General features: G+C 38.5%; 1 long non-coding RNA gene and 1 pseudogene across 1 annotated transcript; one reads left to right on the forward strand and one right to left on the reverse strand.

The window, feature by feature from the left end:
* Positions 1-49,251: 49,251 nt before the first annotated feature.
* On the reverse strand, positions 49,252-111,537 carry LOC105720618 (protein SET-like; annotated as a pseudogene).
* On the forward strand, positions 78,485-121,668 carry LOC105720644 (uncharacterized). Its single transcript, XR_010342591.1, has 3 exons — positions 78,485-78,757; positions 118,856-118,974; positions 121,596-121,668. It is a non-coding gene; the product is annotated as an uncharacterized LOC105720644 (long non-coding RNA).
* Positions 121,669-121,896: the final 228 nt, after the last annotated feature.

Consider the following 121,896-nt stretch of genomic DNA (forward strand, 5'->3'; position numbering starts at 1 on the left):
ATGACTTCAAATGCTCTCTCTCAGGGTAGATGGGGCCACTGGTGGCGATTGTTTCTTTGTTCCAGAAATGCCTGAAATAGCAAAAATGTGAGAACAATAATTCCACCCTCAATGCCCATGAGCAGAGAACATTGAACTATAACAGCAAGTGATATCTGCAGAACATCTTGGAGGATGCATGACATACTTGGGAAAAGATGTGAATTTTGGCATCCAAAAATCTTATTCTCAAATCTCACCTCTACTTCTGTCCTCTCTGTGTCTCAGCATCCTCGTTTGTGTTGTGAAGGCAGTAGTGTCTACTGCAAGGGACAGCTGTGAGGTTTACATGAGACAACGTGTGTGAAATGCCCACTATGGCGCCTGGCATGTGGGAGGTGTTCAGTAACTGGCTCTCTCTTGTTCCCTGGCACACCTACAGCCACAAAGAGCTGCTTCACTCTTGCTTTCTATGGGCTAGGCCAGTTGCTTCAGGCCAGTAGCTTCTCTCAGTCCATGGTTGCACCACCAAGTGGACAGTCACGCCTTGGAATGTCCTGGAGCAGTTTTCCACAATACACCCAAGCCTGGCTGCATGAGGGCACCCAGTGTTGAAGATCACATTTGGAGCAGTCAGCTGGCTTCATTCCAGGTGATCTTGTGTTGACATTTAATGTCCAGGAAGACTCCTAGGTGATGTTTATAAACCAGGTTGGTTTCTAACAAAGCTGTGAAACAGTCCTAAAACTGTCATTGCTCGTCCTCTGTTCACCTTCACATGTCCCTTAGGCTGTCATTATCAGGTATCCTATAACCACTCTGGACAGAAGCTCCCTATTCTTCCAGGGCTATAATCCCCACATTGCTCCTTCCAAAGCCCTCCAACCCAGGCATCACTCCATGCCTCAACATGAAAACTCACTTGCCTGGTAACCCGCTTATGGAACCACAAACCGAACCATTTATAGAAGATCTAGTCTAATACTCCATTTAATTAATAGGGAATCTGAGGTTGAGACCCAGGAAAGGCCAGATGCTAGCAGAGCCAGGTCTGGAGGCTGGAATGTCCAGCTCCCAGACCAGAGCTGTTCCTGCTCCACAGTGCTGTGGAGTCTTAGGCGGCTCGGCAGCTGGACCGGAACCATGGCACACAATAGCTTACTGCGTTCCTTCTCTAAAGCAATATTTGCTTTTAACAGGGACATTTGGCTGAATAAACAGGAGAATGCTTAAATTTCAAAACAGCAGCCAGGGCCAGTGGGATGATTGTTTGGGGTTGAATAAGAGACTTTTGGCCTCCCCAAATCATTGTACTTAGGCAACTGCCTACACTCCCAGGAAATGTTCTGCAGAAGAAGAATGTTTTGTAGATGTGACATCCATCCTTCTATCCACCTATCTATTCAACAAATACTTGCTGAGTGTCCAATAAGTACAAGGTACAATGTAATAGGGACCCAGAAGTTGACTCATTTCCCTGTCTTCACGTTCTGTGTGCCAGGTCTTATACCAAGTACTTCAGTTACCTTGTCTGACTCAATCCTCACAACAATCACATGAAGCAGATATCATGTCCCCCATTTTACAGATAGGGAAACTAGAGCTAATAGTAGTTAAGTAAATGTCCAAAGTCTTGAAGTTTAATAAGTAATGCAGCTGAAATTTAAGCCCAGTCTGCTGTACTCCAAACCCTCTGCTTTCCCCCTTCCTGATGCTGTCTCTCCAGTAGGTGCACAGCTGACCTTTGTCAAGAAAGTATTGTGAAACCCACATGAGAAAACGCATGTGAAGCAGGTGGCATAATGCTTGGCATATAGTAAATGCCTTCTCTTTTTAAGGTTAGACAGGACAAACTGTTTTATAAAACTTTAGTTTGGAACTCAATGACTCTTTGGTTTGCAATATTGCAACAAATGCCAATATTTTATATAAATGGCAAGCATTTTAGTGGAAACTGGCCACTTTGTGAAAGCTGTGTGATTCTTCATGGGCAGAAAAAAGATCTAGAGAGATTTTCTGATCCTACAGTCTAACCAAGTTATTTTGTGAACCAACATCCCCACTCATCCAATTTTTTTTTTTTTTTTGTCTCTCTCTCTCTCTCTATTCATTTATCTGGAGACAGAGCCACATTCATTCCTCATTTAACTAGTACACAGTGAGTGGGTGGTGTTTAATAAAACTATGTCGACTGCTTGGCTAAAAAAAATCATCAGAATGGAATGTTGAGCAACCATTATTTGGAATGGAACAATGGGCTTGTTAACCTGAGTGTAATTAAAACTGGAAGTCTTCTCCAGGGATTGCATTACCTCTGCTCAAGTGACTATAAAAACACCCTGATGTTAAGCCACTGAATACAGAGCAGTACTCTCTACAAGAGTAGAATTTCTGTGACTATGAAAATGTTCTTTCTGTGCCTCCTCTGCCAAGTAGCTACTAGCCACATGTGGCTATTGAGATCTGGAAATGAGATTGTATGGCCCAGGAACAGGATTTTTAAATTTTATTTAATTTTCATTAATGTGGAAAATCACATGTAGCCTGTGGTCAGCATAGTAGATAACATAGTTCCAGAAGAATTGACAACAGGAAAATTGTTTTAGAGAGGAGGGAATAAGGGTGCTGTAACATGACATCATAATTTCTGGACAGACCCTTCACTTCCCTGAAGCAGATACCACCAAGAAGGCATGGGTCAAATTGGAAAGAGACCAGGTTGCCTGTGACATTCCTCCGCTCTCTAATCCTGGGCTCCCTTCAGATAGGATCGAGACCACCATCAAGAACCAGAGAATGAAAGAAAGTAAAGAGACTGTGGAACCTCTAAGCCATCTTCTCACTGAGGAGGAAGCCAGAGTTCAAAGATACAGCAACCTGCCCCACCCCATATAATGAAAGAACAATAGAGCCTTCGGACCTACAGACTACCCTCTTTCAACTAAACATGACTAACATCTGTCAGTTCTCTTCCCTAATAAACTGTGGGTAAATAAGTTTTCAGGTGTTGCAGGGGGCAGGAAAACAGTGAAAATGTCTAAAGAATGCCAAGAGTAACATCATAGGGATTAGTATCCTATCAGGAGTGGGCATCCCATAGAAATTGGGCAGCTGCCCCTTGCAGCCAATTGCAGCTAGGCAAGAATGTGTCATCTGACTGTCTAGTTTTCCCAAAAGGTGCAAGAAATGAGTTTGCAACCTGTAGCTTAACCTATTTCGCCTCATTCTCATAACTCTCTTCCATTCTCAACTACCGAGAATACTCACATTATAATAGAAGAACTGAAATTTTGGAAGTTTGTTCAAAACTCAGAGGAATGAATCTGTAACTGGAGCCATTTTTGGCTCTATGAAGGACAATGGGGCCACCGGCCCTCTGGCCCTGCCAAGGATTCTTCAAACCATTCCACATAGGTGGGCACCCCTATGCTATATCCACCCCAAAGCTAGCCAGGAGTTTCACTCCCCCAACTCAGAAAATTTAACAAAAGACAGCAAATAGGTCATTGTGCAGAAACATTCAAATGCTTATAGTATTGCTTATTAATTATAATATAGTGGCCTACATCTATTTGAAAAGGAATATTTGCTGGGTATGAAGCAGACACTTCTACTGAGTATGAGGCAGATGTTTTGCTAAGATTATTATAATATTTTAATTTCTAAAACACCATTGCTAGATAGCGATTATTATTCCCAATGTGCAGATTATAGATTATTGAAGTTAAGTATCTTGCTAAAGAACACCAAGGAAAAGGTAGAACCTGGACTCAAAAACAAGTTGGCTTCAAAACCCAAGCACTTTCCACCATATCCTGCCCCTTCTTACTGACCCAGTTATACCCACAAGAGTTCCTTACTCTGTCCACCAGATGGGCTCTGGGTGGCTCTCTGTGCAGTAGACCATCTTGTACTTTTTTTTTTTTTTTTTTTTTTGAGACAGAGTCTCACTCCGTCACCAGGCGTCAGGCTGGAGTGCAGTGGTGCAACCTCGGCTCACTGCAACCTCCGCCTCCCGGGTTCAAGCAACTCTCCTGCCTCAGCCTCCCGAGTAGCTGGGACTACAGGCGCGCGCCACCACGCCCAGCTAATTTTTTTGTATTTTTAGTAGAAACAGGATTTCACCATGTTAGCCAGGATGGTCTCGATCTCTTGACCTCGTGATTCGCCCGCCTTGGCCTCCCAAAGTGCTGGGATTATAGGTGTGCGCCACCGCGCCTGGCCTTTTTTTTCTTTCCTAAATTATAGTTTCAGCCTTAACTAATGACAACAATACATCTGCTATCCTGAACTCCTTCAATTGTTTTCCCTATCTCAAGTAAAAAACAACTCTCAGTGCACGATTTATAACAGTCATAACTCTCTTCTGTTTGAGATGCCACATCTACAATGATTAATGGGAAGAGTCCAGGGTTTCTAATACTGTCTACTCTGATGGCAAATTGATATATAGTCCTCAGCCAATTCCATTTGAGCCTATGATTTTCCTGCAAATGTGCCCCAGAGTGGCTGCCACATTCCCAAATTTCAGCTAAAATTTATGATCACACTTCCATCTTTGATTACTGTATAGGAGCTTAATGTAAAACTCCCAAAATAGCAATATTACAATTGTGTTTCTTTACTTTATTCCAGGCTGCCTGGTACTCTCAGTTTTACATTAGCAAACACTTTGATAAAGATTTGTTTCATTTTCTATCAGCTGCATTAATGAAAGTAAGTATTGCTGAGAAAATAGGACCATGTGGCACAATTAGCTAATATGCATTCCTATTTCTTGTAAATTATGCTGAAAAAAATGGCAGTAAAAATGAGTGTGGGGAGTTCAATGTGCTTCCCAATGGCTGGTTGAAAACGTACTATAAATTCAGAACAACTAGCCTTCCTTGCTCTAAGCACCAAGAGCAGTGGGTTCACCAAAACATGACTGAAATTGGAAATAAGGTGGGCATGAGGAATGAAAAAGGCCAGGAGATGAGATGTGATGGAAAGCAAGATGAGCTGGAGGTGGAAAAGGGGAGAATGTATATTTGGAGAAGGTCTGATGAGGAGCTGCTTGGTGACAAGGAAGTCATTTAGTACCTGAGAATACCTTTACCTATTTTATTATGACTACCAAAGATTTCAAATGATTGCTCTGCAGCTCTTAGCTCCTGAGCACATTAGAGCTGAGGAAGGAGATGTTTCTCTCAGAAGATCATCAAAACACTCTATCTTCAAAAAATAAAAGCCATTGAAGGTCAGGGCACATGTGCAATAAATGTAACCTGGATCCACAGCAGATTCACAATCCTATCTCCCTTTCCAGAGTGCAAGGTCCCTCTCTTCCCCTCCATTTGCTTCTTTCATCCTTATATTACTTTTTCTTTTTTTTTTCTTTTCTTTCTTTTTTTTTTTTTTTTTTTTTTTTTGAGCTGGACTCTGTCACCCAGGCTGGAGTGCAGTATTGTAATCTTGGCTCACTGCAACCTCTGTCTCCTGGGTTCAAATGATTCCCCTGCCTTGGCCTCCTGAGTAGCGGGGACTACAGGCATGCACCACTATGCCTGGTTAATTATTGTATTTTTAGTAGAGATGGGGTTTCACCACTTTGGCCAGGCTTGTCACAAACTCCTGATCTCAGGTGATCCGCCTGCCTCAGCCTCCCAAAATGCTGGGATTATAGGCATGAGCCACCATGCCCAGCCCCTTATATTACTTTTAGTGAAAAAAACTGCAGTTACTTTTGCACCAACCTAATATTAGTTTAAAACATGGCTTCAAATTCTTAGACCCTCTTCCCATTTAGAAGTGGGATCTATGTCACCTCCCTTGAATCTGGGTGGGTTTTATGACTGTTGCAACCAAGAGAAGACAGTGGAAGTGAGGCCGTGTGATTTCCAAGGTTGAAGATAAAAAGCTACATAGGCCCTGTCTTCTTTGCTGGAAGCGGTCTGCTTGGAGTCCTGAGCTCCACACGCAGTGGCAGACAACCTTGCAACCACCAAGCTGTAAGGACACCAAGCCACACGGAGCCATCCTGATCACCAGACATGTGAGGGAAGGAGTCTTTAGATGACCCCATCCTGGCATCCTGTCTCCCCTTTCCTTTAAGTCTGCACAGCAGGAGCAGAGACAACCCATTGCCGCTGTGCCCTCACTGACCTCTTGACCTGTAGCTTCCTGCGTGAGCGTAAAAAATGGTTGTTCTCAGCTGCTAAGTTCTAAGGTAATTTGTTACACAGCAGCAGTCTCTGGAACTATTTCCTGTTTCATTCCCACCTCTGATCTTTCTCTGTGGAGGCTCCAATCCTGAAATAAGTAGTTTCCACTTGGATGTAGCCCCAAAACTCTTTGTTCAAATAAAAATTTCCACATGAGCCTTGGCCAGCTGAGGCTCTGAGGCTCCTCAGCTCACAACTTGACAATTACTCTTCTTCTAGAAAACAAATATGTGACCTTCCTTCTGTCAATCACATAATTTCTGAAGCACTGCTTTCCCTGGAAAGTCTTGCCAGTTTAATCAAACACAAATGGAAGGCCTGTAATTCTCTCTCACCCACCCCCCACTCCCTCCACCAATGATCACCAACATGTATGTATTGAGCAACTAAATATCAAAAAAGGTGTGAAAGAAACACGAGCATGATGTCTGCCTTCATGGGACTTCTTACCATTTTTAGGAGGCAGTGCTGGCCCTCTCTACCGCCACCATCACTACAGAACAAAATAACAGAGGGAGAGAGAGACTCTCACCATTACTATGGTACATAATAAACGTAGTATAGAAAATCGTTATTTCTGTGCTTATACAAGGTACTTTTGCTCCATGCAAATCCATATCACCAGTGTTAATATCATAATGATTCTTTTTATCTGAAATAAGAAAGCATTCAGTCACTTATCATGTCTTCCATAACTATGTATTCTGCCAGCCCAGTGGGGAGTAAAGCAGACACAGTTCCTGTCCTCTTGAAGCTTACATTCTAGTGGAGTAGACAGACAATAAATGTGTCAACATAAAATAGTGACTTAGACAGAAAATAAAATAAAAAGGACGGTGCGATGTGGACAGTAACTGGAAGTGGGCATGGCTACTTTGGTTAGAGTGGCCAGAAAAGATCCAGGAAAATTGAGGTGGCAGCTTTTAAGGTAGATACTGAAAATGAGAAGTCAGTTAAGAAAAGATACAGGAAACAGGGTTTCAGGTGTTAGAGCAGTAATTATTACACAACCCAAGGCAGGAAAAAAATCACCTCATGTTCCAGGAACAGAAAGGCCTGTGTGGCCAGAGAGATGGGGAGAGGGGCAGAGAAGGTGAGAATTGTGAGAGGTAGAGCAATTACGTGTCATGATACCAAGTGTACAAGTGTTCTGAAGTTACAGAATGCTTTTGGTCTCTTCCCTGAAACCAGAAGCTATCCAAGGGTATATCGAAACAATCTATACAGCTAATAGTGACTTCATCATCATCATCATCATCATCATCATCATCATAGTAAAGCTTGTATTGATTATGCACTTACTTTGGATTAATATTTTGGAAAATATCACTGTGCTTCTCCCATGCTTTTCAAACATAAAACATTCTTAAGACAGAAAAAGGAAGAAGAAGTTAATATTCAGCCCTGGCATTCAAAATAGGCGGTTTGCCAAGTCTTACTGATATATTGTCTTAAGGAAGAATGTTTAAATGCCTCTATTGCTTTTTAACATATCCAAATGAGTTAGCTCAAAGAGTTCTTTCACAGTGAAGTGAAGATTTGGCCTAGAAGAGTGTAGGGGAAACTGACATCTCTTTCCCATCCAAGGAGTGTGAGGAGGAAAAGCAAGGAAGGAACAAAGCAGTCAGATGTATGTGCCTTAAAGAGCCTTGTGTGGACAGAGGAGAACCCAAGGAATGAAGAATTTCTGCCCCATTCCTGTTCAGCGCTCTAGAAAGATATGACCTCTCTGGCTGCCCCATACCAAGGAAATTGTGGTGGGAATTAGGCAGAGAGAGGCCTCAAAGTTTAGCTTTTCTGAGCAGCTCTTGGCTCCCTATGGCAACCTTTGTGGTAGGGCTGGGAGTCCTGGTGTTTAAGGGGGAAATTAGAATGTTGCTAGCTGAGAGCTAGAACACAAGCCTGGCAAAGAATGTGATGGCACCCTAGGAAAGGCTGGGTGAGGAGAGTCCATCCAGGGTCATCAGCCTCTATTCCTGAAGTGGACACTATGCCTATGCCTATGGGTCCAGATTTTTCTCTCCACCAAGAGGCTGCCTAAGCCCCTACCCTCCCCTACATACCAGACACTATCTTGGAGAGAAACCTGGAAAAGCCTGGAACACAGGGTGATCTGTAAGTCTGAGCACATTTTCCTTGAGACAGAGCATTATCTGAAATCAATACATCAGCCTAAGATTTAAAGCAGTTTAGACATTTAATTAATTTTTCCTTCTAATCAGCAGTGGTTTGCTCAGATTAAGATCACGTTAGTTAAAATCAAAACTAAGAAGCTCCCTCTTCTCTGCCCATCCGGATGAGATGTGGGTGAAAGCTGTGACTCACCTTAAGTCTTCACAAGTGTCTCATTTAATCCTCACCAACCACACAAAGCAGACACTATGACTGTCTTCCATTTTACAATGAGGAGAGCTAGTCTCATGTTAAGCAATTTGCCAAAGCTCATACAGCTGTCAACTAACACAACTGTCAAAGGTTTGCATGCTTGGCCACTCCAGGCATTGCCTCTATGTCTTTGACACATGCTCTCTTATAATATGACGGCAATAAGTCTCAGACTTTTATATTTATTTATTTTAAAAACACTCACATCCGGGAGTGGTGGCTCATCCCTGTAATCCCAGCACTTTGGGAGGCCAAGGCAGGCAGATCACAAGGTCAGGAGTTCAAGACCAGCCTGGCCCATCTCTACTAAAAGAAAAAAAATACAAAAAAATAGCTGAATGTGGTGGTAGACACCTGTAGTCCCAGCTACTTGGAAGGCTGAGGCAGGAGAATCACTTGAACATGGGAGGCGGAGGATGCAGTGAGCCGAGATGGCCACTGCCCTTCAGCCTGGGTGACAGAGCAAGACTCCACCTCAAAAAAAAAAAAAAGAAAAAACACTCACAAGGCGCTTGCCATGGGAAAGACACTGTTCTTACTGCTTTGCTAACAGGAATTCATTTAAACTTCTCTATAATCATATGAAGTAGGTACCGTTACCCCATTTTACATACGAGAACACACTCAAAAAGCTGCATACTTTTCCTCAGATCAATTTTGAAGCTAATACATGGAAGAACTGACATTTGAACATAAGTTGACTGGCCATAGAGAATGGGAGATGAGCTAATAATTACTGCACTGGACAAAGAGGGAGTCAAGCAACTTGGGAAATTCTATTTCAAGTCACATTCATTCTAGGTTGCAATAAAACATGCACTGGTATAATCTTCATTGCTAATAAAAAGGAATATAACTTCCAAAAGGATTCATTTTCCATTAACTGTAAAAATCTATGTGAAAATAGTTACAACTGGTAGCTATAACCAAAATAGCTTATGATGTTTAAAGGAAAAATGGACTAAAAGACTAGCTTAAGTATAAAGCAAACTTATTTAAAGGCTAGAACTATCCTGGCCTTTCATGTGTATTATTACCAGTACTGTATGACGTAAATAGAAAGAAGTCAGACATGTCACAAGGGAAAGTACCACATAAGTGTCAGCTAATTTCATTATCATCATCATCATTATTGCAATTATTATATAAAACCAAGGAATCACAATATATGAAAGTGATCACTATGTAAAAGGAATTATTTTTAAGGCATACATTTATTTTACACTAAAAGCAAGGAATTTCACATTTTAATATTATTTCTGAATATTTAAGTCCAATCCAAACAATTACACTCTAATAAAGTGAAATGACAATGTAAAAGATTGGCTGTAAAACAGGGATTAAAAACCAGATCTAAATGAAGGAAAATGTGAGTGAAATTAACCCTAAAGTTAGAAATATATTTTTCTTATTGCTACAATAACTAAGCTATGATCCAGTGGTGTTCCCTGGACATTTTCCACCTTTCCTAGATAGAAAATCTCAATTTAGACCCAAGTTTGTTCCACTGCCACTGACCCAACCTCCCAATTAGAAGGTGGCTGGATAGTTATTATATTGACCACAATCATTATCTTCCCAAGGATTCCCCATGGCAAATTATATTCAAAAAGATTAATATTTTAAGTCACTCACTTAATAAAACAGCACAATTCTTAGAGTAACTATCTCTTTTTAGCTGAGTGTTGTTATCCCTGCGAAGGAGCTGTTGGCTTATTTTTGTTTTTTCACTTTTCTTGAGGTTTTCTCCATTCATGGCTAGGTTCATCTGTACATTCAGTCTCAGGCAAATACAACTAGAGTTATGCATGTCTTCAAAAGAACACCAGGAAAATGTTATCTCCACTATTCCATCTTGCAAGTAGATCAACTAAAACACAAAGAAGTTAGGGGAAAAAACAGCCAAGAGAGACTGACACCAATTATTTTGTTACCATTATCCCATACTGGATCTCTTTTATAGACATATTTACACATTCACTTGAAAGAGCAATTCAGAAGCGATAGAAAACACAGTCACTATCTTTCTAGAGAGCTTTATTCCATCTGGAGATACTTGGGCAGTTTCAAATAGTTTACTGTAGTATTCTACCACATTCCACCTTCTTTTCATCTTTTTTCTGCATGTCTGGATCACTGATTTGAATCATTCCCAAGGAGACAGAATTTGGTTTCAAACCATCCTGGTTCCTTGATGCCTCATTCAAACTCTGCATGTTTTGTGTATTGACATAGATACTTATAGCAAAAGAATTCCATCACCCAGAATTATATTACTGGTTCCAGCAAAGTCCAATAATCATTATGTTTCCAATGATGGCTACGAGGCACTCCACGATCTTAAGGTATGTGCTGAATCTTTTTTTTTTTTTTTTAAGTTTTTCTGCTAATTTTATGTTGATTATTTTGGTTATTTAAAAATAGGCTCCAATAACCAGCTGATTGTTTTTATTTGCCAAAGCCTATAGCATTATTTCATATAACCCTTACAACAAATCCTTAAGGCAGGTTTTAATCAAATACTTTGTATAGGTAAGGAAACTGAGGCTAGGCTAGGGGTAGAGTCATTTGCTAATGACTAGGTGAATATTAAGTCATAATACCAGGATTTAGATCGACCTCAGTCTGATTCTAAAACCATGACTTTAACCACAACGTTATACAATTTCAGGCACAGAATACGTGTGTAATTCATTTAACTAAACTATTTAATAAATGCAAGCTCCTCCATCCCCTCACTAGCTGAGCTCACAAGCTCATAATTTTCATGCTGTCAACAGTTTCATTTATCCCAGGACATACTTCCTAGACTGTATTCCTGCTGACTACTGTAGCTTATTTTCATTACATCATTCACTCAAAAACCCTCAGGAATTTTAGAGAGCAATATACTTTATAACAGTACCTCATCAAACCTATAGAAAAAGTCATATTGTCAAGTCTGTTTTCATTTAAATCCACCTTTTTTCCAATCTGAAGAAGAGGCATCCCTTGCATCCATATTGCTCTGTGTTTTACATTGGTCCCAAAGGTACTAACACAAAATGGGCTTCCAGAGCCTTTTATTTTCCAAAGATGAGAGGAGGAAGGAGGAAAGAGAAGGAGGAAGAAACAAAAGGAGAAACAGATGGGAAGACTACACAGAATGAGGAACGCAGTGGTGCACGCTTGGTAAAAGGGCACGATGTATTTTGTGTATTTTGCACCAAGTCTTGTCATTCCTTCCACCTTCATAAAACCAGATTCTAAAAGGGCCAAAGCCTATTCTTATAAATCCAGAATGCCATGGATGTAAGAGAATTTAGGAGTGTCTTCTTTTAATTTTTAATTTTTTTCCTTTTCTTTTTTTTTTTTTTTTTTGAGAAAACTCCTTAGAAACTTCAATTTGGTGCAAGTATCATTGACTTACATTAGATTATTTCAGCCCTGTATTAGATCCCAAAGTAACAAATAATCTTCATATAACTACTATTTCCATCCAACCAGTTATAACTATCTCATAACCTAAAGAACACTTCTAGATTTTTCTTGCTGCTTTATCAGAGTTAAAGTTCACTTTGTCAAACTTTTTTTTTTTTTACAGTTCTAAAACAGAAAATAGAACCGATGCCCTATGTGTTTTAATTAACTAATTTCACGTATTTCTGTTTGTCCTACCAAGTTTCTCAACAGATAAAATTTCTCCCCTTTGGAAGATGAGCGGAAGAGGTCATGTATTCCTTAGCACATGCTGTGCTAACAATTCTTGTCTGTCATACACAGTAGGACCCATGCTAAGACTAATCTCCTCAAATAAACAAGCCAAAGTTTCTGTGCACTAGCAGTCCCTGGTTTTGTACTCTATATCAGTTACATACCATTTCTGCTATATTATACATACATTGTTTTTACATTCTTTAGGTAGTTTTTATATGTTAATCTGCCTCCCTAGAGAATGCAAATAATAGTCATAAAAACAAAAATTGATAATATTGAGTATTTTTATGGGTCAGAAAATTCTATTAAGATTTTTTATCTTAACTGTTTTTGATCACACTATTAAGATATGTGTTGCCCATCTAGAGATAAAGGTACTTAAAAATTAAATTAAAAATAACTTAAATATACATACACACACAAGACAGTCAACTATAATTTGGACCTATTATAAAAATTCTCCCTCGCATCGTTCCAAGGGACACATATGAGTTAAAGATCAGCAAAGTGTTGCTTTCAAGGAGAAAGACAGAATATGCAACCTACTTCCGTTGGTACACGCAAGGCTGCAAAGCAGTTTGCTGGGTGTTCAACACTCCAGGCGGCTGAAGTAAACCAATCCTAACCATTTTCTGAACCCTTTTAAGTATTATAAATGTGATGATAAGGAATAACCAAGAAACAAAGTTGTGCCTTTTATTTGAATCTCGTTGTAATGGAATTACATTAAATCCAGGAGCCATTCTACATGACAGATTTCACTTACCTATCTAAGGTCATAACATCCCCAAACCAAGATGCACCTACCAGACAAATCCAAGGTGCCTCTTTGTCTCTGGCATACATGTTTCAAAATCTCTCCTGGGTTAAGATACAGGAAAAGGGGAAATGAAACTTGGGTCTGAGGGTAATCATTTGCCATTGGGCACACTCACATCAAGCTGGATGTCAGTACCTTGTCACATGGTAGGAATACCTAAGTGGTTGCATTCAACCTGGATGAGACAACTGGAAGTCCAAACCTCTAAGGTGCCACTGAATGGCAGCAGTCAGTGGTACTCATCAATGTGCATGTGTTCCCTTCTTTCAGCACCCATTTCCCAGACCCCCTTCATTTGATGGGGCTATGAAACCCATTCTAGCCAATAGAATGTTAGTGTAAGTCATATGTACCCCATCAAGCCCCAGTTCCTAAAACCTCCATACCACTTCTCATATACTCTTCCTTCAGAGAAATTAATGTGCAAGACTCTGGGGCTTTTGAGAATGATGAACTAGGTAGAAACAGCTTGGGAATCTGAGTGACTTTGTAGAACATACTGTGTCCCACTCCACTCCCAATCCACATTGTAATGTGATATGAACAAGAAATAAATATGCAATATATAAAGCCATTCTGATGTAGGGATTGACCTATTAAAATAGTCATGCTACCCTGACTAATTACACTGTGCGATTTCATCTACAAATGGCCTACATGGTTATTAATTAATCAAACACCCAACTTCCTGAAGTAGATGTCCAGACTCATTTGTACTGCCAGAAGAGCCAGAACAGCCAGAACATGAAGTACTCATGGTAACTGGTGTTTGGGCAACCAGATTTTTAAAACTGATTGACAGCAACTGAAAAGACCATATAAAGCAAGTGTGCCCAGAGAACAGCCTCTCTGAATTACGGGGAGGATTCTCTCCACAGATTTATCTTGTTTAATGTGTGAGATGAGTACAACTGTATCATGATGAGAGAACTGAGGCTTAGTGTACCTCACCAAAAATCGTCCAGCCCACATCTGTCTGCTTGACTTCAGATCCTGCACTCACAGCCATGGCACTCCTGGAGGGCAGAAACCAGATTTCTGCATATCTTTGTTTTGTTTTTAGTTTCCCTCACACAGTTCTAAGCCTAGAGCTTAGTAGTGCCAGTAGTATGAGTTAATGCATCCCCCAAAGAGGATAACACACTTGTTTCTCAGAGGAAAAATCAACTATATTTGCAAGATCTCTTCAAGTCATTCAGTTACAGCGTTTTATAAGTTTGAACAATAGATTAGGAAGGGTATTTGACACGAGGACACAGACGAGTCAAGGGCAGTTGGCAATGGAATCTCAACACGCGGGGCGGGAGGGCTGAGGAACTTAGAGCTTTAGAATATAAAGAAGAATTATTTTTTTTTAGAAAGCAGTTACCAAGAAGAAAAACTCTATTGAATGAGCTCTTTTGAATGTCGATTCCACAGGTATAGTACAACATCATGTTGGGACCACGCAGTTTAAAGTACTAGCAGATTTAGTGAAAGATAAACAAATGAGAAATTTCCTCGTCTACAATGTTTAAATGGACAGGGTTTAAAGTGAATGCTAGAAAAAAAAAACATCCTAAGCTAATATTAGAGATAGACACTTCTAAATTTCATAACAATGAATTCACAATTCACTTTTCAGTATACCGCAGAAGACAAGAACCTGAAAAATCAAAAAGACTCCTGAATTACCTTGCGACAATTTAATGTTCCAGGAAGTTGAGAAGATTCTATCAGAGTCACTGTTTCACAGAAAAGCATTGATTCAGAATGTTCATTGAGTAGCTAAGCCTTGTCCCAAATATCCTTAGCTCTCAAATTCAGACGAGCAAGTGAGGTAATGGAAAAAACAAGAAAGAAAACAAGCTAGAAAGCTCACAGGACATGATTCCACAGAGAACTAATAAAGTTATACTGTGCATTTGAAAGACACGAGGTCAAATTGGGAACAGGCTAGCATATTTTTAAAGGACAAAAAGGGGAGAATTATTTGAAAATCACTGACTAAAATGGAAATAAAATTATACTTTAAAAATGGATATTTTCTCACTCATAGGCGGGTGTTGAACAATGAGAACACATGGACACAGGGAGGGGAGCATCACACACTGGGGTCTGTTGGGGGGAAATAGGGGAGGGGACAGTGGGGGGTGGGGAGTTGGGGAGAGATATCATGGGGAGAAATGCCACATATAGGTGAAGGGGAGGAAGGCAGCAAATCACACTGCCACGAGTGTACCTATGCAACAATCCTGCATATTCTTCACATGTACCCCAAAACCTAAAATGCAATTAAAAAATGGATATTATCAGCTGGTTCATGCCCTGGAATATTAGGAAAATCAACCACAGCCACCACAGTAACAATAATACCTCTAATTTGTATAAATCACTGCTGCTTTTCTTATTTGTTTCATTTTTTGTTTTTTACCCTTCTATAGACTATTTTTCTTTATTTTTCTGTGTGACTCTTTTTGTCTTTTTTTGTACTTTAAATTTTATTTTTAATTGTTCTGAGTACATAATAGATGTAATATATTTATGGGGTACGTGAGATGTTTACACAGAGACATGCACTGTGATATAATTATATCATGGAGAATGGAGTATCCATCCTCTCAAGCATTTGTCCTTTAGGTAACAAACAATCCACTTACACTCTTAGTTATTTTTAATTGTACAAATAAGTTATTATTAACTATTGTCACCTTGTTGTGCTATCAAATAGTAGCTCTTATTCATTCTGTTTCTTTCTTTCCTCATTAACCATCCTCCCTCCCCCTCAGCCCCCTTATCTTATTTTTTATAACAAAAAACTTGTAAGTTAATCAGGTAAATATTATTAACCGATTAAGATGAACATAAAAATAAAAAATAGAAGTCAATTTTATAGATGTACCATGGAGAAAATGGATACTGGAGGCAAAACAAAAATGTCAGCATTCCTCCCATGCATTTTTAATGATGCCATAGCCACTAACATAGCTGCTGCAGAGAATTTGGCAATATTTATCTAAATAACAAATGTGCATACATTTTCAGATAGCAATTGCACTTTTATAAATGTATGCTACAGATATACTGGTGTACCCAAAGTAGTTCATTAAGTATTGTTTATAATAACCAAGAAGTGTAAGTATAAATAGAAATCTGGTGAGATAATTCATGGTATTTTATACAACTGAGTATCATAGAGCCCCAAAAAAAATGCAGAAATTTTTTATATATTAATATGTATAGCCTCCAAGATATGTCATTAAGTAGAAAAAAGATAAAACACAGAAAAGTATATAAAGCATGTACATCATACTGTGAGGAAAATAAGAGGAGGGAGAGGATTTCATATATATATATATAATATCTCTGAAAGAACAAAAAGAACTGGCAACATCTATCACCTCTTAGAAGAATTAAGCTACTAGATTAGAAGAGAGATTTTTTACTACATAATCTTCTATAGCTTTTGAATTTTATTCATGTGAATGAATAAATAAATTCCCTGATCAAAAATATAATGATTAGAATTACAAACTTTTTAAGATAGGCAGCATGCATTCTAAACTAGAAACAATTGCAAATCAAATTGACACCTATATATTTCTGCTTCTAGCTATGATGGAGTAACTTGTAATAGATTATCTGTCTCACAAAAAATACTTCCAAAACTAAGTAAAATACACGAAGCAACTGTTTTCAAACAGTGGATAACAAGCCAGTCCAGAACTGAAATCTCTCTGCCCCACGACTGCCAACCTCTATGAATAAGGATATTTTCCTAAACATAACATAAAGATCTGGAATCCAAGGCAGCTGGTGTGACTGGAATCTATAAGGCAGGTCTTAAAGAGTAAAGAGTTTAACAGAGAGAAGTCTCAGAAGTTTTGCAGAGATTTGTCCCAGACATGGGATCTACCTGAGACACAGAAAGTTGGTACCTTTCTACAAGTAAAGACTATGTCCTAAACTAAGTCTTATGACTCTAGTAAAATCTAAAACAAAGCCTATCATCAAGGAAGTCATCCTCTATCAACAATGAATACTGCCAGGTTGAATAGGTTGGGAAAGCACCTTGAGTTTCTCAAACATTTGGACGAACAAAGCATAAGACTATGCTTAAACATGTTCAAGGTGATCAGCTAATAATTGAACAGCATGCTAAGATAACAAGCAACGTTCTTCAGAAGAAAATAACAGAATCCAGAGGCATTACAACACATTATCCAAAATGTCCAGTATGCAATAAAAAATCACTAAATAAGAAAACATGATACATAAGCAAGCAAAAAAGAAGTAAACACAAACAAAACTAAAAATAACCCAGATATATTCTAACAGAGAACCTAAAGCAGCCTTTGTAAATATGTTGAAAAATTTTTAAATATATTTGTCCAAATAATGAAAGGAAATATGATCTCAAGGAGTGAATAGAGAGGGAATCTAAGCAGAGAAAATCACCAAATAAAAAATTCTAGAACTAAAAAATATAATGAAAATGAATAATTTAGTGGAATTTAGGTCTGAACAGCTGATTAGAGATGGCAGAAGAAAAGAGAATCTAAAACAGATCAGTAGAGATTATTTAATCTTAGAAAGGAAGAAGGGATAAAAATCAGGAAGATGAGCTGAGATTTAGGAATAGGTAGGACAATATCAAATAGTCTTAACATAAATGTAAATGTAATTGGAATCCTAGAAGGAAAAGTGAGTTTTTTTTTCTGGCGAGAACAATGCACAAAAAAATATTTGAAGGAATAATAGCTGAAAACTTTTCAAAATGATCAAACATATCCAAGAAGTTTAGAAAACCCCAAAAAGAATAAATATAAAGAAAACCACACACCCAGACACATTGTAATAAAACTGCAGAACATCCAAGATAAAGAGGAAATATTAAAGGCATCCAGAGGAAAGACACACATTACATACCGGTGAACAAGGGTAAGAATGATCATGGGCTTATGAGAAACAATGGGGACTGAAAACCCCAATGGCATGGCATCTTTAAACAAACTGCTGAAAGAAAAAACAAAAACAAAGCCGTTAACTCAGAATTCTACATCCAACAAAAATATTCTTCAAAAATGAGAAGGAAATAAAGGCACTTTCAGATAAACAAAAGCTGAGAAAATTAATCACCAGCAGACCTACACATAAGAAATACAAAAGATTGAAGACAATTGACACTAGATGGAAATTCAGAGCTACAGTAAGAAAGAAAAAGAGCACTGGAAATGTTAAGTAAATCAGTAAATATAAAGTAGTGTGTTTTCTTTCTTAGAATTTCCTTAAAGATCACTATTTAAAGCAAAAGTGAAAACACTCTGGGGGGGTTATAACACGTTAAAATAAAAAATATGACAATAACCACACAAAGAAAGGGAGATGAGGCCAGGTGTTGTGGCTCATGCTTATGGTCCCAGCACTTTGAGAGGCAGAGCAAGGAGAATCATTTGAGCCCAGGAGTTTGAGACCAGCCTGGCCAATATAGTGAGACTTCATGTCTACTAAAAATAAAAATAAAAAATTAACCAGGTGTGGTGGCACATGACTGAGCCCCAGCTACTCAGGAGACTGAGGCAGGAGGACTGCTTGAGCTCCAGAGTTCAAGGCTGCAGTGAGTCATGATTTGTCACTGCACTCCAGCCTGGGTGAGAGCAAGATCTAAGAAAGTAAAGTAAAGTAAGAAAGAAAGAGAGGAAGAAAGGAAGAGGGGAGGAAAGAAAGAGAGAGAGAGAGGGATGGAGGGAGGGAGGAAGGGGGAGAAAGGGAGAAAGAGAGAGAGAAAAGGAGAAAGAAAGGAAGGAAGGAGGGAAGGAAAGAAAGAAAAAGGAAAGAAGGAGGGAAGAAAAGAAAGAGGAAGGAAGAAGGAAGGAAGGAAGGGATGAGGGAGGGAGAGAAAGAAAGGGAGAGAAAGGAAGGAAGGAGAGAAAGAAAGAAAAGGACTAAATTGAAATACAATGTTGTAAGTTTACTACATTTGTGAAATGTTAAGTGTGAAATGTAGAGAGTTACAATATTGAGTATGAATAGATTCTAATGAGTAGGGGGCTGCATATTTTTAGCCCTTGAGCAATTAATAAAATTAAATAAAGAAGATAAATGAGAAAGAGAAAGATAAGGGGGATATAACTAAGAGCCAATAGAACAAATAAAATGGCACACTAAAAAATATGCAAGTGCTCCCAAAAGAGCAGGAAAGAAGCAACAGAGCAACAAAAAACAGAAGAGATAATGAGAAAAAAAATGTTTGATACCTGGTGTTTAGCAGAATTGACTCAATAAATTCATTCATGCAATGAGAGGCTACTATACTGATGCTTGAAAATATATAAATCTTCAGAAGACTTGCCTCCTACTCCCAAAAACCTTACAAGTATATATGGGACTATAAAATGACTGGCATATGAAAAAAACACAGAAAATTATAGTCACTGAGAACTTCCTATACTAAAAATCCTACTAAATGCTTCATAAATATTATTTCATTTATTTCTCACAATGATATAGAGAATTTTCATAATGTAGGTGTCCTTGGCCCCACTTTGTAGATAAAGTTGGATGAAAGCTTCATGACAGCCCAAACCACAAATATTATTTACCATTGTGTTACCAATGCTTCCCACTTTGCACACATCTAATACAAGCTTAGTAAACAGCTGTAAAAAGAATGAATGAATGACAAAGGACACAATAATTTACCCAAAATCATGCTGAGAACCAGAATTTGGAACTAGACAGACTTCAATCCAAAGTCCTTGATACAAACAGTTAGGATCCCAAAGGCAGTAACTTGGGTAGCAGTACATCCAGTTTTCACAGCATAGTTCCAGTTTATGACTGTTGTTCCAATGTAACTACTAATAGTTCTCCCATTCATTCATTCTCAAAAAAAGCCAAATTTGTATGATAAATGTTATAGTTTCTCTATAAGATTTCAGAGGAGATTCTTCCTATCCATGAGCATGGAATGTTTTTCCATTTGTTTATGTCATCTCTGATTTCTTTTAGCAGTGTTTTGTAATTCTCATTGGAGAGATCTTTCACGTCACTGGTTAGCTGTATTTCTAGATATTTTCTTTTTCACAGCTATTGTGAATAGTATTATGTTCTTGATTTGGCACTCAGCTTGGATATTATCAACGTGTAGAAATGCTACTGATTTTTATACTTGATTTTGTATCCACAAACTTTGCTGAAGTTATCAGATCTAGGAGCTTTTGGGTCAAAACTATGGGGTTTTGTAGGTAGTTTGACAGAGGTAGTTTGACTTTCTTTCTTCCTATTTGGATAGTAGTTTGACTTTCTTTCTTCCTATTTGGATCCTATTCTTATTTCTTTCTCTTCCCTTATTGCTCTGGCTAGGACTTCCAGTACTATGTTGAATAGGACTGGTGAGAGTGGGCATCCTTGTCTTGTTCCATTTCTCAAGAGGAATACTCCCAGCTTTTGCCCATTCAGTGTGATGTTGGCTGTGAGTTTGTTGTAGATGGCTTACCATTTTTAGGTATATCCTTCAAAGCCTAATTTGTTGGAAGTTTTTGACATGAAGGGATGCTGAATTTTATCGAAAGCCTTTTCTGCATCTATTGAAATTATCATGTGTTTTTTGTTTTTGTTTGTTGATGTGATGAATCACATTTACTGATTTGCATAGGTTGAAGTCAATCTTGCATCCTAGGGATAATGCCTCCTTGATGGTGGTGGATTAGTTTTTCGACATGCTGCTGGATTCAGTTTGCTAGTATTTTGTTAAGGATTTTTGCATCTATGTTCATCAAAGCTATTGGTCTGAAACTTTTTGTTGTTCTTGTTATGTCTTTGCTACATCTTTGCCAGCATGATGTTGGCCTCATAGAATAAGTTAGAGAAGAGTTCCTCTCCTTGACTTTTTTGGAATAGTTTCAGTAGGAATGGTACCAGCTCTTCTTAATATGTCTGGTAGAATTTTGCTGTGAATCTGTGTGGTCCAGGGTTTTTTCTGGTTGGTAGGCTTTTTATTACTGATTCAGTTTTAGAACTTGCTATTGGTCTGATCAGGATTTGAATTTCTCCCTGGTTCAGTCTTGGGAGGTTGTATGTTTTCAGGAATTTATCTATTTACATATTCAATGCTATTTCTGTCAAACTAACAATGATATTCTTTGTTAGTTTGAAAGCTAACTAGAAACTAGTTTTCAGAACTAGTTTCTGAACTAACTTCAGAAACTAGTTCTGAAAACTAGTTTCTAGTTAGTTTTCAGAACTAGAAAAAACTATTCTAAAATTCATATTACATTTAAGTCTGTAATCCAAAAATAAAAAAGAGCCCAAATGGTGAAAGCAATACTAAGCAAAAAAAAAAGAATAAAGCTGGAGGAATCACATTACTTAACTTCAAACTATACTTCAAGGCATGTAACCAAAACAGCATGGTACAGGTACAAAACAAATACATATACCGATGGAACAGAATAGAGAGCCCAGAAATAAACCCAAACGCCTACAACCATCTGATCTCTAACAAAGTTGACAAAAGCAAGCAATGGGGAAAGGACTCCCTATTCAACAAATGGTGCTGGAACAACTGGCTAATCACATGCAGAAGATTGAAACTGGACACATTCCTTTGATCACATACAAAAATCAACTCAAGATGGATTAGAGACTTAAATGTAAAATGTAAAATTATAAAAACCCTTGAAGAAAACCTAGGAAATACCATTCTAAACATAGGCCCTGGCAAAGATTTTATGATGAATATGCCAAAAGCAATTACAACAAAAATAAAAATTGACAAGTGGGACCTAATTAAACTAAAGAGTTTCTGCACAGCAAAAGAAACTGTCAACAAAGTAAATAGACAACCCACAGGAAGAGAGAAAATGTTTTCAAATTGTGCATCTGATAAAGGTCTAATATCCAGAATCTATAAGGAACTTAGACAAGTTAACAAGCAGATAACAAACCCATTAAAAAGTGGGGGAAGAACATGAACAGACACTTTTCAAAATAAGACATAATGTGGCCAACAAGCATATGAAAAAATCACTAATCATTAGGGAAATGCAAATCAAAACAACAATGAGATATCTCGCACCAGTCAGAATGGCTATTACTAAAAAGTCAAAAAATAACAGGTGTTGGAGAGGCTGCAGAGAACAGGGAATGCTTATACACTGCTAGCGGGAATGTAAATTAGTCCAGCCACTGTGAGGAGCAGTTTGGCAATTTCTCAAAGAACTTAAAATAAAACCACCATTTGACCCAGCATCCCTATTATAAGGTATATACCCAAAAGAATATAAATTATTCTACCATAATACACACATGCATATGTTCATTGCAGCTCTATTCACAAAAACAAAGACATGGTACCAACCAGAATGCTCATCAGCATTAAACTGGATAAAGAAAATGTGGTACATAAATATTATGCAGCCATAAAAAAGAATGAGATGTCTGTTGCCGCAATATGTATGCAGCTGGAGGCCATTATCCTAAGTGAACTAGCACAGGAATAGAAAACCAAACACAGCATGTTCTCACTTAAAGTAGAGCTAAACATTGAGTACACATGGACACAATGAAGAGAACAACAGACAGCGGGGTCTATTTGAGGGTGGCGGGTAGGAGGAAGTTGACGATCAGAAAACTACGTATCGGATACTATGCTTATTAGCTGGGTGATGAAATAATACGTACAGCAAACCCCCACAACACACTATTTATGTACTAGAACAATCCTGAACATGTGCCCCTGAAACTAAAATTAATTTAAAAAAAAAAAAGATTTCAGAGGAGAAAGGTCCCTTTGATTGATATGATCAGGAATCTTCATTCAAAAGATGACATTTGAAAGCAACTTTTTAAAAAATAAATAGGATTTGCTATGCAGAAAAGAGGTTAAGACTTAAAAAGTGAAAAGAGTTCTGTAACTTTAAGAAAACATGACATGATTTTGTAAATGGTTGTAAGATTTGGCAGTATAAGAAACCTTTAAATAAAAATTATTATTCACAGACTTTCATAAGCGATGGGGATTGAAAGCTTTCTAAATGATCAGAAACCAAGGGCTGATAACAAAGACTATTGTTTAATATATCTCACTGGGCTGAGGGGGAGAAACCAGAACATTTCTCTTTTTTTTTTTTTCAGTATTTGTGTGTCTTAAAAGGCAGAGTCAGTAGTATGAATTGTGTAGATTACTCTAATTTTGAAGGTGAAAGTAAGAAAGACTTAACGGATTTAAGTGGACACAAAAAGAGGTAACATAAACGAAAGCGGTTTTTAATTAGCGGGACACAATTTAGTTTTACTTGTTAAAAACAATTTGTAAATCAGATATTTTGCAAAAAACAAAGCTCATAGGCATCCTAATGGCTTTCAGTTGTAGAATCTGAATCTATCCTAAATCTCTCTGATTCCATCTCTCACTAGAACCTCCAGATTTCGACGCACCAACAATAATGAGCGTGAATGGAAAAAATCAAGGTACAAAAGGAAGGGCAAAGGTTTTCCTCTCTCTCATTTGCTCTCAGGGATAGGTCTGTATGTCAAATGAAGGCTATCGAACACTGCAAAGAAAATGCTGATGGAGATACAGATATGAAAAAAGGAGTTAAGAGATTAACTGCCTGAAAAAAAAAATGGTTTACAAATATGTTCAGAGTATACTTTGTTAAGAGCACTGAAACTGGTCAAGAAACTAGAAGGATATGTATTTGCCAATAGCCTATAAACTTTTATAACAGAATTGTTGTCTAAGAGATACAAAAGTAGTTTCTTTATCTCTGCAATGTAAAACTGAACTTGAAAAACTATCTAAGAATATTCAGTAGAGATGGTTCCTTTTGAATAATGGGAATTACTAGAACAATGTGTTATGGATTTTTCAACTCTGATTACTAAATCTCTCTATCCTGAATTTCTTTGGCATAAAAAGTATTTTAAGTCAAACAACTAGAGCATATACTTAAATTGTTTAAATATTTCCTTTTTCTGCAGTACCTGCTTGATAAACACTTAACATATAACTTAAATGTTTAAATTTCAAGAGAACCTTTCAGATGTTTTAGAAAGTTCACAGCTTTTCATTACTTTGGCTTTTTTTTTCTTCTAACAAAAAGATTATGTTTACATTTGGAAGTTTTATGACAATTGACATTAGTTAAGCCTTTAACCAAGAAGATGAATGTCTCTTGACTCTCTTTGCTTAGAAGTTTATGAGGCATGTCGCTTTCAAGATTGTTTTTAGAAACTGAAGTCCAATATTTTATTTCAAATTGGGGAATACCTCTCTGTATTTGCAATTTGAATAAATGAGAGAATTATTTAGGACAAGTTGAGTGTTCTTCCATTGCAGACTGTCTTAAGCTAACATTTATTAAACAGAACAAAAAAGACAGATCTTTAATTTTTCAGGGCCTCCAGGGTTGGTTTGTAGGTTTCAGGACAATTCAGCTAAGAAGTCTACCAAGGCTAGTAGAGAAAAGGAACACAGCAGAAATGACTGCTATGTAAACAAAAGTTCAGACTAGATAATGAAACTCTAGAGAAGCCTGCCAGGGTAGCTTTTCAGGTAGCATTTCCTTCGGTAGGCAAATTCATCTGAATTTATAAGCATGCTGAATATTGATAATTTGTGAATTGGTTTTCTGGTTCTAATGTTAAAAAATTTTCTTGGGAATAACAACAATCATCCATTCACCCCAAGTAGTACCCATTTGTTAGGAACAAGAAATGTGGCAATATTATTTGTTCTGAAATTATTAATAGTATCTTATCGTATGAAATTATTGATAGCCCAAAAGCAAGGTCAAAAATCAGACTGTATTGTAAGTTTCTAGTATTAATCCTCAATAAAGATTTTTAGAAATCCACCAGCTTTCATTTATTTCCCTGAGCTCTCCTTTGAATGTATTCAGGACATTCAAATGTTCTCCTATACAAACTCCTATGCTTTCAATACTAGAGCACTGGACTTCTATTTAAAAATTAATAATGATAAGCCAAAACAACTCATGCTGTATTCCAAGTAGAGTTCAAAGTAGAGTAAGATCAAGAATTCATTTAATCTACCTTGAGCTTCAAACAGAAAATACTGATCCCTTCCAAACGCTTTAGAATTGAAGTATGATTGCCCACTGCCTAAGCTACTTGCAGGTGGCAACCATTATTCATACATGTTTAGAAGCAGTAGGAGTCTTCTCAGGCCACCAGGATGCACTCAGTTCAGTGAAGCATACTGAACACTACCCCCAGAACTTATGCTGTTTTTAGAAGTACCAAATTAGGTTCAATGAAGTAATGGGCTAAATAATGAGAAAATTCAGCATAGTTTTCAGAAGTGCTGATATTTGACACTTTTCTGCAGGGAATCTCTGCTAATTATCCCTTTACATCAAGGGAGCAGGCAACTGGAAGAAAAATATTATGAACATTGTACACAGAATGGAGTGCAGTCAAGTTTAAAAAAAATTCCAATTATGTGGTCAATTTTAGAGTAGATGTGATGTGGTGCTGAGAAGAATGTATATTCTGTGGATTTGAGGTGGAGAGTTCTGTAAATGTCCTCAGCAAATGCAAAAGAACAGAAATCATAACAGTCTCTCAGATCACAGGGCAATCAAATTAGAACTCAGAATTCAGAAACTAACTCAAAACAGCACAACTTCATGGAAACTGAACAATTGGCTCTTGAATGTTGACTGGATAAACAATGAAATGAAGGCAGAAATAAAGATGTTCTTCGAAACCACTGAGAATGAAGACACAATGTACCAGAATCTCTGGGACACATTTAAAGCAGTGTCTAGAGGACAATTTATAGCAATAAATGCCCACATGAGAAGCAAGGAGAGATCTAAAATCGACACCCTATCATCAAAATTGAAAGAGCTATAGGAGCAAGATCAAAAAAACTCAAAACCTAGCAGAAGATAAGAAATAACTAAGATCAGAGCAGAACTGAAGGAGATAGAGACACAAAAAACCCTTCAAAAAATTAATAAATCCAGGAGCTGGTTTTTTGAAAAGATCAACAAAAGAGACAGACCACTAGCCAGATTAATAGAAAAGAAAAGAGGGAATCATCAAATAGATGCAAATAAATAAATAAATAAATAAAGGGGTTATCACTAAAGATTCCGCAGAAATACAAACCACCATCAGAGATTACTACGAACAACTCTATGCATACAAACTAGTAAACCTGGAAGAAATGGATAAATTCCTGGACACTTGCCTCCTCCCAAGCCTAAACCAGGAAGAAGTTGAAACCCTGAATAGACCAATAACAAGGACTGAAGTTGAGGCAGCAATTAATAGCCTAACAACCAAAAAAAGCCCAGGTACAGATGGGTTCACAGCTGAATCCTACCAGACATACAAAGAGGAGCTGGTACCACTCCTTCTGAAACTATTCCAAACAATCCAAAAAGAAGGAATCCTCGCCAAATCATTTTATGAAATCAACATCATCCTGATACCAAAACCCAGCAGAGACTCAAGAAAAAAAGAAAACTTCAGGCCAATATCCATGATGAACATAGATGCAAAAATCTTCAATAAAATACTGGCAAACCAATTGCAACAGCACATCAAAAAGCTTATCCATCAAAGTCAAGTAGGCTTCATCCTGGAGGTGCAAGGCTAGTTCAACATACGCAAGTCTATAAACGTAATCCACCACATAAACAGAGCCAAAGACAAAAACCACATGATTATCTCAATAAATGCAGAGGCCTTTGACAAAATTCAACAGCCCTTTATGCTAAAAACTTTCAATAAACTAGGTATTGATGGAACATATCTCAAAATAATAAAAGCTATCTATGACAAACCAACAGCCAATATCATACTGAATGGGCAAAAACTGGAAGCATTCCCTTTGAAACCTGGCACTAGACAAGGATGCCCACTCTCACCACGCCTACTCAATATAGTATTGGAAGTTCTAGCCATAGTAATCAGGAAAGAAAAAAAAATAAAGGGTATTCAATTAGTAAAGAAAGAAGTCAAATTGTCTCTATTTGCAGACAACATGATTGTATATTTAAAAGACCCTATCGTCTGAACCCAAAATCTCCTTCAACTGATAAGCAACTTCAGCAAAGTCTCAGGATACAAAATCAATATGCAAAAATCACAAGCATTCCTGTACAACAATAACAGACTAACAGAGAGTCAAATCAAGAATGAACTGCCATTCACAATTGCTACAAAGAGAATAAAATACCTAGGAATACAAATAACAAAGGATGTAAAGGACCTCTTCAAGGAGAACTACAAATCACTGCTCAACAAAATAGGAGAGTACACAGCAGGTGGAAAAACATTCCATGCTCATGGTTAGGAAGAATCAATATCATGAAAATGGCCATACTGCCCAAAGTAATTTATAGATTCAATGCTATCCCTATCAAGCTACCAATGACCTTCTTCACAGAACTGGAAAAAAACACCTTAAACTTCATATGGAACCAAAAGAGAGCCCACATGCCAAGTCAATTCTAAGCAAAAAGAACAAAGCTGCAGGCATCATGCTACCTGACTTCAAACTATACTAACAGACTACAGTAATCAAAACAGCATGGTACTGGTACCAAAACAGAAATACAGATCAATGGAACAGAACAGAGGCCTCGGAGGCAATGCCACACATCTACAACCATCTGATCTTTGACAAACCTGACAAAAACAAGCAATGGGGAAAGGATTCCCTGTTTCACAAATGATGTTGGGAAAACTGGCTAGCCATGTGCAGAAAGCAGAAACTGGACCCCTTTCTGACACTTTACACTAAAATTAACTTCAGATGGATTAAAGACTTAAACATAAGACCTAACACGATAAAAACCTTAGAAGAAAACCTAGGCAAAACCATTCAGGACATAGGCATAGGCAAGGACTTCATGACTAAAACACCAAAAGCATTAGCAACAAAAGCCAAAATAGACAAATGGGATCTAATTAAACTCCAGAGCTTCTGCACAGCAAAAGAAACAATCATTAGCGTGAACCAGCAACCAACAGAAAGGGAAAAAATTTTTGCAGTCTACCCATCTGACAAAGGATTTATATCCAAAATCTACAAAGAACCAAAACAGATTTACAAGAGAAAAACAAACAAACCCATTCAAAAGTGGGCAAAGGATACGAACAGACACTTTTCAAAAGAAGACATATATGAGGCCAACAAACATATGAAAAAATGCTCATCATCACTGGTCATTAGAGAAATGCAAATCAAAACTACATTAAGATACCATCTCACGCCAGTTAGAATGGCAATCACTAAAAAATCTGGAGAAACAGATGCTGGAGAGGATGTGGAGAAATAGGAACACATACACTGCTGGTGGGAGTGTAAATTAGTTCAACCATTGTGGAAGACAGTGTGGCAATTCCTCAAGGATCTAGAAATAGAAATTCCATTTGACCCAGCAATCCCATTACTGGCTATATATTCAAAGGATTATAAATTGTTCTATTATGAGGACACATGCACACAAATGTTCACTGCAGCACTGTTTACAATAGCAAAAACTTGGAACCAACTCAAATACCCATTGATGATAGACTGGACAGGGAAAATGTGGCACATATACACCATGGAATACTATGCAGCCGTAAAAAAACGATGAGTTCGTGTCCTTTGTAGGAACATGGATGAACCTGGAAACCATCATTCTCAGCAAACTGACCCATGAACAGAATATCTAACACCACATGTTATCACTCATAGGCGGGTGTTGAACAATGAGAATACATGGACACAGGAAGGGGAGCATCACACACTGAGGTCTGTTGGCGGGGACTAGGGGAGGGACAGTGTGGGGTAGGGAGTTGGGAAGGGATAACATGGGGAGAAATGCCAGATATAGGTGATGGGGATGGAGGCAGCAAACCACATTGCCATGTATGTACCTATGCAACAATCATGCATGTTCTTCACATGTATCAGAATCTAAAATGCAACTAATATATATATATATATATATATAAAAATTCATGAGTTTGGAGCTAGAGGTCTTGAGTTCATACATATTCTGACTTGACCACTCTAGATGTATGACCTCAATGCAATCACTTTTCCTCCTCCACCTCATTTCCTCATCTTTTTTTCTTTTTTTTGAGATGGAATCTCACTCTGTTGCCAGACAGGAGTGCAGTGGTGCGATCTCGGCTTACTGTAACCTCCACCTCCCAGGTTCAAGTGATTCTCCTGCCTCAGCCTCCCAAGTAGCTGGGATTACAGGCGCATGCCACCACGCCCAGTTAATTTTTGTATTTTTAGTAGATACAGGGTTTCACCATGTTGGCCAGGATGGTCTCGATCTCTTGACCTCGTGATCCACCTGTCTCAGCCTCCCAAAGTGCTGGGATTACAGACATGAGCCACCGTGCCCGGCCCCTCATCTTTAACAGAATATCTACTCTATCTGGTTGTTGTGATAGTTAAACATATGTGAACCTATCTTAAACTTGCTTGGCTCCTTGGAAGGTACTCAGTAAACATTGGTTGGGCACAAGCTTTGGAATCGGACAAATGTAAGTTTAAATCCCAATTCCATTTATTAACTGGTTGATTTGGGCAGGTTTTTTGACCTGTCTCTAAGTCTAAGTTTATTCATCTATAAGGTGTAATGAAATTACTACCCTCCAGGCTCACTATAAGGATAAGTGAGATAATATATAATGTACTGAGCACAGTGCCTTATGTAAAGTATTTAATAAATAAAGGCTATTATTGTTTCACATTTGACTCTAGACCACAAGAAAAGCAAAGTGGCCAGCTTGCGGTTTCACTGAAAGCTGATGGCAGATATCCTCTCCTAGCTTTGGATCCCAAGTTTCTCTCTGTTTCCCATAACCTACTGGTAGACTTTTTCACTGCAATTTGCATTATAGGCCTTGAATAGTCTTAATACACTTGGGCTTTTTCTTATTTTACTTTACATTTATATGAATACCCTTTCTTTGAACATAAATTCAGAAAGAATATGTAAATTGAGGATATTCCTTAGATCTTTGATATCCATTATGGAAATTCAGTTGCCACTGCTTCAGTGGTGAAAGTCTTTCTTTCTAACTTCAGAAGCATCCAGATAAACAAATTAATAAAAGCTTATGTTTTCAGATCAATCCTGCTGTAGACATTTTATGTCTGGCCATAGAAGCTATGATGAATTTTTATGTCCATTTTCCCTTATTAGAACAACTTTTCCAAATGAAGAGTGACTTTGTCTTAAGGAAAAAAGTCATAAACCAGTCCCATTAAGAAGGGCATATGCAGGACAGTGGGCACTATCTGAGAATGGAGTGAAGTGGCCCTCCGTGAGGGCTGGAATATGCCCAGATTTTAAAAAGCCTTTAGACAGACGTCATTCATTCTGACATGTCAAAGAATTCATAGTGGAGAGAAATCACTTTAATGCAATTATTATGGGAAAGCCATTAACCAAATGCTAACCATGTTCTGTGTTAGAGAATTTATACCTGCAAGATATAGTAAGAATGAAACAAGGGAGGGAGAGTAAAATTAGAGCACATGGATGAGAAAGAAGCAGGGAGAAATACTTGGAAATGCCTTTTCTGTTAACCTCATCTGAAAGAGCAGCTCTCCTATCCTCACCATCTAAACCATTTCTCTGCTTTATTCTTCTGTGTGGTATTGTTACTACTTGATATTTATATTTTTTAGCTAATTTAGTTTTTGCATGCTTCACCTTTAAAATGTAAGCTCTATGAGGGTAGAATATTGTGTGTATTTTGTTCATTGATTGTACCCCTTGTGTCTAGGACTGAGCCTGGCATATATGTGCTTCAATACATGTATTCATTGACAAAAGAGAGACCATTACCTAAGTAACCCAAGTCAGTCTACACAGACCTGGAAATTAGGATCTCTAATCAGCGCCTTGAGAGATGTCAAAAAAATGAACAGATTTTCTTTTTGACAGTCATTACTTTCTCGTAATTGTAGACATTCAAGAATGGTTAATAATGAGAAGAGGAAATAGACATGTTAACAGGGGGAAGGTGCTTGATTGTACTCCTGACAAAAGAAACATGAATTAAAATTAAAATGAAGTAGCAATTTGTCCCCATAAAATGAGTACCTGTGTTGGTAGGATGGTAAGAAAAGCAGTCATTCCCAGACACTCTTCTGGAAAGGTAGATTGGTAAATTTGGTAACTGCCTTTATCTGACAGTTTCATCCTTAAGATTTTGTCCTACAGATATACTTGCACAAGCATACACTATTGGAAACAGGAAAATGTTAAGACAACCTAAATGTCCACCAGAAAGGTACTGACTATGTACCTGATATGACATATAAGTACCAGAACACAACATGGCCTTTAAAAAGAACAAGGCATCCCCCAATAAATATTTTACCTCTCCAGAAGTTCACAGTTGATATCCACCAAACATTTGTTTAAATTCCAAAAATACCCTATGGCTTAATTAGGAACCATTGTTTTTACACCAATATCAAAGCTCTTATAACTGGGAAAATACATGTTTTTTATAGAATAATAGATATCCCACAATATTGATAAAAATGGATGGCAAGTAATGAACATAAACTTCATTCTATCCTGAATAATTTTAAATTTAGCTTGATATTCATTCTAGATCCATCTTAAGATATATCTTCTCCATGAAGTCATCCGCCTACACCTCAGTGAGTACTGCATGATAAGCACACACAATGACCCGGTCTGCGGAGGTCGTACTGGAACAATTCATCCTATCTCAAATGGCATCAGACTTTTGTATTAAGTCAGGTAAAGTGATGCCTGAGAACAGTTGGAAATTATCTACTATATGAAACCTTCTTGCATCCATAAGTTAAATAAGAAAGATGATGGCCACAACGTCCATGTAGATGTTTGAGTGAGAAACTGAGACATCATATCAAATTGCTTTCTTTCTTTTCCCTTACATTTCATCAGCAAATCCTGTCTATTCTACTTTCAAAGCAAATCTCAATTCCACCCACCTCTCTCCATCTCCTTTTTTGCCAATTGAGCCCCGGCCATGCAGTCTTTCACCTGCAAGAGCTTCCAACTGTTTTCTCTGCTTTCACTCATCTTCCCGCTCTCTGTCTTCCATCCATCCTGGGTACAATTTTAAAAGTAAAGTATTATCTTTTTATTCCCTAGCTTAAAACCCTTCAAAGACTTTGCATTGTTCTAAAAAAACAAACAACAACAACAACAACAACAAAACTAAACTCCATAACTTGGCCTGCAAGTTCTAGTGACCTATCCCATCTCTTTCCAACTTCAACCATGGCACTCTTCCCTCTTTCACTTCACTACAGCAGTGCTGATCTGTGAGTTTCTAAATGTGCTAAGCTTTTTCCTACTTCAGAGTCTTTGCAAGGTAACCACTAGAACCCAATTAGCAACAAGCTAACAATAAAAATGTGAGTATTAGCAGGGTATGAGTGAGAGGTACTAATTCTATACTTATGTATACAAAACAATACTCTTAATCATTTTTGACCAGTTTGATAATGATGATTTTTTTATCCAAAATCTATACCCTTTTTCAAGTACTCATTCAACAAATACTTATTAAATTTATGTTTGGGGAACCTTCCTTGTTATCTTGGGATATGAAAAAATAAACACAAACCCTGTTTTCAAGGAGTTTACAGTCTATCAGGCAACATAAGGTTTGTTTGTATGTAACTAAACGATAAGCCAACATGAATTAAATAAGCAGGAAAAGTATAAGATAGGCTGTGAAATTTCAGAAGCTTAAACAATCATTTATGGCTGATATGATAGGTGAGGGCTCTTGGAGGAAGTCTATTTGAGGTTCATTTGAAGAACTGATAGAATTTGTAAAGACACAGGAGAGACAGAGGGTAGAAAAGGGTATTACAGGCAGAGGAAGCAGAAGATAGATATTGAAATGCACATATATGTTGAAAAATGCACAGTGTGTTTAGAAATGGTTAGAAGTAAGAAAGTTGGATTTGAGACAAAATATGAAAGCCCACAAATAGCAGATTAATAATAATAGCATACATTCATTGAATGTTTACGATGTGCAGAGCAATCATTTAATTATTACAATCTTATGATGTAGGCACTATAATTATCCTCATTTTTCACCAAGGAAACTAAAGCACAAAGGGGTTGAATAATTTTACCGAGGTCACAAAACTAGGAAGTATTGGGACCAGGATCGAAATCCCGGAAGTCTATCTTCAGAGTACATGTTAACACGTAGGAAACTTACCATTATCACATAGAAATCAGGATTCACTGAAGATCTTTGAGCAAGAATGTGGCATAATTAGACCTTTGAGGACTTGCTCTAGTTGCAATGTAAAAAATCGCCTAGAGAAGAAACAACTAAAGCCCAGAAATGCATCTTTAAAAGCCAAATACAATATTAAAAGCCAAAGGTACAGGGTTTAGATAAGTACCACACAAGCGGAAATAGAAAGCAAAGCCTGGGTAGTAGCAGAAATCAGAGAACATTGAAATTGGTTGCCTATGAGAGAAGAATCAGCAAACAACTCATTCTAAAGTCTCAAGTTTAGGTGGAGAGAAAAATGGTTGCATCATTAATGTAAATATTTCAAATTACAGATTTACTTAAAAGAAAATATAGGTGAAATTTTGTTTAAAATTATATGGAATTTCTATTACTGTTGAAGCTTTTGTAGGGCTGATGGTAGAGCTTTCCAGAAACAGTAGATCTGAACACAGGAAGGAGTTCTGAGTTGAAGGTTAGGGTTGGGGAGTCATCCCTGCAGATATGGTGCAACTTAATATCCACTCTCAGGACATCAGAAAGAGGACCACAGAAGAAATAAAACAAAACAGAAAGATATGAGCAAATTCAGAGTTGAGTGTGATAAACATTAAGAAAGAGGCCATTCAAAATAAAGGGGAATTTTAATGGTTTCAAGTGTTATCAAGAGGTGAAGAAAAATGAAAACTGAGAAATAGATTTTTTAATCATTTGGAGACTGGGAGAAGAACCCAAGTAATAAAGAGTTCCATACCTCAATGTATAAAGAAAAGGTGTAGACAGTGGGCATAGATTATTCAAGAAGTTTGGAAGTAAAAAGAAAAGTGAAAGTTAAGGTACTTGATTAGTAAATTCAAGCAAAAGTTTTTGTTTGTTGAGTTGTTTCAAGGATGGAGAACTCTAATGATGTTTGCAAACAAAGAGGTAAATGGACAAAGAAATTAAAAGTTAAAAAGTTGCTTAGGCAATACTTAAGAAAAAGAGGAAGCACACTTAAATGAAAAGGTTCTTTTTCCCTGGGGTAGAGAAAAGAATGCTGATGTAGAAGACTTTGAGGGGTGGAATAGAGGGGTTTATGTCATGTCAGATGAACTTAACCCTTCTCAAAAAACAAGGTTCATTTGCCAAGAGTAAGATGGTAATACAATAAAGAATCCAAGAAGTAAACAAAGTAATAATAAGAACTAGCTAAAAGTAGGTAGTATGAATAAAGGGAACAAAGTAAAACAGTGATGCTATTTTCTCCAGAAAAATTAGCATTGCCACCTCAGAGAGCTGAGAAAGTAGACATGACAGTTAGCTGGCTGTCACACCCCCAGCTATACACTCAGCATTCATTTACTCATGAAATATTTACTCAACATCCACTGAGAGTGCTAAAATCATGAAAACAATGGCTACACATCAATTTGGATAGCTTTGGTTGAAAACATGGCATATGCCACCTCACCCACCTTACCCACCCACTTACCCAAAGCCATGCTTTCATTACTTGTGATTACCAATAACTCTTGGTGACCAACTTATAAGCACCTCAGGAAATTCAGAAAAGTATTTGGAGAAAAGTGTCTTCATTTAAGGATCCTTAGAACTTTAAATGTGGTTTCTTAATATACGGTGATATTTCAAAGTTGACATTATGGCTTCATCCATTCTGTCTTTATTTCTGTCAAACTCAAGCTGGTCCCTTCACCTCTAATGGCATGCTGTTTTTTTCTTATGCAGTTATTTCAAACAAGCCCCTGCCAGTGATTTCGCCAGGGCTATGTCCTGCCTCCATTCATTTTTGGCGTCCATTCATCTGTTCATCAAGCATTCACTGCGTGCCTATGCTATGCCAGGCAGTGGGCTCCATGGTTACAAAAACACAGTACTTGTTCCCAAAGATACTACAGTACCAGCAGAGGAAGAAGAGTAAAAGAGTAACAGTAAAATACAGATTAAGTACAGTGGTTAAAAAGAAAGGAGAGAGAGAGATCAGCATTGCTTAAGGAGATCAGACAAGGTTTCATAGAGGAGGAGTCTCGTTGTTGTTTGAAGGACAAGGAACAATTTTCCAGATGGGCAGGGTATGTGTGGGAGAACACTGGTGGAAGGAATAACATGTCCAAAGGCACTGGGACGTGAAACAGCAGACTGGCTAGAGAACTGCAAGTAGTCCAGGAGGGGAAGGGTATAAGATGTGGAAGAGTGGTCAGGGAGAGGGCAGGCAGGTAAGAAAGCAACGTCGACCGGGGAGGACCTGCTCCTCACAAGCCATTCAGGGGACTCTGATTTTCATCTTTTGGCACAGAGGTTATTAATTCTTTGGAGTCACGGCTCTTTCAAAATCTATACTATCAATAGTCTACTCAGAAAAAAAAAATCACCAAAATGGTGTCGACAAGCACTCTGAAGTCCAGAAATTGCTTGGACATCAGGTTAAAATCTTGGTATAGGCAAAGGACCCATTTTTAGTTTATAAAAATAGCTGGAAGTATACACAACAAGTAGGGTGTAATGTGATCCAATTTGTGTTTTAGAACAATAATTCAGCCAACTTTGTTGTGAATGGATTAGAAGCAAGTGAGACCAATGGCAGAATGAGCAATTAAGACATTATGACAACCATCTGGTCAGGAGATGATGAAAGAAACTGCCAAGAAGTGTTTGAAAAAGATAAGAATGATTCGAGCAATCAGATGTTCAACTGCATTATAGTAATTAAAACAATGTGATGCTGTCCAAAAAAAAAAAAGAGAAATCAACAAATTATACTTAAAAAATCTAGATCCAAAATTTTATATTATGTTTTTTTCAAGGTAAAATTTAAAAAGCAAAGGCTAGGTTATTCAACAAATTATTATTCCACTGGCAAGTGGAAAACTAAGAAAAATATAAAGCTAAATTTTTGCACTCCTATACAACAAAATAAATTCCAGATGGATTAAGATTTACATGTAAAATAAAGAAACTGGAAGAAAATGTAGGAAAAGTGTGTGTAATCTTGAGATGATGAAGTCATTTCTAAACTAACTCCAAAGGCAGAAACTTTAAAAGGAAAACATCAAAGACTCAATCACTGCCCAGGGGCTAGGGAAGCGGGAAGTGGGGATATGCTATTCAATGGGTATAAAACTCCAGTTACGTAAAATGATTAAGTCCTAGAGATTTTCTGCCCATAGTTAATAGTACTGTATTATAGACTTAAAAAATTTTTAAAGGGCAAGTCCCATGTTAAATGTTCTTACCACAATTAAAAAAGATTCAACCATATGCACGAAAACTTCTCATGTAAAAATATACCCAAGGGAAAAAGTCAAAAAGTGACTAAGAAACTGGGGAAAAAGTTTACATTATAAACAACCTAAAGATACATGGATTACTATCTATACTGTGGTAAAACTGTTAATAAAATTAATTGTAAAATAAGCATCTCAAAAGAAAAATAAGTACGGAACATTGATAGGCAATTTGCCAAAAAAAAAAAACGATCCAACCTCACTAGTGACTTAACAAACACAGAAAAACCACAGTGAAATGCCAGTTTTCCCATATCAGATTGGCAAAGGTTTTAAAAAACAACACTACTTAAGATATGGGAAAATGTGCCCTCTCATGCACTGCTGGTAGGAGAATAAATCAAAGGGGGAAAAAACTTTCTGGAGAGCAATTTGACCAAAAAAATCAAACCTTTATAAATAACTATACTTCTTAACCTACAAGCTCTGCATCCTAAGGAAATAATCCCGATTTAACTACCAGAAGACACACAATAATTTTTACAGTAGCAAAAACTTTTAAATTTGATTGGATAAATTAATGTTATTTAACCATTAAAGAAACTAACTATAAAAAATTACCTTGGAGAAAAGCGTTTAAAGGCATGCATAGATGTTCACACTAGTTTGTTAAATGGGGGAAAAAAACAGACTTCAAAATTATACTATCATATCCTAGCCTGAAACAACACCACTACCTCCCCATACTACCTAGCATGACCAGACAAGAAAGTCTAGATTGGTTGAGATATTAATTTAAAGTAATATTCAGTTGCATTGATACAACAAATTATACCAATATCATTAGCAGTAAAGTAGAAATAACGATGGAAAAAATACACGACCCTGAAAGCAGCAGGCTGACTCATAGTGATGTGCTGATAATATAATTCAGATGGAGAGCTAAGTTTCTATAATCCCTTCATTAGTCTAATGTAACACCTCTGGTACAGCACAATGGACTTTGGTATGCCTCCTCATACTGGTCTCTTCAACCTAATCCTGCACCTGCCCCCTGCCAAGCTTTGGCCCAGAAATTATAGAAGAGAACACAGGAAAACTACACACAGTCAGACATGAAAAATGATGAAGGAACAGAAAAAGAGATCTGGGGGGACTAGAGGCCTCAGCACTGCCCTGGGGCCCTTGGCAAATTCTCCAGGAATGATACAGATTGAAACAAGAAGGAAAACACTGCCTCAGATGGATGGCCTGACAGTAATGTGGTGATAGCTCTGGTGTCACTTCAGCACGAGAGCACTTGCACACCATACGGTGACCTCCAGCTCTCTAACATGTGCTGATTCCTAGGAATCAAAGTTGTATGGAGCAGGGCATGTGGCATGTTCTCATCCATTGCCAATAACATTTTCATTTCAAACAGTCCATACAGGGCCTCTGAAAATGTACAACTATCATCATATGGCTCAATTTATCAATCTATGAAACCAAATCACATGCTTCAGAATAGCATCTCAACAAACTTACATTTTATTCTGAGATATATCAGCATAGGGATTACAACCTGTAGTAGTGCAGCATAATTTGCAATGGAAAAAGCATGTTTCTACTTAGTTTGCATTTGTAGGTTTGTCTTTGTGATTGCCAATTTCTTTGCTTCTCATTCCCTCCTTTCAAAACTACAGACAAGAGATTCATCAGAAGACTTTACTCTGTGCTAAAAGCAATTGAATATAAGGTGGAAAAAAAGGAATAGCTCTTGAAAAAAGAAAGAAAACAAACACCCACACAAATGAGTGTGTGTTTAACAAGGGAAGTTATCTCAAAGGTCACAAATCAGCAGAGGAAATGTGCTATTTACCAATGGTGGGGAAGGAAAAATCCCAAAGACACATAACACTCATTCTAAATATTTGCCACTCTGTTTTATTTAAGACCAGAGTGCATTAGCTGGGGCAAGCTGAGTACACACTGAGGACTCGACAAGGACACCAAGCTACAGGATCCAGGCCCTTCATCGGCAGCAAGAAGTTGCTCTCAACGGTGCCTAATTGGCTTCAGCAGAATTATTGTTATTACCCTAGCAGGGTAGCCTCAGAGAATATCTATGGTACTAGCCACAGTTCTTTGGGGATATATGTTTTTAAATTTATTTTGTTTATAGTATATTCTAACTCACTTATTTGGGTTGGGTTTTCTCATGATTTTGCTTATTATCATTTATTTGTAATCTCACTCATAAAACTTGCTTGAACCCATTCTGTTGACATTTCCATCTGTTCCAAATAGAAGAGAATAATGAATGATACTTTGTTAAAAGAAAATGCAATTTGTCAATTCTGAAAGTTTTCATTGATGAAAAAAGCATCCTTCCCATGCATTAAACCATATGTGACTTTATATTTAGAAATTCCAAAAATAATTACTTGAAAGCAAAATCATCCATTTACCAGAATAACTCAGAACAAAATGATATTGTTAAAGACCTGACAGGATTTCTTGGAACACAATGTTATTAGTTCATAAATTAAAGGCAGGCACACAGATGCCTGCCCTACACGTAACATAAAGCATTTTGCAACAGAAAAATCTTCAGTCATATTTTGACCATCAACACTATTCAGTAATCACACCAGCAGGAGGTTTACACTGTGTTGAGTGTTTTTCTTTCTCACACATTCAGACAAAGACATACACTTTCATTCTGAAGACGCCCATTTGGTTTTCCCCCGTGTTCCATCAACAAACTCATGCCTCACCAAAATTCCTTTTCTGACTTACCTTGAGGTTAAAAATCTGGAACAGGAGAGTTGCTTCAGGGAAGCCAGCATCAGAATGGGATGAAGGAAAATGAAATCTCAGTTTCTACCAACAATACAAATTCTCTGACATTCGATAGCAGGAAAAAGGGGAGCTAACATCCCATCTAATCTCAGTGCTTTCACAGCAGATATTTTAATGAAAACAATTCAAGCTTCTGAAGCAACAGAGGGTAGCCTTTGCATAATGTTTAGTTTCTAATGCCTCCAAAAGGTATCTGATATTTATTTATGATCCAAATATATTAAGCCTGAAATGGAAACACTTCTAGAATTTCCAAAGAACTTTCATAAAGCTGCCTGAATAATTATTAGCAAACGGGTTAGTAGAAACATTTTTAAGTTCCACTATTGTTTCTTTGGTTTCTGTTTGTTCTCCCCACACCCGCCTCGCCCCCACCCCGCCCACACACACAGACGGGATCATGAAAATATGTTTTAAAAGAGTTAAACACAGAAATCATTAATTTGATTGTTAAAATCTCCCTGGAGCCCATTTTTAATGATCACCTGGAAAAATCTTAGGAGATATTATAAAATGTCCCAAATACAGAAACCAGAGATTCAAGTGCAAGACCCTATAGGATGGCCGGCAAGAAGGCTTCATTTGGTGTTCTGAAAGGAACAAGTTCCTCATAAGTGGAACTGAAAAGTAAGAAACCATTATTCTCTCTCTTCATAATAAAAGAAACTAAAATCCTGTTTAACTGGAATAATCAGATGTTCACATACCATAATTTTATTGTCATTTTTATAGAAAGAGACAAAACACACCAGCTGATTCAGACTTATCTTTTTTAAAAAAATCTGTTAAGATATAATCAGTGGGTATTCAACCCTATATTTCGCTCATATATATCAAAAGACTTCTAAACCTGTGACTGATATTCATGATAATGTTCGTATTAAGTACATTTCACTATCTTCTGGATATTCAAAAAGTAGTTTTGCCCCAATATGACATAAATTCTGACCCCATGTTAATCACTATATATGATTATTTAATTAACCTATCCCCAGCCTAGGTTGGACAAACTGAATTCACAACAAACTGAAAAATGAGGGTTAGTTGTTTTGCTTGGAGAAGAGAGGGACAAAAGGTCTGAGTGAGCCATTTAAAAAGATAATTTTAACATGAGCATTTCTTTGCGGAACAATTAAACGAGAACACAAGGTTAGGGACCGTAAAACATGTATCTACAACTTAGTTTATATCAAAATAAGTTTGGGAAAATCACTTAACCTCAATTTACCAAAAGTAAATTAGGGGTACTATTACACTTGTTTTATCTCCCACAATACAAGAGTATGACATAAATACAAGTTTCATTGACCAGGCCAAATTGAACTGGATAAAGATAATTGGCCGTATACATGGTGATATCTATCTTGACCTGCAGAAAATAAGATAGACCATTGATTTGACTATAAATATATAAATGCTGTCTTTATGTCTTTAAATGGGTATATTAGAATAAGATGCTTCCCCACCATCAACCTGAGGTTCCCTGTGAGATTACCTGCCCATTACTATTACTATCTCCTACATATAAATGACGAAGCAGAAGCAAAAATCATAAAAATAAGTTGCCCAACATAGAAGATGGGTCAAAAATGGAATTTAGAATCTTCACAGCATTGAAGACAGTGCCCTGCATTAAGTAAGCACTTAACATGTGTTCTTGGAGCAGACTAACGAACTGATACCCGACAGCACAGGAGATCACTAGGCCTCCTAACTATGGTAGACATAAGGCTAATGTCTTATCAAAAACCCTAGATGCTTATCAATGATAGACTGGATAAAGAAAATGTGGCACATATACACCAAAGAATACTATGCAGCCATAAAAAAGGATGAGTTCTTGTCCTTTGCAGGGACATGGACGAAGCTAGAAACAATCATTCTCAACAAACTGACACAAGAACAGAAAACCAAACACCATGTTCTCACTCATAAGTGGGAGTTGAACAAGGAGAACACATGGACACAGGAAGGGGAACAACACACACAGGGGGCTGTCGGGAGGTGGGGGGCTAGGGGAGGGATAGCATTAGGAGAAATACCTAATGTCGATGACGGGGTGAAGGATGCAGCCAATGACCGTGGCACGTGTATACTTATGTAACAAACCTGCATGTTCTGCACATGTACCCCAGAACTTAAAGTACAATAAAAAAAAAAAAAACATAATGCTCAAATGTGATGAAAATTACATGAGGAATATATTTCTGCTACTGGTTTTGATCACTTTTTAAACTGTTTTTATTGCATGTAATAGTTGTACATATTTGGGGAGCACATGTGATATTTTGATACCTGTACACAATGTGTAATGATCAAATCAGGAAAATTGGGATATCCATTACCTCAAACATTTATTTATCTTTCCTTTGTGATGACCATGTCTTTTTTGCCCCTGTCTCTTTTATTGGCCTCTTTGCTGCTTCTACAATAACACAAGTTTGCTCCAAGTGAGTTCATAGCAAGCAATATATTCATAGTAGCAGAGGCCCAAGTTGTAATTCTAGTCTTGCCTGCTCTATTATATAACTACAGGCCTTTGGGAAGTCATAATAGATGTCTTTATTTTCCCATTCTCAGAAGGGATTAAAGGTTGAATTTGACCAAAAGGAAACTGATATTAAGGATGTTGGAACCACCCCATATATCCCAAGGGGGAAAGCTTGCAGAGGTTTAAATGGAGTTGAGAGATTTTTAAAAGCCAAAGAAGAATTCCTTTTTATCTCTATTCCATGGGACCCTCAGCTATACTGCTGTATTCTCTCCAGAGCCAAAAGGGGGAAACTGGACCAGTTTTACACTATCGGCTCAACAGTGTCTTGTAGCACAACTGATAACAGCATCTTTACTGACCAGAATGTCTGGATAATGTTTCACTAGGTTTGTTGAAAAGTTATGCTACACAAAAGCGAAACAGAAATATGATTAATATTATTAACTATGTAATGACAATAATAAAGAACTCTTCTAACTGGACTCTCAAAAGCCCAGGAAAAGTGGCCAAATAGCTTTTCTCAATAGCCCAAAAGACAGTCCAAACAGTTTTAAGGGAAGTTTCAAATAAGAGCAAAAATTCATATTTCTTATTCCTTCTCTTGGAAAGAATTAATAAGCAGTTAAATGAGAAATGATAAGAAGAAAAGCCTCAGGACTTGGATATCCTATAGGCAAGAATACACAGCCCCTGGAATTTCATAAATGTCTGAGAAAACACTAAAAGTTTACTTATCCAAAGAACCAAGGACAAAATCCACAATTCTCTTCAACTAATTTACATGTCATCTCATTTCTCAATGATTTTCAATGTAATTTATCACATTGAATTACATTTTGAATAACATCGGAAAAAGGTTGGACCGTAGATGCATGTTTTCACTTCATTTTCCATCAAAGAACCAACTTAATCTGCAGGACATTATGAACACATTACCCACCAACAGCCCACCACATGCCTGCCCACCTTCAGAAAGGAATGTATATCTTATCTTCATTTGACAATTCCACAAACATTTCACCAACCCAGTGAAAGGCCCGGGGTAAAGAAGACAATGATATGAAACCTGTCTTCAAAGAGTTTAAAATTTTATACAAAAGATATGTTTGCATGCCAAATTAATATAACATGAAGCAAAGTGTAACAACTGCCACAAATGAGATTTTTAAAAATTCAAACATCTATGGCATTTCAGAGGCAACAGCTACATTATGGAAGAGGGAACATTTCTTGCCATTTTAAAAGTCACTCCAAAAAGTATTTCAGATGATTAAACAAATCTGAGAAGATAAAGTATCATAGCTGAAGGAAGAAAAAACAAAAATTAAAAAATTATTTAAAAGTAGAATCTTCATGTTTTCATCCAACTATACACATCCCAGAAAACATAAAATGAGGCCAAATTTCTCCAGTCAAACGTTGTCCATTCTCTGTGAGAAAGCTAGGTTCAAATGCTCCCACAATCTTGAGACTAAAATGAAAAACGAGAGACCCTTACATCATTGTACATTTTTAATCCTAAAGGTAATCTGACCATTGTACAATGATGGTCAAATTACCTTTAGGATTAAAAATCATATTTTATTTTTTCAATTAACACTGTAAACATGCACAGTCAGAAGCCTCTTACCTTTGCTGTTTAATTATCCATCTGATTGCACCTCAGATCAGCTCTTTATAATCCAATTTTGAGAAAATGATACATCTATTTAAATGCACATGTAGCTTGTTTGTTCAAGTAGAAAGTGACCAAATTCTCCTAGACTGAGAAAAGATTGGCACGTTTGCTTACGCATATCAGATTATTTAGTTGCAAAACTGGGAATTATTCCACAGATGTGAATGGATTTCTAATTTATGTCACAAAGGAGAGATTATGCTCTTAGGAGAAGTTATTTACTTACTCATTTTCCTAATTCGATTCCAACACACACGAGAATTTCAAGTCAGGAAAGTATTGCCAACAATGCTTCACCAGAGACAACCGAAAAGAGATCATCAATGTCTTCTTAGCTGTAAATAATGATAAAAATCAAATCTTTGGGAATATAATTACAGCTGGTCTAGCCTGAAGGGTTTTTACATTTATATTAGCCCAAGTAAATTACAGTACACTAATTTTAATTTATACATTAAAATAGGTTTGTTGTACATGTTGCCATAAATTTCAAAACAAGAAAAATCAAGAAGGATCACTTTCTTTATTTTTTTTGAAATGATTTTTCCAGTTGTAACGTCTGCAGCTCCTCCTTTTCTGCCTGTTGACAAGCATATTCTCCTGCTTTCTAACTTTAAATACACTACTCTCCGCATCAACTTGTCTAAGTTTGTTTGTCTATAGTTCTTACTGGCAATTTCTAAGCTATCTTTTCATGATCTTTTGAGGAAACAACATATAAGGGCACCTGTATTCTTTTATGTTCATGCCTCCCCCTTGTTTTCTTTCCTTGGCACAATAGAAGCAGAGATGCATAAGTCTGTAACTTATGGTGGCTTATTTATTATTTTTACCTGCATATATTCAGAAACTATTTTTAAGAAAAGGACTAGACTGAAAAATCAGAGCTAGAAAGCCTGGTCATTGTGTGGGCTTGGACAAGTAATATAATTCACTGGACCTGTCTTCTCAGGTACAAAATGAGGATTACTCTGCAAGAGGATCAATCTTCAAGACTGCGACAATCCTGAAACTGTATGACTCTCTAGCTCTTTGACTTGGGACTTCACACTTGGACATCATTTGTTACCTTAAAAGATGATTGGTCCAATTGGGGAAGACAATGTGGCGATTCCTTAAGGATCTAGAACCAGAAATACCATTTGACCCAGCAATCCCATTAGTGGGTATATACTCAAAGGATTATAAATAATTCTATTATAAAGATACATGGACATGTATGTCTATTGCAGCACTATTCACAACAGCAAAGACATGGAATCAACCCAAATGCCCATCAATGATAGACTGGATAAATAAAATGTGGTACATATACACCATGGAATACTATGCAGCCATAAAAAAGGATGAGTTCAGCCAGGCGTGGTGGCTCACGCCTGTAATCCCAGCATTTTGGGAGGCCGAGGCGGGTGGATCATGAGGTCAAGAGATCGAGACCATCCTGGTCAACATGGTGAAACCCCATCTCTACTAAAAATACAAAAAATTAGCTGGGCATGGTGGCGCATGCCTGTAATCCCAGCTACTCAGGAGGCTGAGGCAGGAGAATTGCCTGAACCCAGGGGGCGGAGGTTGCGGTGAGCCGAGATCATGCCATTGCACTCCAGCCTGGGTAACAAGAGCGAAACTCCGTCTCAAAAAAAAAAAGGATGAGTTCATGTCCTTTGCAGGGACATGGATGAAGCCAGAAGCCATCATCCTCAGCAAACTAACACAGGAACAGAAAACTAAACACCACATGTTCTCACTCATAAGTGGGGTTGAACAATGAGAACACATGGACACAGGGAGGGGAACAACACACACCAGGGCCTGCTGAGGAGCAGCAAAAGGAGGGAGAGCATCAGGACAAATAGTTAATGCATATGGGGCTTAATACCTATGTGATGGGTTGACGGGTGCAGCAAACCACCATGGCACACATTTACCTACGTAACAAACCTGCACGTTCTGCACATGTATCCTGGAATTGAAAATAAAATAAAATTTTAAAAAAAGATGGTTGTTCCTTCCCTTGGTAAATATAAAAACAAAGACAAAGTGGCATAAACATGAGCAGGGAGTGTAAACGAGAGAGAAGAGGTGGGGAAGAAAGTGAGACAGAGAAGAAGAAGGAAAAATGAGGCAAGAGAGGCAAAACCAGAGACAAGGCAGGGAAAGGGTGGGGAACAGGGTGAAGAACTGAGAGAAAGAGAAGAGAATTTGGGAAAACAGAAGAGTGCGTACAGTAAGAGAGTTAAAGAAGAGGTCTAATTAACAGCATACAACTAATTATAGGGTATAGAATTTTAAAATTCTTGTATGCATTTTTTGCATGTCAACAAATATCTACAGTTGTTAGTTTCTCTGCAGAAAAGAAAAGCGAAATACTTGGATATTGAAGTGCTGATTTTAAATGTGTGTAAAAATTTGTGAGGAAACAAAGTTATTTTCGATTGTGAATTTATTAAACAGAAGATGACATTTTAAGCCATCATATGTTATCATCAAAAATTAGCACAAGAGAAATTCTAGCACAGGACCCAGGATATAATAGGCAACAATATACCTTAGAGAGAGAGAACAAGGGAAATGAGAGACAGAGGAAGGCTCTGTTTTAAAATAACTCTTCCTGATCTGGAAGACTAATGGAGATAGGGAGAAAGGAAAAAATATGCCCATGTAAAACTGCCTAGACTCTGAACAAGTAGCCAATATGAACTACAATAAAAAGTTAAATAAATGGAAGTCAACTAACTAGAATTCTCAATTTGCTAGAACATACACATGCACCTTTAGAATCCAGTATTCAAGGAGACAACTATACAAAAAAATAAAAGATTCAATGTTCATGAAATCGTAATAGCAATTACTACCACCACCATTAGCAACTCCTTAGGAATGTCTCTGGAGAACAGTCATATTTAGTACCACAGCATTCACATCCAGAGAATAATAACCACTGTCGCTAGACATGCCGACCAGGAGGCCGCGCAAGGATTTCTGCGGTCAAAGCGAGTTACTCAAAGTAGTGCGTGCACTTTATAGTCAGCATCAGTTGACTGCTCTAAATGGTTTCCCACTGGAGAGTTTGAAATTTCAGTCCATGCCTAAAATTTTTGGAGCCAAGAGTCTCCAGCCAGTAGCCTACTCCCTTCTCTTCTCTTTCCCAATTTCAGTTCTTTTCTGCAGTGAGAGGCCTTGCACACACTCCCAAGAACAGCTCAGTCCACACATCTAAGATTCATACACGGCCCCACATTCTTTGGTCCTGGGAGTGCACAACATGAGTGCTACAGTTCACCTTTGGGAGATGTGACCCCAAGAGAGACCCACGTAAACCCTGGAAGTCATCTTGAGATCACTTAGGCAGGAATTGTGGCATACCAAGTGGTTTAGAAGAGGGAATGGGGTGCTTTGGAGTGACAATATCCACATGGCTCTGCAGAATCCTCTCCCCATACGGCGTGGCACAGTGGAGGAAGACCAGCAGGGCCCTCTAAAGCAAGTGACATAAGGCAAGAGCCTCTTTCCCCAGGTTTAAGGGTGCTACTGTAGATACGGCATTTCTGCCTTAATCTGGGTTAGCCAGGAAATCTAATTAGCCATATCTCATTCCATGCAGCCAGACTGAATAGTATTTGGTTGTGCTATACAGTGAAAATAAACAACCTAAGCACTAAAATTACTGTAACTCAGATGGTCAAACAATTTTGGTTTTAATACCATGGAATCCCTGCCCCATTTAGCACAAGAGAATGAATTTTCTTCAGCATTAAACCTCTAAATGGGGAAACCCTTTTTCCCCTCCTGTTTTCTAATGTACTTCAAAAAGTCTCATCTGCCATAAGCTTTCCCCGAAACTTTGATTCAGAGTTAGAAGACGTGACCTGAATAGTAAAAGAAACAGCTTGGAAAGATTTAGGCACATTTCCTTCCTTCTCTGCTTCCTCATTTTTCCTGTCCTTAGAACTTAGGTCTTTTGAAGGATGTTTGGAAGTGTTCACTGCACGTCCATGTGCTTCTGCTACCTCAGTCTTATTTTTATTACTACAATATATCTGAGTCGTCAAGAGTTATCTTTATTCTTCCTATGTAAGAGCGAATAGCAATTCCATTTCAGTTTTTCCAGCTGCTTCTTTATATTGTTCTGCGGCATGACTTCAAAAAGATAGGAAATCCTTGAAATCCTAGAAACCTAGACTTGGAGTCAGAAAGCACAATTCGAATTGTAGTTGTAGTGCTTAGTAGCTGTGAGGAAAGTGTTTAACTCTTTGAGTCTCAGTGTCGTCTGTAAGATGGGGACATGTTTCAGCAAATACCAAATCAAATCCCTTTCTGGGAGAGCAAACGACACAGTGCTACCTAACCGGCATTGACGTAAGCATTCGTGGCAGATATTCTCTGCTTTGGAATGTCTCTGAACAAGATCCTATTCATTTGTTTATTCAGTTAACACATAATTTGTTGAGCACCTAATACGTGTCAGACTCTCAACTCTTCAGAAGGCCAAGGCAGGTGGATCACTTGAGGCTAGGATTTCAAGACCAGCCTGGCCAATGTGGTGAAACCCTGCATCTACTAAAAACACACAAAAAATTGGCCGGGCATAGGGTCACACACTTGTAGTCCCAGCTACTCAGGAGGCTGAGGCAGGAGAATCACTTGAACCTGGGAGGCAGAGGTTGCAATGAGCCGAGATGGCACCACTGCACTCCAGCTTGGGCAAGAGAGCAAGATTTCACCGCACCCACACACAAAAAAAAAAAGGAAAAGAAGAATGTGTGTCATGTTGCTTGCTTAGATTCTATTTGCAGCATTTTGAAATGAAGCCTGGCCCTCTCCTGGCTTCATTATACATCAAAATTCCCACAGTTAAAGTTTTTTCAAGACACATAAGTCAGCACAGTCGCTAAAAAATTCTCCCTTGGGCTTGACAGAAGAGAATTAAAATATGTCTGGACTTCATCAAGTCTGGTTTTTCAGTTTGTCATGGGAGGCTGGAGTTGGTAGGGATAAAATTAAATTATTAAGAATGAAAGTTTCCAATAGTGTAAGGAGAGACATGGTAGTGAGCAGCACATCAAGATAATGAGTGAGCACACGCACCACACGCCAGGACCCATTGATACTTATGCTGCAATCCATACGTGCACCTCCTCAATATGCCACCTCTGAAAACCAAAAATGTAACAAGCCACTAACAGAATAGTCATTCCTGCTCAGTTGAGTCCCTAATTATAGCCAAATAAAAGACTAGCTTCTTTGAAGCTCGAATACAAAGAGCACCTTTCCAATGGACAACTAACTACCCAAAGCAGTGTGATTTGGGTGTGTGTGTGTACACATTTATTGTAACAAAGCAACTTGTACACTTTTAACATTTAAAACTCAGCATCATCTTTCCTTTCCAGTGAAACAAAAAGAAAATTTAAAAATAAATAGGAACAAAATTACAATAGAGAATGTCAATTCCAAATAAGATACTACAGGTTCTGCTGAATCTCCTATTGACTGGCAGGGCTCAAGTCATCATTAGGAGAGAATTTATTTTAAAAGTATCATCTTCAACTGCAAGGATGTCTGTCAAATATCACAATAAACAAGCCAAAGGAGAAGCCATGTAGTCAAAATGCCCACTTAACCCACCCAAATATCTCAAACCCACCCTTTGCTGACCTTCTATAATCCCAATTTTTGAAGTGTTTTTTTTTTTCATTTTTTAAACAAGAGAAAGTAGACATGTTGGTAAATGCTAACTGTCCATATTCACATAGAGACACAGTGTATTCTCTAAGCCCAATATACAGAGAAAGGAGGAAAAATGCTAGAATTCTATGCACTACTACACAGGGGCATAGCACCCTCCAGTTTCCAGCAGAGTGAAGGGAGCAGCTTTTTCTTTTTCCCACAGAGCTTGGTGGTATTCATTCCATACAGTTTTTGTTCAGACAGGAAGGGATAAAAATGAATTTCAAATAGGAAGGGGTAGAGACACTTTTCTCATTGCATTCTGCTCAAGGTATATCCCCCAAAATAAGTTGAGACCATGGTGTAGATAAAACAGACCTCAAGAGTAGGGCAGCTGAGCACAAGAGGGGGAAAAAAAGACTGCAACTTGCTCCCAGGGACTGGAGAAAATTATTAGAAAGGAAGGTTGGAACCCATCAGTGTTCTATTAGTCATCTTCTCCTTCATCCTCCTCTCCTTCCTCCCCTTCATTATCATCTTCATCTTCTTTGCCTTCATCCTCACCCCCTTCTTCATCAATATCTCCTAATTATTCCTCCCTCCTCTTCATTATCATTATCACCTTCTTCTCCTTCTCCTTCTTCATTATCTGTATCGGGAACCAAGTAGTACTGTCATGAGTTTGGCCAAATATAATCTCTGATAACCTCTCCTAACTCATCAGCACCTGCATCAGAATAGTCAGTAAGCCTGGTAAAAAAGCTCTCTGGTTCCTCATTTTAATTCTGCATTTAATTCTGCGTTTGACTTGAATGTTTCATCAAATCCTTTTCAGATTTCCATTTGATTTCAGTAGACTTTGAAGATGTATCACCGCTCTCATTCAGAAGAAATTCTTTGGAGAGAACTTTATTTTCAAAGTAAGGATTTTCATCAAAATGAAAATCTATTCTGTAGCCTAATTTAATATCTTCAAATTCTGTCACTTCAACCCTGGTCAAATAATGCAGTGCCTCTTTGTCCTCCTCCCCAAGCAGCGCAGGCGCTTGTAGATGGCTGACAAATGTTGTTACCCAAAACTTTGGGATTTTGGTGATCAATTCTGACCTCTTCTGAAAAAAAAAAAAAATGGTTAGCAGAGTTTGTTATATTTCTCTTCTACTTTCAAAATCTCCTCACTGACTTGTTCATTAAGTCTGTCTATTTCATTTTGTACTTCATCAATGCGTTCAGTTGCTTCTTGCTGTTCTTTCTCTCCCTTCTTTGGCAAGCTTGCAAAGGCTGATGTCTCCTCTGGCCCCAGAGCAGGAGGTGTTCTTGGTTTCTTCTTTTGAGGTGGGAGTGGAGACTGACATTTGGGGGCCAGTCTCCTTGCTCATCCGGAAGTCAGCAGAACATTCTGGTATAAGTTTTATTGGTTACAAGTGGGGAATAACACATGGGTATTTGAAAGATCTCTTTACACTATTAATTCCAATCTTAATTAATGGAGTAAATGTCCATTTTTAATTTTATAAATGCAGAACCATTTTTTTTCAGATGGAGTCTCACTCTGTCACCCAAGCTGGAGTGCAATGGTACAGTCTTGGCTCACTGCAACCTCCACCTCCTGGTTTCAAGTGATTCTCCTTCCTCAGCCTCCTGAGTAGCTGGGATTACAGGCATCTGCCATTATGCCCAGCTAATTTTTGTATTTTTGTAGAGATGGGGTTTCACCATGTTGGCCAGGCTGGTCTTGAACTCCTGACCTCAGGTGATTCACCCACCTTGGTGTCCCAAAGTGCTGGGATTACAGTAATGAGCCACCAAGCCTGGCTGGAACCATTTATAAAAATGGAAAAGACATAGCTATTTGGACCCCTAAGGAAGTTAATCAACCCACCAAGATAGAACAGGAGTTTGTAAACATACCATTGGTGTTATTGTTTGACAATTTATTGTATAATAGTTAGTTCTTTAACAAATGGCTTTGATTTTCCCTGATCTGCATTAATATTAGAAAAAGAATGAGTGCTCTCAAAAAAATGGGAGAAAAATGCAGAAAATAACATTATTTTTAACTTTTTCTCTTCAAACACCCATCTTCTCCATAAGCTTATGATTAGTGAGAGAAAGAGGAGGAAAATCAGGCCTCCCAGAGAGTACATAGTTAGGGGAAATCCCTGCCCCAAACATGCATGGGCAGAGCTACCATGTTGTACAATCTCACTCATACCTCTTTGTGAAATGTACCTCCAGGACTGTGCAGTGCACAATCTGCCTGCTGTGCACAAGGACCCTATCTACAGGGCACCCAATAATCCATAAAAAGGAAAGCACACCTAGCCCAGAGAAATACTGTGCTGCCCTATGAGTTAGTTCTACCCTAAGGGAGTCAAGGAAAAGAAAGAGAAAGTATTCACTGACTTTAATAATTAGTCAAGATTCAGAAGTATCAGGGAATCATAAAATATTTGATTCTGTAATCACATCAGAGGAAAGTCTTTCCATTTGACTGATTCTCCAACAAACCAAATCACAGTGGGAATGGCTGAGCAAACAGTTTTCCTATCTTCATGCTCACACATGGTGGAACATACCATCAAACAAAAAACCATTCACCAGATTTTAATTGATGAAACACACTGGGAAGAGGTGTCTTCCCTTTGGTTGACTTTTAAAACATTAACCCATGTATTTTAAGTTTTTGTTTCAACGTGAAAAACTGAGTTATTACCTTAATATATGACATTTAAAGACAGGGATTTCTATCAGACCAGATGAAGAATACCCCTGGACCCCAGTCTGGTGACCAAGCATTATTCACATGAATGGTATAGGAAGCTTGCTTTACTGAGATGCTCAAGGATGTGTTGGAAGGAAGATCTCTGAAAAGCAGGAGTGAAAAGGACAGGACCACTCTAGGGCCAGGTAGCCCTCATCAGCAGGCTGATGCTTTAGAATGCCCCTCTCCTGTCCTCCTCCACCCATGCCTCCCCATGGAAACAGCAATCTGCAGGGCTATGATACACACCCAAGTGCAGGAACAACTTCCCTTCTAAACTGTTCCTCAGGCACAAGGTCCTGGAATTTCCTGCTTCAAGGGGTCCAAAGCCATCTTCCAGGGCCTGTGTGGGTCTTTACCCTCCCAAAGCAGATCAACTCACAACAGTGTGTACACCCCTAGGCCTGAGGGGTGGTCATGGGCAGCTAGTGGATGTGGGTGTGAATAAAGTTGAGTGAGCAGTCTGGCTCATCCGTACACATTCTTACAGGGATCCTCCATTTGCACAGTGGAGCCAGGGCAAGAAGAGAAGGAATAGGTTGTGGAATAGGGGGCGTCTCTTGTCCTGGGCCCTCAAATGTTAGGGGTGAACCTGGAATGGGATAAACCACATAATGAAATGAGTACTATTTGGTGATGTAAAGAAAAATCTCCTCTCTGTTTCCTGTCCTCACGGTGACCACATAAATGCATTATCTGAACCAGGACAATGGGGAGCATGAAAGGGATCTTAACTAGATGGGACACCAGCTCAACAGGTGAGACCAGGACTGTCTTGCAAACTAGGATATAAAGTCATCCCAGCTACACCAAACTGTAGAAGAGTGTCTTCCCTTATGATGGTCCTTCACTACCCTGAGCCCAGAGTTCCATAAATCATTGCCATCCATTAGTATCCAGCATTTTCCCCACATTGGGTTCTTTTCCTCATTAGAGAGTGTTTATGTTTGGTGTACCCAAGAAGTAAACAAAACCTCATTTTTATCATATACAACAGACTTTGGGCGTATAATAGAAAGCATCGTATGTGGTTCCAGTTTTTGTAGTTTTCCTTCAAAGTTTGTTCAGTCTGTTAAGTTTGTAGGTTGACATTCCAAATAAAAGGAGTAGAAAATAAGAGGGAAACCCATGAAACCAGAGAACCATCAGAAATCCCTGCAAACTCACCAAAGAAAGTTGGATCTAGGATTCCTGCAGGAGGTAGAAAATCAAAGATAAATAGTAAATGAAATTTTAAAAGAAAACATTGTAGATGGGCTTTTCTAGAGCCCAGTCTGTGCTGAGCCTGTGAATACAGGATTTAATCAGGACTAGCCAGTGCAATCCAGAAGTGCACACCCTAGAGGAGGGAGTTTCTAGGAAAGTCTATGGCCACATCCTTAGCTTCTAGTTAATGTGTTTCCCATGCTGCTTCTTGGCAAATTCCAGTAGCCTGATTTTATCTCATAGCTCTTGCACAACACACACACACATGCAAGTCCTACAGTGCTTCCAGCCAGTGCTACTGTTCACCATTATTTACACTAGCAGTTCTTAAAGATGACCACACATCACAATTATCCTGGGAGCTTCTCTAACATACAGATTCCCAAGCAGCTCCCCACAGAGACTGAATCGGGAGGTCTTGGATGAGGCTGAGACCTTTCTACCCTTAGTAAACAAATTTTTTGAAAGCAAAACATTCTAACCCCTGGAGAAGCTCTGCTAGAGCAGTACAGGCCGAATTCCATCTGACCAGCATTCAGTCATGCCCTCATGCTCTGTTTCTCTCTGTCTATTCCTACTTTGGGGTCTTCCCAGAAAGAGCTGAAGATGTGCTGCCCAACACCATGGAGACGAGGACCCACAACAAACAGCTGTCCTTTTCTGCTATGGCCAAGCTCCAACCAACTGCTAATTCAAACACATCCTGAAATGTTTCTCTTTTCATTGACATTCATGAGAAACTACTTGAGCTTTATTAAGAAATAAAAGTACACACATGCAACAAGTTAAGAAAATTTTAGAATGGTTCCTCTTTTTTATTGACAGTCTTTAGTTTCTAAGCCAACAATAAAACTGTTCTTTCAAATGAAATTTTAACCTATTTCTTCCTTCTTTCTCTCTCTCCTCTTCCCCACACACAATCATATAGTGATCTGTGGGTTTTTTGTTAAATTAGTGATTCTCAGTGACTAGAGCCCCAAAGCTTCCAGAAGAATACATCAATGTCTCCAGGAAACCATGTAATTTTTCCATTTGTGAAAATGATCCAAATGTTTTCAAAGGATAAGAAACACTGCCAGCCTCATCTTTGATTCATCCAGAATATGGATGAAAGAAAATTATAGTAATCAATCAACTTGAATTTAATGTTTTACAAATGGTAAAGCACAATCAAAAATAAGCCAAAATTTGTAAGTAATTGACATAGAAGAATAAATAAAATAAGTAAGATGAGAGAAATGCTATCAGGTAAAAATCATTCCTTAACAGTAGAAAAGCAGATCATGGGAATTCAGTCATCACTCTGGATGTCATCACAGTCAAAATCAGCTGCTAAGTCAGCTGTTGACAGAGCAGAGGAAGTTAAAAAACCTCCACTCCTCTGGCACAGTTTTGAAGTTCAGAGATACTTGGCTTGGTAAGGCAATCAGTGTACTGATTGCTGCTTCCCCCGGGAGCAGTCATTGCATGTCTCCTGGGTTATTCCCACAGATTTCAGGGATAGGGCCATTACAAGAGAGTCCTCTGATCTTGGCTGCCAAAAATCTCAACATAGCATGATAGCTGTGCCTCCTCGCCAAGAGAGCAAATCAGCGCCAACCATGGTATCCAAATTTCCACTCATCATACTGATGTAGCATTAAAGCATATAGGGCTGTAAAAGCTAAAAAATAAAAAAGCAAGCCCAGGCCAAGCATGATGGCTCATGTCTATAATCCCAGTACTTTTGGAGATCAAGATGGGAGGATCATGTGAAGCCAGGATTTCAATACCAGCCCAGATAGCAAAGTAAGACCCCTTCTCTATAAACTTTTTTTTTTTTTAGCCAGTCATGGTGGCACATGCCTGTAGTCTCAGCTATTTGGGAGCCTGAGGTGAGAGGACTGCTTGAACTCAGGAGTTCAAGGCTACAGTGAGTTATAATCACGCCACTGTACTCCAGCCTGAGTGACAGCACAACTTCATCTTTGAAAAACAAAAAATAAAAATAAATAAATAAACATAAGTTCCAGACCTGAATGTGGAAAATGCACCCACTTACTTCCTGAGATCATGCCAAGCTGAAGAAATATCTCTTCAATATATTAGTCCTTGGCATATTACTATTCCATTAACTTAACATCTCATTTCTCTTGCTCTATTGTTCTTTTCACTATGCTTTAGATCATTTTCCTAAAATAGTTTAAAAGTGAAAATGTTCACCTTCCATAAATCATAACTCCTATAAATCATAAGACATAATATATATATTATTCCACTTGTATAAGCATAAATTTGTCATGAACTAGCTTGAAACAAAGTTTGGAAAGATGTGCATGGTGACATTCACATTGGTTTGTTTAAGATGATCCAAGATTTCTGTTCCTGTTACTTATCTCTTTTCTACTAGAAACATTTATTATTTGCATGGTCTTCAAGCTTTAAAAGAAAGGGTGGGAAATACTGAAGTTACTTACCAATGGAAGCTATCAACATCTGACGTTATAATTACAGATGCTCCTTATTAGGACATAACCCCATTGTAAGTTGAAAATATCATTAATTCAAAACTTAGCCAAGCATCATAACTTAGCCTAGCCTACCTAAACATGCTCCAAACACGTACATTAGCCTACAGTTGGGCAAAATCATCTAACACAAAACCTACTTTATAATAAAATATTGAATATCTCTTGTAATTTTAAATACTGCACTGAAAGTGAAGAAAAAAGAAAAGAAAGGACAGAATCAACTACAGAGAACAACGAAGAGGCAGAATAAATTCAATAGGAAGGGAACAGTTTCTGCTGAATGCATGTAACTTCACACCATCACAAAAATGGTTGAAAAATTCTAAGCTGAACCATCATAAGTTGGGGACTGACTATTTCAAAACTCTAGGAGCAAATGGCTAACGTTAGACTTCTGACTATATCACTTCTTTGGCTATTGTTATCCATTATTTGTGTTATCCGCCATTGCCAAAAGCCATCCACTAGGTTGAATGGAAGTATTTGTCAACAGCCTTATTCCAAAACATAGGAACAAGATGGTCATAAATAAGAGGTTACTTACCCTCCTGAAACAGCCACTAATTCCACAAATTATCTGCTTGTTGTTCAAGACAGAGACCCTCAAAGATTAAGGAAATAAGGATTTCTCCTATCAATGAATTATAACATTCATTCAATTAAAAAAATACTTGAAGTCACAACTGACATTTCAATTTTATAGTTTTTCTTGCTCTCGCTTTTCATGGAGATTGTACAACAGTAGGCAGTTACCAAATATGTTCCCTAAGAAAATTTAGATTGGCTCTATTAATCTCTCTCTGACTTCAAGACAATATTTAAAAATAAATGTCTGGCTTAACATTTTACAAATCCATCTTTTTAAACAATAATATTTTTTCTGTGCACCACAAGAGAGAATCTCTGTATTGAGAATCTAAGTCAGGATTGATTCAATGAGATTAAAATCACCCAAGACAGCCTCTCTTCATCTCTACCACTCGGGAGCATTCTTGAACACACTTTGGAGTTCATTATTACCTAGGATTGTCTCATTTTCAAGATCTGGCATTTTGGAATCCACCCTACACCCGCCAGTCTCAAATTTTTCAACATGTCCTACTCTTTCCCTCCTGTTGAATTTATCCTGCCCCTTCATTGTTCTCAGTAGTTGATTTTGCCCTTCCTTGTCTTTGTTCTTCCAGTTTTGTTAAACAGGGATACAAATTCCCAGCCCAACCCCAGCTAGTATAGGGCCTCATCACGGAAAAATAGGGAGTATATATTGTAGGTGTCTATTTACTGAGAAATGAATCACCTACTACTTTATTTTAATAGATCAACACTGGAATTTTAAATACTTTATTAGTTTATTATTAATTAATTTATTTATTTTCGAGATGGAGTCTTGCTCTGTTGCCCAGGCTGGAGTGCAGTGGCACAATCTTGGCTCACTGCAACCTCCGCCTCCCCCAGGTTCAAGCAATTCTCCTGCCTCAGCCTCCTGAGTAACTGGGATTATAGGCACTTGCCACTTCACCTGGCTAATTTTTGTATTCTTAGGAGAGATAGCATTTCACCATGTTGGCCAGGCTGGTCTCAAACTTGTGACCTCATGATCCACCCACCTCGGCCTCCCCAAGTGCTGGGATTACAGGCATGAGCCACTGCACCTGGCCCTGGAATTTTAAACATTTTAAAGTTAAAACTTAAGACTTCAGAATTTTCAAACTTCTAAGTGGCCACTTTGAGGGTCAGAGGTATACTTTCCTTCTTCTCTGTCATGATGGATATTTCACAGGAAAAGTTTGGAGCATTAACCTAACTTGTTCAGCCTCCTCTTGCCTTCACACCCTATGGTCAACCATCTCCAGCCAAATTCTCTCTGACCTCTGAGATTTCCTAGTACTCTTAACCTTCCACTAAAAGCCGTACTTACACTGACCCAATCCATTTCTTCTGCCTTAATTCTGGGGTGTCACATTTTCTGTATTAGTCTGTTTTCACACTGCTATAAAGAACTACCTAAGACTGGGTAATTTATGAAGAAAAGAGATCTAATTGACTCATAGCTCCCCAGGCTTAACAGGAAGCATGATTTTCAGGGGGTCTAAGGAAACTTACAATTGTGAAGGAAGATGAAGAGGAAGCAAGCACATCTTACCATGGCAGGGCGGGAAAGAGAATGGAGATATGCCACACACTTTTAAATGAACAGATCCTGTGAGAACTCACTCACTATCTCAAGAACAGCAAGGGAGAAATCTGCTCCCAAGATCCAATCAACTCCTACCAGGCTCCTTCTCCAACACATGGGGATTACAGTTTGACATGAGATTTGGGTGAGAACCCAGAGCCAAATAATATCAGTCACTAAGGAAAGTTCCATGATAATACCTTGTAGAACCAAACTACTCAACCAGTCCAAACGCTGGTCCTCACTAGACTGTCCCCTTTTTCATCTCTAATACACATCCTAATTGTTTTTTTTTTTGAGACAAAGTCCCACTCTGTCATCCAGGCTGGAGTACAGTGGTGTGATTTCTGCTTACTGAAGGCTCTGCCTCCTGGGCTCAAGCAATCCTCCCACCCTCCTAAGTAGCTGAAAACACTCAGCTACTAATCTCTAATACACATCCTAACTTTTTTTTGTTTTTTTGAGACAAAATCCTGCTCTGTCATCAGGCTGGAGTTACAGTGGTGTGATTTCTGCTTACTGAAGCCCACCTCCTGGGCTCAAGCAATCCTCCCTCCCTCCTGAGTAGCTGGAACCACAGGTTTGAGTGCCACCACACCTGTCTAATTTTTGTATTTTTAGTAAAGAGGGGATTTCACTATGCAGCCCAGCCTGGTCTCAAACTCCTGGGTTACAAAATATAGTTTGTAAGGCTGCAGTTTTCATCAATAGTGATTCCACTGATAGATCTGAGCAATGTCAATGGAAAGCCTTCTGGAAAGAATTCACCATTCTAGATGCCATTACAAACATTCATGACTTATGGAAAGAGGCCAAAACACCAATATTAACAGAAGTTTGGAAGAAGTGATTCCAGTGTTCATGGGTGGTTTTGAGTGGTTCAAGATTTTAGGGGAGGAAGTCACTGAAGATGTGGTAGAAATAGCAAGAGAACTAGAATTAGAAGTGGAGCCTGAAGATGTGATTTAATTGCTGCAATCTCATGATAAAATCTGAACAGCTGAGGAGCTGCTTCTGATGGATGAGCCACCTGCCTCAGCCTCCCAAAGTGCAGGGGTTACAAGTGTGAGCCACCATGCCAGTCTACATCCTAACTTTTCCAGTCCTTTCAGATCTCAAATATACTTCTGACTTTCTAAACAAATAGCTTCATGGCCCACTCAGCAAATATTGAGGCAATTCTAAATGCATTATCTCAATTTTTCCTTCCTTCATATGAAATGTCATAGGTCATCACACATAGTCTCTTTCTTACCTACAATTTTTTTGAGAGTCAGGGTTACTTTTTAAGTAGCTGGAATTATGAAATGTGCCACCATGTCTGGCTAACTTTTTTCTTCTCCCTGAAACACAACAATATTGAAATTAGGCCAATTAATAACCCTACAATTTCCTTGAAGTGTTCAAGTAAAAAGAAGAGTTGCACATCTCTCTCTTTAAATCAAAAGCTAGGAATGAATAAGCTTGGTGAAGAGGGCAGTTTAAAAGCCAAAAGCTCTCGTGCAAGAGCTTACATTCATAGCCAAACTGTGAATGTAAGAGAAAAGTTCTGAAAGAAATTAAAAGTGCTACTCCAGTGAATACATGAATGATAAGAAAGCAAAGCAGCCTTACTGCTGATACAGAGAAAGTTTGAGTGGTCTGAATAGAAGATCAAACCAGTGACATTTACTTAAGCCACAGCTGAATCCAGAGCAAGGCCCTAACTCTTCAATTTTATACAGGCTGAGAGAGGTAAGGAAGATGCAGAAGAAAAGTTTGAAGCTAACAGAGATTGATTCATGAGGTTTAATGAAAGAAGCTGTTTCCATAACAGAAAAGTACAAAGTGAAGCGGCAAAGGCTGATGAAGAAGTTACAGCAGGAGAACTGGATAATATAGCTAAGATAACAAATGAAGGTAGCTATGCTAAACAACAGATATTCAATCTCGACAAAATAGTCTTATATTGGAAGATTCCACCTAGGACTTACATTGTTAAAGAGAAGTCAATTCTTAGTTTCAAAGCCTCAAAAGACAGGCTAACTCTCTTGTTAAGGGCCAATACAGGTGGTAGCTTTAAATTGAAGCCAATTCTCATTTATCATTCCAAAAATTCTTGAGCCCTTAAGAATTATGCTATCTTGACTCTGCCTGTGCTCCATAAATAGAACCACAAAGACTAGATGAAAGCACATCTGTTTACGTTATGGTTTACTGAATTTTTTAAGCCCTCTATTGAGATCTACTACTTCAAAAAAAAAAAAAAATTCCTTTCAAAATACTACTGCTCATTGACAATGCACCTAGTCACCCAAGAGATCTGATGAAGAGGTACAAGGAGATTAATGTTGTTTTCATGCCTTTGACATGATATTCATTCTGCAGTTCATAGATCAAGGAGTAATTTCGACTTTCAAGTCTTATTATTTAAGAAATACATTTTGTAAGGCTGTAGCTGCCATAAATAGTGATTCCTCTGGTGGATCTGAGCTATGTCAATTGAAAGCCTTCTGGAAAGAATTCACCATTCTAGATGCCATTACAAACATTCGTGACTCATGAGAAGAGGCCAAAACACCAATATTAACAGAAGTTTGGAAGAAGTGATTCCAGTGTTCATGGATGGCTTTGAGTGGTTCAAGATTTTAGGCGAGGAAGTCACTGCAGATGTGGTGGAAATAGCAAGGACTAGAATTAGAAGTGGAGCCTGAAGATGGGATTGAATTCCTGCAATCTAGTGAACAATTTGAACAGCTGAGGGGCTGCTTCTTATGGATGCACTAAGAAAGTGATTTCTTGAGATGAAATCTACTCTTGGTGAAGATGCTGTGAACACTGTGGAAGTAACAACTAAGAATTTAGAATATTACATTAACTTAGTGGATAAAAAGTAGCAGCTGGGTTTAAGAGGACTGACAGCAATTTTGAAAAGTTCTGTGAATAAAATGCAATCAAACAGCATTGCATGTCACATAAAAATATTTCATGAAAGGAAGAGTCAATTGATGTAGGAAATTTCATTGTCTTATTTTGTGCAATTGTCACAGGTACCCCAACCCCATTCAGCAACCACCACTTGATCATTCAGCAGCCATCAGTGTCAAGGCAGGACTAACCACTAGCAAAAAAATTATAACTTTCTGCAGTCTCAATGATTGTTAGCATTTTTTTTAACAACCAGTATTTTTAAATTAAGATTTGTACATTTTTTTTTACATATAATGCTGTTGCATACTTAAATCAACTACAGTATAGTATAAATGTAACTTACCTACATCAGGAAACCAAAATGTTTGTGTGACTTGCCTTATTGCAATATTCACTTTATTGCAGTGGTCTGAAAGTATGCCTGCGCTGAGACACTAGCTCATTTCTATGGCCTATTAGGCATCCTCATGTAGAGAGCCTGGGGGTAGTCTGGTATTTGGAACAGAATGAGTATTTTTACCAATAGTTATATGGTTTTGGGCAAACTATGTAACATCTGAGTCCCAGTTAGCAATAGTTATAATAGTACTTTCCTCATAGATTTGATGGTGGGGATTCAGTAAAATGGGAAAACTAGTTTATTTATATTGATTCAGCAAACACATACAGCACTTATTATGTGTCATAATGTCTTATAATACTTTATAAATAATAGCACTTTACAAATAATAACTAATCTAATCTTCACAATGATCCTGTGAGAGAAACTATGTTAAAATTCCCATTCACAGATAAGAAAACTGTAGCACAGCCACCTTAGGTCATTTTCCCAGGTCACACAGCTAATAAGCTGCAAAGCCTAATTCCAACCCAGGCAGTCTAGCACTGGAGTTTCTACTCTTGACCACTACTCTAAGCTGGCTCCAATTACACTACCTTTCTATCTTTGAGAGCACTATAGAAATCTAATTATTATTATTAAATGAAAAATTTGAAACATAAGCACACCCTTGCACTTCGATTCTCTTTCCTGAGATTCTTGTTAGGTAAGGACACCAATCCTGAAAAATACAACCTCATTAACTGTTTTACTCCCTCTCTCACCCTAAAGCCCATTGTTGCCAAATCTTATTGTGTTCACCTCTGAAATGGCTGTCTTATTCTCACTGTCAGTGTTTCCACTCAAGCCTATTTCATTGTCATCTAAACTACAAATGGTCTCGGACTTAGGATGGTTCAATCCAGAATTTTTCAACCTTGTGATAGTGCAAAAACAATATGCATTTGGTAGAAACCACATTTTGGATACTCATACAACCACTCTGTTTTTCACTTTCAGTACAGTATTCAATAAATTACATAAAATATTTATGTAATTTACTTTATTACACAATTTATATTAGGTGATTTTCCCCAACTGCACACTAACGTAAGTGCTCTGAGCACATTCAACGTAGGCTAGGCTAAGCTATGACATGTGATAGGTTAGATGTATTAAATGCATTTTCAACTTATTATTAGTTTATTGAGACATAACCCTATCATAAGTTGAGGAGTATCTGAAGAAAGACAGAAAGACAGAAAAGAAAGAAAGAAAGACAGGAAGGGAGGGAGGGAGGGAGAGCTCATACTAGAGAGCTCTGGCTGGCATCTGGCAGGTACCCTTCTGGAACGAAGCTACTACAGGAAGGAATAGGCAGCAACCTTTGCTGTTCTGCAGTCCCCATTGCTGATTCCCAGGCAAGCAGTGTCTGGAGTGAACCTCCAGCAAACCTCCAGCAGATCTGCAGCAGAGGGGGCTGATTGTTAGAAGGAAAACTAACAAACATAAAGAAATAGTTTCAACATCAACAGAAACAAGGTCCACTCAGAGACCCCATCCAAAGGTCACCAACTTCAAAGACCAAAAATAGATAAATCCACAATGACGGGAAGAAACCAGTGCAAAAAAGCTGAGTTCTCCAAAAACTAGAATACCTCTTCTCCTCCGAGGGATCACAATACCTCACTAGTAAGAGAACAAAACTGGATGGAGAATCAGTTTGATGAACTGCCAGAAGCAGGCTTCAGAAGGTAGATAATAACAAACTTTTCTGAGCTACAGGAGCATGTTCTAACCCAATACAAGGAAGCTAAACACCTTGAAAAAAGGTTAGACAAAATTCTAAGTAGATTAACCAGTGGAGAGAAAAACATAAACAACTTGATGGAGCTGAAAAACACAGCACGAGAACTTCGTGAAGCATACACAGGTTTCAATAGCCAAATCAATCAAGTGGAGGAAAGGATATCAGAAATTGAAGATCAACTCAATAAAATAAAACGAGAAGGCAAGATTAGAGAAAAAAGCATGAAAAAAAATGAACAAAGCCTCCAAGAAATACAGGATTATGTGAAAAGATCAAATTTACATTTGATCAGTGTACCTGAAAGTGACAGGGAGAATGAAACCAAGTTGGAAAACACTCTTCAGGATATTATCCAGGAAAACTTCCTCAACCTAGCAAGGCAGGCTAACATTCAGATGCAGGAAATACAGAGAGCACCACAAAGATATTCCTCAAGAAGAGCAACCCCAAGGCACATAATCGTCAGATTCACCAGGGTTGAAATGAAGGAAAAATGCTAAGGGAAGCCAGAGGGAAAGGTTGGATCACCCACAAAGGGAAGCCCATCAGACTCACAGCAGATCTCTCAGCAGACACCCTACAAGCCAGAAGAGAGTGGAGGCCAATATCAACATCCTTAAAGAAAAGAATTTTCAACCCAGAATTTCATATCCAGCAAAACTAAGCTTCATAAGTGAATGAAAAATAAAATCCTTTATGGACAAGCAACTGCTGAGAGATTTTGTCACCACCAGGCCTGCCTTACAAGAGCTCCTGTAGGAAGCACTAAACATGGAAAGGAGTGACCAGCACCAGCCACTGCAAAAACATACCAAACTGTAAAGACCATCAACACTATGAAGAAATTGCATCAACTAATGGGCAAAACAACCAGCTAGCATCAAAATGGCAGAATCAAATTTACACATAACAATATTAACCTTAAATTTAAATGGGCTAAATGCCCCAATCAAAAGACACAGACTGGCAAATTGGATAAAAAGTCAAGACTCATCAGTGTGCTGTATTCAGGAGACCCAACTCATGTGCAAAGACACACATAGTCTCAAAATAAAGTGATGGAAGAAGATTTACCAAGCAAATAGAGAGCAAAAATAGCAGGGGTTGCAATCCTGGTCTCTGATAAAACAGGGACTAGGATTTAAACCAACAAAGATCAAAAAGACAAAGAAGGGCATTAAATAATGGTAAAGGGATCAATGCAACAAGAAAAGCTAACTATCCTAAATATATATGCAACCAATACAGGAACACCCAGATACATAAAGCAAGTTCTTAATGACCTACAGAAAGACTTTGTACAGTACTGTACCAAAACAGAGATATAGACCAATGGAACATAACAGAGGCCTCAGAAATAACACCACATTTGATCTTTGACAAACCTGACAAAAATAAGCAATGGGGAAAGGATTCCCTATTCAATAAATGGTGTAGGGAAAACTGGCTAGCCACATTCAGAAAGCTGAAACTGGATCCCTTCCTTATACCCTACATAAAAATTAACTCCAGATGGATTAAAGATTTAAACATAAGACCTAGCACCACAAAAATCCTAGAAGAAAACCTAGGCAAAACCATTCAGGACATAGGCATGGGCAAATTCTTCATGACTAAAACACCAAAAGCAATGGCAACAAAAGCCAAAATAGACAAATGGGATCTAATTAAACTAAAGAGCTTCTGCACAGCAAAAGAAACTATCATTAGAGTAAACCAGCAACCAACAGAATGGGAAAAAAATTTTGCAATCTACCCATCTGACAAAGGGCTAATATCTAGAATCTACAAAGAACTAAAACAAATTTACAAGAAAAAAACAAACAACCCCATCAAAAAGTGGGTGATGGATATGAACAGACACTTCTCAAAAGAAGACATTTATACAGCTAACAAACATATGAAGAAATGCTCTTCATTGCTACTCATTAGAGAAATGTAAATCAAAACCACAATTGGATACCATCTCACACCAGTTAGAGTGGCGATCATCAAAAAATCAGGAGACAACAGATGCTGGAGAGGATGTGGAAAAATAGGAATGCTTTTACACTGTTGGTGGAAGTGTAAATTAGTTCAACCATTGTGAAAGACAGTGTGGCAATTCCTCAAGGATCTAGAAATAGAAATACCATTTGACCCAGCAATCCCATTACTGGATATATACTCAAAGGATTATAAATCATTCTATTATAAAGACATATGCACACATATGTTTATTGCGACACTGCTCACAATAGCAAACACTTCAAACCAACCCAAATGCCCATCCATGATAGGCTGGATTAAAAAAAAAATGTGGCATATGTATACCATGGAATACTATGCAGACATTAAAAAGGATGAGTTCATGTCCTTTGCAGGGACATGGATGAAGCTGGAAACCATCATTCCCAGCAAACTGACACAAGAACAGACAATCAAACACCACATGTTCTCACTCATGAGAACACATGAACACAGGGAGGGGAACATCATACACCAGGGCATGCTGGGAGGTGGGGGGCTAGGGGAAGGAGAGCAGGGGGGTGGGTGGCTAAGAAAGGGATAGCATTAGGAGAAATACCTAATGTAGATGACAGGGTGATGGATGCAGGAAACCACCATGGCACATGTATACCTATGTAACGAACCTGTACGTTCTGCACATGTACCCCAGAACTTAAAGTATAATTTAAAAAAAGAAAGAAAATGGCTTTTCCATTAAACTCCAAGAGATTACTTCCTAAAACTCTTCTTAAAGTGAGGAAAACAAAAATGTACCACTCTTGAGTAAGATCTAAATAAAAGAACATTCTTTTTCCTTTCATTCATTTAGCAAGTATTGATTAATATCTACCATATACTAGAAAGGTTTCTAGGTTCCAAGGAGACAGTAGTGTACAAAACAGACTAAGTTCCTGTCTGCAGAGAATTTACCAGAGCTTCATATTACTTTTGTAATCTTATAATATCTGAAAAATCAGAGACTTCCTAAAACAAGTTACTTATTCTCTATTAACTTCATTTATCTCAGCTGTTAATTGAAAAAAAAAAAAAATTGCCACCCACATCACAAAAAGTTGCAGTGAAAGCTGAGTGAAATGTCATATACAAAGTGCCTAACATAGAGTGACATTCAGTACATAATCAATAAGTGGTAATATCTAATTCTGATTATGCACTACCAGAGTTATCCTTCACTATCCCTCAGGACTAAACCTAATGAATAATCCTGTCAGCATGTTCTAAATCCAATCATTCAGATATAACCCTAGAGACTTTTGCGATTTCTGCATTTAAGTCTGCACTACACTCAATACTTTTCCTCCCCAAGTAATAACTGTAAATTCATAGGTCTTAAATGCAAGTTTTATATATTTCTAATCCACATTAAAATCATCAGTAACTATTAAAATTTAAAAGTCCATTCATGTGACATAGCACCTAAAAGTAACTCAGATGTCACCGGAAGTATGTTGGGTCTACTTTGGGAGATACTGCTCCACATGCTCAACTTGGCAGAACTGATCACAGTATCTAAATTTGGCTTATTTAAATGAAACACATTTTGGAGAGCTCCACAGGCTGCCATCCTCCCATCCTCTCACAGTCTCCACTGCTCCTCTCCTAACACAGCCCCTCAGTGTCTCTGATGTGACTGACATGGCCTCCCAACTTCCACCCTTGCCTCCTTACAGCCTGTGCTCTATGCAGCAGCCAGAAATCAGACCATGTCTCTCCCCTGCCCCAAATCCACCAATGGATTGCCATGGCACTTAGAAAGAATGTGACAAGCTTACTGTTGTCTACAAAGGCCTTGCGTGATCTGGTCCCTGGTTGTCTCCCCGACCACATTTCCTACCCTTCTTTCCATTGGAAGTACAGCTGCTACAGCACCAAATGTCATTCAGACAGCCTTTGCATCCCCTCCTTGCAGCATATTTTGCCCAGATTGTCATGGCTCATTCCCTCACTTCAGAGGCCTTCTCTGAACACTAATCAAAAAGCATCTCCACTCTCATTCTCTTTCTGCTCACCTTGTTTTATTTTCTCAATAATACTTATCACTGCCAAGCATTAAATTATGTATTCATGCATTTGTTTAATGTCTATCAATCCTCATTAGATTATAAACTCTAGGATGTCCTCCGTTTTGTCTACTTTTACACTAACGTATTACTAATGCCTGAAATAGTATGGAAGCCACTCAACAAATATGTATTTGTTGGTTGAAGATATGTGTGAATGGGCAGAGTGGATAACCAATATTCTTTGAAACATGCCCAGTTTGAAGTTCCTCTATGGCATGTAGAATAGGCAGGAAGAAATGCAAACCTGGAGTTAAGGAGAGAAGAAATCAAACAGCAAGAACATTTCAAAGCAAGACCAAAACTCACAGACTTACCCACCAAATGCTACAGTAATAGTGGCCCCAAATTACAGAAACTCATTAGAGACAGAATAGAGCTCAGGGATAGATATTAATAAAATTGAAAAAGAACCAACCTCATTTTTCAGGAATTTGTGGCTCAAACTCAATTTGCTTTAAAAAGGAGTTAAAAAAAAAAAAGGAGTTAGGGGAGAACTGTGTAAGTAAATAAACAAAATTTTTATTTTAGCCTTTAACAACAACTTACTCTGACCAAGCTTTAAAAACAGTGCTCAAAAGTAACCAGGTAAGTTGAGCAAAACTTTTCTGTTTGTTGGTTTGGTTTTATGCAGTATGTAAAAGTTAAATTTCCAAAAGGGAGACTGTTAAGATGGAGGTAAAAAAGTGAAATGACTTCTGGTAGATTGAGTGTATTAATGGCCCAACTCAAGGCCTTCCTATATATGCACACTTTGACTCATAATTTTACAATCCTCCACTTAGACTCTGAGTTCTACCACAAACTGCTTTGGCCGGTGGGGTGTTAGCAAATGTGACACACACAGAGACTTGAAAGGTGCATGTGTGTTGCCAACCACCCTTTTACACAATTGGACTTGCCCATGCTTAGACCCCAGACACCACCATGAAAACATGCCTGAACTAGCCTGCTGGAGGGCTATGAGAGACGTGGGAAGGAGCATTGACTTTACCAAGGAAGGTCATCTTGGTCTGCCAGCTAACTCCTAATGCATGAGTAAGGCTTGCTAAAATAATCAGAATCTGCTTAGACAAGCAGAACTCCCCAGCGAACTGGTAGACCCATGAAAATCTTCAATGTTTATCCTTTTAAGACACTATGTTTTGGAACTGTTTGTTATACAACCATAGCTAACTGATTCAACTTGGATAATTCCCTTCAAATAACAAAGGGCATTAAGAGAGGAAGTTGAGGGGTCTCCTTAAATTCAAATTCAAGATCATAATTTTAAAATATTTTCTCTAAAAGTCTAAAGCATTTAAAAAACAAATTAAACAAAAGAGTTCTGAATTTTCTGGTTAAATCTTTTAAATAATTTGAAAACAATATTATGAGAAAATACATTTAATGTAATTGTAATCCCAAGCTGAAACATTAGCATCCCCTTGAATTCTAAAAATGGGGTGAATTTTTTTACAAGTATTAAAAACTTACACTGAGTAGGCTGTTGGGTTTTCTTTGTGGCCTTCAGGAAAAATAAAATGGAGTCACATACAGTCACTTGATCCTTCGGTAATTCTACTCTAGCCTCATCACAGGGGACTTCTCATTTCCATAGCACTACAGTCTATTTTCATTAAAGGGAACTATTCCTTCCTTCATCTTTAAAAAGTTACCTACCTTCTTGTATACATACCAGATTCACTTACAGAACTATAGCTAAATGAAACCAGCAACTATTTGCTTCTATTCATGCTTTCGTATTGTCATAAGCACTACCTCTTTCCCCTCCGAGCTTGTCTTTTCTTTTTTCTTTGCATATTTCCCAGGAGCTCTGCACTAAAGCATAAACTTTCACATTAGAGAAGTGAGTAATAAGGCCGACACCAGAGGAATACACATGCTGTTTGAAGAGGCTTTCTCACCCAGCCTCCCTCACACTTGCAGACTCATATCCAGCACAGTTGACAATTTTAGTTCATGCAGAATCCATTGTACATTCTGTTCCATAAACATACACATCTTTGTATGAGAAGAAAGTGACCCAAATTGAGAACATTATTAAAGACACAAGTAATAATACGCACTTGTAGAGCCTTCTCATATGCAGAGTCTCATTTGTTCCTCCTTGTGTGGCAAGCATAGCCTGGATTCCTACCTCTGTTTAACAGGCAAGGAAACTGAGGCTGGCAGTGGCAATGTAACTTCCCTGATGTTTCTCCTTTGTAAAGTGACTAAGTCAGGATTCAAACCCAAGTTCAAGATCTTTTTCTGTATACTATGTTCCTAAATCTTACAGTGGTGGGGAGGGGGATAGTTTTCATGTAAGAAAAAAGGACAACAGACATATTTACATTTACTTGAATAACTGCATGAAGAAAAGGAGCTACCAACTGGTGGTATCTCTAGAACATTCTACAGCACACAACTGAAAGCTACATAATTTTATATAGTGTTATATACCAATCACAGTAGAGCAACAAATACTAAAATGAAGATTCCCAAACAACTTTGACAATCACAGCTTCACCACCTCTTAATATTCACAATGTACTACTGTGGGCTGTTTGTTCTTTATCCAACAGAGCCTACTGCAATAAATTCTTGTTTATCCAAAATATATTTAAGGGATGTAGTCCTGCAAATAATTGAATAGGCAGGTTAGTGGAGACTACTAAATATAGTAACATCTCATTTATTTTCATCTCTGTCCAGTTTTAAAGCTCTAGAACAGGGGTTGGTAAACTCTTTGGTAAAAAGTCAGATATTAAATACTTTAGGCTATACAGGCCATATGGTCTCTGTAGCAACTACGCAACTCTACCCTTACAGTGTCTGAAAGCAGCAGTAGATGATATGTAAGCAAATGAGCATGGCTGTGTTCCAATAAAACTTTATTTAAAAAAAACAGATTTGGCCCACAGGAAGTAGTAGTTTGCCAATCCTTGCTCTAAAACATAACCCTCACCCAGAAGGAAAAAATTCAGTCATGTTTTATTTACTCTTAGGAGAGAACTGACACCCTGAGTGACACCTATTCTCTCATTTTATATGTAGTTTTAAGAAACTAGGCTATTTTCTTGCTTATAGCCAATAGTAAAATAGGAGCAGGAATTTTAAAGCAAGGGTGCTAGTATAGGCCAGTAGACTGAAGTCCAAACCCCTAGAGCATCGCCAGAGGACTGAAGCAGTAGAGCAGTCTGGGCCAGTTAGTTCAGGTGCAAACACTCCCTAAACCCTTCTTGTCCTCTTAATCATCTCAGTAACACCTCAATCAGTATCATCAAAGAAGATTCCATTTCACCTCCCTAAAACGGAAGAAACAGAGACGCAGGGATCCATTTGGAAAGACCCATGAAAGTTGGCTACATCCAGAAGTTTTGAAACTGACTGAATAAACTTCAGCTATCTAGAAAATATATCTTGTGAAATAATCAGTTTCCCAAATGATAATAAGATGACAAACATTTATAAAGCACTATGAGACATGCATCAGTCCAAGTAATTTTGGAATTAATATATATAAAATGTAAAGCATTATATTTTACGTATATTATTGTACTTAATCTCCACAACAACTGAACCAGGTAGGTACTATTAATATCCCATTTTCCAGATAATTAAATGGAGATACATGGAGATTAGTTTGTCCAGAGAAATTCAGGTACAAAGTGGCAGAGCTGGAATCTGAACCCAGGCAATCTGGCTCCAGAGACCACAGAGTTATAGGTTGACGCAAAAGTAATCGCAGTTTTTGCCACTTTAATGACAAAAACCACAATTATTTTTGCACCAGCCTTTCTCACCAATAATTGCTATACTATGCTGAGGCATTACTTTATACCCATATGTGGACTGCCTTAGTTCAAAGACTAGAAAATTTAATAAATATACTTAAAATCTCTCTTAAATAGAATATAATCTTCAGATTCTAAAAACTGAAACATGTCAGTGTTTTTCAATGCCTCAGAGTAAAGAATGCAAGTGCCTATTATTATTGTTCAGTTCCACCAAAATAAGAAGATTGCTCAGATGTTAGATTGAGCATATTTCACTCTTTCAGTGTTGTATTTAAAATTGTTTTTGGAATGAACCAGGGAAATAAACAAGTAAATGGAGTTATGGGAAAATTCTTTTTAGGCATTCCTAGTCTAATCAGATAAATATGAGAATGTTATATGAGTGTTCTATTTTTTAGGTCAGGATATTAAGATTAAAATGGTTTCTATTTGTTGTCTTTATTTCTTAAACGGCTTTATTGTAAATTTGGTTTATATGGAGGAAAGTAATTTTGTTGTTTAAATAGCTCAGGTTATGATTGGCTTAACACCCAACAACAATATTTGAACCTAATATATCCAAGGTAAAGGACTAAAATTGGTTTGACAAGTCCATGACTTTTATTGAATCCTAATATTTTATTACAAGAAAATTAACAGATTTGGAGAGATTTTTTAAATAGAATAATCTGAAAAAAATTGAGTAGGCAATTGTGTTCTTTTTATTTGTGATATAAATACTTTTGTTGATCCCTAGAAGTTCAGAGTGGGGAAAAATCTTTTAGCTTCTAAAAAATAGAGAAGCCACAAACCAAGCTTACGTTAATTGCACCAAGCTTATATTAGTTGCATGCAAGAAAAAATTTCTCCAAAACCTACTTGTACACTTACAGCAGTTTTTCCCAACAAAAGGTTAGCACTTACTGCAAAGTTTATAAAATATCCAAGGAACTATGGGGAATGGATGAATTTTGATTAGCCATTTCACCTTCATTGACAATTTTTCATTTTCTCCCTACCTTTTTATAAACTACAAAGCAAGGAATTCAAATACCTGACATAGAAGAGGACAGTGAGGTAGAGAAAAATATCCCAGGAAACTTTTTCACTATAAGACATAAGTATTAAATCATAGCAATCTCTATAATCACAACGTTCAGTGATATTTTAATAGCTTTGGAAATTTTTTAACATACGGATCAAGAATTTAAAAGTAAAATCATTTTTCTAATTTCTTCCAGATGGTAAATATTATAATTTTTTTCATTACCTTATTGGTTACGAGGCATAGATTCTACATAGACATATTGAAGAACAGGAAGGAAAGAAAAGAGAAAAAATGGTATGGCATAAATTGCTTAGTTGATCATTGTTGTGGACTGAATGTTTACATCTCCCCAAAATTCATATGCTGAGATCTAATTCCCAATCTGATGGTGTTTGGAGATCGTGTCTTTGGAAGGTAATTAGGTCATGAAAGTGAAGCCACCAGGAATGGGATTCTTGCCTTTATAAGAAGAGGCCAGATAATTAGCTCAGTCTCTTTCTACCATGTGAAGATACTAGAAGTCAGCCACCTGCAACACAAAGACCGCCCTCATCAGAACTTGATCAGGCTGCCACACTAATCTCAGAATTCCAGCCTCCAGAACTGTTAAAAAGTAAATGAATGTCTGTTGTTTATAAGCCACCCAGTCGATGATACTTTACTAACAGCAGCCTGAACTAAGACAATCACCAAAGCAATTTTCTATTCTTCGCAGACACAAATAGGACTAAAGCTCCAGCTTCCCTTTCACTATATGGGGCCATGTGACCAAGTTCTGGCCAACAGAAGGTGAGCAGCCTTCTCTGAGTTTTCTCCTTTGCCAAAGCACAGGAACCGGGAAGCTGGTCGTGACAACAAGGTGATAAGAGTGGAGTCACAAGAACACCACTTGAATGAATGAGAAGAATCTGCCCATAAGAATACTAACTTTAGGCTTTGATTGAGTGAAAAATAAACTTCTCAGTTAAGTCAACAAGATTTCAGATTTTATATGTTATAGCAGCTAACACTACCAAAACTAACATGCAGAAGCTAATAAGGATATCTAAAGATCTGGAAATATATTTCCTGGAATGGTACAACTTAATTCCTTTCTTGTTGAGTTTAGATTTTAGATCATCATTATATATCTTAGATGTTATTCATATATCTTCTATTAAATATGGTGTTTGTAGATAATTGTCCTAGCTGCAAAATATATAGATGCTTATTAGTTTTGTTTTTGCAATTTTTATTAGCAATATATATTGTCAGTACATCCTGAACTGAAAGGGCAGAGATCTGGATTCTAATTCCAGGTACTCGAGGTTCCTGTCTCAGACCTGCTCTGTGTGAAACTTAAACCTGATAACATCTTGGCTCCACCATTTCTTTGTAAAATATGGTGACTGAACTAAATAAGGTTGGAGACTAAATTTTATAAGAAAATTTGTATATTTCTTTTTTCAGGGTAGGTGGAAGATAGGGCCTCACTCTGTTGCCTACCCAGCCTGGAATGCTGTGCTGCAATCATGGCTCACTGCAGCCTGGACCTGCCAGGCTTAAGTGATCCTCCCACCTCAGCATCCCAAGTAGCTGGGACCACAGACGCGAGCCACCAGGCCCAGCTAGGAAAATTAATAATTTCTATCCAGTACTTTTTGTATATACTACAGATTGGTCACTCCATTATTAACATAGTTAAGTATTTTGAGGAGAAGAGTAGCAACCTCATAAATAACCCTTCTTCTTTGAGAATTATCCTAAAAGTTCTGCAAACACAAAATAAATGTCTACTAGGTTATATAAGCTCCTTGAGGAAACCATGACTTGTTCATCTTTGTGTTTCTAGCACCTAACTCCTGATTTTTGCTAAATAAATAAAATCTTATTGAGAAGTTAAAAAAAAAAACCACATTATTTCACTATAGTTTTAAATTACTGAAGAAGTGGGCTTATCTATGACCAAAGACACAAAAAAGTCAGGTCAATGGTCCTAGAACCAGTTTTCAAATAGTACTACAAATGAAATTGTTTCACTCCTAGAAGTTCCCTCATGAATTTCTGGGTGAGCTGTGTGAGATAAAAGTGGGAAAGAATCCATCCCATTTTAATATGCTTTACTTATCATGATTTGTCTATAATTTCATCTATTTTTTAAAGAAGGGTTCAACAGGTGAAATGGGTAACTGCTTTAGCCTAACCTATATTGCTATTAGGAAACATCAAACTTATAACAGCAGTGAGCTCAAACCACTGAAATGTAGGATGCAGCTATGGACATTAATTCCAAAAAGGATAATGATTTTCCAAAGCAGAACCACCTAAAAATTTGGAATTCAAAACTGCTAATTGATCTTTCAAATCATTCAGAAAGTCATTTTGACCATTTTATCCCAGAAATGAAAAGACCTACTAGGAGTAAGCATCACTTTAAAACCTAGATGATTATTTCCTTAGCAAAATTTAATAATGAGTGTCAAGACAGGAATTTAAAAAAAAAAAGCAAGAACATCTGTCAGTCTAAATTTCCTAACGCACTTTTTCCTGTGAGGAAAATATGTCCTCCAAAACTTCGTCATTGGCAGTTCTAAATGTAGGCTGTGAAGGAATGCTTATCTAACTGTTGGCTTAGTGCTATATCTAAGTGGAAAGAAAATTACGGCACAAGCTTAACCAACAAGAACATTCATCCTGTTTGAGAGAAGCAGACATAGCTTAGAAAGTTAGTCAATCTAATCGATAATATATCTGACATTTTCCATATTAAAAATTGAAAATTTGCAAACAATTTTTATTAATATGCTGATAATTGTTGCAATATGTAACATTTATATGGCATGTGGAGGTTTTTGAAATATGTTCTCACATACAATGCCACATTCATTTATCACAGTGAACCTATTGGTATTTTTAATACTCAAGTAATAGATGGATCAGCATTAAAGCTCCAAAAGCCTTCATAACATTAAGATCAAACACTGAAGATTTTCATTGCTTCAAAGGTTTTGTCCATTACTGGGAATATAATGAGCTACAGTCATAATAAGAGTGTAGTTATACACCACATTACAAATTACATATTACAATGTTCTTTTGACAAGCACTTTCTCACTGTGATGTGGATATTCACCAATCCAGTAAAATACCGGAACATATATCATTATTTTCATTTTACAGACCTGGAGACTGAGGCTTAGAAAATGTTTCATAGCCTGAGCATGGTCCCACTGACTTCATGATTAATTCACCAAAATATTCTGCTTCTTTAAATCAGAAATTAGAATAACACTGTTATAATTAAATTGGAATCATTGATTGTCTTAAAATTAAATGAAAGCTCCTCCTCCACCAGCGTCTAGCTCCACAAAAGGAGGGACTTAAACAAATCTAAGGCGTTTCACTCCTTGTTGGTGAGCTTTTCCTTTGGGAAGGGGAACATTTGTTTCATTTGTTTTGTTTTTTTTTCTGCTTTTTTAAAAACATGCTCAAGGTAGACAGCAACTCTTTTGAAAACACCAAGTAAGAATAATTAAATTCTTGGGCAAGATGAAGCAATCAAATCAGTCCTATATATAACACAGGAAAAACGTTGGAAGGAAGAGCAAGTTTTCCAAAAACAAAATTCGCCAAAAAAAAAAAAAAAAAACCCCACTGGAAAATGTAATTCAATCAAGAAATAATATATTTTTCAGTTTGGATTTATGTCATTACTTCAGTAGGTAGTGTTAATAGTCTCCAAATGCCAGTGCGTATTCATGAACACTTAGCAAGTTCATGATGTGATACATTCCTTTTTGGATACATCTTTTGTCAAATCCATCTGTCTATGGCAGATATGCATAGTTTTACAGAACCTTATCTGGAAAAGAACTTCCACAGTTAGACAAAAATGGCTTTAGAAAACTGAAAGGAGTGGATAGAAGAAAGATCAACTATTGCTGTTTGGGAGATTTTTTTGCTTTCTTCACCATGCCTTGCCCCCAGCCCACTGTCCACTGGGCACCTGGTGCCTCTTGACTCCTTTTCTTAAAGCTGTGTTCTTTCACAAGTAAGAGATGTGACTCTGGCATCTCAGGGAGAACTGAAGAGATGGAGGTCCCAGAGGAAAGTACTGATGTAAGATGTAAATACTCCTAGTATATACCCCCCAGCATTTCCCTGAGCCTTGTTTTTAAACACCCTCTGAATTCTATAGGCAGCTGCTTAATGTTTGACAATTAAGCATTTTTATGTGATTCGTGTCACTAAGGGCCCAAGCAAGGTAATGTAAAGAGTGAAGGCCAGAAAAGGTGGGGGGAGATGTGAATACCACACCAAGCGAGCCACATGGACCCAAGGAAAAAGAGGAGCTGAGCTGAAGTCAGGAGCTAATTCTGATAAAGTAGCTTCCACTCCACCACTTACTACTCTTAGATGGGCTCCAAACCATCTTGAGGGATGGGATTATATTTCTTTTATAGATGCACTCCTTTCTTCCACTAATACATCAGTTAGGAATGTATAGCTAAGAATGAGCCAACCAGTACTATTCGTGTCTATGGCTACAAAAACTCAATAAATCAACTTGCTATTTTGGGTCAATAAATGAACTTATTATACCGTTTCTTCATTAAAGTAAATGTGTTTCTAAAAGAATGTATTGAAATTACATTTTAAAAAATCTATTTTGCATATATTTGGTTGATACAGAAAAGGAGTCTATGTTGGCTACTTTTCTTTCTTTTTATAAACTTCATTCATTGGTATGATCTAAAAGGGAGTAATATTTCAGAAAGCAAAAAAAAAAATTTTTTTTTAGACCAAGTTTCATTTTTGTTGCCCAGGCTGGAGTGTGATGGTGTGATCTCGGCTCACCGCAACCTCCGCCTGCCAGGTGCAAGCGACTGTCCTGCCTCAGCCTCCCAAGTAGCTGGGATTACAGGCATGCACCACCACGCCCGGCTACTTTTGTATTTTTAGTAGAGACGGACTTTGTCCATGTTGGTCAGGCTGGTCTTAAGCTCCTGACCTCAGGTGATCCACCTGCCTCAACTTCCCAAAGTCCTGGGATTACAGGCATGAGCCACCATGCCCAGCCAGCAAAAACATTTTTAACAACAAAACTTTGCATTTCCAGGTGATCTTAACATGCAATTATGCAAAACCACAACTAATATTTTTCTCCTACTGGCTAAATCATGCGAGTTGTTTAAATAGGTGCAACCAAAAATAAACTACTGTTTTTTTTATAGGAATTGGCAAGTAATTACCAACTGTAGCCATTAGAAGTTTCTATTTGCCACATGAATCTGTGATTTTTAAAACTGTTCTAATGATTTTTGTTTGAGAGTTATACATAGCACAAATAAATACACTTGTATCTATACGTGTAAAGAGGAAGAATTAGACAAAAAGCAACTTGAAAAACAACCCAAATGTTTTTTTTCTTTTAATGACCTAGCTTGTACTGTATTGAGAAAAAGTATAAAAATTACTTGGGAGGAAGAAAAACATTTCTAAGCACTAATTTCATAGGCAGAAGTCCTATTATTTTTTATGATAGGCTAGGAGAAATCAATAATGATATAAAAGGAAAAAGTAAACTGCTCACATTTACCAGTCTATACTCAGTGTTAATTCTATCCTGCAGCATATGCTATAGAAGGTAATGAAATGCTGGTGTTTTCTAGTTTTTCACTTCAATCTGCTCCAGCTTTATCCTAAACCTGTCAGCAACAGAAGTTACCCCCAGCAATCACACAAACCTAACAACGGCTTCTCTAGTTTAATTTGATCTGTTCCAATCACAAATTCCAATCCACATACTTTCTTCTGTTATGGTTGTGTCTGCATGTGTTTAATGTACTTTTTATAAGGCTTTTTAAAACAAGCTCATGGTTTTTCATTCAGTCCTCTATCACATAAACAGACCCACTGAAGAGCATTTTTGTTCATACAAATATGTTCTAGTTATTCATAGTGTATGTCTTCAGTTGGCTTCAGATTACAGTGAAGAAAAGTATTGCTGCCATCATTTTACATTTCTCCTTTTTCTGTGCTCTATCTGCTGTGTACCCATGTTCCTAAAGCATTTGTTATGATATTTGCTGCTCGCTCTCAGTTTTGGACTGAGATAGTAGGGGAGGGGAAACCTTAAAACTTGCCTGACTCAAGAGCTCTCTAAGCCACTGCTTTGATCCCAGCATCCTGCTTTAACCTGCTCCTGTTGGACCTTTGTCACTTTACTGACCCCATAATACAAACAGTTAGCAAACGCATCAAACAGCCTCCTTCAAAATGCAGCTTGACTGTGATTCATGGCACAAAGCTGGAATAACCCTGCCAGGTCTTAGAAGCTTTCAGATTCCTCGCCTTGAACTTGATACACATAGTACAGCACCTTAAAAACGAATCATCTGCTAGTTCAGTATTTTCTACTAACAATCACTCCCTCCCAGGGCATGGAATTAACTTACTGAGCTTAGAAAAAAAAGTCAGGATTACTCACACAGTCTTGAAGATGCAATGTCAGCTATTTAGGACAGAAACATCCAAGGCCGTGTCAGAACTCAATTACGACTACATATGCATTAAGGCAGGAACTGGCAGGCCTCTGGATACGGCAACTAGAGGACTCGTGCCTCTCGTACGCTGGGCTATAATCTATGAAACTGAGCTCCAGAGCCAGCCAATCACTTAGCTCCTCATAACAAGTCTAACTGGCTCTGGAAAGCTGAAAGGGCTGCACTGGAACAACACAGATGAGATATTCTACACAGTAATCTACTTATCTGGAATCACTTTGCCTCTAAAGGCCAGAGAAAAATCACAGATTCCTTGTCAGAGGGGAAGAGGAAGGTGATCTGGGGAAAACGCAGCTACACCTGAGCAAGGTCTCTTCCCGGCTTGGCAATCCCAGCTGTGCCGGCGCTACAGGACCTGAGGCATCCCAGAAACCAAAGGGCAGGCACGGCAGAGAACGCCTGAGGTAATTCTCATCTTTCTTTTTATTTTTAGTAGAATAATGCTGACTGAAAATGATAAGCATGAAGTCGCTGAGGCAACTAGATATGCTTCTATTTTATTTTACCTTTTTCTATTCCAATTGTGTGGAGGATCATTTGTTATTAAGTCTGAGGAGGGGGAGAATTAATGTATCTGAAATAAACTTGAAAACGATCATTTGTGGAGGAAAATAGAGGATGTTCCAGAACCGTTTCAGAGCTACCTTTTCAGATGGGTAAGCTTTTCACCCACCCACAGAAACAAGAGGCAACAGGGCTGAGACAGGGAAGAGAGGGATGAGTTTCAAGAGCACAATTAAAAGTTTTTTGTTTCTTAAAGAAAATATCTATGCTCAGAGAGAAAATTGGGAAGATAAGTTACTGCCCAGCTCCTCTGGCCTTTGACACTTAGACCATATAAGAATGTTCCCTGGTAGGAGGGTCGGGACAGAGAATCTTAAGAATCCTAAGAGAGAATCAATACTGCTCTCCTGCCCCAGGATTTTTTTATTTTATTTTCAATATTAGCCTTATTTCCCATTACATTTCAGTGTTCATTATACCAGCTACTTGTTACACCATACTTCTACATTTGCAGTTATTAAAGGATCTGTGGAAAACATTTTAAAGTCAAAATTATTAAAGAGGCAACTAAAATAAGAAAGAAAAAAATATATGAAACTGACATACACATAACCCAGACACCACCCCTTAGACACTTAATGTACTTAACCCAATGACAGATCCTCCCAAATCCTCAGCAAATTGTGTTTCTTTAATAAATTTTGTAGCAAGTGTAACATTAGCAACAAAAAAACCTTGGCAATAAACTTGTACATAACTAAATCAATCCATATGCTTTCATAGTGACAATAGAATGTACATAATATTTTATTTGTGTTGTTGAACTTATAAGCTCCTAAGGGAAGAAGCTGGGAAGAAAAACTTGCTTTGCTTAGTGGTGAAATATAAACAATAACAAAAGAGACATTTATGCACTTTTTGTTGGCTGTAGATAATTGACTGAATTCAACTTGAGATTTGACACCAGAAAGAAAAACATGGCAGTAGACAGAAAACAGAAAAAGTAATCCATTGACAATTTCCCCCCAGGGTGTGTTCTTTGAATTGTCCAATCTGTAGCTAGCCAGGGAAGAATATTTCTGCTCCGTTTAAATAGTTTTTATTTAATTAAACCTTTGTTTATTTGACAGTGTTGCTGCCTTCGGTGACTATGTGAGAATGGAAACTTCTAAGGAAGCCAGGTTGTTAGAATTGTTATTCCCTTTAGTCAAAGATAGCATAGATTATTATCCAGACTGAGATGGAAAACAAGCCTTTTATTGAATTTTCAACACAGACTCCCTGCTTCTCATCTCCTTAATAAAATTCCATTAAAATCTCCTTGAATTCCCATGTTCAAATCTCCATTTGTTGACAGACAAGGCCAAGAATACTCCAAACTGAGGCATTTAAGTCATTTCATTTGTATTCTTGTCCAGAAATTTCCCATAGGAAGACTTCACCTCCTGCAACTTTGAAGAAAACTATCTTACTGCCCAAGACAATCACCAACAACCATTCACAAAGTCATTTGAGTTTAAGCTTTCACAGCTTTTGTACATTCTGTGTGTCAACATACAACTGAGTTACAGACTGTCCCCTGGCTCCCTGATCCTTACAAACACTGCAAGTTTTGTTTGACTCAACTTCAAGCTGTTCATCTGTTAGTAAGTAATGTTCAAAACACGTTCATGATGAGAACTTTCCAAGAGACCAGCACTTCCTTCCCCTCCTATAATCATAATAATCATGATAACCTGAAACATGTTATTGGGACTTGACATTTTTCTGGGGATTGAAATACAATAATACTTGGAGCTGTCGCAAAGCAGGGGCAACCTCACCCTGAAACAAAGGAAATCATGTCTCATTATTATCCACCCTGAGCCACCATAATATGCTGTGTACATTTATTTACTTTACCCTGTGCAAAACAAAGCAATGGAAGAGGAAACTAAAAAATACACATATTAGTACCATTGTCTTCTTTTGCCTAAAATTATTAATGTACCATATCAGAGTCTGCTTCCTGCAGGCATCATTCTCAATTCATCAAGACTTGTATCAGCAGGTTCTGGCTGGAAAGACTATCTCCTGTTATCACGATCAATTAATGTTTTCTGGTGATCACATCAGGTAGTGTCTAAGAAGTTCATGGTATACAAGGGCCACCCAAATAGCTGAGTGCAGTCTTTGCTCATATTTCCTTCATCTCAACCCCACAAACAAGAATTAAGATGATGCCAATAAAAGAAAAATTGCTCAAGAAAGTAAACCTTTTTCTCAAGCAAGCACTGTCAGCAACTCTCAAGTATTAGAGCAACTATGGTAAACTGAAAAATGTTTCAAAATCTGGGCCAAGAATGATTTCTAGGTCCATAAGCTAATTTGTCTGGTCTTGCTATTTGCGTAAGCTAAAAAAAGTCACTCATGAGTAAACTACAGAAAACATTCAGACCCATCATGTTAACATGTCAAAGCAACTACGACTGGCAGGGTATTACCTCCACTCCAGGTGACATGGATAAATAGCCCCATTATTTTCATAGTGCCAGCCTCTACCTAAGGAAACCCTAGACCTTGGAATGAGTTTCCTGGTAGGGAACTGCTGACAGTTTCAATGCTGACAGTTGGAGCCAGTGTCTTATAGAGTAAATTAAAATAAAAACAGTTGCTTTTTAAAATATCAGCAAGAAGGCCTGCCTCACCTTAACAAAGCAAAAAACAAAGTTTTAATTCAAATTAAAAATCATGATACTAGAGATGGGAGTTTGTGGTCACTATTAGGATAAAGCTCATGTTCTTGGTTCAGATAACAAAATATTTTATCTGGACAAATGGACCTCAAATTAAAATTTGCTCTTGGCACAGGCGGGGAATTTTTTGTTGTATTTTGTTGTGGTTGTTATTGTTTAAATCAGTCTCTCCTAAGGTCATAAATATGAAATCATACTAATAATGCATGCGAGAAAATGCTAAAATATATTACACTTAAAATTAACATAAACCATCAACCTTTGGTACTCATACATTGTAGTCAAAACTCTTCTAGGTAATGAGACCTGAACAGAAGGATCCATTTATTTGTGGTCTTGCTCTTTGTCTAAGTTTCTCAAAAGCATTAGGGCAATGACATATACAAAACTGGTAATTACATTTAATAGGAAAAATGTGTGGAGTGCATTCTTAATATTTGATGCTATAACCACTTCTTTGCTTCAAACAACATGTAAAGCAGTATAACATGGTGGTTGGTAGAAACTCTGGAGTCAGGCTACGTGGGTTCAAATCCCAGCTCTGACTCTTAATTGTTGGACCTTGAGCAAGCTACTTAACAGCATTATGCCTCTGTTTCCTCCTATATAAAAGGGTGCCATATACAGTAACTACCGCTTAGGCTGGTGTGAAGATTAAATGGGCAAACACATGCTTAGAACTAAGTCTATTAGATAGTGACTGCTCATTAAAAGAAAACTGTCAGCTAGGCATGGTGGCTAGCCCTGTAATCCTAGCTTTTTAGAAGGCCAAGGTGGGAGGATCACTTGAGTCCAGGAGTTTGAGACCAGCCTGGGCAACATAGCAAGACCCCATCTCTGAAAAAAGTATAAATAAATAAATAAATAAATAAATAGTTGGGCATGGTAGCGCACACCTGTAGTCCCAGCTACTTGGGAGGCTGAGGTGGGAGGATCATTTGAGTCCAGGAGTTGGAGGCTGCAGTGAGCTATGGTTGTGTCATTGCACTCCAGCCTCGGTGATGGAGTGAGATCCTGTCTCAAAGAAAACATTTTAAAAACAAAAGTAAATAAATTAAAATAAAATTGTCATTTTTGTTAGGATTAAGCTTGCTGCAATAAACATACACAATATCAAAACTGAAGGTGAATTAATGTACTGCCAGATGTGGTGAAATGTGTCTACTAACATTACATATTGCATTTCAGCTAATATTTGTAAGTAAGATTTTGCCTTAAGGCCTATAAGGTAACAGCACAGTGAGGTATGTGGGTCACTGTTAATTATCAGTTTTTGGCCTGGTCTCATTTGACACTTTTAACCCTGCTCTGCTTTTTGCTGTGTCATGCAAGGACACTAACCCAGAGTGTGACACAGAAGGGGTAACTGTAGTAGACATGATTCATATGATAGTTGGTACAAAGTTTAGACTAGCTTAGAGATTCCTGCATGAGGGGAAAAAAATAATGGAAGTCATTAATCTTCAGTCATGGTAACCTAACCAAAAGAGATTTGAAGGAGGAGAAAAAAGAGGGTTACCTATCATGCACAGCTATGCTGATTATCCAAAATACATGAACCATGTCTGGAATTCATGCTGAATTCTCAGCTTAAATATGAGCTAATGTTGAAGCTAATTATATTTTCTCCTCCCATTGCTGAGAAATTTCTCAGAGCAAGAGAATATTAACTGAGTCTTATGCTCACTAAGAAGCAGCAGAAGAAAGAACAGAGTCTGCCTGGTGAAGGAACAGCCACCCTAGAGAAGGAGTATGGACTTCTATACACAATCATTCATTCATTCATTCATTCATTCACTACTTATGGGTGGTCTTCGTCCTTATCTCCTCCCATTGTCACACGAACACCCACCCACTGCACCTACCTGCTTCCTGTTCCTGAGAGCCCCAGCTCACACACAGCCATTTTTCTGCAAATGCAGCCCCTCTAACTGCACACCCTTCCCCAGAACCCACCAGGAAGACCAAGAAAAATGAGTTCCTTCACTGGAAACCCCTTCCCAGCCACCTCCTCTCCAGGGAAGATGTTTACTCCCTGCTGAGCAAATTAATGAATCAGTACCACTTACCACATATATTAGCACTAGAGGACAAATAAACATTGGAAAATTTGAGGGATATTTTCAGTTTAACAAAAAAAATGCTGTAAAATTGAAACATAGGGTACTTTCTGCAAGATCAAAATTCCAGTCAAGTCAAATGTTGAGGCTTATTGGACCCACAGGCAAACTCTTGGCTACCGTTAGGAATCATCTCTGGTCCTTCTCAACATGTTGATAAAGAAATGGAGAGGAGCCCAATGTAGTCCCTAGAAATGATTGTATATTTGAAAGCTTTGCATGGAGTCTGGCAAGGAGTTGAATGAGCTAGGCTAAATCTCACTTATTGTAATTATCCTGCTCCTGGCAGAAGAATGCATTGGGGGTAAGGGGTATCTCAGACTCAGAGATGGATAATTATCTGCCTCTTCCCCCTCTGCTGGTGCAGCTACAGAATCCGACATAAAGATTCCCTCCCAGAGCCTCTTGTGCCACTGAATCTCACCACCGGCAGCACTGCTGCAGTGCAGTCCTGTGACCGTGGGGACAGCTCCTCAGTACTGGACATTCACTAAGAGGAAAATGATGGAAGAGGCTGGAGAATTTCAGGAAACAGTGTATTCTGGAAGACAGCCCTCAGAATTGTGAGACAGGTGCAGTTTGTCTTTAGAGCCTTTCTTACGCCTCCCCCAAAAATAGTCTCCATGGGGTCCCCAGTTTCTTCTTTGTGGCCCATAAAGGGGCCTATCCTTCCTCCCATCAAGTAAATCTTTTTGTGTGCCATCCCCAGAGCAGCAGATTAAACCAGTCTGTGAAAATATGAGTAAATGTTCCTGCTATCTTCCAAGTGGCATTTCATTTCAATAGGGGTTTTCTAGAACTAAACTGAGAACCAGAGAAATAACCACCAATGAACATTTCAGGCCTCATGAAGCATGACAACAAAGACAGAATGTAGGCAGGCCTTTCTGGGCCCTAGGGAATCACACCCGCATATCAGCTACCTTCCCCTCTCAGAAGTGGGCCGGCCCTATTTGCACAGCCATGGGCCAAGGAAAAGGCCAAGCGTTCCCTTCTCCATGCAAGGTCACCATCATGATTATACAACCTGTACAACACCTGTAAGTCCCGCCTCCATGACCCCTTAGTCTTCCTCTCTACCTCCAGAGCACAGGCCACCACTAAGCAAGGAAAGAGTTCTCACTTACTTAACCCTCCCAAATAGAGATAAATATCTCACGTAGTGCCTCAAAAGCAATTTGTAATCACTAGCAACTAAAAGAGACATGAGTTGCTCTATATCTTACAGTCCACAATACTTTGTCTAACTTTTGTCATGAGAATTTGCACACAGAAATCAGAGGAGTGGAAAGAAAGCAGATTACACTGAGTCACACTTGTACTAGGAAATCACACAGTGGCTCTTGAACATCATGTGCATAAGGATGACCCAAGGCACCTGCTAAAATGGTAGATCCCTGGCTCCCACTACAGAATGCTGGTCCCATAGCTCTAGAGTAGAATCTGGGAATCTGCCTTTTCACTGCCCACGCCCACCACCACCCATCAATGTTTAAAGCCAGTGATCTATGGACCACACCTTGAGAATCTTTGAGATAGTACATGCAGACTACTTAACAGAAAGCTTGGTACAAGTTGTCAGTGCTTACTAGCTAGCATTATTACCAATGAGAATCAATCCCAACTTCATAGACTCTATTTAGACTTGACCTTTTGCTAAGTGAAAATTGTACATGGGTGCGGCAGTATGGTAGCAAGCCAGGAGTTCTTTTAGTGCAGGAAGAAAAATAAGAAGAGGAATACAGTACCTGTCCTTCTAATAATCATTTAACCATTAATGAAATCTCTTGAGCCCTAATTATGCCCTATTCCACAGTTTCGACAGCTCTGAAAAGATTACACAGGGATATCTGAAATAATTATCTATGGACCAGAAATTCCCAACGTAAAAACAACTCAGAATATTGCCATCTTCATTTTTCTGCCTCAGACATGGAAAGCAAAACAGGGCTATTTGTTTGGTAGAGCAAAGCAGGCCCCAAGTGAACAGGGAGTTTCAGAATGGCTGAGTCCACCAACTTTGGCACAATATCGGAGAACTGAATCCCAAATCTGACTGGCTGTTGTGCTCCTGTGAGTCTTGTCTATTTCCTTTTGCTGTTAATGTGAGCCGTCTGCAAATGGTTGGAGCTGAGTATGCCTACTTACCACTTGGGCTCACTCCTCACCATAAATGGGATGGCCCTTCAGGAAATCTTCTGTTTGCTTTGCATGCTCCTGAGTATAGGACAAAGCGCTGTTGTTTAAGAACGTAAATAACAAAAGCTTTGTTCTCCCAAACCGAGAGGAAAACTGTAGATCTATCCAAAATCACTTGGTCTTAAACTGCCTAAGGATGACAAGAACGAAATATTATTTTAGGCTGCCCATCAGCATCCGTCACTCAATCTCCTCTCTTGGCTTCAGAAAACAATGACTCAGTATGGCCTTTTTCTGACACACTGCAGCCTTAGGAAAATACTGTTCCACATATTTGGAACTAGAGCTCTCTCTGCATTAAAATAAGTGGAAATTATTCAAAAGCCCACTTAGCTTTCTCTCTTTGAATCCTGGGCATAGGGACACAGCTAATGAAAGAAAAAAAGGAAACTGTGTAGGACCAAAAAAAATAAATAAAAATACTTCTTTTTAACCAGGTGCTTGACATGTATTTTATTGCTTGATTCTCACAATAACCTCTAAGACTTTGCTATTATCTCCATTTTTGCCAAGAGAGAGAAAGGTTAAATAAGTTTCTCTAAGGACATAGAGTTGATAGGTGGGAGTGGAAAGAGTTAAACAGCAAAGGGAGTAAAGGTAGCCTGAAATTCTAACTGTTAAGATTTAAATGAACAGCCTCCCATATTTCTAATAATATAACTGTATAGAAATGTGATCGTTGTGTTTCATAACCTGTTTTTGTACCATTAAATAATTTTTCACATTCATATACGAAGCTCTACACCATAATTTCTATTGACTATGCAGGATTTCACAGAAGGTATTTATCATAATTTACTGCCAGTTCTCTACTGAGAAACACTGAAGTTATTTCTCATTTTCTCCATGAATATGCTTTTGCAAACATACTACATAAACGTATTTTTACATTTGTATTGTTGTCTCCTTAGGCTAAGTCCTATACTGAGAATTTCTGGGCAAAATGATTACACATTTTACATTTCAGTATGTGTCAGCCACCAACCCTCCAAAAGGTTGTATCAGGTAGTTGTATCAGCACACCCATTTCCTCAAACTCACAGGCACACCAGGTTTAACCAACCGTTCACATATCTGCCAAAATGACGTGAGGAAATGACAGCACTGTTATGTTTAGAATAACGATGCTAATTAGAGGGGTTAGGCGTTAGGGATCTTTTCTTACGTATTGGCCGCTTGCAATCCTTTCCTTCCTTCCTACCTTCCTTCCTTCCTTCCTTCCATCCTTCCTTGCTTTCTTGCTTTTGACAGGATCTTGCTCTGTTGCCCAGGCTGGAGTACAGTGGCATGAACACAGCTTACTGCAGCCTCGACCTCTCAGTCTCAAGTGATCCTCCCACCTCAATCTCCTGAGAAGCTGGGACCACAGGTACATGTCACCATGCCTGGTTAATTTTTTTTTATTTTTTGTACAGACAGGGTCTCACTATGTTGCCCAGGCTGATGTCAAACCCCTGGTCTCATGTGATCCTCCCACCTTGGCCTCCCCAAAGTATTGAGATTACAGGCTTGAGGCACGGGGCACGCTGGCCACTTGTAATTCTTTCAGAAATCAATTAGCCCTATCCTCTTTCTACTTTTCTATTAAAGTCTGACTCCAAAATTAATTGCAAGTGCTTTCTCCCACCCCATGCCGTTTTCTCATTGTCCGGGCTCTGCAAAGCTGATGTGCTGGTATAGCAGCGACTTTGATCTATTGCCAAGAAAACTTTGGCAACATATTGCCAGGGCAATTAGTCAAGTTCCATAAAATATGTTCCAAGAAGGAACACAGGTTAAGTATAAAGAATAGAAAGCCATAAACTTCTCCTCAGTTGTCTGCTTCAGAAATAGGTCATCCTCTGACTATCAGCAGTTGTTTATCTTAAAGAAACAATGATCCATTCAAACTTAAGTCTTGTTCTTCTGCACAAAAAGTTTGGATAACAGAGAGAAGGCAAGAATAGTTTGGAGGAACATCCCCAGAATCAGTGGCTAGAAAGGAGAAATAACACACATATACACATACACACACACACACACACACACACGTGCACGCGCACACACACACACACACACACACTTCCATGCCCCAGACAGAGGTAGAGCACAAAGATTGTTTGGGCTGAGACTCAGCTTAGAGATGTCTTTGCTTAGAGGAAAATGAGGCCCACAGATACAAAGTAACTTGTCTACAATCAACCAGCAAACAGCAGTCCACTGTCTCCCTGAGCAGAGCTTATTTCACTAGAGGACCCTGGCCAAAGGTGAAGCAGAGCCCAAGTTGAGTCCCCAGAGCTTAAAACATTGACTATCTCTCCCAAAATGCCAGAATTGTGTTAAAAAGGCATTATAACAAGAATATTCTCACCCCAGGCCCGGAACTTGTGCAAATGGGGCCTGGGCCACATGGATGGCCAGCATCTTAGCTGCTAAGGTTGGACAGGGATCTGATTGGCTGTGGGCGAGGGCTTAGGGACAAAGTTAGCCTGCCTTCTTATTCCCGTGCTCTAGAAAGAATATGATCAAATCCAAACAACAACACTGGGCTGGTATCCAGCTCTTACGGTATCTAGCTTTTTCTTTACAATATCACTTGCATAATCAGCTTTTTTTTTCAATCTTTTCTGTTCAAATTTAGCCAATTCCATGCTCTGAGCTAAAGAAAACCAAGCCTGGCCATGTAGTGGTTCTATCCTCCAATAAGGGCTTGCCTCAGCCCAGCAAAGACTAAAATGTGACCAAAATCTCTGACAGTAGAACTGTACAAGGGCTACCCTATCCCATTTCACCTGCGGAAAAATGCAGGGATGAGTACCCACACACATTCTACCTAGGTGACCAGCTGCCCATTGGCATTAGCTCCCTCTCTATAAAACCCTGCATTGTAGAGCTCTTACCAAACCCAAACAAAGGTTCTGTTTCACCCAACGCAGATCCTTGATGAAGTCTAGAAAAGCGCCTTCCTCCATCTTTTCTCAATTCAAAGCATTTTGTGAACTCTTCAGATATCCACATGAGCCAAACAGAATAAATAGCTCACACTGAGACATAAAAAGCAACTGGTTAAGCGTATTTAGGAAACTGGCTTAGAACACAACAGTGGTGATTAGTTTGTGCCAGGAAATGTGCATGCATGATGCCATTTAATCTCACAATGACTTTCTAAGGGGCTTCTTTTTACCCACTCTTTCTATATAAGGAAACAGAGGAAACAATAAGGAACAGCTTATTTCTCTAGACTCAGTTGATTCCTCTACAGAATTTCATGAACTTTCATTGAGACTTCAGCAGTTCTTCCAAAAGACCAAGAGAAAAGTCTATCTTGAATGTTAATCTGTCATGAAAGTTGATTCCTGGCTGCTTGACAGACTGACTCCCCTCATCTTTCTCCTTGGAGGCGGTGGGGCGGGGGGTGGCTAAAAAAGAAAAAGCAGTCTCATGCTGATGCCTCTCTTTGGAAATGGATGTTTTCCACAAGAGAAAATTCTTTCCAAAAGTTGGTGCTTATTTTAGGAGAGTTGTGTGGATTCCCAGCCATCTTCACACAGAAAGTCTTATACCTCAGAATCAAGAATAAACACTTCAAGTAAATCTCAGCAACCCTATTGGTCATTAAAGACTCCAAAAATAAACAACAAAGAGCCAGACAGGGAGAGTTACGCTGCTGGCCCAGAGCATTTGTGAATACATGAATTTGCAGCAGACGTTTGCAAATCCTTATAGTATATTTCTCTCCTCTCCTTCAGTTTTCCTGTTAGCTCTCATGGTTTCAGGGGTTTTTATTTGCTGATTCTCAAGGCTGGACCACATTTAATTGCTTTTGTTTCTTATACATTCACTCAATTTTAATTAGCAAATTTGCTTCTTTTCTTTTTTTCTCCAAAAATGATCAAAAAGAAACTAAAACCCAGGCTGGGCATGGTAGCTCATGCTCTAATCCCAGCACTTCGGGAGGCTGAAACAGGAGGATAACTTGAGCCCAGGAGTTCAAGATCAGCCTAGGCAACACAGTGAGACCCCATCACTACAAAAATCAAAAAAATTAGCTGGGTGTGGTGGCCATACCTGTGGTCCCAGCTACTGGAGAGGCTGAGGAGGGAGGATCACTTGAGCCCAGGAGGTCGAGGCTGCGGTAAGCCATGATTGTGCCACTGCATCCTAACCTTGGTGACAGAGACCCTATCTCAAAAAAAAAAAAGAAGAAGAAGAAGAAAGAAGAAGGAGAAGAAGGAACAACCTGAATTTCTTCATCCCAAGAATGGAAGAAATTTCTACTTGAAAATATTTAAGATTTATTTACAATACATCTTATGCAATACTACATTAGAGAAAATAACTAATTCCATATATTGTCCAAAATGAAATCTGACTCAGGGCTAAATATCTATAAGGAACTCAATAAATATATGTTAAGTAATTTACATTCATCAGGATGATAATAATAACATGCATTTAGAAGGAACTTTGCTATTTTCAAAACACTTTCACTCATGTCGTTTTGAATAACTCTCAAAATTCCATGGAGGTCTAAGCGGGAACTTTGTGAACACATATATGAAGTTTATATCCTGGCTTTGCCACTTACCTGCATGACCTCAGGCAGCTTACTGAAATAATCCGAGCCTCAGCTTTCTCAACTGTAAACTGTGATGACAATTGTTCCTTCCTTGCAGAGTTGATGAGAGACTTAAAGATAACATGTGCCAAAGACACAGCAAGAACCTGACCTACGGTAGGCATTTGGAAATGGAAATTATTGCCATGATTATAAGGCAGGACTGATATAATTAATTCCTCTAACAGTTGAGGCAACTGAGGCTGAAATAGATTAAATGACTCAACCAGTCACTACAGCCACTACAATACCAGAGTCACAGGTCTTCAGTCTGCCAAAGAAGAGAATGCTCTGTGCTTTTCCAAAACTCAAATTGCAAAGGTAGAATTATTGCCAAACAGCACTGTCAATCTCTAAATCTCTAAAATAGTTGACCCACGGTTTTGGAGGGAGCTCATCCCTCCTAAGTGGTAATAAAAGTGTTTTGGGGATCTTTTGTAGCCTCTAGCACATGACAGGCAGAACTTTTTTGTCTGTATTTTTTTCAGTTCTCGATTTAATATCAGTTCTATAACATAGTTGATATGTCTTATTGTCTTGGAATTTTTTTTATCATGTTACTATATTTGGCATTATAGACCATAATTTTATACCTGTCTCCTAAGGTTAGGAAATTTTTAGAACCTTACAACAAGGGTAAAATTTACTGGTGCTCTCTGCAGCAAGCCTAACTGAGCTTTTGTGAAATCACTGAACTAAGCTACTGAAGTTGAGCATCACTCACACATCCATATCTTTTCGATGATGTGGATAGAATATCTGGAGTCAAGATAGCCATACTAGTATCAATATTAACCCTAGTGAATAAAAATGTAAGAGAAACAAAGTGAGGGAATCCACGATGCTCCTTTCCCCACTTACTTAGCAGAAACAAGACAAAACATAGACAGGGTATTCTACCTGCTACAAGAACACATTATCAGTATTTACTTGATACTCTGTCCTGTGTGCTGTTTAGCCAACAAGTGTTCCAAGCTATTAGAAAGTTCTTCCTTGATTTCCCTGTTCTTGGCTATTACTTGCTTTGTCTTGCTTTGGTCCCCTTGCTTTTTTATGTCTACATTCCTTTCATATTCCCTGTATTTATATTTACTCCTTCCTTTATCCCTTTGTCCTTTATTACATGAAAGTGTTTTTAGAAGAATCAAGAATCTATGGAAATGCAAGGTTGTTGTATCATTATTACTTGTATGTTTATTATTCATGGCAAGACATTATTAAATGCCTTTTACATGCTCACTATTGTATCTACAACTTGTTCCTCCTACTTTTATCTTATCTGGTCTTCTACAGGTTTATCAGAATACAGCACATAAATATTAATAATAGAAGCAGAATTGAAGATCATTCTGTTAACTTTTTTTTTTAATCTGGAAGTATCCAGTGAGCCAGGCAACATGTGTTAAACACCATCTGCAAACACAATCAGGGTACCAAAATTACAGAGGAAATTCCAAAGATATGAAAGATGTGTTTCTTGACCTTAGTAAGCTTCAAACCCAGTCAGAATGATAAGTCACATGATAAGCAACTGAAGGGGACAGCTGTAAGATGTGCATATAACTAGAGTTCAAACCAAGAACCAAATCTGAGTCAGCCAGGTAGAGTTGATCATGTAACTTTGTTCTGAAAGTGAATTTAAAAGGAAAGATGATAAGTCAAAGGTAATAAGGGCATCCTATCTGACCCATCAATGTTATTAAATCCATTTCAAAGCCTTCTGCAGTCTCCCGGGGACTATTCCATTCTCTGATGACTCTCCCATTTATGTTTTGAATGTATTATCTAAAGCTCCCTTGGAACTTAAAAAAGCTCTAATATGTCTTTACACTTTTTTTTTTTGCTTCCATGATCTTGCATATAGCTTTTGTATAAGTACAGCAGCCTGCTTCTCTAGTTGTTTCAAGCTTTTTTTTTTTTTTTAGGTCTTTTTAGGTATATATTTTTAGCATGACGTGTGAAAGGCAACATTTTTAGAAAAGCAATTCTGTAACATCTGCTGTTTGAGGTAGGTAGTATAGTACAGCAGCTCTTGAGACTTTATTTCATCCCTCTCCAGTGCACTGTATTGTCCCTCAGGCAGTCTCGTTCTCTCTACAAAAAAAGATCAGGTAACAAAACAGCCTCCGCTACACTGAAAGGGGGAAACCAAAGCAAAAGCATTTAAGCACAGTCTGAACTTCAGAAAGAGCCAGGCTGAAGTTGATTGACTTCAGTAAGCACCAAGCTTAAGTTGTAATCATTTCCACCATCTTTTCCAACAGTCTGCATCTTCTTTTTAAAATTTATTTGACATTTAAATTGATGTAGTGTGGCCTTTACTTGAAAATTAAAATTTATTATGGTTAGAAAAAAGGGTGTATATTCTTTTAAATGAGAAGCCAGTTTCCCAATTCCAGAAGAGTTTCTGTTTAATTGATTTCTTCATGCCACATGGGGTTTAAAGCCAGGTTGCAAATGGGAGAGCTCCCATAAACTTATCCTCCCCCAATAAAAGCATAAAATTCCTCGTCTGTCTGCATGTAGGTGATATTCATTGTGTTCCAAAATAAAGGATACAGTGTCAAAATAAAATATCTAAACAGAATTGACATAAATCTTACATTTGTACAAAGGTATCCTTGATCAATTATTCCTGAAAGCTAGCATTTCTTGCGAAGGGGGCTTTGGATAACTCCCTAGAGGGAGAAAAAGAGAGGAAGTGCTGCATAGAAAGAGTAGAGAGACTGCATAGAAAGAGTAGAAAAGGTCAAGTTTTTCACAACATTTCCAAAGGTCAATGAAGGCAAGGGCCACTGTTAGGACATAGTATTACTCGTTATTCTCCACGCTCGTCAGGACTCTCTCCCTGCCATTTTGGCACATTTGGGAATCTTGTACAATTTGCTTGCTTGTTTCCAATCAGACAAATTTAATAAAGTCGTATTTTCACCATATGACTTTGAGTTTTAAACAAATAGCATTGGGATAAAGCCTTTGTCTCACTGATTATCCTTTTCTCTACCCACCTCTGTCTTCTGGATGAAGAATAAAGAGCTCTCAGACCCAGAAAGCATATCAACATACATTTTTCTCCACTGGGAGACACTGAGCTGAGCACGCTATAAGATAGCCATGGGTACTTGCACACTGCAAGCCAGTGTTATTTGCCTGGTTCTTTTTATCATAGGTTTGATTTAGCAGGCAAATTTACAAGACTCAGTGCTGATGGATATACTCTGGGGCTACTTCAAAGCCAGACATTAGGTTTATGGAAATAAAATAAGCATAGTACTTCAATTACAAATACCTGCTTTACGTTCTAATGTACACATAAGAAATGTTCAACCTATAAATCCTGGACTTGCTTTCTGACTCAGTTAGAGGATCTCCTAATTTGGTCCTTAGCGCCTTCCTTGTGATGCCATTTTAATTCAGTCTGCATTCACACATATATAAATCAAGATCCACCATCTTATCTAATACATGTATCTCTTTGCCAACTGGCAGGCTTTTGGAGAGATTAAAAGTTATGCTGCCTGTCTCTAGCCCTGTCAGGAAGCAGCTGAAGAGCCCACACAGCCAACACAATTTGCATCTTCTTCATCAGAGCTTTCAAAGTACAGATGCCAGCCTGTTGGAACCAGGGTGGATTAGAACATTGCTCTCCTCTTCATACTGTCTGAGATCCAGATGGCAAGCTCTGAAAGATAGCTATGCAGAGACAGGCAAACAGGCAGTCAGCAGCATTGGAGTGTCCGCTTATGTAGGGTATATAGGAAATGACACAGTTCCTGTTCTGGAAGAACTGGAACATGTGTTCACTTGCATGTGTACACACCAACTTGCACATGTATGCACAAACATGCAAACATGAATGCACATGTGTACACATGTGAATACATTCATTCTCATTAGTATCTGTGTATGCACATATGCACATGTGTTCCTGATATAATGGGAAAAAAATAAATTTTCTCTTTGGGAAATCACAAAAAGAACAAAAATTTTTAATTAATGCAAAAGTACTACTGAGGCTCTGAGGTTTGGAAGAAACTATTCCATGACTGCTCCCTCTACCTTACAAAATTTAAAACCAGGATAAAGGAACAAAGGGAAAAGTGGTAAATGTTTAAAAAACTGAATAGTAAAAATTATATTCCCAGAAGAGGAGAAAAAGGGCAAATACTGTCAAAGAAAAGCAGACAGAATTTATTTATTTATTTATTTTATCAGAGAAAGAACAAAAAGTAATGGAAAGCAAGAGAGGCCAGAGTTGCAAAGGAGGCTGAGTATGAAGGTTTAAGATGAAATGATACTGTGAGAAGCGAAGGGGCCTATAATTGAATTAATGTAAAATTACTGAGACCGCATTTTAACTTTCAGCCAAAATGAGTAATGAGAAATTTTTAAATGTAGAGCTAAGAAACATGGATAGAACTTCCCTCATAGTTCAAGTGAGGCAAAATATGGTTTCAATATTTTCTCTGATTATAAAAATATATAGTCATTTAGACAATTTGAAAAATGCAAAAAGAAAACATAAAAAGGAAAAGAATACATCTGTAGTCTCATTACCAAAAGATAACCTCTGTTAGAAGATGTTCTTCTGTTCACACATAAAAAAATTGTGATTATACTGTACATGCCATGATTATTTTCACATCGTGTCTTGTCATAAACAGTTTTTCACAATAGTAAGTGCTTTTTTTTTTTTTTTTAGATCAAGTCTTACTCTGTCGCCCAGGCTGGAGTGCAGTGGCACAATCTTGGCTTACTGCAACCTCCACCTCCCAGCTGTTCTCCTGCTTCAGCCTCCCTGAGTAGCCGGGACTACAGGCACCTGCCACCATGCCCAGCTAATTTTTATATTCTTAGTAGAGACAGGGTTTTGCCATGTTTGTCAGGCTGGTCTCGAACTCCTGACCTCAGGTAATCCACCCACCTCAGCCTTTCAAAGTGCTGGGATTACAGATGTGAGCCACCGTGCCCAGCCTAAGTGATCTTTTAAAACTATTATTCTCAGACACTTTGATTCCTAGATTTTATATTATGAACAAAAACACTATAAATATTTTTAAACATAATTTCTCATTATTTCCTTTTTCTAATTGCTTTCTTAGGAAACATTCTTGAAGGATAAATTTGGTATCTGGTGCAAAAAGTACAAAATCTTTTTAGAAAATTTATACCAATTTGTACTGCCACTGACAATATAGGAAGTTTGTTTCACCACATCCTAGACAACAGTGAGCATTTTCTTTATTTAAAAAAAAAATCTTCTGCTAGATTGATAGGGGTACAAAATGTCAAGACACCATCCCAAATAGAGTTTAGTACTTTTGGTGCACAGTTAACCTCAGAATATGCACAGAAGTTCTTAGACTTTTCGGAGTCATGAACTCCTTTGAGAATTGCATGAAAATTTATGAGCTTCTTTCTATAAAAATATTCATATACAGCAAAATAGACCCCTTGGAGCTCATCCTGGAACAACCTCAGACTGACTTCTAAACATCTGACCTCAGTGAAATTTCTGGAACATGAGCTCCTTTTAAGCCAGGAATCCAATAACTAGTTCATGCACATAGAACCTGTATGGTTTAGTAGGAAAAGATTCAGCTTCAGCCATAAGGCTTGGTTTTCAGTTCTGGCTCTACATCTAAACATGCTCAGGTCCTTGTCACATACTGGGCCTGTAGGATCCTTCCATCTATAAACACCCAAAGCTCTAAGATAATGTCATCCTTTGCTGGCATGTTGTAGACACCTACTCTGTGGACAATACGTGGTTATTTTCTGTACCCAGGCTGGGTTCTTTGATGTTTGGGAACAGCCAAAACCTTCTTTGACTCTAGTTGATACCTGTTCCAGGAATACAAATAAATATCAATACAGTTGATTACACACATCTCCTGTCTTCAGTAATCAATTGGGAATTCCTTGGGAGCAAAAGTTGTGTCTAGATCAACTTTGCCTAACTTACTCACATTCACCAGTAAACATCTGCTAAAATGAACCAAAACAAAAGAGGACTTTATTTGGAGTTTTATTAGAAACTGAAGAGCATAGAGTATCTTCCCAAGTCAGACAAAAGGAGTTCCATTTCACTTGGATGGACTATAATTCTACAAAAAGTTTAAACATGCATATGCATTGACCAACAAACATGTTTAGAGTTGATTCTCATTATTTGTGGCAGTTATATTCTATAAAGTCACTGAGAACACTGAATTAGCAAATACTGAACTGTTGCTCTCAGGGGAAATGCAAGATCAGGTTTCTGCAAGTTCTGGTCACAATATTTTCATCAACTAATCAATACATAATCTTGGTTTTTGTATATTTCTATTTAAAGATACCTTATTTAATATATATTGTCAATTCCTTAACACTAAACACACTGCCAGCAGCTCATTCTAACCTGACTTACAGGTCTGAATGAAGTTTATCTAACATGCAGATTGCTTTTTTCTTTTTTTGAGATAGAGTCTCACTCTGTCACCCAGGCTGGAGTGCAGTGGCATGATCTCAGCTCACTGCAACCTCTGCCCCCCGGGTTCAAGCTATTCTCATGCCTCAGCCTCTGGAGTAGCTGGGATTACAGGTGCATGCCACCAAGCCCAGCTGATTTTTATATTTTTAGTAGAGATGGTTTTCACCATGTTGGCCCGGCTGGTCTCGAACTCCTGACCTCAAGTGATCCATCTGCCTTGGCCTCCCAAAGTGCTGGGATTACAGGCATGAGCCATGGCATCTGGCCAGATTTCTTCTTATTAGAGCCTTCTTGTGCTTAGGAGCACTGGACAACACTTTAGCACTATGCTTGGAAGCCATTTCACATGGAAAAATCACCAGCAAAAAGCACAAGAATTCAAAAACACAGCATTAAATGTACCGTGGAAAGGATACTTGCTTACAGCATGAGGACCAGAACACGATGGCTGAGTATCCCTTGTTCACCCTCATGTGGGAATGCGCATGTGGCACAGCTTAAATTTTTCACTGCTTCACACTCATCCACAAATGGCTGCAAAAGCACTATAAGGATTGCTTTTGGGATTACAGATGCATTTTAGCAAGTAGGTGGAATTGCTAACACATAATCTCTGGATAATGAAGATTGGCTGTACATTGATTTTCTCTCCATTCAACCATTATTAGATCATTTCTTGCACCAGAGTTCCCCCTCCAGATGCTAAGACTCCTAGGATTTTTTTCTCTCATTTCATCTTTCTTTCCCTTCACCTACCTCTGACTTCACCTTCGGTTTCTTGGCTACACTTCTGGCCTTGCACGCCCACAGCTTCTGCCTTTTTCTCTACCAGTTGTGCCTGGCCTTTTCTTGTAGTCTTCTTTTATACTCTGTCCTGCTCCACCCCTTTCCTTTTTTTGCACTCAGTCTCTTAGAAGGTCGCACTCAGTCTCTTAGAAGGTCACACTCTTTGGAGATACTTCTTTTAACATGAGGTTACATTAATTAACATTTATGGTGAATACTTGGCCCAGTGAGCTTCCCTAGTCCGAGACAGGACCTTTGGGTATGGAAGATGATGAAAGGGAATGAATGGGGTCAGGGATGGTGCCAGTGGGACCAGTATAAGGGCTGAGGAACCAACCCATAGGTGAAGAAGGGAAGAAGAGAAATATCACAGCTAGTTCCAGCACCACAGATCCCATCAGGAGTCAACTCTGAGGAAAGATCAGGAGAGACCAGGCCTTGAGCTAAGGGGAAGACAAAGTGTAGGGAAGGTCCAGGCAATAAATGGCTCTACAGGAGCCCAGGGAATCAAAAAAGGGCTGAGTAAGAGAACCCTAAGCAGCAGCTGCTGGAAGAACAGTGAGACATCCTCTGGCCTCTGACGTGCAATAATTCTCAGCAGCCCATCAGAGGAAGAGAACACAGGAAGAACCACTTCCGGCTGAAAGACAGGGCAGAAGGCCAAAGAAACAGCATTCTGCGAAAGTTTCTCTGTCCTTGGTTTCCATCTCAAGGTTTCTTTCTATACCTAGTATCCCTACCTTAGAACACTACGACACCTACTCCTTGCTTTTAATCTAACTCAAACTTATCCTCTATGTCTGGGGAGACTATAGAGAAGATGGTGTTTATCTTACATCTTAAAGAATGAGTGCAATTTTGAGAGGCGAGAAATGGCTAGAAAAACATTTCTAGCTAAAAGAACAGCTAGAAAGGACATGGTGCTAATGGAGATTTGCAGTTAGTCCCTGTGGCTGGAGCATAGGCTGCAGGAAAGGAAACAGGAGGTGATACAGCTGGAAAGGCAAGGGCACGGAGGGCCTTACATCTTAGTGAGACTGAACTGTTTCCACAGACAACGGCTGTCTATGAATGTGTGAATGATAATGGCATGATTTTGTTTTAGGATAAGTTCTGGCAAAAGTATAAAGCGTGGATTGGAGAGACAAGAAATGGGAGGTAAGTGGGAAGGCAGCTACTGTGAAAACTCAGACAAGCGATGCTGTGCTGGGTTCCAGCACTAACAGCAGAGATGGGGAGAGGCAGACACCTGTGATGGAGGCACAATCATCCTGGATGACAGCCTTTCACATGCGTGAAATTCCTCCTGCCGTGGTGGGTTTTTTGTTTGTTTTTTGTTGTTTTTGTTTTTGTTTTGAGACAGAGTCTTGCTCTGTCACCCAGGCTGGAGTGGAGTGCAGTGATAAGATCTCACTGCAACCTCCACCTTGCTGGTTCAAACAATTCTCCTGCCTCAGCCCCCCAAGTAGCTGGGATTACAGGTGCCTGCCACCACACCCAGATAATTTTTGTATTTTTAGTAGAGATGGGGTTTTGCCATTGTTGGCCAGGCTGGTCTCAAACTCTTGACCTCAAGTGATCCGCCTGCCTTGGCCTCCCAAAGTATGGGATTACAGGCATGACCCACCATCTCCAGAACTGCCATGGTGTTTTAAATACTGCTGAGCTTGTTGTTAGACACTCAATCAATGCTTGTTAAATTAAGAATACAGAATTTATTATATGCTGTTGACTCACATGTTCACCAAATATACTTGTCTTGGTAAACTAAAAATTAAAGTAAGTTATTTTAAATTATTTATTTCATAAGAACCATTCTCCTACCAGAATATTATATGCCAATACATTATAGTATTCTATGAACAAACTTAGCAGGTAATAACATACTATAGAAATTTAATAATAATAATAATGGCTGCCATATATGAACATGATACTAACTCATTTTCCACCTCTTTTATTCTTAAAACAGTATTTTAAGGTAGAAATTATAGACTCTGTGTTACGGATAAGGAAATTAATGCTTAGAAAGTTGGAGTTGTTTTTCCAAGGATATACAACTAGTAAGAAACAGAGCTACTATTCCAGACCAGGATTGTCTTAATCCAAAATCTACATTCATAATTGTCATATTATACTCTAGTTCATTTTAGTATAGAAAAACTATTTTAAAATATCAAATTTTTTAAATATCAAAATTTTAATTTTTTTTTTTTTTTTGAGGAGTCTCGCTCTGTCTCCAGGCTGGAGTGCAGTGGTGCAACCTCGGCTCACTGCAACCTCTGCCTCCAGGGATCAAGTAATTCTCCTGCCTCAACCTCCCAAGTAGCTGGGACTACAGGCATGCACCACCATGCCCAGCTAATTTTGGTGTTTTTAGTGGAGATAGGGTTTCACCATGTTGGCCAGGATGGTCTCAATCTCTTGACCTCGTGATCCACCCACCTTAGCCTCCAAAGTGCTGGGATTACAGGCATGAGCCATCGCACCTGGCCCTATTTTAAAATATTTTAAAAGTAAAAGCACTAAGTTCATATTTCAAGCACTATATTAATCTCAAAGAATTTAATATTGTAGCCAAAATACATTTTAGGTGAAAATATAAGTCATAAGTCAAATGCACAAGTATAGACCCAATATGCTCAGTAGCAAGGTGTCACATTTAGTTGTTTTGCTGAAAACTGATACCCAAAATTGAGAATATTCAGTGAAACACAGCTAACCGATATCTATGTAAAAATAAAAGTGTAAATGATCTGGAAAACACATACAAGGCAGGATCTCTTGAATGACTTCACAAATTAGAAAGATAGAAAATAATACTACATAATATTCTTAAAGAATGAACTACTTCAAGTCTGTGGAAATCAATTTCAAGCAAGATATATGTGTACATGCTTTTTGCATTATTTTTAACATACTTTTACATATTTCTTTTACCTAGGTTTACATAAATGTCATGCTCTCTCTCTCTCACTTTCTCTCTCTCTCTCTCTCTCTCTCTCTCTCTCTCTCTCTCCAAGAGTTAGAAAAATACTTCCTAGAATTGTTTTGATAATCCTGGACCAACCCTCAGTCTATATATAAAACAAAGGTCTCTATGTTGAATCATCAAATACTTGATTCCTTTGATCATCTGCATTCAATGTGCAGATTTAAAAATACTTTATACTAAATATCGGTAAACTTTAAATGTCATTTAAAAATAGAAGTATGGGTTTGTGGATGCATTTTTATTCATCCTTTGAGTTAAAGATTTCTACCTACCTAGTCAAGATTTAGAAGACACTGGATGGCAATGGAAGCAAAAAAACAATGAAACATCTTCAAATGCTGAAAGGAAAAGGAAATTCAACCTAGAATTCTAATACCAAGTGAAAATGTATTTCAGAAACAAAGCTAAAATAAAGACATTTTCAGAAAAATAAAAGCTGAGAGATTCCTCAGCAGCTTTCATGTACTCAAGGAAGCACTACAGGTACTCTTCAGCCAGAGAGAAATGATCAGAGCTGGGAGACTGAGATACAGAAGAAATGAGGAGTCAAAAAGGGGGCTCGCTATGTGGGTATATCTAAATAAATATTGAATGTCTTTGATAATAATGTCCTGAGGTGGTTAAATATTGATGCCAAATGAAAACACATAAATAAGAGTGTATATGTTGTGAGTGGCAGAAGTCAATAGAGCAGGAAAAGTGGATAATAATAATAAATTTTTAAATCTCAAGACAAATAAAGTAGAAAAGACAAAAAAGGGGAACAGAAAAGATGAGACAGATGGAGAGCAAGTAATAATGATAGACTTAAACACAAATATAATTACAAAAATCATAAACATAAAGTATTTTATTCAAAAGACAAAATTTGCCAGGCTGTATTAAACAAAACTACGTGTTCCTTACAAGAGACATTTCTTAAACATAAGGCTATAGGATGATTGAAGGTGAAAGAATAGAAAGAGGTCACTATGCAGACACTACCCCAATATAAAGCTGAAGTAGCCATGTTCACATAATACTAAGTAGGTTTTAAGACAAAACATTAACAGATAAAGAGGAATATAAAGAGGAAATCCGTGGCTGAATTTGCTAGGAAGCTATAATAATTCTAAAAGTATGTGCTCCTAATAACATAGGCCTAAAATATTTAAAGCAAAAATGAATAGAATTACAAAAACTGATAACACCACAAATCATAAAATATTTTAACACACCTCTCTTGTAACAGATTAATAAGCAGGAATATAATCAGCAGTTATGGAGAAAATGGGAACAACATGACTTTAAAACTTCAACATATGTAGAACACAGTCCTAGTAATGACAGAATTCATATTTTTTAGAGTGACCAGAGTAGAACTAAACTAGGTATCAATGACAAAAGACAACTGGAAAATCCCCATATATTTAGAAATTAAGTAATATGTTTATGAAGAACATATAGCTCAAAGAAGAAATCACAACAGATATTGAAAAGCATTTTGAACTGAATAAAAGGGAAAATCCTACAGTAGAAAATGTGTGCAATATCTCAATCTAGCCTTTGAGGGAGATGTATAGTCTTAAATATAAATATTAAATGAGAAGAAAGTCTAAAAATCAATTATCTTAAATATATCTCAATAAATTATATAATTATGATTATATAAGAAGAGCAAATTAAATCCAAAGAAAAAGAAATAAAATGATAATATAAGAATAGAAACGAATGAAAAATTTAAAAACATACAATAAAGAATATCAATAAAAAGCCAACAGATGGTTCTTTGAAATGACTAAAAAACGGATAAACCCCTAGTGAGACTGACTGGTCCAGGAGGAAATAACGAAAGGCATAAATGTACAATATCTGAAAAGAAAAAGGGACATTACTGAAGATCCTTCAGATATATTAAAATTATGAGTAGCCTTAAGCCAATAAATTTGCAAGTTTACATGAAATGGACAATTCATTGTTAAATTCTGCCAAACAGATAAGGAAGAATTAACAATTATCTTAAATAAACTCTACAGAGAATAGAAAAATAGGAACCACTCCCAACTTGTATTATGAGTTCAGCATATTCTTTATACTAACCCAACAAAGTTATTAAAGAAAAGAAAAGTCAAACTAGAACTCCCTCATGTGACAAATGCAAAATCTTAAATAAGAGGTTAACCACCTGAATCCAGTAATGAAACACAGTATAACTAAATTCAGTTTAGTTACTACAAGGTTGGTGACTAATACCTTGGTTTAACATTCAAAATATCAATTTAATGTAGCTAACTGGCTTAACAGAATGAGGGAGAAATTTCTATTATCTCAATAGATTCAGAAATACCATTTGGTAAAATTTAACATCTGACAAGCAAACTCTTAGCAAACTAGAAGCAGAAGAAAACTCTTTAAATTTAATAAAGTTATTTACAAAAAAAAATATTAACACCACAAAAAATATATCACTCAATATCTAAATGCTATAAACTTTTCTTCTGAAATCAGGAATGAGAAAAAGGTGCTTGCCATCGCCATTTGTATTTGACACTGGAAATCTCAACCAAAGCAATAAAGCAAGGGGAGAAAAAACAAGAAAAGGCATAGGATTGGAAAATAATAAGAAAAATAGAAATATTCTTAGACAATGTGATTGAGTTATTGAAAAGAATCTACAGCTGAAGTGTTTCCATTAACCACAAAGTTTAGCAAGTTTGCTGGATAGAAAAATCAACTGTACTTCTGATACTTGCAACACGGTGAAAATTACAAAACAATAAAATTTGCAACAGCATCAGAAATATCAAATACATAGAAATACATCTAACAAAAGATGTATACGACCACTACAGTGAACTATTTTTCTTTGTGTCAGTACCACATTTAACTATTGTACTTTATAGTAAGTATTGATGTCAGACAGTTTTAAGTCTTTCCTCTTCCTTTTTTTTAGGGTTATATTGGCTCTTCTTGGCTACTTGCATTTCCATATAAATTTTGGAATAAGATTGTGAGTCTCCATTATAAGATAAAGCCTGTTGGCACTTTTATTAAAATATCATTGATTTTATGGGAGAACTGATGTCATTAAAATATATAGTCTTTCTATTCATGCATAATTTAGTTCCTCATTAATTTACATCTTTATTTTCTTTCAAACATGGTTTCTAAATTTTTAATATATAGTGTTATAAATTTGGATTTCCTTTGGATAATTAAAAGGAATAGTTATTAGGAAAGAGCACAAAGGGAGGGAGAGATTATGTGTTTTCAGATAATGTATTAGTTCTTGATCTGAGGTTTCTTTCCTGTTTTATTTTTTTTAAGTCAAGATGAGAGGGGGCAATAACTCAAAATGAAACTGAGATGGCCACAATCCATCATGAATGATATGTATGATATGTGGATAGAGTGTAAGAACTCAAGAGGCACCCACTGGATGATCTTCTAGATCAGGGTTTTGCAAATGGCAGGTTATGTGTTTAGTGGGTTACAAACCAGGCTCATCTTCAATAAAAAAGAAGATACAAATCATGAAAGTACATTGTGAGCAGTAGGTTGAACATTACTTCATGACACTTTTGCTTAAGCTATACAAACATAAATACACATAAATATATGCATATCTATATAGATTGTGATGTGAAATCTATTTTTTATTGATTATAGTCAAAAATATTTGAAAAATTATGCTCTTGAAACCGCCAACAGAATTCTAAGTGTAATCACGTTATAATACCTAGTACCTACCATTACCAGGTATTTCACAGCTATGCCATTTTTGCTTTTGCTCAGATTAAGCCTGTTTTGTGAATATTAAGTTTGTGATGGGATAGAAATGAACAAAAGTTAATGGTGAAAGATTAATAATCAATGTATCAATTTAATAAGGAACTATAGGTTTTGAGTGAGTTAATTTGAGAAGAATATGAGAACAACAATGTAATGAAGGTTACCAGGGCTCAGTGTCTTTGAAAGCAGATGTTCAAGAACTACTGGGCTTTAGCTCAGGAAGGGCATTAGAGGCAACAGCTCCTGCTGCCTCCTTCCCTTTCAGAAGGAGGTAGCAGGAGCTGCAGAGGCAATGAGTGAAGATAAAGGACAGCTGCCTGGAGGATGCCTGTCTATGTCTGGCTCTCCATCTCTACCCTCAAAAACCACCTGAGCAATGTCCTCCCCCATCTCTCTGGTTCAGGATCACCATTTCCCATATGATGTCTCCAGCCGACCTTTTCTGAAATTTAGGCAAAATAGAATAGGGTATTGAGAGGTGAGAACAGCCACTTTACCCTGAGTTACTCCACCCAGAAAGAACTCCTGTAGGCCAAAAATCTCCATATGTCACAACAGTATGAAAAAGATTCAAATAATAGCAAAAATGTTACTAACAATAATGAGAATTAATATTTATTATCTATTTTATGCCAGATATTATTCCTAGCATTTTACATGGATTAACTCATTTAATTTTCACAATAACACTGAGGAAGGTAATGCAATTGATGGAAGTGGTGGCTCATCTAGAGAGGCTACTGAGAAGATTCTGGCTCTAAAGGGCGAGGTGCAGCCAGGGCTGCAAGCTGTAGGGAGCTGGGAACAGGCACAAGCCCCACCCCTTTCCAAGTTCAAGGGGTGGATCCCTGCCCTCCTGGGCACAGCTGCAGCTACCCCACTGCAGACCCATGCATTTCTGTACTCTCAGGGACCTGGGAAGTCCCCCTGACCCCAAAGGCTCAAAAATACCTGCTCCCACTGCCTGGCCTCTCCCTGCTTCTGGCACCCACTCCAATTTCAGAGCAAACTTAAGGCCAATCCCAGGCACTGTCACAACCCAGCTGCATATGCCCATGCTTGGGGTAGCACTGACATACCAGCCCCTGCTGCCTCAGCCCCCTCCAGACTCTGTGCACCGAGGAGCATGGGAGGGGGACCAAGGTGGAGCTGAGAGTGGCTCAGCATGAGCCTGCAGGCACCCCTCGGCATGAATAGCTTGGGTGCCAGGGTCAGCAGGTTGATGGTGGCAGGAGGCAGAGGGTAGGTCCTGGTGAAGGCCCACCTTCGGGCCTGGGATGGCCTGAAGCCTGGGGGCCAGGCTGCTAGTTCCACAGACTGAAGTGAGAACTTATGTTGCTTTCTCTGGGCCTGCCCATGGGTGCCCATAGACCAATTAGCACTCACTTCCTCTTCTCTGAAGCCCATAAAATCCCCTGGACTCAGCCAGACTGGGCAGAGGTTGGGACAACCAGCCTGCAGAGAGGAGCTATCCACTATGGGTCTCCTCTCTCCTGAGAGCTGCACACTTGACAGGACAACCTGCCTGCAGAGAGGAGCTACCCACTTCAGGTCTCCTGGGAGCTGTACTATTGCTCAATAAAGCTCCTCTCTGCCTTGCTCACCCTCCAGTCATCCCTGTACCTCATTCTTCCTGGACATAGGACAAGAACTTGGGACCTGCCGAATGGTGGGACTGAAAGAGCTGTAACACAAACAGGGCTGAAACACACCCCTGCTTGCCATGTTGCAGGCAAGAAGAGAGAAAGAAAAGGGAAGGAGAGAGGAACTGTAACCCTTCAGTGAGCCCAGACCTAGGAGCTCCCCAAGCCAGGAATGTAACACCCTCTTTGGAGCTCTGCGGTTCCTGGTGTCTCCAAGCTTCCAGGCACCACCACATCCCCCCATGCCAGCAGTGGAAGCCACTTGTGGTACACCTGGTCCAGCCACAGCCTCACAGGGAGCTGGCACCTGTGCCAGCATCTGGAGCTTCCTGCCCTGCTGCAGCTGCATGCCTGGCTGTGCACAGTGGGCAGCTCCCTTGTTCAGGTACCCCTTGCCTTTTTGTACCTGGCTTGCCGTTGGCTGGCATAAGATCCAGGCTGGTTGCATGAGCCCAGCACAGCCTGCCAGACTGAGTGGGCTGAACCAGCCCAGTGGGCTTGAGCAAAACTTGGGCAAAGGCACCAGTGACCAGAAAGGTTTCTGGCTGGCAAAGCAACACCCCAAGAATCCTGTGATATTTTCCCCATTTCGTAGGTGAAGCAAATGAGGCACAGAATTTTTAAGCAACCAGTACACAGTGTTGCGGCTAAATATTGTGGGGAATATAGAAAGAAAACAACTAAGAGTGGGCTAAGAAGTAACCAGGAAAGAAGAGGATACTGAATTGTCAGCTTGACAAAATGGGACTCTATACATTTTCCATAGAACTACAAGAGTTCACACACACACTCAAGGTAAATAGATGACTGAACTCCCACGGCCTTTATCTGACCACTTTCGTGTGGTATTTGTGGCAATGCCTGATGTTATTTTTTTTTCCTCAAGAAAGATATTGTTTTTGAGGCTTCCAAACTAGTCCTCATAATGTTGAAAGTTACTAGGGGCTCATCAGGACATTAATGCACAACCCAAGAAACTTTATCATCAGGTGACTAAAATTCACCCTGCTTGAGACATATTGGTCCCCTGCCTTATTTTGGGAAATACAGCAAAATGGCTGGTAGACAGATGGTATTTTGTAGATCAAGAAAATAAACTATTTAATTCCTGGATCCATAGTCACTGGGGAGAAAACATCATCAAAACCCCAAAGCCGAGTGAAATGCCCATTCCACAAACAGGGCTAACGTCAAACATTGATCATTAGATGGTGGTTTCTCCACAAAGCTGTTAAAGGAACTTAAAATGTTGCTCAAAGGTGAGAGAAGCAAGAAAGAGACAGAGGGCTAGCTATTACTAACAAATTTGAAGCACTTATTTAAAAGAGAGAGCACTTTCAGCCTGACATTTGGACATTGCTTATGTGATGTGAACAGTCGTATCAAAGCCCTGACCTAAATTTAGTAGTTTAAATAAAGAATTCAGTTTCTACTTCTACCCTTTTCCAAATGCCAGTTGAGATCTCATTTCTCAGACCCTTTTCATCCATAGGAAATCCCTGAGAACTTTACAAAAATATTAAGAACAAAAAGGTCAGAAAGTTAAAACACAGTATGAGGTCTCTCTCCTTCCTATTTGGTTAAAATTCATTATAATGAAAGAGTTAAAATTCTGCACAGTTTAAGAACAACCAGTTGACCTTTAAATGTGCTGGTTTGAATCCAATCACCTTTCAACAAGCATGAAATCTGGCACAAGGAGTACTAACGCACACCAATTATTTTCATAGTGTACATGACTGATCTCACAGCGTCCTGTTTGGAAAAAAAGAATAGTGTTCATTTTCCAAAAGCCAGACTTAGAGGCTGAGTGTCTCTGTTAGTGGGTGGGATTTTCCTTTGGTAACTGTCTCCAAAAGTTCCTTTGGAGGAGGCTTTTCCTTGAAAAAGCCCAGCATAATACCTTAAAGAAAATAACTTTTTCATTTTGTTTAAATTCTGTTAAATGAAATAGTTTCCTCCAACTTTCAGAATGTCAAAAGCAAAAATAGCTGGGAAATAATTAATTACTATCCCTAGTTAAGAACTTTGCAAGCCATATATGTAGGAGAGAAAAAAAAATCCACTGCCAGTGAAAGGGTGGAATACTGAATCCTACTTGGAGTAAGTGGATTAAAATCCAGAAACTCAAAACCAATCATTAAGAGACTTTCTACTCCCTAAAATGACTCTTTTTTTAAAAAAAGTAATTTCCACACGAATGTTCATTGCAGCACAGTTTACAATAGCAAAGACCTGGAACCAGCCCAAATGCCCATCGATGATAGACTGGACAGGAAAAATGTGGCACATATACACCATGGAATATTATGCAGCCATTAAAAAGGAGGAGTTCACATCCTTCGTAGGGACATGGATGAACCTGGAAAACATCATTCTCAGCAAACTGACACAAGAACACAAAATCAAACACCACATGTTCTCACTCATAGGCGGGTGTTGAACAAGGAGAACACATGGACACAGGGAGGGGAGCACTATACATGGGGGTCTGTTGGGGGGGAGGGGGGATAGTGGGGGGGTGGGGAGTTGGGGAGGGATAGCATGGGGAGAAATGCCAGATATAGGTGAAGGGGAGGGAGGCAGCAAATCATACTGCCAGGTGTGCACCTGTGCAACAACCTTGCATGTTATTCACATGTACCCCAAAACCTAAAATGCAATAAAAAAAAAAAAAAAAGTAATTTCCATGAGATTCTCCTAAATGGTGAGATCCCCTGATGTCTTCAAAATATAATTCAAATTACAACGTTCCTTCACAGGATTTTTAAGAACACACTGCATGGCTGTTTTGGTGCAACATACAGAGATAGGTGCCCTGATTGGGGGACTACACCCTGCAGCCAGATAGCCTCTGATCAATTGCAAGACTGTGTTCCTTCTCACCTCCTTTCTCCTCTACCTCTATGGTTCCTGCTGTACCCCAACCCACCCCATTTCCATTGCAGTGGAATGCTCTCCCATGTCAGCCAGTAACATGGACTACTGTCCCACACCTGCACCATATTCAAGCCAGAGTCACATTTTCCTTTGTTGAATCCTTTGCCTGAGGAGTGAGACTTCTGAGAGTCCCTAAATCCTCCTCTCAGCTCCTCACTCCAGTGGGAGACTTCTGCTGGCCATGCTCATGTTTGTCAGCCCCTCCCTGCCACAATATTTGATTTTCTTCCTCATTCACTCTCTTTATCTTGTGAGTCCAGAAGAGAGAAAGATCAGGATCTCACAGCAATGTAGGTAGTGGCTCGTGGGTTATGGCCCCCAGCCAGCACTCAGATCTTCACTCACCTAGCCACTTCTGCTTTGGCACTGAGGAGGGAGGGGCTTGATTCAGGAAAAGAAGGCACTGCTTTGGTTGGGTACTATTCACAGACCATGTTAGAAAGACCCCTGGCCCGGGGCCCTGGCCCAGAAGGCCCCCATGGAGATTCCCATCAGGACAGTCTGGTTATGTACATAGTCCTGAAGATTCCTCCAAAATCAAAAGGTTCCTCCCAGAGCCCTGGCAGAGCAAGGTCATTCCACAGACATGCCAGGAAAGACAGGTAGCCAGAGTCTCCGTGGACCTCCCTCACTGCCTCTTCTCCTTATCTGACTCATTCCTAAGCAGATCTCCGTCACCAGCTTCTTCTAAGTAGCATTAAATTATGATCCTTTTTTCTTACTCCAGAACTGATCAGATGCCAAGGTCCAGACACTTGTAATTAACACCAGCTCACAACTGATTTTCCTACCCCCTTTGGCCTCAGGAAGGTTTGATGAGCAGGAGAAATAAATGTCACTTAGCTACCATCCTCTGCTCAACCTCCAACAAAAAAACTCATATTACCTAAGTACAAAGCATAAAATACTGCTGACCTACCCTGGCTTAGAGATTCTCCTTGCATATAGTAAATGTCTCCCCAAGCGATATCATCTTAAAATCTGAGACACGAAAAAGGAACCAAAGTCCTACATGCCTGAAGAATTGCATAGCAATATATTTAGTTAACATTTTCTATTTTATTAATCAGGGTATACAATTCAGTTGTTGATGAGATCTGCTCAGGCTTCCCAGCCTCTCCTTTCTGTCATCATCCTACATACCACCAGAAAAGCAGTATGATATTGGGAAAAAGAGATCTAAAGGCAGAAGACTAGAGCTTCACTCTCAGCAGTGTTATAACTGAGTGACTTGGCGAAGTCACTGAAATTCACTGAAACCACAGTTTCCCCTTCTGTAAAATGGACATAACAATATCAGCCTCACAGGGTGCTATGAAGGAAGCAAATGAAATAATGAAAGTAAACATCCTTTTAAATTATAAACAGAGGATAAGAGAGAGGAGAGGGGGAAGGGGAAAAGAAGAAGAAAGAAAAAATCTATCTTCCCCCACACCTTCACACTAGGTGAAATAAAATGTTTAGACAGAAAAACCTAAAGAAGAGAATCCAAATAAAATATTCTTAGGAATTGTCAAAGGGAGAAGCCACTGGAATCTCCAAATCTGGCCAAGAGCTCAGCCTGAGCAGCATGTTTTGAACCCGAGTCCATGGAACCCTGTACTAAAGCTTTGGAACTCTGACCTGCAGAAAAAAAACCAAAATACTTTCCTCAGCTCATTCCCTGTAGTTTAAAAACAAGAGCAACTAAAGGGCAAGCTTGGGAAGCAAGGGGACACAAACCTCTCAGGCCATTCACTTACTTTATCCCCATGGCAAATCAACTTCAGGAGAACATTTCAGCTTTGTATGTCCTGTTTGGTCCCACTCAAATGGGAAGTTCTGCTGGAGGCCGGAAATAGAAAACAGGAAGTCAACAGAACTGATTTTCCTAACTGCCCAAATGCAAATCCGTTATGGATGAGAATTAGAGTAAAATGTAAACCTGTTTTTAAGAAAGAAGGTCACATGCTGACTGTGTACAGAAAACATCCTACTCCAGGGAAGAAAGACAGAAAGGAAAAATCCATCAGCTTCCTTCCTTAGTAAAGGAGGATTGACAGAGCTGGACTGACAGTGAAGTAAAGGTCACGAAGGGTGTGCCCATCAGAACCACACTGCCACTAAAAATAATGAAGTGTCCCACTTCAATGCAGACACTATTCTCCAAGCTGTTTCCTCTAAAGGTGCTTTTCTTCAAGGAAGCAGAGACTAAAGTGACTCCCCTCTCAACTTTCTCATTACCATTAAGACTATTTTCTTAGAGTCCCACGTTTGACACTTTCAAGTTGAAACTCCAAGCTCCACCCCTCCCCCACCCCCGCTGCATATAGATCTCTTAGTTTCTATCACATACCATCATATCCTCCTTATTTGCATCAGTCAAATTCTGCTCATTCTTCTATCACAGCTCCTCTGACATTTGCCAGGCCTCACCTTTTCCTCAGTCATTTCTGGTCTGAATCCTCAGTTCCCCATGCCTGCTGCCTGCTCTCTTTTATAAGCATACCAGATGAATCTTTCCAGTGTGCTGCTTCCCCTTTCCCCAGGTCTGCCACAGCTCCCTACTACCTACTGATCACATCTGAGTTGCCTCAGCCAGTGGTCTCGCCGTATCTACCTAGCTTAGGCTGAGTGTTATAGGAGAAACTGTACTAGTCCGGACACCAGATCGATCAGGTAAGACTCTAGCTTGGGGAAGCTTTATCACATCATATAGTGGCTGTGTGGATTGAGGAAAATTATGAAACTTCTCTGCACTTCAGTTTTCTCATTCACAGAATGAAGATAATAACACCTACCTATACAGTTACTAAGGATTGAATAGGATAATATGCACAAAGTGATCCTAGTGAGTTTCGGTGAGAAGAATGAATGCTTATGAGGTGCTTACCACATTCCAGGTTCTGTTCTGAGTGCTGTACCTGTGTTTACACAGGTATTATTATTATTCACCTTATTTTGCAGAAGAAAAACTTGAGGCAAAAGAGAGTAAGTAAAGTCACGTAAAAATCCGTAGAAGAGCCAGCCTTTGAACAGCCTGACTCCAGTGCCCGCATGTGTAACTCCATGCTCTACTGCCTCCCATTTCCCCTTCCCTCCAACTTTCACTGGCTAACACAGCCCACAGGCCCACCTAAGTCCTTCTCATCCTTCCAGCCTTTCCTCCACATTACAACTTCCCGTGACAGATGTTACGCTGCATTTTCTCTCCAATCTCACCTGACGTCTTCAAGGGAGCAGTTCAGTTATAGTATTCTCTCTATACTCAACTCTACCATCTCTCTACTTTGTATCTTGCCCTCACATACACATAAGCTTGTCATTGTTCTTCAGTTCTTTGGATATTCCATTCCTAGAAACTACATCTAAAAAATAGACCACATCCCCAAATTCCATCATGTCCAAAAAGAAATATGTTCTTTCCATCAACACCTCAGCTGCCATCACCAAGTCAACTCACCTGACTTCCATTCACTTATCTAACAAACCTTTACCAAGTATCTGCCATGTTTATTTTGTCAATGAGGATGACCTGGGACTTGTTCCTTTATGAGCTCACAGTCTAATGAGGAGATCAGTGTTAACACAGAAAATGTAAATAGGTTGTGACAAGTACTAAATGCATGCTGCTAATGGCATCATCACCTCTGGCTCTTCTCACCTGCATTACCCATGTCATGTCATGCACCAAAGCTGTCACACTGCCCCTTCCTCTTCATCTTGGTGCCAGCTGAGATTTGCTTGCACCCTACCTTGTTCCTGAACTATTGCAGCCCCACACAACTTATCTTACTGGCTTATTCACCTGCCCTTCAAAACTAGCCCACCTCCTGATGCTCAATAACCTGATGTCACTCTCATATTTAAAACCCATAAATGTGGATGAACCAAATGCAAAGCCCCGAGCTTGGCCAGGCAACGTTGCCTGGAAACTTGACTTACAATCCTTACATTGCTCTATTCCCCCCACATACACACACTGCATGCACCACAGCTAAAAGAGACTTCCTGCAATTCTCTAAAAATGACTCACATTTCTATTTCCTGTTTTTCCCTTTACCCACCCTGGCCTCTCTCCCTCTGCCTTCATTTTTTCATTAAACTCTGGAACTCAGGTGCTCCTGCTCCAAGGTTTAGGTCAAAAGTTACCTCCTCCATGAAATTTTCTCTCATTCTCGCACAATGTGTGAAAGCTCCATTCTCTGATTTGCTTTAGTTGTACATTTGTACATCCCACCTTGCACTACAGTCATTTGTATATTCATCTTATGGTTTCTGTGCTTTAGGACAGGTACATTGTCTTAATCATCTTTGTTCAATACAGTGCCTAGCAGAGTCCCTCAAGTAAAATATGTGCTCAATAAATAATAGATGCATTTTTTCATTTTTTTTTTTGTATGTGATATAGTGAGGAAAATATCTCTTGAGAATCAACAAGCAGAAATCCAAGTTTTTTTTTTCATTACTATCATCTGTGTTGATTAATTTTATATGTCAACTTGGTTGGGCTTAGGGATGCCCAGATAGCTGGAAAAACATTATTTTTGGATGTGTCTGTCAGGGCGTTTCTGGGGGAAATTAGCATTTCAATCAGTAGACTAAATAAAGAAACTCTGCCCTCACAAATGTGAGCCAGCATCATCTAATTTACTGAGAGTTCAGGTACAACAAAGAGGCAGAAGAAGGCAAATTCTCTTTCCTTGAACGGGGACATCCATCTTCTCCTGCTCTGACATTGGAGTTCCTGGTTCTTGGGCCTTCAGATTCTGGGACTTACACCAGTTCCTCCCTACACCCCTAGTTTCTCAGGCCTTTGGCATCAGACTGGGAGTTATGCCATTGGCTCCCTTGCTTCTCAGACCTTTGGACTCACACTGAATTATACCACTGGCTTTCCTGGTTGTCCAGCTTTAAGATGTGGTTGTTCAGCTTTAAGATATTGTGAGACTTTTCAGCCTCCATAATTGCATGAGCCAATTTCAATAATAAATCTCTTCTTATATATCTATATATTTCCTATTGGTTTTGTTTCTCTACAGAATCCTAATAGATTATCTAATTACTTATCCAATAAGTCTTTTCCTCCCTAGACAATATGTTAGGCACAAGGGACACAAAAATAAAAACACAGACACCTGCACTCAATAAACTTACATTCAGTATCAGAGAGATTGGCACAGAATACAAATAAAATAAGGAGATATATGCAAAATAATATGAATTGCAAAATTACAGCAATTCATCACCAACTACATGTGTGACCTTGGGCAAATCACATTGTGAGCTAAATATTAATAAGTTTAAAATGCAAAATCAGAGGAAGGCTATGAATTAATGATTCTAACCATTGTGAGGCCTCCTCTGCTGATGGCTGGCACACAGGTGTTAGAGCTTATGTTTGCAAAGATCCATTACTGATGCTTTAATTCTAAGGAAATTATGTAGGCAATATCTAAAGAAAAGTTTAAAAAACAGCAGCCAAAATTGATAATTAAACAATGAAAAATTTGATCATAAGTGATTTATCAGCACCACTTGATAAATACATAAGTGAAATTTAAGGCCCTGAAATGCAGGGCAAGCCTAGTAGGAATGAATGTCCCAGTGGATGAGATGCTGTCCTCGGGTTCCCACATTCCACCACCAGTATTCACCATATCTGGTTGGCAATGTGTGCATGTGAGTCAGCCTCCCCTCTATGACGTGAGTAGGGATCGCTTTTGGCTCAGCTCTGTATCCTCTACACATGATGCTTGGCACATAGCAAGTATTCAATAAATGTTTATGAATGAAGCAATCAGTTACTGTCACCAAGAATTTACTGGGAATTTCACATGCTAAATCTAGAACAAATGATATGGTTCCTATCACCAAATAAAACCAATGAAAAACCTAAGATGTGGCCAGGCGCGGTGGCTCACACTTGTAATCCCAGCACTTTGGGAGGCCAAGGTGGGCAGATCACCTGAGGTTGGGAGTTTGAGACCAGCCTGACCAACATGGAGAAAGCCCATTTCTACTAAAAATACAAAATTAGCCAGGCATGGGGCGCATGCCTGTAGTCCTTGCTACTCAGGAGGCTGAGGTAGGAGAATCACTTGAACCCAGGAGGCAGAGGTTGCAGTGAGCCAATATAGCACCATTGCACTTTTAATCTTGTTGGCAACAAGAGCAAAAAGCCATCTCAAAAGAAAAAAAAAGAAAGAAAGAAAAGAAAAACCTAAGACGTAAACTGCAAATCATGACTTGGTATTAGATAGGGGTCATTATCTTGGCCACCAAGAAGTAATTTCAAAATAACAAATTCTCTTTGTATTTCTTAAACACTGTGAAAAGGAATCTCAGTCTGCAGCAACAATTCCAAAACCCCTTCATTTCGTGTGGTCATGTCACATCACACAAGCCCTGTCACACGCCTCTCTCCTTCATACCCTCCCTCCAAAACTGCTCTCCCAGAGCTAGTCCTCAAGCCTGTGCCCTTCTAACCTTCCACCTTTTCCCATGATTCCGTATCACAAAAGCCCAAAAGAATGGCTCTGGCAAGATCTAACAGTCCCTGAAATATCAGGAAGAGAAAGAAAATAAATAAGTAAAACTAGAACAATTCTTTGTAGGCAGTAAACCAACATCTCAGATCTACCATATATTGTAACTGTTGGCCTGATGGCATGTAGATAAAACTTAAAGGTACCCAGAGAAATCAAAAATGGTACAAAGAAACAAAAATGTTTAGATTTTTTAAGCAGCTACAATGTTTGGGAGACTTGTGATGCTCGATCACAAAATATCTATTAAGTACCTGCTCTAAGAATTTGTTTTGAAAGAGATACTGTGTCGGGGGTACCCAAGACCCCCGCTACATTTAGACATCACTAGAAGGACCCATGGGACCCAGTGTGGAGCTGTACTTTAGCTAAGATTTATTCCAGTGATATAGTAAGGATACACAGCCAGATCATAAGGGAGAAAGCCACAGGCAGAGTCTGAAGGATTTTATGTGCAGACTTCCTTATGCTTCTGCCCACCACAGGAGATCACATAGAGTACAGCAGGGAAAATGCAGCAACTTGTATATGACATTTCAGCCCAAGGAAGCTTCTTTTTAGAAACTCAGTGCCCAAGGTTTTTCATGGGGCCGATCACATAGGCACTCCCTGCCTAGCACATCAAAATAGTCCAGACTCCAAGCAGGGAAGCAGGTGTTCAAGCATAAACTGTGTTGTTTGGACAAAAGTCAAGGCACAGTGAACCACACTTATCAACTGACTGTTGACTGAGAGCACTCCAAGGGCCGACTTCCCAGTTACCAACCAAACGCTAACCTGGCAAGTAGGCCTTTCTAAGGGTAGCAGTGTCGAGCCTGCTATGTTAACTCTTTCCTGCACAGATACAAAAACCCAGTTTTTGTTTCAAGGCAATTAACATCAACAGAAATAAGATTTATACATAAAAATATGCATTGCATACAGTAGCATCCTAGGTAACACTAAAGCAGAAATTCCCAAAATGTCCTCAAGCACTTTTATCAGCATCATCAGGGTGCTGGTCAACTAGCAGCTGCAGCCCAAACCATCCTGAGAAATAGAAGAATGAGGCATCAGTAAGAGCCACAGGCTGAGAGGAGATTACAAAAGACCTTGAATACCATAATGAGACATTTGAATTTGATTTCGTAGTCTTGGAAAGACGCTGAAGGTTTTCCTTTTTCTTCACCAGATAACAAGATCAAAATAGCATTGTTTGGAGGTGAATCCGATCACCCTATGTAGAATATACTGAAGGAGGCTAAGACGAGAGGCCAAGAAACCAGAAGCTCAAAAGGAAAGAAAATGATCGTAATATGTAGGGACCACTCATTAGGAATTAGACACTCAGCCTTCTAAGGCAGTTGCTATTGTTCCCATTTTGTAGCTTGCCAGTGTCATGCAAGTCAGGACAATAGAAAAGGAGCAGGGAATAGAAAAGGAAATAAAAAACCGAGAATAGGAAAAAAAAAAAAAAGGAGTGATGAGCCAGTGCTCAAGGCAAGGGAGAGGAAGTCATCACAGCTAACTCCTGAGCATATCTTGTTCTTTCCTTCCTTTGGGCCTTTTTTTTAAGGAAAGAAAAAAGAAATTTTTTGGTTCATATAAATGGAAAGTCCAACAGGTAATTGGATTCAAAGCATCAAAGAATCTCTTTAGGACTCTCTTTGTCTATTGGTCTCTTGGTTCTATTTCCTGTGGTTTTCTTCAAAAATTTTCTTGTATCTGCTCTGCAGCTGGGAAAGACACGCTGCTTCCTTATTTGGGCTGCATTGTCCAAATTTAACAGTTCCATCATGTATTTATAATGCAAATAACAAAGCAATAGCAACAATAACAGTAATAGTAATGGTGTTAATAACTAATATTAAAATATATTTAATGCTTTTTGCTGAAACTTTTTTATTAATGAGTATTTTACATTGATTCTAATTTTCACTTGTTCAGATCATGTTTTAGTGATTTTTTTTAATATACTTTAAGTTCTGGGATACATGTGCAGAACGTGCAGGTTTGTTACATAGGTATACACATGCCATGGTGGTTTGCTGCACCCATCAACCCGTCATCTACATTAGGCATTTCTCCTAGTGCTATTCCTCCCCTAGCCACCCACCCTCAACAGGCCTTGGTGTGTGATGTTTCCCTCCCTGTGTCCATGTGTTCTTATTGTTCAACTCCCACTTATGAGTGAGAACATGCGGTGTTTGGTTTTCTGTTCTTGTGTTACTTTGCTGAGAATGATGGGCCTTTTATTCTAAGAAGACAGGGAAAAAGTCATCTTCCAAAAATGGTGGAACATAAAAAGAGAACTAAAAGCAGACATAGCCAAAAATTTTCCAAATGACGTAAGAGAGGTGAAGAAGGAATAGGATGTTCCGCCTTCTTCCTGACTCAGACAGCAAGGAGTAGCTAAACTGGTAGCATTCTTTCATCTTCATTATCTCAGAGAAATTTACGCTACTAAAATTGTTTCTTCTTGATTATTTCTCTGATATGATGCAACCCCACAATCACTTAATAACTGAGCTACTCTTGAGACTAATTCTTAAGGTGTCTAAAATGAACAATCCAGAAGCATCACAGTCTTATCAGGACACATTTATTAATCACTTGATTCCATCAACGGTGTTAGTGACACTGATCCCAAGGACTTTAGAGGATACAACACAGAAATCTGCTCGATTGATAAATACCTACCTTAGTTCTTACTTCATAAAAGCCAGAATTAAGTAATAAGGCATGACAAGCCACTGTTTAAGGGGAATTAATCTGTTGACTCAACTGGCATTTAAGAAGGAGGCCAAAGACCATTAGAACAGATTGAAATGAATGTAGCAAAATAACTCAATACTAGGATACTGATCTTATCTTGTTGAAAATCACTCCAAAATCTTTATTAGCCCTTGCCATAACTTCCAAGTGAGCTGCCTGTGTCTCTCTTATTCAGAATCCCTATTAGCCAATTAAAGTGCTCAGCAGTGTGGCCAGGAAACGAGAAGGAGGAACTTGAACAAAATCCTTAAAATAGACCTCACCCCAAAGGCTTATGGAATGTCCCTTGTGATTGGGGAGAATTCATTCTGATTTTGGTAACCAGCTCAGTTACAGCTTGCTTGAGAATTCTTTTACCGTATGAGGTAAATGCCAGGAAGAAGTGATATGAAGGGATTTGCTCAGGGTAATTGATGTATTTCTTTACATTTCAGCCTGCCTTGTACTTTCATGCAGGTTGAACAGAAGTGTTTTCTGAGCACGTTTTGTTACAGCCCTCTGAGATGGTGTAAAAGAATGAAAGAAGACATGACCTGCTTTCCAGGATTTTCAGAAGAATGTTGGGATGAATACAGGTAAAAGCAAGATGAACACACGCAGGTGACTGTTAATGAACAGTGGCTAAATGCATGGGTTATGGGAGTTGAACTGCCTAGGTTTAAATCCTGGCTCCACTAGTTACCACTTAGAGCAAGTCATTTACTCTTTATAAGCCTCAATTTCCCCTTCTGAGAACTGGGTTGATAACATTCACCTCATAAGGTCCTTGTTAAGGGTGGTAAGGTAATAAACATAAAATGATCAGCACATAAAAGGCATTCAACAAATGTTAGCTACTATTATCATAAAAATGATTATTTTTGTTTTTACTGCTATTACTACTACTCCTACTGCCTTGCTACTCTCATCTATATTTTGCCCCATACCTTAAAGACAAGCTGTATGCCATGGTCCAAGTCAGATAGAATATAATGCATCTCAAGCAGGGAGGCTAGGAGGCTCAGGGTCTGTCAAAAATGGCACAGAAGAGTATTTCCGAGGGAGGAGATGGCTGTGGAGTGAAGCAAGCAGAGCCTGGATAAAGTAAGTAACTACGTTTGCTCTAAATGACTTCCGGAGCCGAGAAAGAGCACATGTTCACAGATCATATGATTTTCAGAGCTGGAAATTGACTAAGAAATCCTTAAGTTACTTTTTTTTTCAATGCAGCTTTTGGATAGCCATAAAAATCTTAAGCTTTCCTTTAATGTTATTTAAATTTTTAAAATAAATTCAGTAACAAGAAAAAAAAGGATGAACACAACAGTAACTTTGAAACTATTTTATTTATATCTTAAAAGATACGTATTTCTTCCTTTGATCATGTGGCTACAATGTGAGCACTGAATCTGCTTGCTCACCACCAGCTTTTCACTCCTAAAGAGTGGAGAAAACAGAGCCGGAGGCAGGCTGCGCTCCATGTCAAGCTTATCTGCTGCTTTATTTTCAAATACCTTAAGACCCTTTCACCCTGACTTTGATACACCCCATAGCGGGCCAGGACCCTGCTTACTCCAAAACCATAATTTTGCAGACAACAGGACAATGAGACTCCACTGACTTATTGTTAGCCACACAGGTAGTTGGCAAAGAAAGGAATCAGAAATCCTGATGATGGAGAGGAAGATTCAGAGGAGAAGGAGAAACAGGAAAATGAAGGCTTGTAATAATTTGCTGTGGAAAATCAAATGATGTGGGCAGCAAAAAAGAGACTTAAGCAAAAAGATTTTTTATGAAAAGCATTCTTGCTGCTGTATGCAGAGTGCAATAAATTAACCATGTCATATTCCTTATCTCTGCACCTTTTGCTGCCAGAACCTAAAATATATACTAAGAAAATATATTTAAAGGTAAAATCTGGTTGTTTCTGTTTTTCATTTGAGTAAATTTTCTATTTATAATCAGTGATTAACCCATTTTAGGAATGAAGTAGAAATGAAGGGTTTTCTCCCCAGTGGTAATAACAAACTTGAAGGCTCTATAGCTAAAAATACAAATCCCATTTTGTTGCTTCTTTATTGTTGTTTTTGAGACAGGGTCTTTGTGTTGGAGTACAGTGGTGCCATCATGGATCACTGTAGCCTCGACCTCCCAGGCTCAATCAATCCTCCCACCTGAGCCTCCCGAGTAGTTGGCATGCAGGAACACATCACCACACCTGGCTAATTTTTGTATTTTTAGTAAAGACGGGGTTTCGCTATGTTGCCCAGGCTGATCTCAAATTCCTGGGCTCAAGTGATCCACCGCCTCGGCCTTCCAAAGTGCTAGGAATACAGGTGTAAGCCACTACATCTGCCTATAGCTTTTTCAAGGGCAAAAAGTTACAAATTGAGCACTCATTATCTTAGAGTCTTTTCAATGTTCTCCAAATCAAAAGTCAAGTTTCAGTCCTACTTCCCTAAGCAGAGAGTTCTTCCCAGCTTAGAGTTGCATTTCAAGGAATTGATGGCAAGGATTTTTCAGGTACAGGTATCATATTTGAAAGTTTAATTCCTTCCCAGCACAACTGTGTGCATATTGAGCTAATACAGATGTGTGTTTTTGGTAGACTCTCAGCAAATGTTTGATGGTGACCTTGGTCTGCAGGACTTGACCACCACCCTTAGCTTTCATAGCCTTTTCCCAGAAGGAACCAGAGGGAAAAGTAACTTCAAGCCTAGAATTATTCTGTTTAGCCACTTCTCCTGTTGCTTACCAAAGGCTTTGCCACTGAGAATACTGATAAAGGGCAACATAAACACATCTATATGTGAGTTGCCATCTGAAAGTTAAATACACTTGGTGCTGACCAATAAACGGTAGTGCTTTTTCAGAAGAAAAGAAGATACTCCTTTTCTCTTGGAGCCATGAAAACCAGGAAAGAGTATGGGGTAGGGGGCACTCCAGAGTCTCTATATTGGAAGAGACTGAAGCAGGAATATACCTAGAAAAGAAGCCTAGGGGACTTGACTCTTTTTTTTTTTCTTGATATGATTTCAGTACCCCTCCAAAACTCGTGTTGAAATTTAATTGCCAATGTAATGGTATTGGGAGGTGGGGCCCTTAAGAGGTGATTAGGTCATGAGGGCAGAGCCCTCATGAATAGATTAATGCTGTTATCTCAGCAGTGGGTTCCTGATAAAAGGATAAGTTCAGCCTCCATTTGCTCTGTTTCTAGTGCTCACTTCCACCTTCCATCCTTTCACCATGAAGGACCCTCACCAGATGCTGGCGCCATGCTCTTGGGCTTCCCAGCCTCCAGAACTGTGAACCAAATAAACTTCTTTCTCCATAAATTACTGTCTGTGGTATTCTGTTATAGCAACAGAAAATAGACTAAGACAATACCTAACACAATGTTTCAATATACATATTGTCAAAAGACAAAATTATAACAAATTTAGTTTTAAGATCTAACTGACTTCTATTTGTGATTCTAGAATTCAGCAGTAGTTTATTCTATAAAATAGAATGAGTGC

This window comes from Aotus nancymaae, unplaced genomic scaffold (genome assembly GCF_030222135.1).
Source record: "Aotus nancymaae isolate 86718 unplaced genomic scaffold, 86718_ANA_hifiasm-v0.15.2.pri h1tg000014l, whole genome shotgun sequence".
In the NCBI taxonomy this organism is placed as follows: Eukaryota; Metazoa; Chordata; class Mammalia; order Primates; family Aotidae; genus Aotus; species Aotus nancymaae.